Consider the following 106,368-nt stretch of genomic DNA (forward strand, 5'->3'; position numbering starts at 1 on the left):
GCTCTCGTACAAATATGCATATTCACAAAATTCAATAATTTTATATCATTATAACGCAATAATAAATAAATGTATCAACGTTAGTAGGCCAGGAACAAATAAAATCGTCATATAAATCATTAGATTATGACAGATTAAAAAAGAAAAAAGTACATTTTGTTCTTAATCAGGGATCAAAGCAGTCGCTGACCGTCAGTGTATTAGTTAAACGCGCTTGTACAGAGGAGAAGGGAAATTTCCGAGCAGCGCCTGAACGCAGCATTTTTTCTGCGTCTGGGAACAAAAACATCAGAGCGGCTCGGTCACATGTAGCGCGCACAGCCGCAGCACGAGCGCGGAGCCGCGAGGAACGAGGAAGTCAGTCGAGCCGTCGGCGTCCAGGAACAAGCAGCAGCGGTGTGTCCGGCTCCCGTTCCCGGCTCCCTCCGCCACCTCACCCGCCACCTATGGTTCTCCTCCGGCACATCTCCATCGCCCTGACCGCCGCCGTGGCTGCCCTCGGCTCCGCGCTCTTCATCGCGCTGAACTACTTCTACAAGAGGCGGTTATGGTCCCCGCAGGCGGAGTACTGCACCATCAAAGAGGTGGGAGGGCAGGTTATTCACTCAACACTCAGAGTTTGGTAATTTTAGACGTTTAATCGATTTAATTTAAATTAAATTTAAATTGAGCTGAACTGTTTAACTTGGTGAGGAGCGCGTTCAGGGACCTCTGACTGAGGCGAGGAGACGCTGTAGAGTCATTAGAGCTGCTGGAGATGTGCTGAGATGTGCCGGTGGCATTATGAGAAAACAGAAAGATGTGATGAAGAAGAAGAAAAGAAGGAGGTGGTGCTGATAATGAAGCCGTTACTGATAATTAATGATGATGATGATGATGAAGGTGGGAGAATGTAGTGAGCATGATTTGAAGACTTTGATGTATTGCACTTTATTTTATATTAACAGGACAGCATTATGTAACGTGACAGCTCCAGAGGTGTATTGATCGCCCCCTGGTGGGTGGTTGAACTGTAGGTCAAAAGCCCCGCCCCCTCCACATTAGTAACCATGGACACCAGTGATATTTAAGACATGGGCGTCACCCACCCTTGACTGAAGGAAGCTGTTCTACTTCCTGTTAATCCCACTGTACAGAAATCGGGTGCAGTTATGACAGAGCTTCAGCAGGGGGCTCTCGTGAGCTTCTCCTCATTAATTATAACGTTACGGTAGCTACAGCGATATTTTATCTGTGGTGTTTTAATGTATTAGTAAATGAGACAAACCATCCAAAGATGGTGTTTACGTCTTAAAGCGGGTGTCTATGGGACCTCAAGTGGCCATTTGAGGAACTGCAGGTTCGGAAACTTCCATGCTAGCTTAATTTTTTTAGATGTCAAATAGAAAAGCACGCTGAATTAATTTCTTCTCAGACACGTTTGTTTTCTGATCAGCTTTTTTAATGTCCTCATGACCGACGGCTTCTCCAGAAAGAAGCAAAGATTAAGCGATTACATTTGCTGATTGTGTTCTCAGTTTACAGAGTTCTGTTTTACTCAAATCAGAGAAAAAGGCCACTCCAGTGTCTTAAAGACAAAAACCCCCTGAAGTACTCACAGCTTTTCGTGGGTAAATGACTGACTTAATAATTAAAACACTTGCAGATTGTTTCAGCTTTAATTGCTGCTGCTGAAAAGAGAAAAAAGTGGGAAATCATGTTCAAGGTGATGCTGAAGTAGCGAGCTTCCTTGTGGGAATATGATTGTTTATCTCAGCTTCCTGCAGAGAGACAGAAAAACAGAAATGAGGCGGGCAGCGAGCGGACGGTCTTAATGAATGAGTCTTCACAGCTGCAGCCTGAATCTCTTAATAAAATCTATTTGCATGTTTCTAATCTTGTTTCCTCGATTCAATCAGCAGCAGCCTGTAATGGGCTTAGCCTGGTTTATCTGGCTCAGCCCGTCTTCGGGGGATAGTGCCGGCGTCTGCCGGCGGCTCGCCACAGAGGAGATGTAAATGTTTCAGTCTGGGGATTCGTTCCAATCACGTCTCGGGAAAGCGGGGGGGGAGACTAACAGCGTGTTTTTGACCCCAAGGAGTCGAAGCAGGTGGGAGGTCAGGACACGCTCATTTACAGAGCGACAAACACCCACAGGAGCACTTCGTTTTACTCTTTCTTTCGCTATTTTGTTAGGTAGACGATGGTTTCCGAGGCCTTTATCTTTATATTAATCCCACTTTTTCATATCGTCTGTGACTCCGCGGCCTCGTCTCTACAGGCACTTTCGTTGTTGTTAAATGTTGCTGTTGTTCCTCTGAGATTTGCTCTGTGTTGACATTATTAATCGTTTGTGCAGTTCTGCCACATTCGAGAGGTGTTCAGGTACCCGTGACTGCGATGGTCTCCAGACTCCACAGAAATGTCCAGCAGTGAAAATGTGACAAATTTATAAGAATCTAATCTGTTGTGCACGTACAAGACATGTGTTGTCCTTTTGTTGTTAGTTAGCACAACTTTAACTAAACCTAACCAGGGTTGTATTGCCTAAACCTAACCGAGTAGTTTCACAACACAAGCCTAACAGAATAAGTTTCTTTCCTTAAATGTAACATAATAGCAGTTTTCATTATAGGTTCACTACTTAAACATAATTAGTTTCATTATTTAAACCTAACCAACTAGTTTTACTACCTAAACCTAACAGAATTATTTTCTTTACCTTAATGTAACATAAGAGTAGTTTTAATTGTCTAAACTTAAACGAGTAGTTTTAATTAGTTACCTAAAACTATCCAGGGATTTATTGCCCAAACCTAAGTTTTCATTTGTAGTTTCCAAACCATACTGAGTAGTTTTATTCTCAAAGTAAAGCTCATAAGAACATGTCATTTTAGTGTGTAATGCGAGATTAAGGGTAAAAATAATAATACTTGTTGGCCTTGAACGTGAATAATGGGTCCAACAGCCTCCAATTGTGGACGGTATCACCCTTTAAACCAGGAAAACCTCAGTTATGGGAACACGGTCACAAGTATCTCAATGTGGTGCGATTCATGTTAGCGTGAGTTAATGCGTTAGGTTTAATCAGAATCAGAATACTTTATTGATCCCTGGGGGAAATTATTTTTTGTTACAGTGCTCCATTATAAACCAACATTAAGACAAGACAGACAATATGCTAACTAAGAATAGTACAATAGTATTAGTATTTCATACATCGACAGGCGTGTGTGCTCACTCTCTGCTTTGTGTCAGGGTGCAGTGGTACGGGAGTTTCATCTAGTCTTAAAATATCGCAGCATCATAAGTAGGGCTGCCACAAACGATTATTTTGATAGTCGACTAGTCACCGATTATTTTTGCGATTAGTCGACTAATCAGATCATCATCCATTAGACGTAAAACTACAGCTTATTGCACCAGCAGCATCTGCTCTTATATAACTATCATTAGCTTACAGCTTTAAGTGTTTCAGGTATGTGCTAACTAAAAATAAAGACAAGATGATAGTTTATTAAATTTTAATGAAATTTGCAGATTGTTTCAGTGAAGTTTAATAAACTCCTTGCTATCTAAAATATAACAGGACACTGGAGTATATTCTGGAGCATCTCACACTTCTGATAATCAGCTGTCTGCTTGACGTTTATTCAGCTGTGTAAAAACTATAACTTTAATCTCAGCCAAACCGGTTTACTCAGGAACAAATAAAATACTAAAAAAAAAGCCAAACAATAACATTTTAAGTTATCTAAGTGACTCATATATCATGTTTAACCTGAGTAGCGAAAGACGGCGGTGGGTTTGAAAACAATTTGCCGGGAGTCCGGTGTTCTCACGGCTCTAGTGAGCCTAGCCCCCGGCTAGCTATCGAGCTAGTGGGTAACAGACGTCTCCGAAAACGTCGGAGCGCTTTTGAAAATATGTGGTGTCCTGATAAACTGAGCAGATATTTGAGGTTTACACAGCTACATTCTCGCCTGAAAATATGTTAAACGTTTATTTTGTGACCCAGAAAGAATAATACGAGTAATATTAAAACTAACTAGCTGCCGCCATTGTTGGAAACTGCGCTGGGCCGCGCTATGAATTCTGGGACACAGCTTCTTCTTCTTCGGGGTTTAACGGCAGCTGGCATCCTTGTACATGCAGTGCTGCCATCTTCTGTTTCAGTCCGTTATTACACTCTTAAATCCTGCTACTTATTCCTGCGTCTTTTGGGATCTTACAAAGCTTCAAACGACGCGTCGACTATTAAATCAGTCGTCGACGATTTTGATAGTCGACGTAATCGTGACTAGTCGACAAATCGTGGCAGCCCTAATCATAAGTCAGAGGTGTCAAATTCAGGTTCAGCGAGGGCCAAGCTGGGAAATGAGATCCTCACCGCGGCCCAGATAAAAGGTCTACAGGCACGATTTCACTGCAAATGTAACGTCTCAACGGCGTTTTCATACAGCTTGGTGAGGATGAAGCCCGCAGCCAGTCCACATCGAGTATTTTAGCCTGTGTGACATTTAGTCCAGGAATATAATATATTCTCACTGCAGTTCCAGAGGAGGGCTGCAGACAGTCAGCTCCCAGCAGTCTGTTTCACAGACCTTTATCCGACAGCCTCTGCTCGTTTGTGGCCTTTAATAAAACCAGAAATGTCCTGAGGTAAATGCAAAGTTTTCGATCTTGACTTTTGTCCTTGAACGTACTTCCACAGGTCTCACAGAGCCCGTGTCAGGAAGTGAGCCTGTACTATAAGATAAATACAAGTAAAGCTCGGCCTTACAGCTCCATCACTGAAACGGGGCTGATTACACATGTTGTGGCGTAGCTGCGTTCTTCTCTCTGAAACCTCCGTTCACCGCTGGTGACCCCACATCGTCGTTGCTGTGTAGCTTCAAACATCACCGTGAAGACTGTGTGGTTTGAGAACGGGAATTCTCTCACGGTAATGGGTATAAGCTCAGTGACGACGCAAGATGCTCCGCCTTCCTTCTCGGCTGAAATCATCTCTCTCCCAGTTTGTTGCTTTTTGGCTCGAAGATGCTGTGAATCGGGTCACAGGCTTTCACCATGAAGCTGCAGTTTTTTTAGGAAGTACATGTCAAAGAGGTTAAAACCAAAACCAGCTCTCACTGACTTTATTAACACGTCAGTCAGGAAGTACTCAGTGAATCACAGGCTGGCTCTCTAACCAAAACTTCTGGTTATCTTTGGACTCTCGACTTCTGGGCGTTGATAAAGCTGCTGTTGATCAGATAGTGTCCGCAGAGAGCCTTCCTGTCACTTCCTGTTATTCCAGGCGAAGCTCAGACTTGAGTTTGACTTCCATTTCCTGGGAAGGAGGAAGCATTTTTAATAGGGCTGAACGATTATGGAAAATAATCTAATTGCGATTTTTTTGCCCCAATATTGCGATTGCGATGCGATATGCGATTATTTTTTAAGGTCTTTGTCTTCTGTATTATTAAACAAAGACAAGCAATACATCATATAGTATGGCCAATACTATATTACATTAATTTTAAACTGTTCTTTCCTGGAAGACAGACCTCTGTTATGATGACATGAGGTGATGCATGAATTGATGACTGACATTTTTATTTAACTTCTTCAATCACAACAGTATATTTGAACATACACAATAGTTTATTTTTAGCTTACAAACATCTGAGCATAAAGTGCTGACAAGGAACCCTGGTGTAAACATTAAAATGAAAGTCAGTACAATGTGCAGATTGCAGAAATATACATAAACAAAATCAGTGGCTTTACCACACTCAGTTTTTCGACATCTGTGAACTACTAGACAGTCATTCAATTAAAAAATAATATTAAATAAATAAAACTAATAAATAAAAAATACACACATCTTACTGATCTCTGCAGTCAGTAACATTACACATAAAGTGCAAACATAATAGCAATTGTATAAACACACACACAAACACGCCTTTAAAGTTTAAAGGCGTGAAATTGGACGGTCTAGTTCTGATTAGCGTCACCGCTGTCTCGGTGGAGTTTAATAAACTCGGCCGTCTGCTTCTTGCTATCTAAAATATAACCAGACACTGGCGTAAATTCTCGACTGTCTCATACTTCTGTTTAATAAGTTTTCTGTTTGACGTTTAGTCAGCTGTGTGAAAACCAAGGAGGAACCCACCCGGGGGATTAATAAAGTTTTATTTTATCTAATCTAATAACTTTAATCTCAGCCAAACCGATTTACTCACGAACAAACAAAACACTGAAAAAAGCCCAACAATAACATTTTTAGGTTGTCTAAGTGACTTATATATTACGTTTAACCCGAGCAGCGAAACTCCGCGGTGATCTGAAAATGATGTGCCGGGAGTTGTGCCGTTCTCGGCCGCATCAGTAACCCTCGAGCTCCCGGCTAGCTGTCGAGCTGGTGGGTAGCAGACGCCTCTGAAAACGTCGAAGCACTTTTGCAAATATGGGATATCTTGATAAACCGAGCAGATATTTGATGTTTACACAACTACTTTCTCGCCTGAAAATATGTTAAAAGTTTATTTTGTGACCCAGAAAGATTAGTATGAGTAATTTTAAAACTTAGTAGCGGCCGCCATTGCTGGAAACTGGAGTTTGGCTGGGCCGCGCTATGAATTCTGGGATATGGTAGTAATTTGGACAGCCTTCGGCGCGTCGCTGTGACGTAATCGGTCTACAAATGCGGCCTCAGGAGGATGCAGCCCATGAATTTGGACATGTCCAGAGTATAATCGCAGCCTTTGCGGTTAGAAAATTGCACTTGATCATGTCGCGATATTATCGCAAATGCGATATATCGTTCAGCCCTAATTTTTAACCCTCAGTCGATGCTTGATGGTACTCGATCGTGTCTTTTTGCCGCAAGTTGAAGCTTGTTATTCGTAGTCTGGCTGCAGTGAAATCACTGAAGTGGAAGTAGATGCGAGAGAGAGAGGAAGTCACATGTAATCACAGGAGAAGTCGTGGAACACGAGCGGCCGACGGCATGTGGCGTCGTTAGAGGATGATAGCTCCTTTTGCCTCCTCTCTGAGTAAACCGCAGCTGTACACTTGCTATTCAGAGCTGCAGGCGAGCTGGCTTTACCGCTCCCTCGGCTGGAAGCTGCTGCGTTGCTGAGCGTCTGCTTGGGTGGAGTGTCCTTGAGAGAGACGTTAAACCTCTGTCAGATCCAGCAGCGCTGATCTGCAGCCGAGCCGGGACTCTTTAACCTCCCCGCGGGGCAGCAAAGCAAAAGAAATCGATTCAGTATCACCAGTTTTTATGAGAAATGTCTGAAGCAACAAGAAAAAGTTTAAAGAGAAAGTTACAGAGGGAACAGGAGACGATTGAATTGCTGGTTTCACTTAAAGTCATTTTAGATCATTTGAATACGCCTGCAGTCCAGGTAGGAGCCAATCAGACGATGGAGATGCAGGCACGGCGCGCCCTGTTAGGAGCAGCGGTGGCTCTGCAGCCTCAGCAGCTACAGTGAGGCTTCTGCGCTGTCAGGGTTTGAGGTTGATCTCCCAGTGGGCCGACTCAGCCAGAAAAACACGGAGGCGAGCTTCAGAGCTGTCAGAGCGGCCTTGTTTATCTGCTGCTGCATTTATCCGGCAGCACCAGGCGGCGATTACAGCCAGAAAGACGTCAGAAGAAACGCAATCCATCATCAAAATATCCCAGACTCTTCATCTGGCCTGTTTCTGCAGTGCTTGCTGGGTAATTATGAGGTGGTTTCATCTGTTAGGGAATCAAATTAACTGATTCTGAAGGAGTAATTTTAGCGCTTGATGATCCATCAGCAAAGTGGTATTTTTAATAGGAAGCTGACACATCTGCACTCTAAAAGGGCTGATATGAATTGGTAATTAACCTCTACAGAGCTGCGGCTGCACATCAGCACACGGCATGAATAAAGACCAACCTTGTGTGACTTTTAAAAAGGAGATGACTGACGTGTGAGGGATCTCAGAGGGGCCGTGACGTCCCCGAGCCTCTCAGGCGCTTTCAGAGCGCGTCGACGTTTGAAGCCTTCTCTGAGACTCGCGTTTCTTTATTCCTGCACACGCAGAAGGCTCGCTGAGACAAATCTGCCCTGAAATAAAAGTAATAAAAGGATGCCTGCTCTTTCATTAAAGTATAATATCACGAGCGGTGCCCCTTGAGGTTTGCAGAAGCTGATTCATATTCCTGCACATTATGAGGAGTCTTCAGTGCCAAATTCCCAAAAGTCTAATGCATTCAGTTTGATTTGAAGAGGCGACCCGGTGTGAAAAAACACAAACATCAAGTTAAAATACCTGCTTCTAGCTGAAAGGCAGAAGAGTCGGGTATTCGGTTTGATCCAACCAGAGCTGTGCGAACATCCTTTCATTACTAGGTAATCTGTTTTTGCAGTTTGGCTTTGTCCTTTATTAGGTCCCTGCAGCCAAGGTGAGGTTCTTGAAATGTCCAGAATGGTGAATTTAAAAAATGTGACAATAAGACAAACACGTGTCTGGGCTGTGTCATATTACAGGTGGCCCTGAAAAACATGCTCACCAGCTATTTTTGGACTCTTGACTTTCAGTATCTCAGTGTCTGTTAATCAATTCTAAACTCAAAGACTCACTCCGAGCAGAGAGCCTTTTCTGCTGTACTGAAACTGGCAGCAATTTAGCGAATAGAGCTGAATTATTTCCACCTGTTTCTAGGAGGCAAAAAGCCGGCGTTGTTACCCATATGGAAAAGATATTTATAAATCTTATAAAGTTTTTATCTGTCTTGTGTGAAACTTGTATGAAAATCATACAAGAGTGAAAACACATATAAGATCCCTTGAAAAATTATATAATGAAACTTGTATGTTTTGTATACATACTAAAAAAAAATATGAAAGTAATGAGAAAGTGGCCACTTTCATGAGTAAATCATAGAAGTTTTTACTATTTCTTTTCCATATGGGTAGTTTAAACTTAAATTCTAGTGCGTGTGAAATAAGATGCAAACCAATTGACCCAAACAGTAAACAGATGTTAGAAGTTAAAGCTCGACAGTGTTACACCCCGGCCTAGGCAACCGGGGTGCAACGTAGAAAAACAAAGATAAGGAAAATAAAACCACGAAGGCTCTCCACCAAAATCCCAAAACGAAAATATCCCATGACGAAAGTATTAACAAACCCATTCACAACTATTTACAACAGACTATTTATTTACAACAAAACACCAAACTATTTACAACACGGGGGAGATCGCGACCATGACACACTGAAACACAGGGTTTAAATACATAGAGGGAGCAATCAGGAAATGGACCACAGGAGGGAAACACAGCTGGGGCAAATTAGAACTGACGAGACAGGGAAAATGTAAACTGAACACACCAAGATAACACAGACTTTCAAAGTAAAGCAGGAAATGCATAAGTCATGCAAAAACAAAACACTGACACACCGAAACGTAACAGACAGAAACATCCTTCCTTGTTGAAAAGCAGCTCGTCGCGGTGTTTGAAGGTAGAGCCAGACCAGTTTATCCGTTCAGCTGTTTGTATGTATCTGCATTTGTAACGGCCGGTACATGATTACACTCTGTCGTAGGCTCGGACAGCTGGAATACTTATTATCGTTAAACTTCTTTAAGTCTGATTGAAGTCTGTTGCCTGGGACACATGCATCGCCTGTAGTAAATACAGGCGGACAGATGGACATCCTCACAGCACTCACTCACTGTCTGACGACAAAATTAACGTCACTGGGACCCAGTGTTGGTTAAGTTACTTGAAAAAAGTAATCAGTAACTAATTACTGATTACTTCCCCAAAAAAGTAATCCCGTTACTTTACTGATTACTTATTTTCAAAAGTAATTAATTACTTAGTTACTTAGTTACTTTTTAAAAACACGATTTACAACCTGAAGAGGTGATAAAGCGATAGATCTTTCAGCCCAATTCTACTTTTTCTACATAATCCATCATACAAAATGTAATCAAATGGAAAAGTCTCTTTTTAAAACTTGTTTTATTAGTTTTAATCTTTTAACTTTATGCATCAAGCAAAACATTTAATTATATGCAACATTCTCTGACTTGAAGAAATTAGTTTAACATTTAAACCTATTTTCTACACATTCCAGCACATAAAATAAAATATTTTTTGTGTTTACACTCACTCTTTCAAATAGATGCAAGTAAAACACAGCAGAAAATAAATAAAGTCAAAGACTCAGCGGTCCTGTTGCTCTATTTTCACCTGTAAAGCAGGACTGGGGTAGGCGGAGGTTTACCCTGGTGCAGGTGTGCCGCGGTCAGTGGAAGAATCCGCGAGTTTCTCTGAGTTTCCCATTACGTCGTAGCTACTCGGTGCTTGCTCGGAAGTTTAGGGGTTTTTTCGCTGTAAAAAGAAGTTTTCTTCCCACGCACAGCGGACACTAATGTTTTTGTCACTTTGTATGGAATCAAACTCAAAGTAAGGTCAGTACTTCCACGCTTTAAACGCTGCACGCTCATACTCTCTCCCGCACTCCATATATGATCCACTGTTGATCTGCGCACAGCTGTTGTCAAGAACGTTGCACTCGCTTACTTCACTGTCATGAGACATTCTCGCAAAAAATCACGGTTTTAGTAACGCAGTAACGCAGCGTTCCTACGGGAAAGTAACGGTAATCTAATTACCGTTTTTGCAATAGTAATCCCTTACTTTACTCGTTACTTGAAAAAAGTAATACCCATCTCTGCTGGGACCTGAGCAGACTTGACCTGGCTTATAGGAGAGACCGGAGAAACACCCTTCAACCATGTTCTGAGTGTTGACTTTGCAGAGATTTTCCACTAGAACAACTGATGTTCACTCCTGGAGGTGATCTTTTGTTGTAATGTTCTCCTTGATGTGCGAAGCCCTCCAACCTGGCCCATCACTGTGCATATATTTCCTGTATTTTGATGAACTGCTTGTGGTTTGGTAAGCTCAAAGTGCAACACAAATATTCGAAACCAAAGGCTTCACCCTCACTCTGTGTTGAATAAGTGATGTGTTTAATCTTTGCCTCAACTCAACATTTCCATGCGTTTGCAAACATTAACAGCTCTGCGGTCTGCCTGCAGGAGGAAGAGGAGCGTGGGAAGCGCCAGGTCCTGGTACTCGGTCTGGACGGGGCCGGGAAGAGCAGCATGCTACAGGGTTTGACCCCCGGGGATTCAGGGGCTAAGAGAGGCCGGTGCCGGCCCACCCGTGGCTTCAACTTTATGAGTCTCAACGCCCCCGCCTGTCAGCTCGACTTCCTGGAGAGTAAGGCTCCTTTTATCCGTCCTAATCAAACACTGCTCTGTGTGGAGTCTAGCGAGCATTGATGTTTTATCAAACAGCATGAAATGGAGAAATGGAAAGAGCACAACTGTTCAGTTCAGTTGGCCATTTGTTTCATAAAACTGCCTTGAATCAAACAGCTCTGCAGACATGCCGGAGACGCACTGTGGAAAACCGGATTCATAAAATGTTAGCATGAAGTTGTGAGAAGCATGAAGTTGTGAGAGCTCAGACTTGGTGAATGAAATTTGCTGATTTTTTTTAAACATTAGCAAGTTATGGAGATGAGTGAGTGTGTGCTAATGTTAGCACATCTCTGCCACTTTAAAGTATTTAGCTCGTTAGCTTGTTGACATTTGTTAAGCTAGACCCTTTACTACCCTTTACCACTGTTAGCGTCAGTTAGCACAGGATGATGCTAACACTAATTAAACATACAGATTAGCATCTTAGATTACAGTCACACAGGCCTAGAGACCAGTTGACAACCATGTGGTAACCACCAGTTGATTGAAATTATATTCACTGTCCAGTTGTGTGAAATCGACCCATAAAGCACAGGCCCAGAGACTGGTCATGCAGAGGGTGCTGCACCAAATTCCTCATTGTCATTGCTTTGGTTGCTAGCATGCTGGGTAATGTTGGATTCCCTACTCATAGTTGGCTTGATGAAGTACAAACAACCAAAGGCTTTTAGCTTGTTAACATTAGAATATTTCCAAGCTTGCAACAAGATGTTCTCAAAAAATAACAAGTGGTGTAAAAGAAATTTAAAACAGAAAAATATGTTCATACAGTTTTGTTTGGTCCAGAAAGTATGAAAACGTGAAGCTGGTAATGTCCATAATTGATCTGCTCTAGGTGCTGGGAAGTAACTTCATTGGCTTTATGTTTGAGTTGAACTTGAAGGGAGACTTGATCCACAACTTCAGTTGTTTTTCTTCCCTGAAAGCTCACATCATCCATCACTGCCAACACAAAGGCAATCACAAGGCAATCTCTGGCAATGGCTCTTGTTATATTGTTATTTGTTCAGCGACTGAAACGTTCAGTATCAAGGTATCACGAAAGTTGACTGTGACAAAGAAGCCTGGAAAGTGTATTTCTGTTTAATTTCACACTATGGTGGTAAAGTGAGATTGCATTACGTTTGCTGGCAGGATCAATAAATCCATCACATTAGTGCTCCACAGCACTAATAATAACCTGAATGACTTCTCTTTGCATTCAGCCAACATGCGTGGTCAGCCGTGATTGGCCGATGTATTTAGAGGAATGTGTCACGCTCACTGATCTGAACACTGCTATCGGTGGGCGCCACTAATCTTTTTCTCATCCGCGAAAGTAAGAAGAGCTCACGCCGCCACCCACACAGCACAATACTTCAGCGGGTCTGTGCATTAAATGTCTCAAGTGTCTTTGTGTCGGTGACGTTGACTCAGAGGCATGCTGACAGGTGAGACGCAGTACGATGCACGGATCTCTTTATGGAGTCCTCGGGGGAATTATAAATAAAAGAACTAACACCAGATCAGATGGAGAAGTAGTTTTAGGCTTTGAGCTGATGATGAGATTTGGTTTTGTGTAAAAGGGAAGTGAAACTGTCAGTGGTGAGGCCCTAAATCCTCAGCTTTTTCCTTCAGCATGGCATGTCCACTTTACAAGCTATGATAAACAAATTGTGTTGCCATGTGCTGGAATTTAATCACTTAAAAAATAGTGTCCGATCAGAGGTAACAAAGGCAAAGAAGCAAAGGAACGAAGAAACGGAGAAGACGGGGCAGGCGGAAAATATGAGAGAGCAGACGAAGAAATGAAGTAAAAGCACAGGAAATGAGATTATCCAAAACAAACAGGGATGATAAAGGCAAGAAGAAGACAGAGGAAGGCGAAGGCATGGAAACTCTGGGGAGACTGAAAGAAGAATAAAATCAAAACAAACATCACAAAAACCCGAGACCGCGATACAGATACAGCGGTCTGTGATACACGTATAACAGATATAACTCTAACTCTACAGAAATCCTTCAACCAGTCTGATGTCAAAAAAAGAGACAAAGCTGCATGACCTTTAATGGCACCAGAAAATATCCAAGATTTTTTCTTATTCTCATATAAAAACAGGTTTTAAAAGTTCGGTCTTCGTAAGCCGGGGTTCCACTGTATTGATAAAAATCACAGAGTAACACTGATATGAAACTATTAGGATACACTGCCTATGACATCAGTCATTGACACGACACTGTTACAGCAGTCAAACGGATCCGGGCTTATCCCAACCAAAAGCCCTGGATGACCCGGGAGGTCAGGCAGCTGCTGAAGGAGAGGAACATTGCGTTCAGGTCTGGCAACAGGGATTACTACACCACAGCCCGATCCAACCTGAAGAGAGGCATCAGAGAGGCAAAGGGGGACTATAGGAGGAGGATCGAGGACCATTTGAAGAGTAATACCAGCCGGCAGGTGTGGCAAGGCATCCAGCACCTAACCAACTATAAGATCAATCTCGGAGCTGCGGACGGTGACCTGGAGCTGGCAGAGGAGCTGAATATCTTCTTTGCCCGCTTTGAGACCAGGGTACCGGAGGTATTGGAGCCACAGCAGCAACACGCCACCCATAGCAGCACCACCCTCACCCTGGAAGAGCACGAGGTGAGGCGCATGCTGCAGGCTGTTAACCCGAGGAAGGCGGCGGGTCCTGATGGTGTACCAGGTCGAATATTGAGGGATTGTGCAGGACAGCTGGCTGGGATCTTCACCAGGATTTTCAACAAATCCCTCGCACAGGCGACTGTCCCACTCTGCCTGAAGTCCTCCACCATAGTCCCCTTGCCTAAGAAGCCCCACATCACCGGCCTGAATGACTACAGACCGGTGGCACTCACCCCAGTGGTAATGAAATGCTTTGAGAAGCTGGTCCGCAGACACATCACAGCAGCCCTGCCCCGCAGCCTGGATCCACACCAGTTTGCCTACAGAGCAAACCGATCCACGGAAGACGCTGTAGCCACAGCACTCCATGCTGCATTAACTCACCTGGAAGAGCATGGTAGCTATGTGCGGATGCTCTTCGTGGATTACTGCTCAGCTTTTAACACCATCCTTCCACACAAACTGGTGGCCAAGCTACAAGACCTGGGGCTTCCATACAGCACCTGCATGTGGATCAATAGCTTCCTCTCGGGCCGTAGACAGAGAGTCAGAGTTGGCCATCACACATCCTCAGCCCTGAGTCTCAGCACTGGCTCACCCCAGGGCTGTGTGCTCAGTCCACTGCTCTACTCTCTCTACACACACGACTGCACTCCTCGCCACCACAGCAACATCTTTGTGAAATTTGCAGATGACACCACAGTGGTGGGGCTCATTTCCAAGGGAGACGAGTCTACGTACAGAGACGAGGTGGAGCAGCTGACGTCATGGTGTAAGGCCAATAACCTCCTCCTCAACACTTCAAAAACCAAAGAACTCATAATAGACTTCAGAAGGAAAAAGGCAGAGATCCAACCACTATTCATAAATGGGGACTGTGTAGAAAGGGTGGCAAGCTTCCGCTTCCTGGGAGTCAATATAGAGGAGAACCTTTCCTGGAGTGTGAACACCTCCGAGCTGCTGAAAAAGGCCCAACAGAGACTGTACTTCCTGAGAATTCTCAGGAGGAATAACATCACACAGAGACTGCTGGTGTCCTTCTACAGAGCCACCATTGAGAGTGTTCTAACTTACTGCATATGTATTTGGTACACTAGCTGCACAGGGGCTCAGAGGAAAGCACTCCAAGGGATCATTAACACTGCCCAAAAGATCACTGGCTGCCCTCTCCCCACACTGGAAGTTCTACACAACGCCCACTGTTTTAAAAAGGCCCAAAACATCATAAAAGACACCTCACATCCTGGCCACTCCCTGTTCGAACTGTTGCCCTCAGGCAGACGGTACAGGGCAATCAGAGCAAGGACTAATAGACTCAAACACAGCTGTTATCCAACTGCAATAACACATCTGAATACTACAAAAAAATGTCCATCACGCCACTCTTGTGTTAATCTATGCACGGTCTGAAGCATGTGTGTGGGAATGTATGTGAATGTTTTACTGTTACATCTTATTAGTATTTTAAGTATTCTATCTATTTTATTTATTGAATTTTATTGTTTTATTTATATTTTGATATTGCTAGGGATGATGCAATGATCGGGGACCATTCTTAATTTCGTTGTTCTCATGACAATGACAATAAAGTTTCTGATTCTGATTCTGACATCCCAACATCTGAGGGAAAAAAACCCCAAAATGCTAAAAATTACCAAAATAACCAAAAATCATTTATGGTTCTTTGCACAGTTGTGTTGTCAGTGGGTTTGTGTTTTATCATTATTACAGTGCTGTCTGCACTATCCACCATTTCCTCGTTCTTCCCCCTAAGCTTGAACTTTACGTTACCCTCGGTCATAAGCGCTGCTAGTCGTCATACCGACGGGGACTTTCAGCACCTGTATGGTTTGATGAAAATATTGATGGGTTTTTGTAATGGTACAAAGAGTTTAACGAGCATCACCGCACTGTCAGTATGGTTTTTTTATTCTTAGCTTTGAGCAGCTGTTTGTGAGTCAACATTTGTCCGACAATGTCATTAGAAATGCTAAAAAACCAACTTGCCAACTAAATGTGTCAGAGGTCCAGTTAAATTGAATTAGTTCATGACTGGTGGCCGTTAGGACTGTGTTATTAATTTTATTCCAATTGCAATTACAACCTTACCTTCTATTAATTAAAAAAAAATAGATAATTAGGGTAATCCTCTTTTGTAATAGCTAATTTTTCCTCTGCACACATCCCTGTTCTTTACTTTTGCTGCCAGATGAATTCCCAAACTAGCCATAGCATGCTCAGTTCATTTCATATATATTTATTTACTAGGTTAAATAATAGTTAAAGTTTTTGGAAATCCATTTAATAAACTCACTATTTTTCTAATGTCTGTGAGTCATTATGTAGATTTTTGACATGAACGAGGAGCCGCAGTGACAGTCAAGGTGAATGTTTGATGGTATTCATGTTCAGACAGTAAATCGGTGCTCTGCTAATTTAAATCAAGCCTAGGTCCACTAATTAGTGTTTATTTTAAAATTTACGCTACCACAGTCTACTTACTGTCCCGTGGACGTGGTGCACGCCTGTGAGAGTGAAGACAGCGGTGCAACAACGGGTCAAAATCTGGATTCAAGTCAAAGTTTTGAGTTGAACTTTGGCTGCGTTAGCAGGCATGAAACATGCCCACGTGCATCTGTGAGGCTTTAAAGAGGCAAACTTTAAAGACCTTTTGGAGAATAACAGGTTAAAAGGTTCTGTACTTAAACACCAAGTTTTGAACTGAGATATCATGTGACAAGGTATCAACACGACGAATCTGGGTGGGACAGTCGAACTTTGGCTGTAAAATCAGGTGTAAATTCCTCGTCGGCGCTGCTGCACAGAGGCCTGCAGCTGAAGCAGTTAGGTGGGTACAGACACACGCCCACATCATTCACACCCATGTGACTCAGTGTTGACTGCGCGCACACGTGTGGGAGGGTGTTTAATAAGGTGGCCTGTAGAGCAGCAGGACCAGCATCCCTTTGAGATCGCCGTGACAATAAAACACAAGCTGCTCACGCCGCCGAGCGCTGGGTCCGGCCTCCATACTGCATCGGGTAAACAGGTATTTATTGCTGCCACATCACATCAGCTTATAGTACAGCACTCCCCAGTTTCCTAGCAACATTTCCCATTAGGTCCAGCACTAATGAATTCTTGCTACTCTCTTGGATTCAGAGGCAGTTAGGACCTAAAGTCTTACTCGCCGCTGTGAGCAGTGATTCGTTTGGCCGTCGAGCACCGCTGGTTCCTGCAGCCGGAGGTCACTTCTGCTGCAGACTTTCCAAACCACTGAAGCTGGAAACTGATTTTCTAGCAAATGTGACCTGTGACTGTGTTTGGTACAAGCAGTGTTGGTACTGAAATGCTGTAGATGGCTGTTTTTATTCTTCTTACTTTGTACTTTACCTTATGAAGGGTTTTTATATTACAATTGGTCTCATTGCTCCAGGTTTAAATCACGCTGCAACAAATACAAGAATCTTGTACATCAGTAGATTTAAAAATGAGATGTGTCCCCGATTACTCTTATTACTCAGTTCCACTCAAAACAATGGAAATAAAAACAAATCAATACTGAGTTGTTTCCTCTGTGATCCCAGAAAGCAGGAAAACCAAATAAAAGGAAAACTTCATGCTCAGGTCGATGGATTACACAACGTAGCTGAGTATTCTGGTTGATTTATAGGTCTTATGGAAACAAATGGAAATCAATGACTGCCTGGGGAGTGCAGAAAAACAGCATTTTCTTACAAATGTAAAACAGATCTACAACTCTTAAGTTTTCTCATTGATTTACTGATGATATGTAAATTAATGGAAGTGAATGGCTGCTTATAACGGTTTAAAAATACAACCAAAGTCTAAAAGTGCACAGGATGCATTTAAGCATAGGAACATGTGAAATACATGTGAATGTGCGTTCATATGTAAAATCTATTAACGTTCTTAATAGATTTTTTAGATCACTAGTCATAAAAACAAGAAACACTCCCTCCCCCCCAGAAATATGTAAAGAAGAAGAAGAAGAAAAAGCAACCCCTAAATTGTTATTTATGAGTGAAAAAACTAACTGAATTCAGGATTTTATATTCAAGTTAGAGCCAGCAAATTATTCAAGCATAACATTCAACCACTAAAACAAAGTTTTCTGTTCAGGAAAGTAAAAAACTGTAATTTACATCTTGACCACAAAATAATGATGTCCTTAATTTTTTCTGCTGTTTTGTAAAACAGCAAATTTGAAAATTCAATAATTTTATTTCAGGATAAAGAATATTCAGATTAGAGAGTTTTCCCATACTGGTGTATTAACCGTTACTGTACTTTAAAATGACCAACACTGGTAATTAGCTGTGGGATTAAATCACATGGATGGAGTCCAGTGAGGTTTAAACGTTTCAGAGCACAGCTAAATGTTTTCCAAAGCACTGGACATTTGGAGCTACATTTCTAGGCAACGTTTGATGTTTGTTCATTTCTATAGTTTAGTATCAATTTACGTTTATTGATTTAGATAATAATAATGATATAGCGCTTTTCGAGAACCTCAAAGCGCTTTACAATTCATTCACACACTGGTGGAGGCAGCTACAGGTGTAGCCACAGCTGCCCTGGGGCAGACTGACAGAAGCGAGGCTGCCATATCGCGCCATCGGCCCCTCTGGCCATCACCAGTAGGCGGTAGGTGAAGTGTCTCGCCCAAGGACACAACGGCCGAGACTGTCCGAGCCGGGGCTCGAACCGGCAACCTTTCGATTACAAGACGAACTGCCAACTCTTGAGCCACGATCGCCCCCAGATTGTACAGAAGTTAATGGAAGTCAGTGGTGGCCTAGTAAGAGTATTTTCACACCTGCACCTTTTAGGCCGTCCAAGTCAAACTCTGGTTCAGCCCAGTTTGGAGGACTCGATCTGGTTTGTTTATGAAGAGAATGTGATCCAACCTCAAACCGACCAAACTACCAGTTGTAAGATAGAAGTTAGAGCTGAAAGCCTTTGGGCTTGACTTGCAGTTCACTCTGTGTGCAAGGAAATCAAAGTGTGAGGAAAAGCTAAAGTTTATAGACTCATCAACTGAATCTGGTCAACGTAACTGAACTACAAGTGTTAAAATGGCCCAAAACTCCAAATTACGCCATTAAAAATGTTACACTTTGATGTTGCTCTATAACCAACCACTGACTTCCATTATTTACTGTGTAAAAATGTGAATGGATTAAACAGCCTAATCAAAATGAATCCTCACATTCCTCAATGTTTAAATCATGATGACTGAGCTGCTGCTGTTTCATGCAGCCAAACTAATCCAAGAAGCCTGCACACATTATAAATGAGATGTGTCCTCAATTATTTATAGTGTCTCTGGAAAAGAACACAAGGAAAGGAAAACAAATAAGAAAAAGTTTCAAGAAGGGGACAAAATATAAAGTTAAACCAAAACCACATCAATACTAATGTATTTCCCCCAAAACTAAGAATAAACTGAGCCTCTGGGCTGCAGGAAAACAAGAAAAACTGAATAAATTCCATGAAATAAAACCCAATTCAGACCCATTAAATGAAGAGAAATCGCTGCTGCACTGTCATATTTTACCCTGAGCCTCTTTAACATATCATGTCTGGAGGCAACAAGATGGAAAAAATGAATCAGACTAATTTGCCCAGGAGCGAACTGTGGATATAAATAATGCCTGAGTGCCGTCTCAGCCTGTTTCATCCCTCGGTGAAAATCAGATTGCATTCAGTCCGGTGCAGATGTGAAATTAATCTGTGGCCAATTTGTTTAAAGTGGGGATGCCAACAGCGCATCTAATTCTGCGTATCGATCTGTCCTTTTATTTAACCGAAAGCCTTCCTCCAGTGAAATGGCCTTGAGCATGGCGGTCAGTCGGGGTGTGTGGGGATACTGTGTTTCTTTGGCTGACAATTGTTTTGTCGTTGTTGTTGTTTTTTGGTTTTTTTGTATGAATCAATGGACAAACAGCCTCCTTTTCTCTGAACGCAGTGTTATGTGTGCTGGTACACACTTAAAAATAAACCCTTTTTATTTTGGGCAAACAGATCCCCTCTAGGGAGCGACAGTAAAACAATGTCTCGTCCTTGTTTGTTAATTATGAGAACTCCTGCTGAGGAGAATCGTGTATCGCTTCAGGAGCTGAATCCTCCACAGATACTGAAGCCTGCAGGCCGGGTGTTGCTCAACAACAACCAGTTTTTATTATGTGTTGTCCAGTAATTTCTAAAGACTAGCCAAGCTTGAAGATCACGTAGAGAAGTCCAAGTCCTGCCAACCGTCTGGTAGATGACTCGCGCACCTCAGGTGGAAAATGAGATCGCCGACGCAGTCAAAAATGTCTGCGGTGTGTTTTCTGTGCTGCAGTTGGTGGTGGTGAGGATCTGCGGCGCTACTGGTCAGATTACCTGAGACGGACTCACGTTCTGGTGTACGTGGTGGACTCGTCTGACAGAAGCCGCCTCCCTTTGGCTAAAGCTGAACTGCACCGCCTCCTGAGGGTGGAGCCCCAGCTGCCTGTGGTCGTCCTGGGAAACAAGCAGGTAAACCATAAAACAGACGTCTTTTTATGTTTTTATCATTTTAAGCAACCGTTGATTTCCATTAATGCTGTGTTGAATAAAAGATAGTAACTTATAAAGTTTTAGGGGACATGAAAATTATGGTTTCAGACATTAAACCTCAAGTTTCAAACTATATTATGTCCTTAAAAACTAAAGCAAAGACCAGTATTTAATTCAGTTTTAATTACACAGCGCCAAATCACAACAACATTCACCTCAAAGCGCTTTATTGTAAGGTAGACCCTACAGTAATGCATAAAGAGAAGAATCCAACAATCATGTGACCCCCTATGAGCAGCACTTTGGCGACAGTGGGAAGGAAAAACTCCCTTTTAACAGGAAGAAACCTCCAGCAGAACCAGGCTCGGGGAGGGGCGGGGCCATCTGGCCGGTTGGGGAGAGAGAAGGAAAACAGGATGCTGTGGAAGAGAGACAGAGATGATCTAATTTTTTTATGGATTATATGGAAATTAATGGAAATCAATAGCAACCCAGAAGAACAAAAAAATAATCAATCAAAAATCTGTGTAGCAGACATTTATAACCAGAATGGTGCTCAAGTTATTTGACAAACTTGTTATATACAGAATATGATGCCTTTTATTTCTTTTCTTTTTTATATGTAGACACATTTTTCACATAAGTATACAAAATGTAATTCGGTTTTCTAAGTCATTTATGGATTATATGGAAATGTATAGAGATCAATGTAAAAATACCCCAGAAGGCTACGTGCACACAGACACCAGTATTCTAGAAAACTCAGCTTTTTCTATGCCTTTACACCTTTCGTCCACATGTAAACGGCGGTTTGGGTCACTGAAAACTGATATTTTTAAAAACTCTGTTTTTGCGTCTACGTGTGGAAGAGGAAAAGACTTAGTCATGCAACGTCAAAGGTGTGCGCCGTTTTTGACGTCACGCTGCGCGCCACGTTATTGTTTATGTCAGATGAATTTCTACAATGCCGAAAAGAGACAAAATACTGTTGCTGTTACAAACGCAGGTACAACCAAATCCTGACGCCAACGTCATCATCGGTTTTGAATAAATTTAATCTTTTTAAAATGTAATTAATGTATGCTGTGTGCATTTTGTCCATTCCTAAGTTGTGAGTCTACACCAGTCACATTTCAGAGCGCTGCGACTTGTGATTATGAATCACTCAGACTAATGTAAAATTTTCCGTTTCTTTCTTTATCGAATAAACTTTGACCAAGAGAGCCAGTGAGGCAAAATCCAAAATACTGTCTTTAGTTATGAACATTTGAAATGATGAAGACATTAGAAAAGTAACACAAAATTAGATGCCTTTCCAGGAAAACTTAAGGTTTGGTGAGGGCACAAAACTCTGTTTACGCGTTCCCTCCCAGGCTTCTAGATTTCTGATTGGCCAACATTTCCACATGGTTAGGATGTGGCATGTTCTTCACAGCGTTTGACTTTGATTTTTGCATTTACATGTGGACGGAGATATGTTTCACTGCACGCGTGGATGGGATTTCTTTTTTTTTTTAAACAAAAACGGAAAATCTCAGTTCTCAAAAATCCCCGTGTACGTAATGAAACGTGAATTATTTTTTTCCTTCAAAAATAACAGTTAGCTGAACGCAGCCATGCAGAGGTTGAAATTTGCATGCAGTTAAGTTCATAACCAGAAGAAGAAGATCCATCAGAGTCCTGAAATACATTTCCTCCTCAGTTCATATTTCCTTTCACAGTGTGTGGAATTATGCATGACACCGCAGGGAAAAAGGAATATTAGTCACATTTAATGTTGGATCACTGCGGCTCGATCCTCACAGTGCTGTCAGGTTTTTTTGAGTACTAAGAAGAAAAACGTACCTGAAACCCCGCAGAGCAGCCGCAGTCCGGTTACATCAGGTCACGTCATGTTTAAAAGATCAAGAGGCTCTACAGGTGTAAAATGAGCAGACTTTTACTGCTTTCATCTGTGAAATTAAAAAGGAAATTTGGATCATCAAACAGAATGGAGAATAGACCTATTAATTAACCTGTTGATACGAACGTGTACAGGAATTCAGATTTTTCATCAGGTTGAACTGCAAAGCTTTGAAGTTTTACATCAGCAAGTACAACAAATTCAACAATTCCCAGCAGTTTGGGTGATTTGCAGATCAAACGATGTGTAAGCTCCAGTTAAAAGGTTTAGTTGAATGATAAAAGGCCGTTAGATGTTTGGATGACATATAACCGTGTCATTTTCGGGAGGAGCGTGTTTCACGTGAGAATATAGCAAAGTATATTTAAAAGTCTGTACTGTTCAAATCATTCCCTGTTTTTAGAGTTAAACCACTTATGCACGATTGATTATTACCCGTGTTCGATGTTATGGCTTCATTAGTTTTCATATTCACAAATAAGGTAATATCTTATGTTACTTATCAGACACTTGGAGTGTCCATATTTATTTATTTATGTCCTAAAAATAATAACCAAATCTGTCAAAAAGTTGTTTAAGCTAAAAATGACATTGTTATTTATCATGCAGACTTTTCTCAGAAGTCAAAAATTATTCAATCAGAACTTTTTGTGTTCAGGAATATAAACTAATAAATGTAATTTATGGTCTTAATCACAAAATTAGTTTTTTTCAGGTTTTTGGTAAATGCATATTTTTAGCATTAAAGGTATTTTCATTAAAGAGCTTGTGCATACAGAAACATTAAAAGTTATTTTGGTAATTACCAATATCGTTAATTTTAGGGCAACTGTGGTGGTTTAATGCTCCTGTTGAGGTGTTTGCTAACTAAACCTTTGGCTGTACCGTGACATGGGCTACATAAAGGAGCTCTTTCTGACAGTGATACTGGCGTTCGCCCACCAAGCCTCTGTTCTCTGCCTCGGCTCTCGCTTAGTTTGAACAGCACAGAGATCGTTTCCCACAGAACTCGTGTGCTGGGAAAGACGTGGTGCCAAGAAACGAGGCGGACATCTATAGAGTCGCACCGGGGTTGAATGGTTTGTGTAGGAAGGTGGTTTTAAATTCACTCGCTGCACACGTGAGTTGTGATCACAACAGAGACAACCAGCATTTAAACAGTGTGACATGTAGTAATTTGTAATGACACACTGTGAAGATTTCTGGAAGTTAATGGGAAGGTGTTTTATTCAAATCAGCAATTTTTTTTTGTGGAGGCGAACTCGACGGTATATTTGTTGATAGATACTTTGATTGAAACCTGGGTGGATTTCTAATGTAACTGCTCAGATTTTTGGGTAAATTAGATATAATTTAAGTTTAACCATATTTTACTGGAGTGCTGCGTTAACAAACTTCATACCAGAGATGATGCTTACACAGTTAGATGTTACACAGTTCTTAATTAAAGGTGAGAAACTGGGTTCATTTGCCACAATTAGAAGGTACAAAGCAATAGTGAGATTGTAATAAAAACTCAACCTTTTTTCCCTCCTCTTTGCAGGATAAGCCGAACGCTGTGAGTGTGTCGGAGCTCCACGAAGCCTTGTCTCTGGGCTCCGTGACCGAAGACAGAAAGCTGTTTCTCTTGGCCGCCCAGCTGGACTCTGATGGAGCCCTGAGGAAGTCCTGCAAGTGCCTGGATGCAGTCCAGGACCTGCTGCTCCAGCTAGTCTGATCAAGGATCCTTCCCACAGAGCAGAAGAGTAGGCATGGAAGCAAAGGGGTGGCTTGAGGACACCCTCCTCCTCCTCCTCTCTGGTTTTCTTGTTTAAGCTCAGAGGCAGAGGAGGAGGACGGCGGGAGAGTGAAAAGATGCCAAAACAGAGTGCTGTTTTTTTCAGCACCTCTTCTTCTTTTCTTCTGGTCCTTTTTTTATTAGTTGGCTTTAGAAACAGTAACTTCTCAAGCATCTTACACTTTCCCTCTAACTCATCTGTTCTTGCTCAGTGGAGAAGAGGAAGTGCAGACTGAGGAGGATGAAGACAGAAGGTGGCCCTGAAGTGACTCAGATCTTACAGAGATCACCTTCTGCTGCTGACTCAGACTCTTATTTAATGTCGGCCTGTTACAGGTTTATTTAAGCATGTAGTTTGCGTGTATATAAAATGTGTGCTGTTGGGTGTCAGGTTTGTAGAAACAGATTTTTGTCAGGTTTTCATGTTTTATGAAATTTTTTTGTGTAAAGTCAGATCAGGGCGTTGGCCGAGCAGAACGGTTGGCGTTTGGGGATTGGTTGAGTTTGCTTCAGAGGATGACTTCTGCACTGCAGCTTCTCTGAGATCTGGTGGGACATCGTGTGGAAATTCAAAGGGAAGTCCGAGACTTTAAAAAAGAGTAAAAAATGCAGCATTTTTACTTCTTGCAGGTTTTGTCATTATCAGGGGAACAAAGATTAGAGACTCCAAAGGTCGTAAGGTGAGAATAACTCCTTGCTTATTAAACAGTTTGTCGTTTCCTAGGAAACACTTTTAACAAAACGATGTACAGACACTGGGCGTTAGCTGCTTTTCATTGTTAGCTTAACAGGCTAACAAACATGAACAGCTACTCTTTTTTTCTTCTCTTTCTCTAAACTGTGGCTGAAAGCCTACGTATTCAAATGCTTCATGTTTGAGGTGTGCTGTAATTACTTTAATACAGATACTTAATGTGGCTGCTGTACTTTAAAATAAGTGAAAACAAGCAGGAGTCGTACATTTATTAGTCGGCACAACGTTAGCTAGTCTAGTTCTACTACTGGCAGCTGCAATATAAAAAACCTGTGTGCATATTAATCAGTGATAAATCCATGCACTACCAAAATAATCAGAATCAGAATACTTTATTGATCCCTGGGGGAAATTATTTTTTGTTACAGTGCTCCATTTTAAACCAACATTAAGACAAGACAGACAATACGCTAACTAAGAATAGTACAATATATACATATATATACATACATACATACATAAGTCATAATGTCACGCTAACACCATAATGAATTACAGATGTTTATGTTTTTGGTACAAACTCAATGTCTGTCAACTTGGGAGAAGAAGAAACATTCAAAAGTCACGAATCCGTTTCTCGCAGTTCTTCCAGCTCAGTCGTACAAGAAAGTGGAAAAAGTCGCCAAAAAAAAGAGTTCATGTTAATAGGATCGAATTGTCAATTGTTTTTGAAACAGCACGACTTTGTAAGTATATTTAGTGTCTGGAGCATGAATCAGCTTTATAAGACGTGGCGCCGTGACGTTTTAAACCTAACCCAGTGTTTTAAATTCAACCAATTTTACATATTTGAAATGTGACCTCTGAAATAATTAACTCTACATTCAGAACAAAGTGATGGCGGACTTTGTTGCTCTGCAAAAGTGGAAAATATGAACTATATGTACACAGATATGAGACTGGATGGGTAAAACAAAAAAGACACAGTTGGAACTTTGTGTTCAGGAAGGTGAAGAAAAACAAATCAACTTATTTGTGTTCCCAATACAGTTTAATATAATGGCTGTGAGTATTTTAAAAACTCCTGTGAAACTGCATTTAAAAAAAAAAAAAAATGTGTTTATGGTCATAAAAGTCTTACTGAAGAAACAACACAAGGGGCTGCTGCGACATGGTCGTGAAATACTGTTTATGTCGTGCATTTGCCTGACAAACTTGTGTCTCAGATGGGACATCACTGCTTCTGAGAAATTGGGCTTTTAGAGCCCCGGCTTGGACAGTCTCGGTCGTTGTGTCCTTGGGCAAGACACTTCACCCGTTGCCTACTGGTGGTGGTCAGAGGGCCCGGTGGCGCCAGTGTCCGGCAGCCTCGCCTCTGTCAGTGCGCCCCAGGGTGGCTGTGGCTACAATGTAGCTGCCATCACCAGTGTGTGAATGTGTGTGTGAATGGGTGGATGACTGGATATGTAAAGCGCTTTGGGGTCCTTAGGGACTAGTAAAGCGCTATATAAATACAGGCCATTTACCATTTACCATTTTAGATCAATAGAGGCTCTTTGTGATTTAAGATGTCCCGTTAATTCAGAAAACAGGGCAATTGATTTTGTGAACTGAACCCATCGTGCTTCTGTAAACCCTCAAACAATTTCCCAGTTGTCTACCCTCAGATTCTCTAGTTATGGGCAGTAATAGTCAGCAGTGGCTCTAAAATCAATTCTTCGTCTTTATTTTGCCCGTGCAGTCTGGACATCATCCCATTTATAAGCTCATACTTCCAGTCCCATTTCAGTAGCTGCGTAGGAATCGGTTATCCCGTAAATACGTCTCCGAATGTGTAAATGCAGTATTTGACTTTTAAGCTCTGTGTAAGATGAAATGGAATTAGCTAGATCTTGAAATGCTGTGTGTGTGCAGCAATGTTCGCTTCCGACGCACAGTTTTACTTTTTAATGAATGTGAAGTTTTATTCCTTGTGATGTAATTCAGAAATGTTTTCACTTTAAAGTTGAGTGGATTTGCTGTTTGAACACTGTTTTATAACCAGTCACTGCATTTCCTGTTTTATGTCTTCTGTTAGATATACATTCATGCATGTCTACATGGATTTTTATCACCAAACCTGAAGGGGACCTTTTCAGTTCATTTCCAGCTCAGTGGGTTTATTCTTGAATTCTACTAGAGTTGCTTTGCATGATTTACGGTTTAAAATAATGCTTATTAATCTAATTACTGGCTGTTAGTGCAACTTGAGAGATGTTTTAGTTCCTTTCCTATCACTTTTCAATCCAACTTTATTCTGAGAATGTGGTTCCCTGGAGAGCCAGGTGGGCGGAGCTTCTGTGCGTAGCAAAAAGCTGCTTGAAGCATGCTGACTCAGTCTGAAGCCTGAACTTGTGACTCACGTGTTTAATATGCAGATCCACCTTTGTAAATGCTGTGACAAAATGTGGAGAAAGATAAAGAAGACATAATCGAGTCATCTCAAACGTCATTCTTAAATGGAAAATTGGTTTAAGTTTGTTTTGCTTGGTTTTTTTTCCGTGTGATAAGAGTGACACAAAGTCTCATGTTTGTCAAGTATTTACTTTACTGTCTGGGCCTAAACTCCGCTGCAGGTCCATATATCAAACGATCACTGTGGCATTACTGAGAGTTGAAAAACTGTCTAAAGTCTTTCATCTTTAATAAAATGATCAGCGTTCTGCTCTACCAGGTGTAACAATTGAGTTTAACATCCAGGCATCCATGAAAACGGAATTTATGACATTTAACGGAGTTAGAAGTTAGCAGGGAGTTAGCTCGCTAGCTTCTATCTAAATACAATATAGCATGTCCTGACTGCGGGGTTTTGGAAACAAATCCAAACGTACAGCTCTGTTATCACTTCCAACATAAATGAAGACAGAAAACTAAACAGCAGTGACGTTTGTAGGGTTACTGAAGTTGGGCTAGCTGGTATATAATGATGTGCTACGTGACCGCTAGCGACACAGCTATGTTAGCATAATATAAACAAGCTAACCTTTTTTCCACGGTGGTCAGGAACAAATGTAATCGCATGGCAGGATGCTGTAAAAGGACCAAACTTCAGCCAGGAGAACAACTGAGATAATCCATCCACAATACGAGGTTAGTCATTCATATACTGCTGCATGGGCTGGGCTGTAGTTACATCGTAAGGTTTTAAAAACTGAGCTTAAATAAATGATTAGCGGTAATAAAAGCTGAGGGAGGTCAACAGTGATCACTGACTGTTTTAGGAGCTTTTTGAGATCAAATAGAAGAAAATACATAACATTAAACATGTTAACAACACAAAAGCCATATTAAACGCAGACTACTTTAGACCCGGAAGTAGGATTCGTCACGTCATCACTTAACGACCGGATTTGCCATCCTGTGATAGTATTTCAGGGGTCAAAATGATCCTCCCTGAAATTATTGCACAACCAGCCCAGAGACATAATCTCTTCAGCATGTCCTGGATCTGCTCCAGGCCTCCATTACATGTACGAAGCACCTCACTTAGGAGGAGGTGCCCATGAGGCACCGGGGTCAGATGCTGAACCACTTCAACTGCCTCCTTTTGATGTGGAAGAATAATGGCTCTACTTTGAGCCCCTCTCAATTGAGCCTATTTCTACGGCTGAGCACAGACAACCTTCAGATGCTTCATTTCTGCTGCTGATCTTATTCTTTCTATCTATAGGTCGCGATCATAGGAGAGGGTAGGAACATAGATCAGCCAGTTAATCAACACGTGTCCTTTTACACTCAGTTCTGTCATCACCACAACAGACCAGTACAGCATCTGCATCACTGCCAGGACCACACTAATCTGTCAGTCCATCTCACGCTCCACTCTTCCCAAAATACTAAAACTCTTCCACCTGGGAGAGGACCTCATTCCCAGTCCAGCTGTTCCTGGTTGAGAACCATGGCTTCAGACTACAAGGTGCTAACTCTCATTTCAAGTGCTTCACACTTGCAAACAGCCCTGGTGCAAGCTGAAGTCAACAGAATCACATCGTCTGCATAAAGCAGGAACAAGATCCTGAGACGATCAAACCTTTCAAACTATGGCTGTGCTTGGAAATTCTGTCCATAAATATTATGAACAGAATCAGTGACAGATGGCAGACCAGCGCTCACTGAGAGCGAGCCAAGCTCTCAAGCCTCTCAGTTTGTACAGGAACCCAAAACAACTATAGCTCAACACAGTTATAGACCACAGTTTGCCTCATGCTTTGCACAGGTCGTGCATGAGGCACCGCCTCTCGCCAATGACAGGAAGAGCAAACAGTTGCTACCTTACTGTCCGTCTTGGTTTTAGCGTTGCAGGCCTCACCTCGTTCAAACAGAGTTTTAAAGCCAAGAGTTGGAAAGTGTCATCGATGGTGGAGTTTTCCTCTCCTTTGAGTATCATGGACATGATACAGATCAGATTAGCAAATCTAACCTCAATGTACAAGGACGTTACTTCTAATTGGATGATTTACAAACTCATCCCGCCTTACTACACAGCTTACTTACCCATATGGAAAAGATTTATATAAATCTTATAAAGTTTTTATCTGTTTTGTGTGAAACTTGCATGAAAAGCATACAAGAGTGAAAACAGATATAAGATCCCTCAAAAAATTATATAAATGAAACTTGTATGTTTTGGATACTTACTAAAAGAATATATGAAAGTGGCCACTTTCATGAGTGAATCATATAAGCCTTCTATGATTCACTATATGAAGTAGGCCACATCTGATGCAAGTCTTTTTTTTTCTATTTCTTTTCCATATGGGTAGTTCTGATTGGTTCTCATCTCTCAATATTTGTTTTGTTTTTATTTTTTTATGAAGTTGTAAATACATTTTATGACAGTTTTGTCCTGCATTACTTTTTATTAAGTAATCTTACTTTTAAAGAAAGAAAACCAAGGTCGCTGACAAAAATGCAGTTATTGAGGAGCAAACATCTTTTTTAATTTGTACCCTCAGTTGTAAAAAAGCTGATGGGGTTTTGTCGTCGCCCTGCCGTGTGGAAAGGCTGGCAGTGTGGACACCTAAGTGTGTGGGCACTGGGCACAGGGTTAATTCTTTTTATCTGTAGTTCATTTGTTTTGATTTCCCAGAAACAACCGATGGTTAAAGAATTACCAAGAGAGGATTTCATGTCATTCAAAGCCATCAAACCTTGTCGCTCGGCTTAAACAGAGATGAATCCCATGTAAATGAGATGCTAAAGTACAAGTGGGGAAACATGCAGAGTAGACATGCCATAAACACAGGCTTGCACTCAGCTTGTAAGTATCCTGTTATATCACCCGTTGAGTGGAGCTCTGAGATATCCCCTAACAAATATCCTATTTGCTTGCTTGCCTTATCACCCTTGCGTCTGCTGTCTGAGCAATTCACTGCAAACACTGACAATACGAACCAAATCTATAAGTGTCCGGACTTGTTTCTTGGGTGAAGTTCCCCAGCCGGCAGAGCAGGACTTTTATGAATTTGCTGAGACGTCACTCTGGCTCAGTTTCACTCTGTTTTCACGGCAGACTGCTACGAGTGTGACTCAGTCAGCATAAGCCTCACAGCAGGTACGACTCAGGCATAAAACACCCCAAATGACCACTGGCTTGTAACGATACATAACATCTAAAGAATGAAGTGATTCATGAGGGAAAGAGAGAAGGCTGTGCGATATGACCAAAATCTCATATCCCGATATAAGAATTCTATCGTCCGATAACGATATAAATCACACAAATGTAACATTTTCTGTAAATTCTGTGAATCTCGGGCAGCTCGACTTGTGTGAAGTGTTTCCAGCTGGGCGTCGTGTACCTGGAGTCGAGTGTTTTAACCGATGCATGAAACGATACATTTTTAGACATAAGTTGTAACGGCGCCGTTTTCTTTGTGAGTATTTATTACACGGCGTGCTGCGGGGAAAAGCCTGTTCTAACGTTTGAGTCTAAGGTTTATTTTTTAGCACCTGGCGGCTCTTTTTTTACTTCTCATCCGTAAATAATCTGCATCTTTCACATGATTCAGTTTATTTTGAAAAGTCTCAACAGGATCTTGAGCTTTATTGTGAAAGGTTTATGTGGAACATAAACAAGCGGACACGCGATGCTGTTACCGTCGTTGTTGCTAACGACAACGCATACACACAGGCGCTCGTCCGTCCGTAGTGTGGTTATATTACATATAAGAGAAAGAGAGAACTTTAAGACATTAATAAAGCCACGACAGTGACCATCAAAACCATGAAAAAATGTTGCCGTAAACAGTTTATTTTGCGACACCATGAAACAAATGATAGCGTAAAATGAAACGATAGACGTTTTTATATCGTCATCTGATATATATCGTTATATTGAACAGCCCTAGAAAGAGATGCACCATGGGTGAAACCTGACTTCCATGAATGTCATTTTAGTACATGACGTAACTTCCAGGAAACTGCACCTGCCAAAACAGTTATATAACAGATACAAGACTGTCCTTGCATGCTAGTGTATATACAGAATGCACAAGAATGAGTATAACGCCAAAAGAAACCCCCCAAACCTTATCAAGGTAGCCTTATCAAATCCAAGTCACAGAGTTGCTCTTATTGATTGCATTGATTGATTGCACAGGCCCAGCAGCCACCATTCCCTAACCAGTTAGCAAGTGGTTGCTGGAAGTTGCTGTCACTGGTGGTGGGCTGGTTGCAAAGAGTGTGCTCCAGTCAAAAACTTCCTTGAAATGATGTTAGTCGCCCACAGATTGCTGTGGTAGCCCAACATTCGCCATTTACTCTGAGCTGTGCTGAAACTGTGAATTTCAAAAGACAGTTTTTACTTAGAAGCCAAACGACCTCAGTTTAGTTGCAGAGTGTTTACAGGTAATCTGCGAGCTTTGGGGTCTTTCTCACCTGGTGATTTCCAGCAACCACTCGCCAACCAGCGGATGCTGGTGGTTGCAAACCGGGGAAATACAAATATTTCCTCAGCACACACTGTACACAAATATGAAGTAATGTCTTAAACCAAACTTGGTAAAAAAACCCCCACAAAGGTCCTGAATTTTCACGCTGAACGACTCTGTTAATAATTCACAAGCAGCGGTGTTTATTTATAAACTGAGCAATCACGCCCGACATTCCTTCAGTACGACCTCAGATAAGAACTTCCTGCTCTCACGCCAAAGATCTTTTTCTTGGCTGTAAATGATTGATGAGAGCTCAGAAGGTGAAACAGCTGATGAAGAGTTTGTCAAGATGTTGTTTAGCTGTCGTGCAGGAGATAATCTAACAACAACCAAAGACGATAAAGGTACAAACCAGATGTTACCTAGTCTCAGTTTAACAGACGGGGTCATAAAAACTTGCCATGATTTCATAATCAGTTATTTTTTGCTGAATAAAAGGAATCACGCCAGTTTTATGCACATATATATATATATATATATATATATATATATATATATGTGCATAAAACTGGCGTGATATATATATATATATATGAACACAAAACGTAAGCGTTTGATCGATTAGTTCAGAAATGATCACAATAGAAACACTTTTCCTTGTTATATCTGAATTATTAGATGTTACAGCAGATCTGCCATCAGTGTTTCACACAGGGAGGGAAATGACTTGGATTCATAGGCACGTGTGGATTGAACAGGACTGATTGGTTAACATCACCTTCATGGTCCAACCAGGATGTGTCCCAATCATTTTATTTAATCTTGGATTTATTTGGTTTTGTTTCTTATCATGATAATTTGACATTTTACCATGAACTCTGGGACAGATGTTCAGTGTTCCCACAGCATGAATTTAAGATTTTAAGCGAGGGGTGTCAAACATAAGCCCCAGGAGCAGAACTCGACCCGGCAAAGACTCACAGCTTTAGAATAAGGAGTGCATAGATCCTTAATTTTAACTGTATTTTCATGACTTTTACAGCTTTTCTTATTGACAAAGACCACCCAGCCACCCTTAACCACCATTTTTGCAACTCTTGGGTTGATTGTCGTGAAGAGCGAGAGGCGGGCTGTGAAACTGAGGGACGCTGAACGTTCATTGGTTAGCCAGTGAGTAAATTATTTTACCTTGGTTTATCTGCCTTTCTGACTAATGGAGACCATAATCTACATCATCAGTATCACAACGTAGTCATGAAGACAAGAAACTAGAAGCTGAGCCCTTGAACTCATCATGGCTAAGCGGGGCCATCGTCTCACAGTCGCCGCCCCCTTGTGGTCATTAAAATAACTGCGTTTTGTCTCCTTTGTTCAAACCCCCCAGCCCTGTAAAATAAAACTCTTCATGAGAGCACCTTTTAAAAATAAATCATTAGGACGACGTGGAGGTCTGTTAATGGGATTCACTGAATACAGGCTGATTCATTAGACCTAGCCTGTCTTCAGAGGAGCTCACGGACGGGTGTTTCCCTTTCTTCAAAAGGACATCACGACCTGTCTGTTATCACGCATCTCCCGTTCGCCTCAGGGTCATCGTGTCTGTCCTCACTTCCATCTCCACTGATTAAACTGTCGTCTCCTCCAGGTTTTTCAAAGACGGTGAAGCACTTCGAGCGTCCGATTAAAACATGTTTTTAAATTTAAGACATCCTGATTCGGCTTCTCCTGCAGAATTAATCTCGTATCAAACACTCAAATTAACGTGTACGTTTATATTAAACACTTGCGTGTTCAGTAAAAGAGTAAAACCAGACTTTAATGAGGTTTCTACCTAAACACAGTGAACAAACTTCCTCTGCATTTGAACACAATTAAAGCAAAGACTGAAGCTGAACTCCACTGCAACGAGAATTTAGTTTACAATACACATTGTGCACAAAAAAGAAATAAATCACAAAATATTTTTCCGGTGCGCTCCCTTATTGGTGGAATTTTTAAAGCCTTTCAACAAGTTGTTTGAATCAGCTCGAGAGCTGTTTAAAGACTTGTTTCAAATCTCCAAGTTTCTACTATTGGACTCTGCTTAAGGAGCTTTGCATGATTGACAGTTTGAAATAATCCTTACGTAGTTCCCATCACTTAAAGAAGAATTGCTTAAAACAGAGCTGTGCAATGTAATTTTAGGTCTTTAGAGCCACGCCAAAAGCAAGATCTGGGTCACGCTTTCACACGGCGTTAACATTTTTGTAGAGCTCTCCTCCAAATCAGCAAAAATATTTTGATCTGTCGCTTCTGGTCACATCCAGAAACTCTTTGAGCGTCCCAACAATCATCCCGACTTTTATTTCTGGCTCAAAACGCTCACATATTTGCTATTTATCAGTAAAAACATTCACCAACTTCTTTATTTTAGCACCTCACTTGATATTCGATCTCTGCACAGATCATTCTTGTCTCGTGGTTTCGGACTTTGGTTTGCTTGGGAATAAAAACAGAAATCAATTAACACACCAATAAAAATAGATCCATTTTTCATGATTTTACTTGGATGTTCGGGTCCTCCTGTGGTTTATGAGGATTATGGAGGAAACTGAAATACTTTTATCCCAGAGAGGGAAAAAACCCACACCTGCTGGACGAGTTTCAAGGGGTTTAAATGATTAAAAATCTCATTTCAGTCATGTTTGACTTTCACAAGAAGGAACGAATAAATCCTGAAACAAAATGACTCAATTAAAAATACAACAGGAGAGAGAAACGTCCCAGAACATGGACGTGTTTCCTCGGCACTCGCCGACAGCTCCGGTATTTTACTCTCCGTCCAAACACTTGACCTCAGTCTGAATGTCCACAGTCCACTTCCTCAGACCCACAGCAGATCTTCTACTGGACCATCGGCTCTGGAGCTGCGAGCGAGCTGACGAAGGCCTCGTAGTGCTGCGGGTGGCAGCGTTTATACTCGCTGATTTTCCTCTTGATCTGTTTGGGCGTGTCCTGGTAGTAGTTCTTCTCGTCTCTGGCCATCGCCTGCAGAGCGGGGAAGGAAGGGACAGCAGCGTGAGAGAGCCTTCCTCTGTGAACATTAACATTTTTACTGTCAGCATCTTGCTCTTGTTTTCCACTGACTGATGGGTCTTAGTTTAAATAATGGATCCATGCTGTATTAGAAAACAAGTGGTCAGTTTAACTCTCAGCATTTCCCACCTGCTACGTGCTGATCTTTAATTTTTATTCCTCCATGATCGCCTGTAAGATAACCTTCTTGTTCAGCTAACCAGCTTGTGCTTTCAGACACCAGCTAACTTGCTGTCCAAGTTGTTTTCAACATTTTTCAGCTTCCTTTCCAGTGAGTCTCTCATCCTTTGGACCGACTCCAGCTCCCCCATCCACTCGACTACAGCTGTCAACTGAAGTCTTTCTTCTGCGGAAAATTAAAGGATCTCCCTAAAAAGATCTGCAACCAGTGGAGGACTGGTTCATGTGCAGCCCGACTGCGCCCAGGAAGGTGGAGCTGGAGTCAGTCTTTGGATGAATGACTCACTGGAGAGGCAGCCAAAAGTCCCTCCTAATGAGAATCTGATGAACGCCTTGTATGAAATATTATTATACAAAGAGCCGGGAGATGACTGCTGTTCTGCACCAGGACTTTTCTTTTTCAATTTTGTTTACACATAATCCCAACAAAATTCCTCTCAACGTGGTTCATACTGTAAGCCAAAGACCCTACAGCAGGGTCGGCAACCTGCGGCTCCTCAGTCCTTATAGTGCGGCTCCGCGTGGTTTGGGAAAATAAATTAGTTTTTTTAAGTATTTAACTGAAGTGCATTTTATTTATGTCAGTTCTTTTTTAACTTGTAGTTCTAAATTGGAAGATTGTTGTGATATTGAAATATAAAAATAAAATTATATTCTATTATTTTTTCATCACTCAAAATAAGCGTCACACTCGCAGAAGCCGGTGTACCCGCCGAAACGCCGTGCATTTATCGAGACTTTCAACTCCAGGTAGGCCAGTTATGGATCTTCGGATCCACATTATGTCAGCAGCTGTTCTCCACCGTGAACTATGTTAAAGACAAACACCGCTCACGCCTCACAGACGACAGCTTACAGTCCTGTAAAGATGAAAGTGACTTCTTACAGCCCTGATCTGCAGACGCTGTGCGCAGAGGTTCAGGAGCAGAAGTCCCGTTGTAAACATATCACGGCAGACCTGACGATGTTTGCATGAACACGCTTTTCAGCTTCTCTTTATTGACCACTTTTCACACACGGTTGCTGTACGCACACAGCCGGCTGTAGCTTTGCAGCTCACAGCCCGACACACGCCAACACAACAGCACAGACGTTAAGGCGGCGAGGCGTGATTGCGGGTGCCGCTCAGGTGCGTCCGCCTCCCCTGTAGCGGCGCTGCAGACCACGCCCCGCCACACACATTAACCAGGTAAAATACATATTTATGCAGAATTCTGCAAAGATCTATTTTTCATTTTTTAGCAGCATAGTGCTTTTTTTCCAATTATTTTTTAAAAGTCAGGTGAAGGCTCCAAAAGGCGATATGAGGGTGGCAGCACAACAGTTTTTGTTTGCTGGATCATTTTCGTTCAGCTTTCCTTTTGTTATATTTCTTTAAGAGTTCAAATGTGTTCATTACATAAATAAAATGTAATTTTCTCTGTAGCACTTCATGGATTTCATAAGCAGCACACCTTAGTTGTTCACACAAAGCATAAAGGTAAAAAACAATATATACAGTGTTATCTTCATTTTAGATGTCAAAAAGTATTTGCGGCTCCCAGCGTTTTCTTTGACGTTGAACCCGGGTCCAAATGGCTCTTTGGGTGTTAAAGCTTGCTGACCCCTGACCTACAGTAATACAGAGAAAACCCCAACAATCCAACAACCACCTAATGATGTAGCGCTTGATGACACCGGGAAGAAACCTCCAGCATGAGCGGTGTTAGGGGCAATGAGTGTTTCCTACATATTAATTATACCTGGGCGGTGATCAGGTGTAATAACCACCAAGTATATTCAGCACCTGATTTTAAAGTTTATTAAAAAAAGTTTCCATTACATTTTATTTTGAAAGTTCAGTCGTTCCTAGCCAGAGAGGCCTCAGCCTTCCCTTCAACCTGCTGTTGAGATGATCCTCGATGTCATTCAGCCGACTCACAGCTGGAACACAGCTAGTGACGGCTGTCAGCACCTACAGCTACAATCCAAGATGGCGGAGTCTGATGGGATCAGTGGGACGAGTGAGTCGCCGGAGAGCCAGCTGATCACATCGCTCTGACTGATGAAGTACTGCTACAGTTCAAGCAGTTATTCCATCTGCTGGTAATTCGATGGTTGACCTCGGTCTGAATGTTCTTCTGTGTTTTGATTTGTAAAATAAAAAAAGCATCACTTTGATGGGAGCAGAAGTATACACCCGGGTCTGAACTGCAATAAAACCCTTGAATCTGCCGACACGTTCTCAGTGCGAAGCTCCAGCTGACACATTCGGCTCAAAAAGTCGAGGGTGGAAAATTTCTCCGTGAAGGACGTTTCATTGTACAGAGAAAAATCCACACTCTCACAATATCCCCTCTTATTGACTGACTCTGGCTTGGCAGCGCTCCTGGCGGTGACTCAGTCTCATCTAAAGCAACTGTTGAAAATTCATTTTAATGAGTCATTTTTCTAATAAAAACTCGGTTTAAACCTCTGCCACACACTGCTCTGTTTATCCAAGTCACTTCAGGGTTATTCCAAGTATAAAAAACTACAACAATCAATGCCTCTGATCCGACCCCCTCAGAATCAGGTGATTTTTCTGTGCAATAACTGCAGTATATTTAATATTTATCCTCACAACGTGATTATTTTCTGAGTTACAGGCTCATGAAACACAAAGATGACACATGCTCCGGCCTATCTCCCCCTTAAATAAGATAAAGCAGGCCCTGACGTGCTTCGAGGCTGTTACAGGTGCAGATATGGGATGCCTCTTGCAGAGACCATGGGTGACGCACATGAGTAACGGTCACTTGGGGGTTTCTGACCTTTTACTGTCAGTACCTGCTTATTTTTGTGAAACTTTCATGAATAACTCAGGAAATTGGCCGTAAAATGAAGGAGCTGTAATTTACTGTTAAATCCAGATGAAAGTCACTGTGGTCCAAGCTTGGTCGTTCTTACCTTGTAGTCCTGGTTGTGCTCTCGGATCATGTACTGAACGTATTCGATCAGGTCGGTCGATAACGTCTTGGTGTCTTTGCCGGGGAGGCTGGCCTCTGCCTCCAGCTCTGCTCACACAAACCAAAGAAGAACAAAAACACTCTTCTCAGGTTTAACAGGAAGAAGGTAAATATGCAAACTGAAATAAGGTTGCCGACACAGACGAGCGTTTCTGAGCTGCGACCTTGCCACAGGTTGGAAATAAAAACGGTGAATCTGCAGCTGCTGCTTCTATAACATCACAACAAACACACAGAAGTGAAACACGGCTTCATTTTAATTGGTTTAGTTAGGCTGCATTCACAGAGCGCGCAACGTGAAAAGACTTTTGGAAGTGAAGTGAAGAAGCCGTCATTAAAAACACTGACATGTCATTAAGCAGCAGCAGCCGAGGACGATTTATCCTGACTCCGCCCCCACCCCAGCGCCACGGTAACGGTCAACTCACCATGCTCGTGTATTTCCAAAGTGTCTGTCCGCTCTAAGTGCTTCACACTACAAGTCACATTGTTAACCATGTGCTTTATATTGTAAGGTGACGACCACAACGATACTGAGAAATGCCAACAATCAGAAGACCCCCTATATCAGAGGGGTCCAACATAAGGCCCGTGGGCCAGGATCCGGCCCACTGGACAAACTCTCGACGTTTAACTGTTTTTCTTGAACTGTACAGTTGTCCCGTTGATAAAGACCTCTCCACAGCCGCTCATACTGAAGGAATAAAAACTAGATAAACGATTAAATGGCAGTAACGTTTTTTTTTTTTTCACTATTATGGAAAAATCCCCCAATCTGGACGACGAGCTAACAGAACTTTTTCTGTAATTTTACAGATTTGCTACCCACTCTGGCTGCCTCGTGGTCGAGCTCACGAGCTGAACCGGACAGACCGGTGTACAGATGAAGTGTTTGGGAATATTTGCTAAATCCTAGAAGCACAGCCTGGTTGGCATCCACGAGCAGGCTTTAAACGAGCCGTGGTGACCAGCATCCAGCCAACTCTGAACACAACAAACCCTCCTCGGGCTCTGTGCAGCGGCCGGCTCAGTGGCCTCTGTTGGGCTACGTTAGTGATGGAGACGAGCGCCGATCTACGTTCCTGCCCTCACCTGCACCTCAGAAAGGTGAATAGACTCAGACTCAGGGTGGAGACATCAGACCCTCAGACGGAGTCCAGAGTCGGGACAATAACCCTCCACATCTGAGTGAGCAGGCCGGGATGCCTCTGCTGAGGTCACCGACCTTTCTGTTGTTCTCTTATTGTCATTTATCAACCTTGGCATCGCCCTGTAAACTTACTGCTTCTCCATCGACTTATTGTCTTTATAAGATCACATCTTATTCTCACGTTGATCGGAGCCAATGAACTAGAAATCATCCCTAAATCATAGAAGTGTGACAGAAAAACATGCTGACATCATGGACACACAGCTCCTGGCTCCAGATAAAAGAAGAATAAATGAATAAATGAGCAGGTGGGGTTTAGTTTAGCGTTTCCTGTCACCTGCAGGATGAAGTGAAGCAGACATTCATGTACGTGAGGAGGAGACACTCACGCTGTACGATGAAGGGTTTGGTGACGACAGCAGGCTTCTTGTCTTCCCGGGGGAGCTGCACGCGTGGAAGAAAAACACAATGAAGGTCATCAGGCAGCCTGTTTGGACTCTGGGTTAATAAACATAATCATCCGTCTTCCACCGTAATGCGACGCGATGACAGCTGTGAAATGTGCTTTATCTCATCTGCGACGACGTTTCGGGAGACAAAACCGTTTAAGTGTCCTCGCCGCCGAGCCCGGGGGGAAGACACGAATTCATCATTTAGTCGCCGTCACAGGAGAACAAAATGAAAACGTCTGAATGTCTGAAGGCTGCTGGAAAACAAAGTGCAGCCCGCAGGCCGGCATTCACTCGGTTTAGCCCCGGGTTGAAACGGCAGCGGTGATTAATTAAAAACACGAGCAGCTGTAAAACATCAGCCGGGATAAATTCAGGAGGTAGCATCTCTGTTTCTGTCTGAAACCTGGAGCAATCAGACATCTCAGGCTGAGTGCAGACTTCATAATTAGCACTCTGTCGCCCCCTTCAGGCTCAAACTAACATTTGCAGGAGGTCAACACAAACATGCTGCAAGTTTAATGTGCTGGTTGTTTTTAACATTAACAGAATTTATAGCAAAAACTTGAGGTCATTCCTTCATTTCAGGTGTTTGCAGTTGCTATAAATATGACTGATTTAATCACTTTCATCTTTAGCTCTACACTCACAGACCACTTCATTAGGTACACCACCTCAGCTGCTCGTTAACACAAATATCTAATGAGCCAAAAACCACTCATTACAGCCAAGGTAGGCGGAGGAACATCTCTGGGTGCATACTGCTTGAAGCAGATGTGCTACAGCGGCAGAAGACCACGCCGGTGCCAGTCCTGTCAGCTAAGACCTGAGGCTAATTCACACAGGCTCACCAAAACTGAATGACAGATGATTAGAAAGATTGGATAGAAGACCTGAATAAAATATAAACATTCACAACCAGAATTTATGAATAAATTCATACTTATGTTTCGAAACTGACTTTGCATCTAAAACATGTTTTTAGAGCAAATTAAGCGCAGCTAAAGAGATCCGAGACCTAAACTGTGCGCAGTCTCTTACCTTCTGCTGTTTTATGGGCAGAGAGCGGTTAGGATCAAAAGCCAGACCCATCTCCTGCAGGTTCCTGGCGACGGACTTGTTGTCGTCCCACGCATTTCGAATCTGAGATCTGACAACGACAACATGTTAGACATGAGAACAGCTCATCTACTGCAGCCTAGCACGTGACCAAGAGCACAACTTTGTCTGTAGAATCGAGTCTTTAATGCACAGGAACAGTTATTCACCAGATTTATTACTAATAAATGAAACCCTTAGTCCTCCAACACAGCCTGTATTTTCTTTAAGAGGTCTTCAGGAGTACTTCGCCAAGCTTTCTGAGGACATTCAAAGCTCTTCTTTTGTTCCTTTCACTTTCATGACCCCACAGTGCTTCAATAACGTCGAGGTCTTGGCTCGGGGAGGCCGATCCATGACTGATGCTGTTCTATCCAGATATGCTTTTACTGCACTGACACTGAGATCACTGTCATGCTGACAAATGCAACCGTTGCCAATCAGATGCTTTCCAGATGATCTGCGTGGTGGATCAAAATCTAATGGTACTTTTTAACGGTGTTGCCAAGATACCCAGCTCCACTGGCTGAAATGCAGCTCCAAACCATCACAGAGGCTCCTCTGATGGAGTGATGATGGGGAATAATCCCTCCATCAGATCTGCTGCCACTGATTTTCAGTCCAGTGTTTGGATAATTGGCAAACCTCAGCCCAATCTTCCTGTTTCCCTCCGTTAACAATGACTTCCTGACAGCCAGTAAACCGCAGATCCATCTCTCAGGCCCTGTGTCAGGTCTTTGCGGGATTTATTTTCCTTCCATTTCTTAAGGACATGACTTGTCCAGTTTTCTCAGCATTTTTAAAGACACCCTGCACATCTGCTGCAACATTTCAGTTGTTGGTTCACATAAAAGAGGACATTTTAGTGCCTGTCACCGTCACTAATGATCATTTCCATCCTCCGTCTGTGTATCACTCAAACAACTGCATTAAAAACAGCAGGTGAGGTTTTAGTGGGCCTCTGTACATTCATCCTCTAACATCAAACAGCTGATTTCATGACAAATATTCAGTTCACACTCAGATACTTGTGTTAAAAGTATAAAATACTCTCTTTTATGAAGACTTTATCCAAATGGAACAAATGGGACCAACAATCAACTTTCTCGGGGCACTGATATGTTTTGGCTGCAGCTTTAACAACGTGTTTTTGCATCATTCCTACTAATATTAGCACACATGCTAACACTCACTGCTCGATCCTCGGGTTCGACTTCTTCTTGTTCTTCGTCTTCACGTTCTTCCGGTTCCGGTTGTAGTCAAACTTCTTCCTCCGGGCTGACTGCTTGGCTCGCGGCATTTTAGAGATTTTCCTCCGTTTTCAGAGCCGCAAACTTTGTATTGCTCTTACTGTGGCTCAAAAAATCAGAAAGGAACAGCCAACGTGCGGGCAGCAACAGGAAGCACGTGTTTGGTTTGTGCAGGTCATGTGACGACTAGGCCACACCCCTCCAACCCAACCGCTTTTCTTTTCTCATTTTTTTCAGAATGTACAGAGTCCATCTGCAAAAACAAAATAAAATAAAATAAAAGAATATAGTACAGGAGAAAATAAACACATTTTAATATTTACAAAATAATGTGACATAAAAAATAAAAATATAAACGAAGAAATTATTTTCTCTGCTTAAAGCAATTATTTTATAAATCAAATAATTCAAATAATTTTGCGGGAAAAACTTAAAAAATAGAAAGTTTTAAGTTTACTGTATGTTATGCCAAATTGCTAAGATATTAACAGAGGTGAGTCCAGAAGGGGACATGTGGGTCTCCCATCCCAACAAGCCGCTGGATCAGAGTATTGTTAATCTTACAGTGGTACAGTGGTACAGGTGCACAACGGCTCACTCCTTGGTGGCCGCTTATCGGGGCCTGGAGCCTGGGGCTTGCTCGGGCCACTTCGGAGGTGGGGTGCCCCCGGCCTCTCGGCCTGGGGCTCGGTCACTCAGGCACGGCTGGCTGCCGGCGGAGCTCACGGGCGCGTCACTGCAACCCCCCCTGGCTTCTGCTCCGCGGCTGCTGGTCTTCCTTGGTCTCTTGTGTTCTGGGGGCCTCTGGATGTCTGGAGTTTTGATCTCCTCCATACCTGCTTCATGCCCTGGAGGACGGGGCTGTGGCCCCCCCACACCCTCTAGCAGATCATTACATGAAGGAACCTTTTAAAAAAACAAAAAACAAGCGCGTCCATGCTCACAGGTGTACACACGGGTGATCACACCCACAAACTACACCCTTTTTGGCTCCTACCTCAAAGCACACTGTGTTCTGTTGATCTTATGTGCTGCACAATAATGTTTAACATTTAGTATTTACTGTCATATTCCCATATATCATTGTGATGTTGTTTATTCTATTACTCTTGTTCTCTTCTGCTTGCTTTCTTTTTTCTTTCTCAGCAGGTGATCCAGGTGATTGATATATGCATTTTTTTTTCTCTGCCCGTTCTGTTGGTTTTTGTCTTTTGCCCTTCTCCCCCGTCCCTCTTCTCAGCTGTTTCTCTTTCCCTCTTTCTTTCTCCCCTTCTTCCCCCCAGTCAAGTCTGTCCCGTATTCAGTAAGTGAAAATAAAAGAAACAATAAAAGGTGAATCAAATGGACCATTATGGCAAGGCTGGGATGGTCAATTTGGTAAAGTAAATCCGTTGGGCATCTTTCTTTGCCTTTAGACAATAATTCTGATGGCAAAAGAGCCAAACGGGACAGGCCAAAAAAAAAAAAAAAAAAAAAAAAAAAAATCTTACAGTGGATGAGAGCAGAAAGAAGGTACAACCATTCACTCACTGTAACATTGTAACATATTCCCATGTTATGCTGTTTTCTTCTACTCTCCTGTATGTTGGATGCAAATAATGCATCATTTATTTGAAACCTTTATCTTATCTTGCAGATAAATTGCATTAGCAAGCTACCCAACAACAATATACGTCATTAATATATCAAAGGCTTCAGCATTAAATTGGTTTACACGTCGATCAATCTATAATTTTCATCCATGTCATGTATGTGACTGTGAACATGCCATGAATAATTCATTCATGAATACTTTGATTATAAATCAGAATTACAACTTCCAGCTTTTTTATCCACTGCTAAAAGTCAAAATCCTGTTTTTCACTTGACAAAACAATTATCCAACACAAACTGATCTTTAAACACGAGCAGTATCGTTCATTACACCACCATGTAACAAACCTGTAATAGCATCTAAAAACAAGCCCGGTGTTTTCTACGTCATTTTTCTGTGGTGATTTGAGGGGATCTTTATTTTTAAATGAGATGCTTGACATCATGTTTTTCTGAGCTGCTGAGTCAGAGCTGAGAACCTGCAGCTGATGACTGAAACATCCAGAGGTCAGTGTGATCTAACCTCCACACCTGCTCAGAGACTCACAGCGCTGAAATCCAGACATCCTCAGAGTCGTCATTATTCATTATTGATCAGATATAAATAAAATCGGCACTTAAACCCTCCTGCCTGTTTGCTTAAAGGTTAAAACCCTGCTGATGATCTGAGTTTCTTCTCATAGTTTTCTTTGTGAGAAACACCAAAGTAGAAATACTGACACAATCCTCCTGAAATCTAATATATATCAGACTTTAGTGCCAAACCTGAGGAGCAGCCTACAGTCTCTTTAAATACCAGTCGCTTGGGTGTTTTGTATTGTTCTACTGGATTCAGGTGATTATCTCACCATTTTTAATACGTTTCTAAAGCACTTTTTGACATGTCCTCATCTTAAAAAGCACTATATCAATAAACTTTACATATTAATAAAGCAAGTTTACCTGCACAATATTACCACTTAAATTCACAAATAGCTAAATGACATATGATAACAAAGAAACATCAATAAATATATGCAAATAGTACCACAAGCAGTAGATCTACTAGCAGTTACAGTAGTAGACACATATTTCCTGTACAGTTCACACAAACACACACTGTCTTCAATATTACAGGAAACAATAAAAGTTCAGATGACTTATGAAAGTTTAAATTTCCCACAGCGGTGGAATTTCAATTCATACATTGTAAGCTGGAGCTCCTGGAGGCTCTTCTGATTCTAAGAAACGAGTCCAAACTGAACTGAATGGGTTTAATAAGTAAAAGTAGAAAAAAGAAAAAAGTAATTTTAGTTATTTTCAATAGGATTTGCACAAATGTTTGCAGTTAAATTGTGTTAAACTTACCTAAATCTTAAATTGATTTAGGTAAGCTGATTGAACTGAAAGGCTCAACTCTGTGGGGGTCAAAGTTTGCAGAACTACAGAGGCAGCTGGAGCCACAGCTGTGCGTGTTCATGGAGCTGCAGTTATTATTTAGATAAATGTAATAAAGACTTAGCTAAATATAATAAATACAACAGGTAGTAAAAAAGTAATAAACTATTAATGTAAAGTAACAAATGAAACAGTTAGCTAAATGTCATAAACAGCTAACTAAAAATAATAAATAACACAGGTAGCAAAAAATTAATAAAATGCTAATGTAAAGAAAGGAACGAAACAGCTAAAAATAACAGATTACACGGTCAGCTAAAGGTAATACACTGTTAACTAAAAATAAAAGACAGTTAACCAAATGAATTAAAAGTAATAACCTGTTATAAATGGCTAAAAGTACTGAACGGTGAACCAAAGGTAATTAAATGCTTAGCTAACAGTACTAAATGATTAAATGGTTAAACGGTTAGCTTAAAGTCACAAAGCGCTATCAGAGACCAGTTCCGTCTCTGGTAAAGCGTCCATTATAAATTATGCCACTCGGTCTTTTTTAAATTGATGTTTAAGTAAAGTTTGTTGTAATATAACTCAAACTCGAATGGTATGGTTGCTAGCATGTTCTAATACCTTTAAATTGCTTCTTTAACTAACACACACTTCGGGGCTCAAAACCGAAGCATTAGATATGAGCAGAGTGAGCTATCTGCCTTTGATATTATGATGCTTATTTCCTTAAACGCGCCTTTGTAACAGAGTGAGAAGTCTGCTTTATTTCCTCCTCTCTGACAGCAGCTTCAGGGCGGAGTGATGGAGCGAGGAGGAGGAGTAACAGGAGGAGAAAGAGGAGAGGAGGGGCGCGGACTGTCACCGGACGGGTCTGCGCGAAAGCAGAACGGAGTTTTTCCTCCTTGGCTGGGCGGTGGGAGGAGGTGGTGGCGGTGGACGGTGCTTGGCAGAGGATAACTGTGATTGAAGCCGCCGGGGGGGACCTGGAGCTCGGTGTGCTGCCGCTGCTGTAAGCCCGCACAGCATTAACATGGAGCTCGAGAACATCGTGGCCAACACTGTGCTGCTCAAAGCACGGGAAGGTAAGGATGGGGAAGGCGGTGTGACAGCTCCTCTCCACCGGTGTGTTACAGTCACAGCACCGGAGGGATGCCCCGGACTCAGGCGGCACGAACTGTTCCTGCACTTCCTGACAAATCTTCTGATTATGCGCGCAGGGTGTTACCGTAAATACAGTTCGTACGAGTAGATAGAAACGACCAACCGAACTCCGTTTATAATTCGAGCGGTATAAAGCTTTGTTTCATATCCGTGGTCCTACGCTGAATGTCAACTTAATGAGGACTTTATTCAAGAATTTAACAAACAGTGTCCACTTCGGCGTGGAATATGTTTAAACAAATCTCTTAATTACCGTGAAATCTCTGTCTTCCTTGTTCATTGTGCCGACTACATTGTAAAGTCAATAACTGTGTTATGCTACCTACACAGGGCATGTATGAATGTTTACTATATGCCAGTATACGCTGCATCAAAGAGTATGACCTAAAGCCTGGGAAAACGTTACAAGTAGCAAATGTTTAAAATTATTTTTGGCGTGGCTTTGATAGTGTACCTAAAAAGGTTGTCCGGAAAGGGTTGTAACCGTGAACTGTGGCTGCAGCGACACATCGGGTTTCCCTTGCTGATCTTGCAGCATCGTCCTGTAGTTTGCGAAACAGGATGTTGTGGCAGAGCAGCTGTGCTGTGCACGGCTTTGTGCACACAATTGATTTTACTGTTCCTGCCAAAGATCATCATCATTAAAACGGCCCTCATTAATCAGCTACAACCAGGAAGCTGTGATATCTGTGGGTAAGGGTCCAGGTGAGAAGGTTGGCTCGTAGGACACTCTACTGGCACAGTTTGTCCAATAACTCTTAACACTTTTGAATACCTAATGCAACATAAACGGCCCTCCTGTGATCAAAGGCCTTTGTTATTGTTCCAGTAAACAGGAGACAAAGGTTTGAGTGGCTCACAGCCGACATGATCCTAATGCCGTGTGCACAGGCACCTGAGAAGATGTTTCATGAGTTTATCAGCTGTGCTCATACATAACCAGAACCTGAGGCTCTGTGCTGGCATCCAGCCGAAGCGCCCTTGAGAAAGGCACCGTATCTCTGGGCCCGTCAGGCCTTGACTCTGACCTCTCTGGAGCTGAGACTTATCTAAACTCTTGAGTTTCAGTTCAACACAAAGTGTGAGCCCGGCGCTTTTAATTTCCTGCGATCTGCAGAATTTTCTGCACCAGTTTGCACCTTTTCTCGTTGCTTAATATGTAACACATAATTGCTGTTTAATGATCGTTCTCAGTTTTCCTCATATAGCACTGTCCCCACTGAGTCATCACACATGCAGCCGTGACTCTTCTGACCTCACTGGGGTTTGCCTGGTTTTGGATGTGAGAGTCATCTGATATCGGGATAATTCCCCGGCCTTTTGTTTGGGGATGAATGAATAATTTGTTTAATTTAATTTACATACCTAAGACGTGTTTCAGTAAACAGGGCACTCATTCATCGAAACAAGGGCTGGCAGTGTTATTCTTCAGCATGTGTTGGACAACTTTTCACTTTCTTTAACTCAAACTGGGATTTTTTTCCTCTAAATATCTGCATGTAGTTTTAAATAATAATTTATGAGGTGTTTTGGATCAGTAGTGTATTTAAAATAACACAAATTGATGTAAAAGCTGAGTGAAGTGATTCGCTCTAACAACGATGATCCCTGCTTTTAAAATTGGAAAAATATTCATGTCATGTGCACCAATGAAGAGTCCAGCGACACTTACATTAATAGGGAACAACTTCAGGAAGTGACCAACGTGTTTCAGCTTGGCCGAATGACCCCGAGGAACGCCACGAGCCGAAACGCATCAGTCACTTCATAAAGTTGTTTCCTCTCAATGTAAGTGTCGCTGTACTCTTCTGTTTGTTACATAGTGTTAGTGGAGCGATAAATACAGTCAATAAACTGTGATAATGCAGTGAACAACACCGACATATCACAGCGGGTCTTTACTCAAACTAAACCACTGTGTGACAAACAGTGACTGTTTAGCAGGAGTAATTTAAACTGTGACTTTATTCATCTCTGATATGGTTGTGGAGGATTTTTCATTCACTCTTCTTTACAATGTTGCTTCAGCTCATTGAGGTTTGTGGGCACTTGTTTATGCACAACTCTGTGAATGTCCAACCGCAGCATTTCAGGCGTGGCGAGGACCCTGAATCCTTTCTTTTTCAGTCGTTCTGTTTGCTGCTTCGGATCGTTGCCCTGTTGCACGACCCAGTTTAGTTCAAGCGTTAGCTGTCAGACAGATGGCCTCACGTTTGAGTCTTGGTACACAGACGAGTTCATGGTCGACTCAACGGCTGCCAGGTGCCCAAATCATCATCCATCCACCAACATGCTGAAAGTTGGTATGAGGTGTTCTTGCTGATCTGCTGTGTTTGGTTTTCTCCAGAGGTGGCGCTGTGCATTTCCACTCTGTCTGTCCAAAAGACATTGTTCTAGAGGTCTTGTAGTTTGTTGAGATTTGCAAACCTAAGCCGTGCAGCCATGTCGTTTCTAGAGAGACCTTTTTCCTGGAAACCTTTCCAAAAAGGATGTACTTGTGCAGTCTTTATCTAAGTGTGCTGACATGAACTTTAACCTTTAATAAGCTGACTGAGGTCCATAGAGTCTGAGGCTTTTCTGCAGTTTCCCAGACGTTTGGACGTCTTTGCTGTTCACTCCTGAGAAGATTGTAGTATGCTTCTGCTGGAGGTTTCTTCCTGTTGAAATGGAGTTTTTCCTTGCCACTGTCACCAAGCGCTTGCTCACAGGGGTCGTCTGATTGTTGGGGATCATTGAAAGGTCTTTACCTCAAAATACGAAGCACCTTGAGGTGACAGTTGTTGTGATTTGTGCTATAAAAATAAAATATAATTGAATTGTGTTATCACACACCTGAATGAGTCAATAGAGGTGGTCATGCTTTCCGATGATAAATGAATTAACTGCATTTGATTATCAGCATCTGGCTGATACTTAACCTCTAAGTCTCTACGGATGCATGGGGTGCACTTCGTTTTGCCCACACTGTTTCTACATTTTGCTTTGGTTTTGTTACAAAGTGTGATGATACATATGTTAGATTTTGTATTTTATTACAGGTTGTGTTGACCTAATTTTACAACCTACAAAGAACCTGATTAATTCGTGTTTGTGTACTTTCTTTGTAACTGCACATGAGTCCTAAAGGTAATCCTGTAATCTAAATGCAGGTTTTCAAAGAGCATATAACTTCGGTGCAGAGGAGGTATTCAGCCAGACGATGATAAACTCAGCTCATCAGCAGCTCTGGTTTTGCATCCGTAAACCTTTTAGAGGGGCAGCACCTTGATTTTCAACATCTTTGTGTCCTTCAGGTGTGTTATGGAAATTTCAGAAGGAAGCATTTTTGGGAGTTTCATCTGTAGTTGACCTGTTTTACTCTGCAGTTGGATTATTCAGAGTGCTGTACTGTATACCGTCTTCAGCTTTGCCCAAGGATGTGATTTTAGCCCATTTCCTCACTTCTGTTAAGCAATTAGTGCCAGTTAATTTCAGTGTGCCTTGGAAATCGAATTGGTTCGTGAAGAGTCTCAAAAGTTCCCCGAAAGGCATGTGCAGCGTGACGGCTCTTCAGTATTACTCCAAACAAAGAGTCAGGGGGTTCAGGCCTCTGAGCTGCAGGTTTCTTCATGATGGCACGCTAAGAAACACTGAATGTGTCAGTGACCTAAAATCATGCAGCGCGACGTGAACGCTGGAGCACGAACGGAGGAGAGAGGCCGACATGACACGCTCTCTGCCGTGCAAAAGTTCCAGTCGTGACCTTTTGTGTCACTTCCTGTGTGCAGAGACACTCATGCCCTGCAGATGTCTGCTTTTGTGCTGCAGGGCCGATCGGTGATTTAGGCCAGCGCTGAGGAGCGATTTTACACGACGTCAAAACCAAACATAGAATTATTTTTTCATATTTTAGACGTGCAGTAAAACACAATATACACGCCCCAGTCCACTTTCAGTTTTCACTATGATATTGGTGTAATTAGCTGCTACACTGTTACTACACGGTTAGCCATCTAGTTAGCTGTATTAGATTAGATGTGTTTCCATGTTAGCTTAATACGTTCTTTAACTTCCTGTGTGATTTCTGTCCATGTTTTAGATGCTCTAACGAATATTAAGCTAACACTTAGCTTAGGTGCTTCTTTGGCATCTAAAGCCCCGCAGTAAACCCTGTTAGCACGTGGTCACACCTGCCACCGTTTAGGTTTCAAAATCTGGGAGGTTATCCTGGATGTTGCACAGAGAATGATGCAATTAAGCACATAAAACGGGCACAAAGACGGCATCATGCGTATGCAACAGCACGACCAAACTGAACTGCTGCACGCAATCAAAAAGTCTGGTGAGGCAATAAACTGATGTAAACGTCCAACCGACTTTAAGTTCATTCTGTCTACTCTTCGTCTAAGTCCACTAAGACAGCATCATCAGTCCCAATATCATGTCAGTGTAAACTTACTCAGATCTCAGTCGCATACATGAGGTATTACTCGAGGCAGTAGATATGGCTGGTACTTGGTAACAGTGTCCTGTTGTGGATAATTTGCTTTCTGTTCAAAGCATTAAAAATAGTTTTTCATTTATTTTATTTCCAAACCACTATTATTAACTCGTTGACTTGCTAAACAAGCAAAATCCAGCAGCACCAACGAGCCCGTTAAGCTCCAGAAATGCTGACGGTGCACTAACGAAGGCTGCGGCCAGGACAGAGTCCTCATGAAAGCAACTCTCACCATTTCTGAAATATCTTTTGACTTTGTTTGTGTGGTTATTGTTTATAATCACCAAAGGTTGTTTAAATTTAACCCTAAATATGGTTTAAAAAAACCTTTATGGTCAACTTCTGCCTCCTACCAAATAAACTCCCGTTGATTTGAGTGCAGGATTGTTTCTGTCACCCGAGTCTCTCTTATAAGATCTCTGGCAATAATGTTGTTAATCAATAATTATAAACCAGCTAACTATAGATGGATGAGAAAGATATGGTTTGTGCCACAGCTGCAACTAACAATCTGTTGTAAAGTTTTACGTTTGAAATAAAGAATTAGCGTCCTGCTACAGAAGGATGAAAGACTCTGAGGAAACAAGTCAAACAAAGTCCTCCAAGAACAGAGGGGCTAAAGTCAGTCCAGTCTGATGGAAGACGATTACCTAAAAACCTTCTTGAAAATGTTAACATTTAATGAACCATCTGTGTGTAAAAGTGATAATAAACAGCCAAGAGTTAGAGCCCAAGTGCAGTTTCAGCAGGACGTTACAAAGAAATGCTGCTGGTGTAAATCAGAGAAATTCATCAGTGCAACAAATTTGTAAAACAAACAAACAAACAACACAAATACATGAAACAAATTGTCGGGTTCATCTAGAGTTAAAGAAGAAAAGAAGTCTTCTGTCATTTAATGGTTCTTCTGCAGTGAGAAGACTTTTCCATTATCTAATTGTAAAGACATTATCAATAGTGAAAAGGCAGGAATGTTTCTGAGAAAGCAGAACATGTTATGGTTCATGGTTTATCTGTAGTACAGCCGGGCACAGCTAATGTATTTCTCAGGAAGACTGAGAGAGCATAGACTGATGATGACGTCTCTAATCCAGGAGCAGGTGTCAGCACTTGAAGCGGTTCACTAATCAAAGCTGACAAAAACACCAATAAAGTTTGCTTTAAAAACCTTCAAGCCCCGCCTTTACTCCCAGGCTCTGTCTTTTATGAGATTCCCTCTGCTTCAGGCTGTAAGTAGCCAGGTCGTATTGACCGACTGCATGTCATTGACAATCTGTCATCTTGGGTAAGAGGAGGCGGCCTTAAAATATACGAGTGTTGGCCCGGGACTCGAACACATCAGTAAAAACCCTGCACACTCTAATACTGCCATATTACACGTATAGTAATGTTAGTTGGTATATAGACACAAATATCCTCCTTTAATGTAGGAAACCACAGTCTGAATGCACAGCACAAAGGAAACAGGCCTTCTCACAGGAAGTACCATGAAAAGCCGCATCTGAACCTGACTTGATTGTCACCTCCTCCTCTCTTTTTTTGCGTTCCAGTTCTCACCTTATGCTATGTGATTTTGGTCCCTGATGTCACTTCCTCTCTCACTGCTGTTTACAGCAATTAAAATCTGGGAAATCGTGAGCTTTAAAGCGAAGCACAAACACCTTAAAATAACGCCTTTTAAAAATAAACATGTAAGCGGAACGAAGTCGCAGAGACAAATAAAAAACAACTTTTAGTTTGCTTTGCTGAAAAAGCTGCGAATCGGCATGTTTGAGGCCGGTTTTCTGTCCACTCGATGTAAGCACTTGCCTCGGTTTACATGTTGGTTGAACCACCAAAGTTGTAATGACCTGTTCAGCATTTTAATCCGGTGCCCTGACATACAGAAAAACATCATTGAAAGAAGCATTTCTGGACCTAGCTGATAAACTGATTTGATAAATCTGTATTAAATCAGAATGTGTGTGGCCTCTGCAGAAGACACAGTCAGTCTGCGTCTGTATTCTCTACCTACAGTGTCCTGAGATGGTCCTACCGGGGCCTTCGATGTTAACATTTTATTGCAAAGAGGAGCTTCCTGGTTGTGGTGCCTTGCTTCACAAATTATACACAATGCATACACCACCACAGTGGATTTTAGGTCAGATAATCAAGATGCAAAGACGTGCAGACCTTCAGCTTTGTTGCAGAGTGTTTTTGCAACATCAGAACTTACAGTCTTTTTTAAAGAAGGTGTCCCATTTCCAGAGACTTAAAAGTAATCGGACAGGAAACTGATAAAAGATCTAGAAATGATTCAGAGACCAGTCAAATCAACAATCTTGTTCATTCTTTGAAAGCATGGATGCACTGACCAGCGTACCAACACCTAAAGTGGATGATCACAGAATTATTTCCATGGTTCAGAAAAACACCACCCAACACCGAACCAAGTCAAAGTCATTGTGAAGGCCTGAAATCAGCAGACGTCTTCATGAATGGAAATACAGAGTTTAAGGTGTTCCACTGCCTGCTGATTGGTCAGCTGATTGGTCAGCAGGCAGTGGTTTCCTTCCTGGACTTGCTTCAGACCATGGTTAAACCTGAACTCACCTTGCTTAGCTCATAAGCCAGCCTCATAATGGCCTCCAGGGTCATGTTTGGCCTTCAAGTGTAACCTTTGAACTGCCTAATGACTTTGAGAGTGCGGGATGAATTGGGCTGCTTTCATCTTAATTACATCGGTGTATCGCTCAGTCTGTCTTTCATTGGCTTCCCATCCGTGTACTCATGCTGTTTGTCTTGATTTACATTTTCACTAATGCACACAGCGAGCGCGGGGCATCAGTCAGCTTATCTGTAATTCTGATATCATCGCCCATTTTTCAGGCACAAACACAACATCTTGTTTGCAGTGTCTCTATGACAGTAATTGATTTTCAAAGCAGCTGCCTGGAAGTATTTGAATAGCAAATCCTGAAGCGTGGACTGCCTTCCTTCAGGATCAGGGATGCTGAAGGCTGGACGCCTCAAGGCTGCTGCTGTATTTACAACAACGCCGTGTTATCAGTGAAAGCCTGGATGGTGCAGGTTCACGATATTTCACGTAAGAGGGTGTTTACAGACAGCAGATGGGGGGACTCGCTCTCCTTTATTTTTTATTCTTTAAATCGGACTTTCTGTCCCAGTTTTTTGTAGCAAAGGGCCAGAAAATAGCAACACGATGATGAGACCACAGACACTGATGTCCATTTATGAACCTGCAGTTTGATTAGATTTATTGCAGCTGTCCTGTTGGGTTTTTGGAAGCAGAAGAGAATATATTACTTATCAGATATTCCATTAAAAATGCTCCCAAATGCATGATGGGAACAAGCCCAATCCACTTCTACTAGAGCTGCAATCCAATATTAATCACTGCAGCCCAACTTTAAGCCTCGGAAGGATCGAGATGGATCAGTTATAAACAAATTTACCCACCACACTGAAGCTGAGTTAAAGGGAGAAACTGTCCCAATGTGTTTATTCTTAGCTGGTTGATTTCTTCTGTAAAGTGGGATTTTTTTTAACATGGGAGTCAATGAGGAACGAGTCACTTTTTGTGAACTGGCTGTTAGAGAAACTGCAGTCGATGCTACCAAAACATTTCTCCATCACTGCTTTGCTCCACTTTTAGAGATCGTCTGAATTCCCGACTTTTACTGATGAGCATCAATATTAAATGCAGATTCTTAAAAGACTTTATTCTTGTTTTTGTAGCGCGATGATCCAATAGCTCTAAAAATGGATGTTTGTCATCAGATTAAATGTTAAGAAACTCTGGAGCAGATATATACGGAGCATGGTGACAGGATCCGATCTCTTTCCTAAAGTTGCAAAGGGAGGATGGTTGGCGTTCGAGGCTCAGACATGAGCTCACAGAGTGCGCTGGTCCTGCTTATTGCTGCGTCTTGAATGAAGCTCTATCAGAAACGAGAGTGCCGCCTGGCTCTGAGAAACCGCCCAAACACAGAGAGGACAGGAACTTCCTCTGGTTTCTCTTTGTTCTGCAGCTCTTTGTCTTCACCCTGCTCGACGGCTTCTATGAAAACGGTTCATCGGCTGCAGGGTTGCAATGACTTTTAACCTCATCGCATTTCAAACACGGAGCCTCGAATAAAAGATCCCTCCTCTGACCACAGCATGTGCTCTTAACTGAGATAAACAAAGAGGATTCAGGAGTGGTTCAGGCTTGGGTGCAGAGACAGTCTGCTTTTGTCCACAGAGAAAAATGCTTCATGTTCAAAAGCTTTAAACAGACTTCCAGGACCTGTTTGCTAAATTGATTATTGATTTAGAAACTACTTCCCTCTGTTTTTCTCAGTGTCTGTGATTATTCAGACTGTCCTTCAAAACATCCCAGAAACCCTAAAACAAACAATCCTCAGATGCAGACCAGCAGGTCACAGCTTTACAAAGATCCTCTTTTAGAGAGCGATATCACTTCTGAGTAAATTCAAAGGACCAAATTTAATCAGATTTCACTCACTGGTTTCGTCTTGTTTGAATACGACTCTGGAGGAAGGAGGGAAAAACAGGCAGACCTTTGTCCGGCTCTCGGTTTCATTTTCCTTTGTGCATTGCAGCTCGTGTGTGCACAGCTGGATTGGTGAGGAGCCGGCTCATCGCTGGGGATCATTTGTTGTAACGAGCCCTTTGGCCTTGCCTGCCACCTACGACCGACAACAGCAGAGGTGTTACTGAACATGTGTAAGCCTCAAACCCTCAAAATTAGAGATAGAGGGTGAAGCTGCAAAATTAGTGATTGTGGGTATGAGTGTTGGGTTTCCTGCTGTTTGTTTAAAGCGCATGGGAGCCACATCTGCTCAGATCAGCACCTCTGGTCACATCACCCCCACAGATCGAGCCTGCGCTTCCTACTAAAACCACAACATGCTGCTTTTCTCTCTTCTGTTCTCACGTTTGGACCGATCTAACCAACTTCCAGCAGGGGGCGACTCTTCTGGTTTCAAACAGATCTGATTGAATAGACGTCTATGAGAAAGCGACCCTGCTTCGTACTCAGTTTACGACCTTCGTGGAGCTCATGGTCGCAAGTTGTGTTTACCACGTGATGTTTACTTTGTAAACTGTGGTTGTTATGGTGGCGTTTTCAGATGAAACATGAAGAACAGTGATTTTGGGAACCCAAGAATATTCAGCCATGACCACCAACAGGAGGACTACTTATGTGGAATTACATCATGGCCATCAAAAGAATCTCATCACAGCAACAACAAAGCTTTAAAACCACACAGACATCACCTGCTGCAGCTTCTATTGTATTATAGTCTGGTCTGCTTAGTGTGAACCACCATCGGAGTAAAATAATGTTACCTTGTGATTGGCGTATTGGCGTGTGTTCCCTTAGAATAAAAATCCAAAATGGAGTTTCCTGGCGTTTGCTTCGTCCACCAGTATGGAAGACGTCGACTTGCAAACACTCAAACTACTCTACAAATATAGTGTCCCTTCAAAGTAAAAGCTGTACCTTTTGAAACGTGTTGGTTGCAACAGTAAGGCGTAACTTTTACTTGGAAGGGAAACGCTCTCTGTTTCCAGGTTATATGTTGGCAGATAGGTTGGTGTGTTTCGTGCAAACTATGAGTGACTAAAGCAGTCGCAGGGAAGCTTTTAAGCTGGCAACCTCCAGAAACTACTTGACAACCAGTTGGAGAATAACATTTTTCCCAAATGACTGCTGGACGCTCTCAGTCCTAAGATTGAAAAAAACCCGACTTCATCGAACCAACGAGTTTCCTGGTTTCTAACACACAAACAGACCATCGTTTATATGTGATCTGTGGTGAGCAGTCAGGCTAACGCAGACTGTCCCTGCAATGAATTTACTTGTTGTTTAAGCACAGGAAAAACATCCAGCGCTCAGAAAATATCTGCATGTCTGCTTTTTCAGTGCAGCTTTTCACACTGATGATGTGATTTCACTGGGCGAATTTGCAACATTAATGTTTTCAAACCAAGTTAGATTTTTTGGATCTGAATAAGCAGATCTGACCAATCAGATCACTGCATCGATCGGGTCGATCGGCTCTCTGAAATGATTTTTTCTCCACCGCCTCAGAAATGGTCTCAAAATCCAACCTGGAAACCAGAATTTGCGTTTCTTACTTTACTTGTTCAGAAGCATCAGGGCGCGGCTCGTCAGGGCTCGACGCTGTGCTGTTTTTTAATATGCACTCGACACATATTTAAGTCTTAAAAACCTCAGTCGGGTTCTCAGTATCAACGGTATGACGACATCCTGCTGATTTACTTTTGAATGTTTCTTCTCCTTCAAACCCAAAATACAATAAAAAATGTGTATGTCATTCACAGGAGGGGGCGGGAACAGAAAAGGAAAGAGCAAGAAGTGGAAGCAGATGCTGCAGTTCCCACACATAAGTTTGTGCGAGGAGCTTCGACAAACCATAGGTGAGCTAACGCCGCTCTCTCTCTCAGAGCAGCACCTTTATCTCATTTGACGTGGACGCCTTTGAAACACATCGTATCCATGGCACCCTTTGAATACCCCCTCAGTCATCACCGCTGGTACCTCAAACTCGACATGATTAGACTTGCACAAAAAAACATCGAATTAAGAAATAGAGGAGATAAAGGAACTATTACCATGGAAAACACAGTCTGTGATCATGCAAAACACAAGAAATTATTTAAGTGGGTAATTGTGCAATAATATATTAAGAACTGAAAGGGAAGAATCTGTAGCTGTGCAGGTGGATTATTTACGATGTTTTTAACATCATGTCATTCTTTGATTTTGATTTTTCACTGTTATCATGATTACCGGCGTGTCCTCGTCCTCCGAAGGATGCAAATTATTGATTTATAAATAAAGTTTCATCTGTGGGGAAACGAGCAGTAACCAGCTGGGCTGAAACTCTGGACACAAACTGCAGTTCCACCAACGCCCACTTGGCGTGACACAATCCCTCATTGACTGTATTTAAAAGATGGACGTAGCCATCGTTAAGTCACTTATCGGGTGTGGACTTTTCAGTCGTTAACATCAACATTTAATCAGCAGCTACAGGCCGTGTCAGAGGCCACGCCCCTACCCTAAAGCCCTCCCAGTATAGCTCCAGGGTCATAAAAAAGTCTCCTGCTGCAGTCATTATGAAAACTGTCCACAGAGACCTAACTGTGTCTGCACCGGGCTGTTTGTTAAAGAATTGTGTGGGAGTTATATCTTAAAATGTCTTTAGTGAGAAGCAGATGACTCCGCTTTACTGGGGAAAAACCCCTAAAAGACGTCCAGTTTTAGATATTAATTTATGAATTGCTGCACAGCACGGCTCTGTGTGTTTCTCAGTTTTGTGGCTCATCTAAAGCCTGAATTCAATCCCCTCATTGTTTCAGAAGATGTTATGCTTTCTAGTGTCTCTCTCCGTGTCTTTGCACTCTGGTATGGTGGCCCCGAGGCTCAAAACTCTTTAAGAAAGCAAATAAAGTAGAGAACACACTGTCAGACACACGGCTGCAGTGAAACATGAGCTACTCATCCTCAGTATTAAACATGACATTTCACTGAGGGAATATGATCAGTGTTGATTTTTCATTTCCTCTGTATACAGCAGCAGCGGTGGTGGCAGCTTCCTAATTCTGTACAGAAATAGACTCTCATTCATCCACATGGCTGATATTATCACCAGCAGACCTCAGGTTGTGTACAAAACGGCAGAAAATGGATGGCACACTGTCCTGTGATCACAAAACTGTTGCTCATCAACAATTAGTTGCAACACATAAACCTCCATAAATCACAAATGATTGAATAAATGAGTTGTTGCATGTGAATAACAAACTTTAACAGTATTAAGGCTAAGTTTTCGTTTTTAAATGCGAGATATCTCTGCTGTGAGAACTGATCGGAGTGGATATGCTGAGGAAGAAGTTTATTGTGAGAGGGAAACGACTCTTTCCAAGGTCAACAGTGACCCTTCACACTCCAACATCTCACTTCCAACCACTTTGGATATGATCCATGACATTGTGCTTGCATTAACCTCATTTGTAGCAATAACTGTGACTTTGTCGGACGGACGGTTGGGAAATTGCTTAATGCTGATTAATGTAGAATAGAATAGAATAGAATAATCCTTTAATTGTCCCACAACGGGGAAATTTGGTTGTAACAGCAGCCAAAAAGACACATATACAAACAAACAGGACACAGAACAGAAACGTACACAATTTTCTTACATATTTACATTAAGGACAATGGTCACTATAAACAGAGAGTACTGTACAGTTATTAAATAAAATAAAAATAGCTACAGATAAGATGTGTCTGGCAGAACTTTCATGCCGAGCGTAACACTGAAGTGTTTGCTGTCGTTGCTCTTCATTTTCATACATTTCCATTTGTGTAGAAAACATTTCCCTCCTACAGGAACTAGACTAGTTTAAATTTAGACCAGTTATCAAATAAAAGTTATATGAGCTCCATGGAGCCCGTCGATCGACCTGCAACTTTTATAAGCAGAAGGCTCTCGATGATTTGAGATGACCCCCCCATCTCCGCCACACGTTCATGCCGATGTCAATAATTAGGATTTTAGGGTTCATCTACTTGCCCAAACCCCACTTTAGCCCCACGCTGACCCCCACTTTATCCACATGCACATGGTAGTGGTCAGGTTGTTGTGCATGAACCTCATGATTGTTGTATATTTTGTTGGAGTTGTGAACTTTGTAACCATGTTATATGGAAGGTTTTGGAAACTGTTGCAGAATAAACTGAGAATGAAAAACAGTTGCCCTCCAGTCCCCCAAACCAAGACTCACTTTTGAGATGACAGTTGACGTCTTTTGTAATCGCCAGGCTGTCACTGCTTCCTGTCCAAAACACCGAGACTGTGGATCAAGCGTTGCTACAACTTCTGTTTTTATGCGTCCTTTACTTTTTGAAGTTGTGTTCTCAGAGCTGCAGCTGCCATGTTATAAAAATGTCTTTTACATTCAGGCAACAAGCAGCGACAATCTGCGCGAACTTTAATAGCATGCTGTTCATTGAAAAGTCAAACCTGCGATGGGTCTGAAAGTGTGTGGGTGGTATGAAGACAAAACGCTAGTGTTGCTCAAGTACTACCACAGAGGAAACTGTGGCGCCTGCAGAAAGAGGAAGCAGCCTGTTTTTTTTCTACTGTTTCAACCAACTGATTACTTTCATTTTAACTGGTGACTGGTTGGAGAAATAAAATTTAGACTCACTCAGGAAAAGATCTGATCTCTACCTGAGACCAGACTCAGAGATAATCGTTGTTGTGCTTTGTCATTGGTTGCACTTAGTTTTTTACAAAATAAAATTAAAGGTCAAAGCAGCGAGCATGTTTTTCTCTACGCCTGGCTGGTTTTCTCCGGGTGCTCAGGTTTCCTCTTCAATCTGAAGTCGTGCATGTTAGGTCATCTATCTGCAATCATGTAGATTACAGATAGATAAAACTCGCACACAGTAGTTTTTTCTAAAGAATAAAGTCCTGTGTGAATGAATGATGGTGGTTTGTGGTGTAAAGAGCTTTGAGTCAGCTCAAAAAAGTGCAGGTCCACTGACTGTCTCACATTTTTGGGGGTAAGAAGCCTGTGTGCATGTTTACTTCAGAAAGCATGAAGTAGAATGATGCAGGCACTGTAACGTCACTGAAACCTCGGTGTTTGCACTGTCATGTTGGATTGTTGCACCCAGAAGTGACCATATTTGGGCAACTGTGCAACACAGACAAAGACATCTGCTAATTAGCGCCAGCTAATAATCGTCTACAAATTCACTCACTTATATTATTGGTTCAGTAACTTGTTTGAAAAGCCCCAAAAGACACGATGAGCTCAAACATGGTTCCTGTCAAACTTTAAGCTTTTATAAAACTTCGCCCACAGTAACCTGTCATTGACTGGGAAATACCCAAACTTGTATCAGGCTGTAAACACGTTCGTTTCCTTGTTAAAGTTGAACATTTTAACATGCGACTCTATGAAGACGTTGAAATGCGACGTCAGAGGAACTGCAGTTTCTGGCACATGTGCGCCTCGTGCTTTGTGTTTATGTCAACTTGTTTATGATTTTTGCTTCACAAAATTGGATGGAAATGTCCAGATGTGACGGTCAGAAGATATGTGACCAAAGCATGAACTGTGGTTTACTTGGTTTGGTTCTCATGACTTTGTTTCCTTAAATAGTAACCATATGCCATATTTATCTTAGCTGCAGGAGGCCACTGTCCAGCATCAGAGACGGGCTTTTATTTCAAAGTCGTCCCTGATGTTTGATTAGAATAAATAACCGAGGTCATGTGCATAAAAACAATTGCTTTAAGTTGCTGCCTAACAGCAGCAGCAGCAGCATGTAATATCAGTGTGATTTGTGTACAGAGGCATGGTTGCATCCATGGTACCCAGGCGGGGCAAGTCAAACACATAGGACACATTGTGAGGAAGAAAGAAGAGGAAGAAGCAGTGGAGCTGGGCTGATGACTTGTTATAAAACTTAATATGGCTCGAGGCACAGAGCGGCGACAGGTGGGCAAGCTGGACTAAAGTACAGCACATGTTTGTTACTGGTAAACCAAAGTTCACCAAAGAAGTCAAGGACTACACATACGCTCAAGTCTTACAGGTTTCTATTGCTTAATACATCCATTCACCAGCTCCCGGGGGCATGCTTCCAGGGTCGTGTTCAGTTTACTGTTACTGTTTTGGGAAGTTCGTGGAGCAGTTCAAAAAGACAATGAAAGCACATGAAGCTAACTGAGCTAAAATGTCAGGACATTTTCCAAAGCTGTACTTTGCTCACATGTATCAGGAAACAGTCTGATCCAGATGTGTTTTCACTACTGGAAATACTCAATTTGGTTAAAGCCAGGGTGGCACCTGAGTAGAGCGTGCAAGAGACAGAAAACATATTTATTTTGCTTGTAGGGATGGTCATGATTTTTGAATATTCAAATAGTCATTCAAGACGTCTCCGGACTCAAAATGGGCCTTTGTTTATGCACGTAAGCACAATCGGTCCGATAGTTGAGCCATTTGGTAAACAAAACTCTGCATGATTCAGCAACAGCAACGACAATGTGACACGTTTCATCACTCAGGTTTCCCCAAGCGTATACCACAGGTTCCAGTCCAGAAACATCCCTGTCTCAATAACGTGTTCGGGCTTACCCCATTTACTAATCACAGCGTGGACTCTTCATCTTTTCTTTTTACCAGATTAACATTCCCGTCCACACAGATACGTTCACACTGTGTTTAACACCGGAAATGCCAAGGCGGTCGTTTTAAACCCTGTTTAACTCTCATCGTCAAAAGGAAGAGAAAGTTTAGCTAGAGCTGCAGAGGGCGTCATTTTGACCCCTACACATTCATATAAAACCACTAGAGCAGGGAGTGCGAGACTGAGTGGGTGGAGGACCGGTGCAGAGCTGAAGTAGCTGAAGTCCAGAGTGTGGAGAACTAAACGGAGCAAATCCAGAGCGGCACCCAAACGTATGTCAGGCCTGAAGAGGTGAAGCTGAGACGGCTTCAGGTTTGATGATCAGAGGCAGATGATAAACTTTGACTGTTCTGCTTTTACAGTAATTATTTAAAATGTGCTGAAGCAGCTCTGAGGTCAGCTCTGTTTTTACACCACCTTCATTTTAATACAGCTAACCCCACAATTCATGTTCTTCTTCTTTCATAACTCCATTTGTAGTTACTGTGCTTTGTTTAACTCTTTGTAGTTTAGTCGAACGTGTTTGTGTTAAATCATTGATGAAACCTTTAAAATCAACCTTAAATAATTATTTGGCCGAATCTTACTTAAAATTAGAAAAACAGTTGAAAGGTAACAACTTGTCTTTAGCATCCGTGCTGTTGTTACAGGACAGGCTCAGAACGGCCCTCCTGGCACTTCCAGTGTGGTAACCTCGGTGGGTAATCAACTCATGCAGCTCTTCCATATCATTGTCCAAACACCTCACATTCCACGTGACGATGGCAGGAACAGACTTCCTTTTAGCTGCGAGTAGCCTCTGCTCGGGGACTACGGGCCATCGTCGGGTGACGACACTCTGCCTCCAGAGTAAACTGGAAAAACACCAACAGGAGCAGCTGTAACGGCCGTCAGGCTCAGAGCAGCACCAGGACATTATTGATATTATTAATAGAGCAGTTGCCGATATTTCAAATGAAATAGAGGCTAATATGAATATATCTGAAGCGGTGGCGTTCCCTTTGGTTAGGCTGTGGCAGGAGAGGCAGCAGCTTATTGAATAACGTGACCACTCTGTTTCCAGCTCATCTGCTGATTTTCCTAATCATCACTGCATCTGGCTTCTTTTAGACACGTACTTAACATAATTAAAGACTTCCTGCTGATGTGAAAATATAAGGAAATAAAGATGAGCCGTTTCACACTCGAGGTGCTGCTGCTGCTTCTTTTGTTTCCCTGGAAGGGCCGATGCAAATAAGTTTGGATTTGAATGAGTTCAGTCAAACACACACAGGAAGTTAGAAGCTCAGCACTAAAACCACATACAGTACGGTTTGAAATGCTGATGTCCCACAGAGGGGAGCAAAGGTGCTGCAGGGCTGATAGGCCAGAAGGAGGAAAGTAAAAACAGAGGATGAGAACGTGAGCCGACAGACGAAGAAGGAAGTCACGATTCATCCTCGAGACTTTTTTGTAACCAGAAGAACGAAGACGAGTGGGAGGAAGATATTCAGGAGACTCTTTTTCCTCTCATCCCCTGATACGAACATCATTTATTGTTATGTAATTATGCCGCAAGCAACGTGAGACATTTCTATGTTGCACAACAGAGATCTTACAGATGTTCTCCCTTTGTTACAACACATTTCACCAGCACCAATGAAAAACAAAAAACTGAAGATTGGCCCTGCACTGCACTCGGACATGTGCTTTCTTGTTGTGTGCAGTGCATTCGCAGGCTGGTCTGAAATGCAGCAAAACACAAAGTGTGTTTTTCTGTCTGTTTGTGCCCCGGTGACTCTGCTGTTCGCTGAACCTGAGAAACACGTGCAGGGAGTTTCACCGCACGGCCTCCTCTGCACAAATGAAAGCATCTGTAGTCTCGATTGATGCTTTCTCCTCCGCCTCCCCCTTCCCCTCCTCCTCAGTCCTCATAAGAGGCCATTAGAGTAACATGATATTACAGTAAAGTAGGTCCACACTGGTTTCAGTGTTCAGCTGCTGAATCATAGGAATATGTTTATGGTTTAAATAGAACCGAGCAACCCAGAGAGAGGAAGAGGGAACCGGCTGCTTCGTCAGGGTGGTGATGCTGTAATCATGCAGCAACTTCCAGGGCGATAAAATAAAGTATGGTAACTGCTCTGGTTCTTTTAAAGCACTTTTCTACTCGTCAAAGCACTTTGCACAACTTGCACAACCAGCACTTTTCTATGTAAGTGCTAATATCTAAGATTCATAGACATTGATAATCAGGGGTTAAGTAGGATTTAATGAAAATAATATTTTTTATTGTGCTGCTGCTGCTCTGAGGTTTACTGCTTCCTTTTACCAAATACATCCTACAATATATACACTCACCATCCACTTGTTCAACTGGTCATTAACACAGACATCCAATCACACGGTGGGAGCTCAAGATGACCTGCTGAAGTTCAGTCTGAGCCCCACAATGAGGAAGATTTCCCTGACTTTGAAGACGAGCTGGTTTGAGTATTTCAGACGCTGCTAATCTGCTTGGATTTTCCTACCAAGCTGGTTTGAAAGGAAGGAAACAGTAACTCTGGCTTTTTCTGCTGACCTTTCCTCCTGTTGGTTATTGATAGTTGTTCAGCTCGTTCTAGAACAAACTGGTGCACTTAATATCAGTGTGACGCTGCATAAAGTGATGGAGGCACTCTGTCGTGCTTTGGTCTGGATGGAAACTCACTTTCACTGCAGGGCCTTCGAAGCCAACAGGACACCCGACAGAGGCCTCTTTGTTTTCTGCGTGTTAATGTACAGCATGTTCTCTACAGCCCTGGATCTCCATTCATGTATATCACAACTCCTATCATGTCTCAAAACGTCCGTAATCAGCCATAATGAGATAATGATTATTCGGAGAATTCCCAGAACTTTGAGATGCAAGCGTCTGATACTGCCTAAGTAACTTTATGAACTGTAATGAAGTAATTTATGTCCCTTTTGTAAAGAAAACAGTGGGTTTGTAGATATGAAGACTTGGAACGGCCTTTTTCTCGTCTTTCTCTCTTTCGTGTCCTTTGTCATCCACAGATTTATTCCCTTTGCCGCACACTTAGCGTCTCTGTTCTCTCTTAAGTGGAACATCAGAGAGAGAAGAGATCATTAGAGGAGAGGAGAGCGGGACAAAGGGCAGAGCAGAGACAACTAGAGCAGAAAATCTCAAAGTAGGATGAAACAGAGGAGAACCTGACGGAACAAGGCATCAGTAACCATCAGTCAGTGGGTCATCAAAAGGAAATGACTCAGCAGAGTAACAATCGAAGGGGCGCGCCACCCGAGTTATGTTCATCTACTGAGCCGGGCAGGGAGACAAAAAGATGACACGGACTACATCACCCACAAAGCAAACAGCATCTTTTTACTCCTGCAGCTGGTTTTATGAATGAAACTTCAGTCTGTTGGTGTAACTTGGCGATTAAATCGACAACCCTGACACGACGCCTCTGTCAGATAAAACTCAGGTTTAGAGTAAGCCAGTAGTTTGGATTAAAACGCTTCACAGCAGTAACAACGCTCACTGACAAATGTCGACACAAGAGGCTGAAATCTAACAAGCTTTATTATTATATATGCAGATGACACCCTGCTGTAGCTCGGCATCTATTGAAGTCAGTGTGTGATGCACTGGGTTAAGGATTCAGTTGAACTGGGCCAGTGTTTGGGCCTGACAGCGATACAATATTCTGTCCGTTTGTAACGATTTGATTTTGGTCTCAGTTGCTGAATGGTTACAGTTCAAAGAGTCGCAACTTTACGTTATCGTGTCTTTTATTCCATATTCACTGTGGAACCAGAAGAGAATGATTCCAGTAACACTGATGTCTGTTTACGTGAGCCGTTCGAGGCTGTGCTGCTGTTGTAGCGACAGTCACATGTACACCAAAAACAAAAACATACTCGCATGAGGAGGCTTTAGATTGATATCTGGGGTCGTTTCAGTTCATCTGTCCAGCTGTGTTTGAGGGAAAAAATAGAAACGCTAACAAGGAAACGTGGATTTGCATCTGAGACTCGTACAGATGCAAAACAACCCAGGAAGCTTCACGCACAAGCAAATGTGATTCACTGACGATCGGGGCGGTCGGCGTGAGAGACGAGGAAAAGAGCGAAAAGGTCAGACTGATCAATGCGACACTTCAGCAAGAGAGGTGTACTCCTCCGTCAGTCACAGGATCTCCAGTGCTCACTGAGGGAGGCCTGCTCCTTTATTCCTATAAGAAAGTGTGCTGCCTCTTTAGCATTTACATTCAGTCTTTCACAACAGTTCCTGCCTCACAAATGTGCTGAGCATGTTTCCTTCCTCAGAAAACATTTTATAACCTCCATTCTCTACATGGAGAAATAAGCGTCCATCTGACTTTCATTTTCTAGAGCCTTCTAATAATGCAGTACATCAGAAACAACAGTAATAATAAGATAATAAGAGCACATTTGGTGCCGGCTCACAGCATAACAGGGAACGACACTGATCCATGGAATAATCAAATACCAGCATATTTGCATAAACCTGCAGTTTTGCTTGCAGGAACTTTATTATTTATGTTATAAAAAGTCAGCTTTTATTTAGAAGGAAGTAAAAATGTTTGGGAAAGAAAAACTGTGTCGAAAGCAAATTTCATCTGATGAATTTTCTACGTTGTAAATAGTCACAGGGTATAAGGCGTGCTTAAGGTTGCGTGCGACTTTGTACTTCCTGTGAGGGTCTGATTTAATTTGAAGCTTGAAGTTTGTTATAGAAAAGAACCCAGAGTTTGTGTTTAGATTGTGACCTTTGGAGTGGGTGTTGGATGGATCTGGTTGCAGTTTTTAACAGAACTCTGAAAGTTGCTTCCTGAGCTTCTGAAGCTCTGAGGATTAAAAATGATGGAAAAAGATGTTAAAAAGCACCAAAGTTAAACTCATCCCTGTCCTTCAGGGGCCTCAAAGACCTCTACACACCAAACATCTTTCCTGCATTTGGACTCGCCTATTCTTAATCCAGCCTTTTACTCCACCGGAGTTTGCTGGATGAAGCTCGATTGATCAGATCCGATAAACAGATCCGATCAATCAGACATCAGTGTGCTCGCTTTGAGGTTTATTTTCTGCATAAAGGCGTTTATGTTACGCAATCAGTTTGCATCTGAAAAGTTTTGCGTTGCTCTTTCGCAGCACGCTCAGTGTGCAATGGGCTTAACCCGAGAGCATTCACAGACTGATTCTGGATTAAATAACGTGCACGTTTGTGTCCAGATAAACGAAGTATGTGAGAATTGTTTCTTCCATCAGTGTAGGCAGGCCTCCTGTAAAACAGTGCCGGCGGTTTGATTCAGATCTGTGTAACGATGACCTCGCTTGCCTCCGTGTCTCTGCAGAGAAGGACTACAGCAGCCTCTGCGAGCGGCAGCCAATCGGACGGCTGCTCTTCAGGCAGTTCTGCGAGACTCGAGCCGAGCTGAAGCGCTGCGTCAAGTTCCTGGACGCCGTGGTAAGCAGAGCCGTCTTCGTCTGACCTCTTCTCTTTGTGTGCCTCAGCATCTTTCTCTGCAGGGTTCAGACTGTCCTGTAAGCCCAGGGTTTATCAGCCTCCCACGTACGCATTAACGTGAAAACAACGTGACCAATCAGAGACGGAGAGGTCAGCTGACAGCAGAGAGGAACAGACACGATTAAACTGTATTATTAGAAAACTGTTTCTGAGTTTAAACAATACAGACTGAAAGTATCATCTGAGGGTTTGTGTGGCAGGAAAAGTGTGATACAGCTGTTTATTAATGAGTGTTTGCTTTAAGCTGTGAGGTCAGTATGACTGCAACAGTGAAAGAGGCTGACTGAGTTAGTACACTTATCAGTGTGTGCAAGGATCTGACATTTAACTACAGCTTGTAATTAATCAGTCAGATTAATGTGTTGTTTAGATGTGCTTCAGGCAGTTTGGAGACCTCATTGTTCAGTGCTGTGTGAGGAGGTGGAGGAGGTGGAGGAGGCGCTCCTGTAAGAAACCCTGGGTCATTCCTGTCATTGATGCTGTTAGGGAACGAGGCAGTGATTTCTGTACTGCTCTCTAAACTGCACCGGGTGTAACATCGTTATTTAGTAGCTTTAATACAAGCATATGACAGGAAATGAGGTAGAATATACAGCAGGCCTTTAACAGGAAACAAACACTTTGACATTTAAACGCTGTGATTATAGCACTACATGCACAATATTCACTCACTTTTAGCTGATTTTTGGCCTCCAGCGACTCACATTGATAAAGGAAGTTATCAGCTAAATGCTGCTCTCAGTTTACAGCAGGAAGTAACACACAGTAACAGGGCACGGTAAAGTGGCCTATTTATGCTTTTTTTCTGCTGTGATACATAAACAGTTTTTTCAGGATTCGAGTCGCCCAAAATAAATGCACATGTGCCCCAACTGTCCAAGCAGGCCAACGCCGAGCTGTGGGAAAATGTTCTTTTTTTCTCCGGGTGAACGGACCCTTCCAAAAGCTGATTGGCGAGTTTAATTACCCTGAATGCCCAAATGGAGCACTTGAAGATGAGGAGGAGGAAGTAGGGTTTAATATCTGTTTAATGAAATACCGGAACTCTTGACTTCTGGGAACAATCTGCGTCACTGAGTCGCTCTTTCCTACCTCCCATGCTGTGTCCCCGTCACACACACACTCCGGTGGGAATGAAACAAAGTGTGAGGGAAGCATTCCTGAAGTGAGCGGAGCGAGTTACGACTCGTTTACTGCAGCAGATGGGGTCACACAGTGTGTTTCTGTATCTAAAACCATTACAGTGGGGACATTTCTGCTTTATGAGGACATTCAGAGTGGTCCTCACAACTTCAGGGACCAGACGCAGTTTAAAGAGCCAGGTTCGTCAGGGGGAAGGTTTGAATTAAGGGTTTAGCCGGGAATCCTGATGTTCAGGTTTTTTAGTCATGAATTTGTTGATGATTTTTTTGAACGAGGACTTTCTGGGGACCACGACTTTCTTGGTGCCTCTGTGTATTACTTCATCACTGTCATCTATGTTTATCCTCTGGGGATATGCATACAAATTGAATATTAATCTACCAAATTATACTGGAAATATTTTGGTTTGAACCACTCAAAAGATGAAAAGGAGCACAAATCAGCATCAGGAAGTTGTTTTGAAGTTTAAAGAATTGAGGGGTCGTCCTCCGGAGACCACAGATTTGTAGATGTCCCTACGTGTTAAATATCAGTAATTCATCACTGTCATCTGTGATTATCCTCTCGAGATGTGTTTACAAAAATCCAGTCCATGTGATTACACTCAAGATATTTCAGTTTTATAGAGCTGCTGCATGTTGTCTTGAGTTGAGGGTTCATTCCCTGGGAAATCTATCCAGTCAGTGCAATAACAAGTTTGAACAAGTCCAAAATCTTAAAATCTGATCTGAAACCACCTGCTGGTGATACGGTAAAGTCAGAGGATAATCAGTGTTTGTAGGGTTCACTCTGCAGAGACCATGAATCTCTGTGCAAAAGTTCATAACAAATGAGGGTTTGAAGCATAAAGAGCTCTTTGACCTGTCAGACAGTATCACACTCAGAACAAAAACAAACATTATTCAGACAGGAAGTGTGGGATTATTTTATATTAACTGTCCTGGTTCATGGCTAATCCTGTCTGAGCTTAGGTAAGGGCAAGGGTAAGTCAAATTTCACCTGCTAATATGGGAAAGTAGTAAAAACAAATGAAAGCTGTCAGGTTGTAACTGCGGAGGCTCATCAGGTTGAGGTAATGTCAGATTAACCGTTTAAGCCTGCATTTCTTTAAGTTTTGCCAATTTGGTGTTATTAACAGTAGAAATGATTTGTTAAAGTGGATCAGGTAATGGTTGCAGTCCTATCTGCTGAGGTAGAGGAGGTTAATGAAGGCAGTCTGCTCTGCTCAGCTGACTCCAGTCTGATGGCTTTGCAGTTTTCAACTCGCATTCGAAGCAATTATGCTCCCTTTTACCCCACAACCGCTTCCCGTCTCGTCTCTGAGAGCCCTGCGAGAGGACGAGATGGAGAGGGGAAAATGAGATTTGAACCGTCTCCGCTGTCACTTAGCATTAGTTTACAGGCTCTCGCTGCCAGAGGGGAGAGGAAGCACTTTGGGGTTTTCCAGTCAGGCTCAGTTTACTGCAGGTCATTCACAGGGAGGAGTAGATGCAATCGGTTCGGGTGTGGGGGAGGAGGGCTACAAAAAGTCTTCAATTAACTCATAAAGTGGGTTTTCTGAAGCCGAGAGGAGGCTGCAGGGGACACACACGAAGCTGGTAGTTCAGCTGAGCAATCATTCAATAGTATGGGCTTTCAATACTGTCATCATATATTCACAGTTTCATCAGATCCAAATTAATGACTGAGTTATGTTTTTAAATGAAATGACATCTAGTGGTCATATGCAGAAATGCATGTAAAAATGAGCTTATGTGGAAAAAAAAAAGAAAAAAAAAAAAAGAGTTCACTTTAACCCAAACACTTCTCTAACTCTGTTTAGATAGCGCTATATAAATGCAATCCATTATTATTAGTCAGGTGTTTTGATGACAGGATGCTAAAAAAAATACAGCTAGCAGCAACATGGTAAAACCCAAATAAAATAAATGTTTTTAACCACATTTTTCTGGCAATGCTGAAACTGAAAACCACATCCTGGTACTCTTCTCTTTGTGAAGGTCTGGCAGTGTCACATTGTAGTGCAGAAATTCTCAAAACTCCTTAGTTAGCTTGAGATGCCAGAAACTACCTTGTTTGTCTTAAGTGCTAAAAACTCTTTAGTTAGTTTAAAATGCTAAAAGCTACCCAGTTAGCATCAATTGCTAAAAACTACTTAGCCTCAGAAGCTAAAAGCAACCCGGTTAGCATCAATTGCTAAAAACTACTTAGCCTCAAATGCTAAAAGCAACCTGTTTCGCGTCAATTGCTAAATGCTACTTGGTTAGCATCAATTGCTAAAAACTACTTGGTTAGCATCAGTAGCTAAAAGCTAATTGATTATTGTTAATTGCTAAGAATTACTTGGTTAACCCTAATTACGAAAACGACTTTATTTCAAGTGATTAAAAAATACTCAGCAATAATTGATAAGTTACTGAGTTTGCCTCAAACATTAAAATTGACTTGCTTGGATTTAATGCTAAAAGCTACCTGTGTAGGTTCAGGCGCTAAAGCCTTCTTGGTTAAACTTTCTTCGTACTAAGAAATACAAAGGCCCTAGAACATAATGTCACAAACAAAAAGTAAACTCAGGTCATGGCAGTAAATGAATTCACTGAGATAAGTTGAGCACAGTTTTGTCCTCAGATTGTGTTATTTGAGTATTAGCGCCTGCTGACAGCATGCTGATGTGTGCGTTTCTCTGCAGGCGGATTACGAGGTGACGCCGGATGAGAAGAGGAAGGAGTGCGGACAGGAGCTCATCGAAAAATACTTCAACCCAAAGGTACTTTCTGATGTTTCCTGTCAGGTCTGACATGGTTTTATTTTTATTAGGATGATATCTGTTAGTATTTTTGTTTATTGCCCACATGTACAGGATCAGAGATAGCTCAAAGCTCATTTCCCTCTGAAGCAGGAAGATATAGAAACAAGCCCAAACTGAAGACCAACGACCATCAAATGACCAAAAGGTTTCCACTGGCTTTTGGTCATTAAATGTGTCACAAACATAAAATATCTACAAAAATCACCTGAAAAGTGTCCAAACTGTGATGTTTAAAGAAAATTATTGCATTGGACGATCTTGAATTTGACAACAAAACATCAGTTTTGTTGTCAAAGTAGCAGAGGAGCTCTGTCGGAGTGATTTAAACTTTTATTAATGATGCATTCATTGACAAAAATATCAGACCAAAAGTCGTCAAATCTTTTCCATGTTTTACATTGTTTCTGTCTGTCGGTACCAGTGTGCTGTGACAGTGTGCACTATAGATTTATTTTATAATTTTATTCAAAATACATGTAAATTATTAAATTAATAAAACTCGTCATCACAGCAGACTGAATAGAGTCACTGAGTTTTGGACAAAGTGCTAAATTTATTTGTATTTTTTAGTTTTTTACTGTTATTATTTTTTCAGCCAGTTTTGTAGCAGAAGGTTCGACTGTCTTCTGTTAAATGCCCCCACTGTGGTTGAATTTTAAAAACACCTGCCTCTAGAGCGTCCCTGAACGCATCACTCAGGAGAAAGCGCTCAGTCCGGCTCGTCAAGAAGGAAATCTGATGGAAAATCAGATTTAATCAGCTGATGATGGATGATGATGGGAGCAGAGCCGCTCATTGGCTGACCTTATGATGATGTAACTACCTGCAGTCCTGAGGCCTGAACTATGAAGGAGGGTTTGTGAGGTTCAGGATAATCCTGAAGTTTCAGTGTCATGAAGGTGGTTCACTTCTCAGCAGGCGAAGGTTATGTTTGACATAAGAGATCACCGCCTGCTGACCAATCAGATCTCTGTGTTTGATAGTAAGAGGGTCAAAAGTCTTTTCTCTCTACCTCAGGTGTTTCCAGGCCAGGTGAGATAGGTAGTCTGATGCCTGACCAGCATCTGTGCTTCTGATACTCTGATTGGTCATTGCCTGTGTCAGGATCAGTGAAGCCAGATAACAGAAAGAAATCCTGGCCTCGCCTCGTAGTTCAGGCCTCGGTTCAGGCTGAAGCTCCGCCCTGATGTTTCCTGCTAATTCTGTGTGAGCGCGAACGTGCAGGTCTGAACCTGCAGACGAACACAAACACCTCCCAGCTCCGTCTCAAACCTCATCCGTCCGGCTCTCTCTGTCAGAGTTACAGTCGGAGCTGATTCACTGTTTTCACCTGGATTTCATGTGTTTTTTTCCCTGTGCAGTCAGAGGACCACGTGCCTGAGGTGGAGGAGGCCATGATGGCTCAGTGCACAGAGAGGCTGCAGCAGGAGGCCTGCAAAGACCTCTTCAAGGACTGTACCAAGTAAGATTGCAGGGTTTTTAAGGATTTGTTTGCTGTTCTTTTGGATATATTTCCCCAGTTTAATCAGATCAGCTTTTTTAAGGTTTGATTAATGTGCTTGTTCAGACTCTCGCTCACCTTGGACCCCAGGAACATTAAAGTTGAGAGGTTTTCACTGGGCAAGGGGATACTACCAAAAAACACACATAAACAAAAAGTGACTTGTAACACAAATGTAAAACCTAAGCTGTTAGATAAATCAAAGAAATTAAATCTGAGACCCCCCCACACACCTTACAGTCCGGAGTAAGCAGCCCTGAGGCTGAAACAAGAATCCTCAGTCAGTTTCAGACCAGTGAAACCAGTCCATAACAAACTGTTTTCAAAGAAAATCAGAAAAGGAAACATTCAGAGCTGAGACCATTCGCCAACCAAAGACGTCACCAGATATTATTATTAGGAAACCCATGAACAGGCCGAGGTGCTATTTCCTGACTCTAATGTACATCTAATGACATCAGAGTTTACAAACCACAGTGGAAACCCATAAAACCAAAATAATATGGTTGTTGACTCAATCAGTACTTTTAACCTTCCCTTTCACTGCAGTTGAGTAAAGCTGGGATCCCCACAGCACCATTTACAAACTGGAGTAAGAAACAGTTTCCGTTTCAGGGTAAATAAATTAAATCAGCTGAGTCAAATGTATTCTTTTACCTCGAAATATTTAAAATACAACAGCTGCTCTCTTTGTTCATGCTTTCTCACAAAAAGCCTTTGAACTCTAGGACTCGTTTATGGCGTCAGCATTTACCTGATGATGGTCAAACACACGAGTAACGGCACCAACAGCTGACTCCAACAAAATAAGACGAGCAGCGTCAGACAGAAAGATGAATGTGCCGCATCCAGATCCTATCTCAAGTCCAAGCTGCTTCACTTTACTGGGAATATCACAAGATCTGGAATATTCTGCTTCACCTGCTGCGGCTTTAACCCGACTCTGTGGATGGGCAGTGATGTGCGTTTTGTCTCTGCGTCACAAAAAAAGATTTCCCCCAGAATCTTCCCACTCAGACGCTTCATTTTATGGACACATGAAGGAAAATGTGATTACATCTACGTTTGAGAAGCTGCAGGTTTTCCGAGCGTGTGATGAGCTTGGAAACGAATCGGCGTTTGTTTGAACAATGCCCTGTTTGTGTAGGCGCGGCAGAGAAATTGCCACTTAATGTCAAATATAAGAGATTCAGTTGTGCAGATATGACAGACTTTATCCATTCTGCGTGAAATAAAACATCCCTTTGTGTCGAGGGTGTCGGCATTAGCGCTTATCCAGAAATATCTCTGGTAAACATCGAGGGCCCTGCAGAGAAACCGGCAGCCGGGCTTTGATGTCGGCCCCGTGCGAAGTCTTTAAAAGTCACAAGGCTCGAGTCCAACTGAAGTCACAGTTCAGAGCAGCGTCGATTTTTAGAAGGTGATAAAGTCAACGGTTTTTTCAAACTTGTGTCCTGAGTGTTGTGTGTGTGAGGGGTTATGATTGGCCCAGAGGAGGACCAAACGTCCGAAGAGTTCTCCGTCTAATAACGTTTGCTGGAGTGTTTCTGGGGTTTTTGTTACGCAACAATAATTCAATTCAGTTTTATTTATATCACACCAAACCACAACAACAGTCGCCTCACGGTGCTTCAGAATGTGAGGCAAAGAGCCGACAGCACTACAGAGAGATGCGTGACAATGAAATTCCAATAATCACAGGTTCATTTTAAAGCCCTGAGTCTTTGTAACGTCTCCAGTATCGGTGGCTGTTTGTCAGGCTGCAGATGACGTAAAACAAAACTAACTAAAAAAAGGAAAAGAAAAGTTTGACTTGAGCAGGTTGTAAAAATAATATGAATACATTTAATGCTGCTTCTCTGATGCGGTGTGCTAACAACACTCACATGTTGAGTAACGTCCTCTTCACCGCTGCGTAGGCGTGATGCAGCGCAGAGAGGCAAAATCAACACCGCGATCTCTGAACTGCAAATGTAAAGCAGCCATCGTGCGTCAACTTACAGCTGACAGTAGACCATTCAAAGCTCTGTGTGGGTCACTCTGTGGCTGCCCACCTGAGGGTAACCTGCAGTTCCTCTAACGTCCACCGGAGGCTTCCTGCAGGATGCATACAGGGCACCCAAGGATGAAACATTTATGGCTAACGCTGTAATTTAAAAAGCCTGTGCATCGAAGCAAAGTCTCATTGAGGACACTGATGACCGAAGAAGAGGTGTGTGCAAGAGAGGAGGTTTACTGGCAGACCTGCAGGATTTCAGGAGCATCCAAAACAGGAAATAAGCAAACGGGTTTGTGATAAAACCACGACAGACCCAGCGATGTTTGCATGCTTTGCAGCATCTTATTAACGGTTGCTGCACACTCAAACACCTTGGCTGCAGCTCACAGCCGGACACATACCAACAACAACAAAACTAATGACAACAGCACAGCCTTTTGCACTGGCGAGGTGATTGCAGATGCTGTGCAGGTGCGTCCATCTCACCTGCAGCAGCATCACAGACCACGCCTTGCCACAGAGTTAGTCTGCACTGTACCTTTTTTTTGTCTGGCTTTTAGATGACTCGACTAATCTGAGATCTCTCCGTTGTCCAGCCATCCGTCCATATTGCTTATCTGAGTGCAGGATGGAGCAGCACCTCCACCAGCTCATCCGCAGAGACAGTGTGGGACTCTGAAGCCAGACATGTTATATCATCTCTGCAGCATGTCCCTCCTCCTAGTAGGGGTCTGCTGGGAGGTGTCCTACTCAGTGTCCTGAGCATGGACTGACTTCTTTCGATGTGGAGGACCATTAGCTCTGCTCTGAGCCCCTCTGAGTCGTTTAATCACTAATAAAGTGTCACCAGGAACATCCCAACTCACAACAAAGTCATGTTCGACTCGGCAGGTTTGTGTCCACATGAAGGGAATAAAATACCCGAAAATCCTTCATTTTCCTGAGTCCAGTGTGAGGTTCACCTTAACCCAACGAGACCAGTGAGGTCACAGCAAACAGGAGACGCAGAAATAATTAGATTGTTGACTTAAATGACTTAAATGATCGGAGATCTCTCAGTGATGAAGCTGAATTCAGTGTGAAACTGACAGCTGTTGTGTTGTGTGTTTTCCAGACTGATCCACGACTACCTGAGCATGGCGCCCTTCGCAGACTACCTCGACAGCATGTACTACAACAGGTTCCTCCAGTGGAAATGGCTGGAGAGGTAACATTTAAGCATAAACACCAACTTTCTCCTTCTTTCTTTCTGCTCTCTGTGTGCAGCAACTTTTTCAACTTAAAAAAAATAACTCAGGCACATTCAGAGGCACTAAATCCTCCACAGGACCAGTACGAACACGCTCAGCTGCTTCATCAGTGTCCTTCAATCTCCCCGGGGGGGTGAGAACAGTCTTTACAAACAAAATCACCGTCACACGTTTAAAAATCTGATTTGGAAATTGCTCAATGGGGATGTTTCACTTTTCTGTTGAATACTATGGGGTAGCTACTCGAACAGACAGCCTACAGGGGGTTCTGCAGAATTTCAAGCAACACCCGAGGGCGTTTGCTCAATCATGCAGTGTGACCGAGCAGTGTCTAATCACGTCTTCAGAAATAAGAGATAAACGCTTCCACAGAGCTGTGCTGAGCGATAACAGGTTTACAGAAAAACAAAGGATGACAATCTCTCCAAACAGCTCCAACGTGTCCTGCAAACAACTCCTAAATACCTGAAGCAAGAGCAGCGATTCACCTTCAGCTACACTTTTCTATTCCTGGATTCTTTGAGGTTTGAAGGTGGGTGTGGCTTCTGTGACATCGTACACATCCTAGAGCAGAAAAAACCCAACTGCTCCTGGCACAGGGAGTACTTAAACAATTGGACTTCCTATAAAAATCAAGCAGTCGGCCCCTGCTGGTTGGCTGAAAGAGACGTCCATGTTTTTATACACAGCAGATGGCGCTGTAGATCGTTTTTAAATCACACCAGAAAATAGACACAGCAGGGTGTCTCAAATAGGGGTGGGTTTTTATAATCGATTCATCGATTAAAATCGATTCTGGCTTGGATAACGTAAAATCGATTCATTAAAATCCTGAATCGATTTTTTAATATAAATTTATTTTGCCCGAAATGCCAGAATCTCTGGTGACATCTCACAAAATTTCAAGAACCACCAAACAGTTAAGACAGTAAATGAGAGCAGGTACAGGGATTCTGCACATAGACTTAAACACACAGCGCGACCCGCGGATCAGAATCAGTGAGATGTCGCCTTTCTCACGGTCGGGGCTGAAAGCCGACAGCTCGCTGATTCTGATCTGTCGGCGGGTCCGCGCTTTGTGTTCACGCCCTTTATGAGCCGATTCTAAAGCTGTTACTTTGATGTCTCTCCAAACAATATTGACCGAACCAGCAGCAAAAGAAGATCCAAACGCTTCACATAAACATCGTCATGAATTCACTCAAGCAAATCTTTGTGAACCAGCAATGAAAGAAGTTCTTCTTCTTTAGTCTTGTGTGTCACACTTGTTTTTTTTAAGATTCCAGTGTGGCTTCCTTAGAAATGTTTGGTTAATTATGAAGCGACCTGCAGCTGCTCGAAGGACGCAGTGAAACCACTCAAGGTCACATCTGGCGACCTTAACTTTTCCCTTAGGATATTCTGTCACATGACTGCGCTGCCACTTTAACACACAGAGTAATTGGAAGAAATAGTTTCTTCTTTCAACACTGAGAAAAATATCCACAAGCCAAAATCCAGACTTCCCACAGGGACTTCTCCTGATGAGGATTCCCAGGAAACACCAGGGTCCTGATTCCTGGTATTCAGCTGTAAGCACGCTCTGATGAGTGCTTTGTTAATTTGTTTGTGGTGGAGTAAGCCGACACACAATGGCATAATGGCAGTTTTGTCAGGTTTTTTTGCTTCTCTGATGGTTCCCAGTCTCCACTTTGAAAACTTCAGCGATGCCGCAAACAAACTCTGGATCCTGCAGACTGTTTTGCTTTCATTGTTTAAACTTCTGCTCATGATGGATTAGCGGAAACAACACTCTTGGGAAACCAGGGAATCTTACAGGGATCCACGTTTAGCAGATATAAAACACAAGTCTCGTTTGTTCCAGCCTCACATGCCGTTTAACAGTTTTTTAAAGGGTTTAGCGTGATCGGTTTTCCGGGAACTGCGGAGGGTTGTTGACCTCAAACTTCTCAGTTCATCGACTGAAGTTTCAAGGACTAGCTCTGAATTCCTTCCTTTAAATGAGGCAAAATCATGAGAAATGAGCATCATAAGTGGAAGTTCTCTTTTAGCAGTAAAGCCAGGCTGCCGTGCTGCTGACTGACAGAGATTAAAGTCGTGGTCATTCAAGATGTCTCCACGCAGTTATCAGAGAGACAGCTTGAGCCAAGAAATTGTTTTACATAAAGCTGCATGTCATTTTTAGTCACTCTAAGAGGGCAGTAGAAAATTTAGCTCATTTATAGTTCGGAAATATAATTCACTGATTTGCTCAGTGTAGTCAAAAAATTTACCTGAAGTTGTTTTGCTCAGCAAGGCTAAAAGAATTATAGTCAGGTTTGTGCTCAAAAGATCAGCGTTGCTGCTTTACCAGGTGTAACAATTAAGCTTAACATCCAGGCATCCATGAAAACAGGATTTATGAAATTTAACGGAGTTAGAAGTTAGCAGGAAGTTAGCTCGCTAGTTTGCACCTAAACATGAGATAGCATGCTCTGACTGAGAGATTTCTGAAACATTCAAACGTACAGCTCTGCTATCACTTCCAACATAAATGAAGACAGGAAACTAAACAGCAGTGATGTTTGTAGGGTTACTGAAGTTGGACGAGCTGGTATATAATGTTGTGCTACCTGGTGGCTAGCGACACAGCTATGTTAGCATAACATAAACACAGTGAAGCTGGAGGATGAACGCTTTTTTCCACTTGATAAAAGTTAACGTGAGAGTTCCCGATGGTTAGGGACAAATGTAATCGCATGGCAGGATGCTGTAAACGGACCAAACTTCAGCCAGGAGAACAACTGAGATAATCCATCCACAATACGAGGTTAGTCATTGATATACTGCTGCATGGGCTGGGCTGGAGTTACATCGTAAGGTTTTGAAAACTGAGCTTTAAAAACACAACACAGAGTAATTTAGGCCTGGAAGCAGGATTCATCACGTCATCACTTAAAGATAGCATGTGGGGTCCCACAGGGCTTAGACCTTGGACCTCTTTATAGAAATAAACTAATGACTGCCAGTTATGTCTCATTTAGTCCTGAAAAGAAAGAGTCCTCCCTGTACTTCTGTCTGCCTGGCATTAAAAACTCAATGACTTCTTGCAGTTTAACTCAGAAATATGATCAGAACAAAAACAAGGATTGTAGCCTTATCCAACAGGGACACTCCCCATCTTGGACTGCTAAGAACCAAAGTAAAGCAATCTAAACTTTATTCAGATAGAAAATAATTAAATGCCTAATGGAGATTATGGTATTTTCATCTTGCCTTTGGTCTCCAACAAGATTATAAAACATAATACCTCAATTTCTTCCAGCCTCCTGATCAGAGGCCAGAAACTGATAAATAAGCCTAAATTTGAGTAAATGTTCAACTAAAGCTACCAAGTCACAATCTGAATAAACCTCAGAATCTCTGCCTTTTATTAACTTAGGCAAAAAGACACAAAGGGACAAAACAAATCTGACATTTGGATTTAATTGGTGAACTTAAAGATGAACAAAATCTTTGTGCTTCAAGTAAGGAGAGAAAAGTGTCAGACGTGACGACAAGAAGGAAAGTAATTTTTCCCTGTCAGTACTTCTTAAAAGCTTCTCTCGTGCAGGCAGATTGCTCTCTTGCTGGAAAAACGAGACAGACTGACTAACTCAAGAGAAGAATACGCCCGCAGACTAATGGGGCTGATTTAGCAGGGCTGGGTAATGGCTGATAGTAAGCAGCTGATGATGCAGGAGTGCAGTCAGAGAGAGTGAAGAAACCTAAACGGGGAAACTGGCTCTCAAAGTAATGTCAATAATTTATTATTTGCTTCCCACCCTGTTAGCTAGCTGTGTCTCAATTTAAATCAGAAGCTGGATCTGTGATTGTTTTTCGCCTGTATGTGGAGTTGTGTTGTTTGTAAGCTAATGCTAGCTAGTGTTGCTCATTGTTGATGCTGGGAAATTAGGAAAGGGAATTGGACGTAAGCATCAGTGTGACTTTATCAACCTATCACATAGAAATCAGTCCACATGCTATTAAAGCCTAAAGAGAAAGATGGAGAAAATCTTTGAGTTTCATTAGAGTATGTTCCAACACTGTCAATAAAAAGATATTAACACATTAAAAGTGAGGGCTACTGCACGTTTTAATATGCAGGGCAGCAGAGAGAGTGGTGCTTTTGTTGCTAGTAACTTTCCATATTCCTTGTGATTTCCATTTGAATACATCAGATGATTGTTGGCAGAGAAATTTGCCAATAAAAGCACGAAGGATGTCACATGTGCTTAATGCAAATATACAAAACCAATGCCAATTATTAAAAAATGCAAATGTGAAAAAAGAAATGAGAATTTTCATCCCATGGCTCATTAAGCAGTAAATGAGTCATCAGGTTTAATGAGCCTGTGCCCCAGGGTCCATTTAAATTACCCAGTTGGATGACCAAAATGCCCAAAAGGGCTGATGAGATGAGAGTGTTGATCCCAGGAGGGTCCAGATCAGTGGTGCTGGTTTACAACAGTGTGCGGTTCTCTGCAATCCATTTACCAACGACTGTCTGTCAACAGAAAAACTGTATTTCAAACCACTGCATTGTTCAAACAGGTGGCATGCAGAGCTGCTGGTATCTTATAGTTTTCACACAATAAGTCATTATTAAAGTAACGGTCACCTGAAGATCAAAACAAGACACTTAGGCTACGTTCACACTGCATGTCTTAATGCTCACATCCGATTTTTTGATCAAATCCGATTTTTTTTGTCTGCTCGTTCACACTACAAATGCGACAGCCAACGCGCTCTAGTGTGAACGCTCAAAGCGGCGCATGCGCAAAAGAAGACGTCACACACAACGCGCTCTGTTTAGACCCAGACCAACAGTATTGTTTGACTGATAGCCTTAATATAAAGACTTGTTTCTGACTTTACGTTTCACAATTTTGCTTTAAGTTATAAAGATATTTTGTTATTTACATTTGGCCTAATAATTATCATTATTGCTGTTTTAGAGGAGCGGTGCTTCAAAGGATAGCTGCAGATTTCTGTCAGAATCTGCAGATTATACAGTACAAATGAAATGTTCACGTTTCTCCAACGTTTTCTTCTAAACAGTTTCACTGGATGGCCAGGAAGTGTTCACGATGTCTTCTCGGGCGCTGATAATTGGCGTCTGTCCTGTGTCAGTGACGTAAAAGACGGATTTAATGCGACTTGACCGTTCAAATAGCAGTCGCTTTCTAAAACAAATATGTATCAATTCAGTACCACATATGAAAGTGGCCCAGGTCGGATTTGTGCCGTTCACAATGTCATAGCATGATCGGATATGGGTCGCATAGGGTCAAAAAAGTCCGATTTGATGCGCTTTCGCCTGCAGTGTGAACGTAGCCTTATTTAATCTACTTTTATTAAACCAAAGTAATGGATTATTGTTAAATCAGATGTATTAAGTAGACACTCAGTGTTGATCACTTCTAACAAAGTTTAGATGATAGCTGTTAATTCAAGTTATCAATGGGTGATTAAAACCAAATATCAGTGGTTTTCCCTACTCCCCAGGAAAACTGACTATATAGCTAACTGATAGCTAGCATCTGATGTCAAGCTAATAGCTAATTAGCATTACCTTTGACAAAGAGACTAAGAGGACAAAAAAATCAAACAAAAAAATTATTGCTACATCCAATTAGAAAACAAATGAAATTTTAGCAATTTATCTATATAAGCACTCATGCTAGCATTAGCCAACATTGACCAGACAAAGACGAAAAGTTAAAATTGGTCCATAAAACCAAACAAAGAATCTCCACGACTTGAACATCTGACCAAACAGTTTTCTCCTCATAGTCAATTTCCTAACAGGCTAGCGAGGCTCTAATAGATAAAACTGGGTTTCTTTTAACTAATGATAGCCGATATGCTAATAGTAGCCTACAAACTGTTTGACAACCATAGTAGCAGTTAGCTGGCTATCTCTCTAATTTTATCTCTTGACAAATAAAAAAATAAAGTAATAAAAGAAACGTGGCTGTTTTTCGTGTAACATGTATACGGCTCGTATGTGTCTGAAGTTAAAGTTTGTTTGCAATTCTTTGTTTTTCTTGATTGGAGACAAACAAACAAACAAAGGGAAAATGAGCAGACTTAACACTGCTTTTCTTTCAAGTTTTAAACTGGTTTTAAACTGGTTCAGCTATATCATCATTATAGCTTTCCTAAACATCCTTTTTTCATGTCATTTCATTTCTAAACACGTGTACATTGGTTTTTAAACTGGACGTTTATTAAAGTGAGTTTCTCTCTTTGTCAAACAGGCAACCAGTGACGAAAAATACATTCAGACAGTACAGAGTTTTAGGAAAAGGTGGTTTTGGAGAGGTGAGTACTGAAAGTTTTTGTTACTTTAATTATAATGTGTTATGTTGCCATAATGTCATTAAAACAATCTTTCTTGGGCAGCTACAGTATATACAGGTAAAGTTACAAGAGTTAAAAGTTCAGAGGCTCTGCCCTCATTTGAGGTCAGTGAAGATTTGAATGAAAAGTTATGCATTGGTAAGTCAGAAAGTTCTAGACTTTAAGACATGTTTTTATTGGATTTAATCTCAAGCGTTAAGAAATCAGAGGCTGTAGATGAGTTTGTGGGTCCTAACACTGGCCAAAGAAACACAGGGCAGAAGGAAAAATTGTCAGTTACGTTCCAGTCATTTAGATTCAGAGAAATGGGTGCTGTTCACTGAGGTCAGACTAAAACAAATGCATTAAAACCTTTAAACGGTCTAATCGTGCAGAAGAGTTCAGTGTTCCTAATTCAATCTTTTCTTTGGCCCCTGAAATGAAGGACTTTATCGGAGGCATCTAAATCCTGTTACACACCACTGAATGGTGTCTCTGTGCCCTCTGTTCGTCTAATGAGACGAGTCTGTTTTAATTCCAAACACTGATAGCTGATTAGGCGTATACGCATCAGGTCATGAGATAACAGGGGACATTAAGTCAGGGTCAGTTTTGTCGGTTCAGATCACGGTGAGTCGAATTTACTGGAACCACAAGGAAGGTCGTGGTGAGGAGAAAACAGGGGACACCTTTAAGTGATACACAACGGCAATTCGGAGTGCTAACATTTTCTGACCGTCTTTGACCTGCATGAGGGGCTCTGGGGTCGTTCAGTGCCTCCCATCTGACCCCCTCAGAGTCAGCTGATTGCTTTTGTACAGTAACTTCAGTATATTTAATGAAACCATGCAAATCTTACCTCCAGGCTCAGAGGATGATCTGAGCACTGATACTACCAGAAGGAGGAGGACACTGCACTGAACACAGCTGGATGCTCTCCTCTGAAGTTTGTACAAGTTAATAAAAGGGACAAGCAGAGCAGACAATGAAGCAACAAACCGCAAAGATCCCACCACCCTCCGCGCATTCTCCAGAAAGAAAAACAATGTTTGATCCGCGTCCAAGCTCCATGAAGCATGTCTGATTTAAATCCATTCCTCTGGTACAGTTTGGCAAAATCTGAACAAAACCCGGGGTTTGTTTCGGTTCTTCTGCGTCGAACAGTTTCACACTGAATGATGTTGGATAAGATAACCATCATGTGTGTATTGTCACTGTAACAAATACAACATAATTGTATTTGCAGTGTCAAAAAGAAAAAGCTTAAATGTGGTTGTTTTACCACAGCTTGTGTTTCTCAGCCTGTCAGTAGTGAGTTGTTTCTTTACCTTAACACTGCTGCTGCCTCACAAAAGTCACTACAGCTGAGACATTAAGTTTCCTTTAACTGTGTGTTTATGTGATAGAATCCAACGTGAACTCGTTTCCTCCTCATTTGCTGCAGTTAATAGTTTGATTTTTTTTTTAGTTTTCATGATTTTTTCAGTCAGTTTCCAGCGAGGTTTTGTAATGAAGCCCGTTTCCACCACTAAAAAAAAATGTATCCATAACTCAAAATTTCAAGTTATTTTCTCAAAATTTTGAGTTAATAAGTTGAAATTTTGAGAAAATAACTCGAAATTTCGAGTTATAGATACTTTTTTGTGTGTGGTGGAAACGGGCTTCCATAGTTTTGTTGGTTTAAATTTTTCTTTTTTAAATGATGATGTTTTCAGGGATCCTAACGTGTCCTTTTTCTTCCACCCCGTCCTCTGCAGGTGTGTGCCTGTCAGGTACGAGCCACGGGGAAAATGTACGCCTGCAAGAAGCTGGAGAAGAAGAGGATAAAGAAGAGGAAAGGAGAGTCTATGGCCCTCAACGAGAAGCAGATCCTGGAGAAAGTCAACAGCAGATTTGTAGTAAGTATCTCATCTCAGCTTCAGATCGAGGGATCGTCGCGGTGGCAGTAATTAAAAGGCAGCGCTGAGGTTTGCAGCGTCTCTGCTGTGGTTTGATTCTCCACCAGATGGACTTCGTTCAGCTGTTATATGATTTGGACGGCCGTCAGTCGGCTCGTCCGGGCTCTCGGGCCTACACCGTCTCCCGGGGTTTAATGCGAAAACTCACAGACGGCTTTAATTAACACATCTTAATCAGTTTGGAAATCTTTGGCACGAGGTTTTTGTGTTTATGTGTGCAGAACAGAACATGCTGAACTAAACTTAAAAGGATTACAGTTTTCAAAAGAAAACAGTCGACGGCGCCGACAAACTCAGAATCTCTGCAGCACGGCATCTGAGGACAGTGCGCACATTTTTGATGCAATTCAACGTCCTCGTTGCAAATACGTTTAAATCCTAAATGAAAACCAGCCACAGCATTTCCCCTGCATCAGTCAGTCGACCTCTCAGTGTCAGAGATCTTATTGGCTGCCTACAGATTCCACATATTAACATCCACATGTGTGTATGAAGAGCCGGAGCCTCGGTGAGCATGTTGGCAGTGTGTGTGTAAGCAGCTGCAGCATACTGCTTAACAACCTCAGGGCTTTAGAGCAGCTCTCAGATCAGCTCGTCGATTTAGTCACAAACGGCTGAAAGTTGTGTGAATCATGCAAAGCCGCCCTAGAAGAGTCCATGAATCACTCCCAGCTCCAAATGCTTAAACACACGACTCCTGTCCATCTCCAGGTGAGTTTAGCGTACGCCTACGAGACCAAGGACGCCCTGTGCCTCGTGCTGACTCTCATGAACGGCGGCGATTTAAAGTTTCACATCTATCACATGGGTGACGCGGGTTTCGATGAGAAGAGAGCCATCTTCTACACCGCGGAGATCTGCTGCGGCCTGGAGGACCTCCACCGGGAGCGGATCGTCTACAGGTGAGCACCCGGACACCTTCCTCTCATCTCATTGGCTCCTGCCTTTCTGCTCACTCTCCGTGTCTTTATCTTCTGCGTAGGGACCTAAAGCCAGAAAACATCCTGCTGGACGACCACGGTGAGTCCGATTACCGAGGAGGAGATATCGCCACCACAAACATCATCAAATCTTTAATTCTGCACGTCTTTCAGTAACATTGCACGATGAACTTTTGCAGTAATTCCAGTCAGTGTTTGGAAAAATAAAAATATGGCAGGTGGGGGGGGAGGAGGGTGAAAATGAGGCCTTGTTAAAGATCTCCGGGAAGCAGCAAGTCATATTTATCTGACTCAAATACAGATTAAAAAGCATTTATGGTTAACGCGAGCTCCGCTTCCACTCCAAGATTCACTTTTGCAGTTTCAGTGTTTGCTGTTAAACACCAGAGGGCGCTCTGACTCCAGGAAACTCTCCTCAGGCAGCGCCAGTCTCTGCTGACATCACTAACAGAGTGACTGAAGCTAAAGACAAACGCCATGAAAGTCTAAATCTGAGATTCTCCGTTTGCAAAAACTTGATGATTGATGGTTTGTTCGATGAATCTGAGCCTTCAATGGGAATGATTTCTAAACACAGTCCTGAGCCACCCCTCCTTTCTTTACAGTGAGCCAGACTCTGTTGTCACTTTCAAAGTTTTTTAAACAATAGTTCTCCAGCTCGCTGAGAGTCGCTCAGACCTGGACCACTTTAACTCTGACTTTTCAATAGTTCAATCTTAAAAAGAGCTCAAGGGATGAACCAGTGTTGTGTCCACATAACAGACACGTTTGCAAAGAACTCGCAGTTTGTTACTAACACAAAAACATAATTTGTTTCCATTTATTTAGATAAAGCAATAAAAATGACAGTCTGGAAGGTATTTAATGCCATTTTGAAGCAAGGCGCTTTTCATAGAGCTGTTAGCTGAAAACTGATCTCAGCATGCTAACATATACTGAGATATGCTGGACAAGTGGAGGAAAAAAGAAGCGGCAGGCCCACAAAACTGTCTACAGTTGAATCACCAGTGACTGAAAGTCTCAAGAAGTCAGAAACAGGGGCCTGTGTAGAGCGAGTGGACCACAGGAGGGAGCTTTGAGCAGATGGGTAGATGGAGTAAATCTTTAATTAGCCGATTATCCTCATGGTTGCTAACATTTGTGTCTTCAGGTCACATCAGGATATCAGACCTGGGTCTAGCGGTTCATGTGCCAGAGGGAGAAACCATCAAAGGACGAGTGGGAACAGTAGGATACATGTGTAAGTGACCTCTGACCTTTACTGAGCAAGTACATTTATGTGAGCACTGCACTAGAGTATGAAGTGCTTTCACATCAAACACATTTCAAAGGGACGTTAAATGTTTTTACCAACTTTAATTTAACACTGAGACGTTTCACAGTAACAAAGCTTTTACACTTAACACTCGAGTGTTGGGAAACATTTGGTTCCTGTGTATTTGTACTCAGTTTATCTAGTTCAGGACTTTTACAAAGTGGTAATTGTACTTTTACTGTAGTACAAACATCCACCTTACGATCCAGATTTCTAATTTCTCTCCCACCGCCTCCTCGCTCCCCTCCAGCTCCAGAGGTGGTGAAAAACGAGCGGTACACCCTCAGCCCTGACTGGTGGGCGCTGGGCTGCCTGCTGTACGAGATGATCGAGGGCCAGTCGCCTTTCCAGCAGAGGAAGAAGAAGATCAAGAGGGAGGAAGTGGAGCGGCTGGTGAGGGAGGTGGAGGAGGAATATTCCAGCAAGTTCTCCGAGGACGCCAAGTCCCTCTGTAAAATGGTGGGTGGAACTTCTTTCTCTTCGGCGTCTTTAGCTCCCATCTGCCACCTCAGTCACGCCATCGTATAGCTGACTGATGTTTTCGTACTCCGGTTTTTAGACTCAGCTTTTCAGAGTGGCTGAAACGTTGCGGCGAGATCTCCCTGCTCCCCGCGATTATTCGTAATCGTCCAATATTCCTGGATCCAGGAGGACGTGTGGATCCAGATTAGCTGTACCCAGATACATTCATCCCATTCATCCAGACTCAGAACCGAACATAAGACAACGTCAGCTCATAACTCCACGAGGCTGGGGGTGTGTCTCCCCCCAGAATCCAGCCTTCTTTGGCGTGAAAGGCAAACATTTTAAAACGCTGCACCATGTCATGGTCGAGGGCCAAATCACAAACCTCGTTATAAACATCGTCCCAGATTTTGGTGAATGGACGAAACAAATGACCGAATTCTCACGCAGAGAAACGTCCAGGGACACCACGCAGACGTGTGCGTTTGCCGTCTTCGCGGCGAATCGTCCGTCTGCGGTTCAGCCATGTTTGCTGAGTCTGCTAACAAACAGAAGACGGAATAACCTCCCAACAGGAAATACTGCAGTTTGTTTTTGGTCATTGGTCAGATCTCCACCTGCATCTTGTTTTAAATGAAAGTCAGGTGGGAGGTTGATTAAGGTGAGATCTGTGGTTCACCTGTAGTCTGAGTTTATCCTGACTCATAATTGGACACCTGGAGGGCGAGTGCACACGGCTCAAAGATGGGAAATTATTGTCATCTCACTGCAGGGTTTCAGGAAAACCTGTTCCATGCTTAGGAAAACAAGCTTTAGACGAGGGAACTTCCTCCTGAAGATCAGAGTCACGATGCGTGAGACTGTGGAGGCCAGACAAGCAAAGCTGGTCACTGGCACTGTGTCTGCTTCGTTTTAATAAAGAGGGTAGCAAACATCCAGAAGTCTTTGCCTTTGGCTGCTTTTCGCAGACACGTCATGCTTTGAATACAAACACACAGCTTCCTGCTAAAACTCTGAAAAACTGGTGGAAAATGAAACCCGGCTCAACTTTTGTCTGAGGCGTATCCGCTGATGCTTTAACGCCTGACCTGAAGCAGCAACTCTCCACCTTCTCTAAAGCTCTGCTGTGTTTTTAACCCCTCAGCTGCTGGCCAAAGATCCCACCGAGAGGCTGGGCTGCCTGGGGGGCGGAGCCACTGAGGTCAAAGCTCATCCCATCTTCCGCTCCATCAACTTCAAACGGCTGGAGGCCGGCATGCTGCAGACACCCTTCATCCCTGATGTAAGTCCAGAGCGAGCACACCGACCTTAAAAAGATTTTAATTTTTATCATGTAGATACTCGAAACTCAAAACTCGGCTTCTGAAGAGTCGTTGACAAGTTTGTGACTTGACGTTCAGGTACGAGCCTGAAAACAGGTTTGTTGGTGACCCGAGATGAAGTCTGAGACTCTTCATCCGTCACACATTCATTTTTGTTTCCCCGAGTGAAGACAAATGATGAGATCTGTATCTGTCAGTGCGTACAGAGTTTGCCTTTATTTTGGAAGGTTCAAAAGTACAAAGTCACAAAGTTCAAAGGTTGGAAAAAACCCTGAAATCCAAAAATAAACACGAGAAATCAGGAAGGACGCAGCGAGCAAATCAGGGATCATAAACAGAAGTCTTAACAAACAAGACTATTTATAGCCGAGGGAGTGATGACACAACGAGGCGCATGAGGGAGCAAAGCACACAGCAGCTGACAACAGTCAGCGACAGGTGAAGACGAGGGGGAGGGGCAAGAAAATGTAAAAACTAGACTCGACAGCGTCTAACCAATCAAAAGGTGTTTCATACATCACATGACTCAAGCGCCACCTACTCCACAGATGGTGATTAAAAATCTATAAAAACATAAAACCGTTATAGAAGGACTTGTGATTCTTGTGAGTTAGTGCAAAATAAACATTTAATTCCACCCGTGATACTAAATACACAAGAAGAAACAAAACATTAAATATCACAAAAATACCAAACTCAGTAACATCTCTGGGGTCACGTCATGTGGTTCGCTGGGATCAACGATGATTCTGTGATTCTGCCGTTAAAACTATCAGAGCTGTCTGTGCATCGTCAGCCAACGTCACAGTCTAAGGCTACGTTCACACTGCAGGCGAAAGCGCATCAAAGCCGATTATGCGACCCATACCCGATCATGGTCTGACAGGGTGAACGGCACAAATCCGATATTTTCAAATCCGATCTGGGTCACTTTCGTATGTGGTACTGAATCGATACATATCTGATGTTTTAGAAAGCGACTGCTGTTTGAACGGTCAAGTCCCATTAAATCCGTCTTTTACGTCACTGACACAAGACAGACGCCGATTATCAGCACCGGAGAAGACATCGCGAACGCTTCCTGTTCATCCAGTGTAGATGTCAGTGAAACTGTTGGAAAGACAACGTTGGAGAAACGTGAACATTTTATTTGTTCTGTATAATCTGCAGATTCTGACAGAAATCTGCAGCTAGAAGCAGCGCTCCTCTAAAACAGCAATAAGGATCATTATTAGGTTATTTACATTATTATGTCAATAACAAAATAACTTAAAGCAAAAATTGGGAAACGTAAAGTCCGAACTCTTTAGATTAAGGCCATCAGTGAAACAATATTGTTTGCTCTGGGTGTACAGAGCGCGTTGTGTGTGACGTCTTCTTTTGCGCATGCGCCGCTTTGAGCGTTCACACTAGAGCGCGTTGGCTGTCGCATTTTATTTGTAGTGTGAACGAGCAGACAAAAAAATCGGATTTGATCAAAAAATCGGATTTGAGCATTAAGACCTGCAGAGTGAACGTAGCCTTAGCCCGGCGTGAGCCACGCTCACTTTATTCAAGCAGCAAAAAGCCTCCAATCACGTCACCGATCCAAACAAAGACAAAGGTCCGTCTTAAAGCCAGGCTGCACTAACTTAAGTAATAAAATCAATTTAATCACTTAAGTCTGGATGGTTTTGAGGTTTTCTGTGTCGTTACTTGATCTGATTCAAATGGCTGAATCACCTCCTCAACAAGTTCTCCAGACGCCTGGTAACGAACCAATCATGTGACTCAGGTGTGTTGACCCAGGGTGAGATCTAAAACCTGCAGGACACCGGCCCTCGAGGCCTGGAGTTGGACACATCTGGCATAAAAGATCAACCGGATCCTGATCCGACCCTCAGAATCAGCTGATGCATTTTTTATGAAAGAAAGGAGGAACTGCAGATGCTCGGTGTGACTGAGGAGGATGAAATGGAGGCAGATGATCCTCAGTGGTGACCTCTAAAGGAAGCTGCTTAAAAAAGAAGATTCAGTTATTTTTTTATTCTGCATTTTTGAACCCTCATAGCTTCATAGGCAGTTTTCATGTAGATGTAAAAATGGATTAAGTGACTTAAAAAGCACCAAATGTTTGACCCACTCTGCCTGCTCTGAGGACCAACGCTTAGAAAACCTCCAGCGTGTGATGTCAGATACTGGCTCTATTAATGGAGCTGATTCTGAGGGGGTCAGGTGGGACGACCTCGCTGATTTTGTGCGTTAGCCGATAATGCGAGAGCCAAGTATCTAATAATAACTCTGAGTGAGAGGCTGTACAATGAGAGCACTCCACAGCACCGTGAGTGAGTGCGTCTCCGAGGCCCTGGCGTGATTTCTGTGAAGCTGCTGCACGGCGTCTGTAACAGGAAGGATCCATACAGCAGGTTTCGTGTTGGGCGGGTACAGAGCGAGCTTGCATCTAATCAAAGAGACGCAGAGTTTGGTTTCAAGGTGTTTTTCCCCTTCAGGTGTGCCTCCAAAAGAGGCCACCGACGAGGCAAACTGGCAGGTTGCAAAACATAAAAAGGAACTCAAAAGACTGAAGGCGCTGTCAGGGTGAAGCAGGAGCTTCCCAATAAAAGCCAAAGAAGACTGAAAAGGTAAACGCAGACTTGTGCTGGAGGTAAGCTGACGAGGGGAGGGCGAAGACTCGGGGTGATGCACGTGGAAACGATGGCAAAGGCAGGAAGCCAACGTGGGGTCAGATAACTGGAGATGTTTGGACTTGTCTCTGCTGAGACTGACGACCTTATCGGCTGTGTGTGTTTGTGTGTTTCAGCCTCAGGCCATCTACTGTAAAGACGTGTTGGACATCGAGCAGTTCTCCACAGTTAAAGGGGTGGAGCTGGAGCCCAAGGACGAGTCTTTCTACAGTAAAGTGTCCACGGGCAGCGTTTCCATTCCCTGGCAAAACGAGGTTAGAGACTCACACTCGGCACACTCCTGCTGTAAAAAATGCAGGAAAAGGAATTTGTTCTCCTGATGATGTTATCATCCGCATCATGATATTTAGAGGTTTTGACATTTATGACTAACAGCAGTGAGAAAATGTTAAACATGCTGCTGCTGCTCCATCTCCGTAGGAGGAGGATAAAAATACCTAATTGGAAAAGCACAGTCCTCACTTTGTCGTTGCGCACACTGTTCACCCGAGAAAATGGTGACTGTTAGGAAAAGTCGCCTGACCTTTAGAGCAGATTTCAGTTTAAAAAATAAATAACAGATAGAACAAAACATAAAAAGGGACTCAAAAGACTGAAGATGGGACTAATTAAATTATAATTGATATAAGATTACATTTTTTTAAGTACAGGAAAGTACATTCAACAAGCCAAAAGCACCAGCACACGAGTTCTTGCAAAGACAGGAAGTTACAGGATGGTTCACACTCCCCCAGTAATTAGATGCAGTGCTCAATTTCCAGAGAACCGTGGTTACACGAGTAACCAAACATTATATTTGTTCTTTCGAAAAACAGTCTTAAATGTAAAACATGTTACAGAAATCAAGCACAGCTTTAATCAGGGAGGCCATAAAGTCAGTCCAGGCTGCTTTGCAACCCACCTTCATCCCTTTTTCATGCCATGTCAAACCTGCCAGATCTGTCGCCACCTGCTTCACTAACGGCTGCTGTCCAGAACAAGTCGAGCCTTTTGACCATGTTAGTGGTAAAAAGAACAAACTCCTAACTGCCCCGTGTTTTTGCACAGGTTCTGAGATTTTTGTGTTTTTCTCGGCAGATGATCGAGACAGAGTGTTTCACAGAGCTCAACGTTTTCTACCAGGACGGGGCGGTTCCTCCTGACCTGGACTGGAGAGGACAGCCGTCTCCGACACCCAAACAGGGACTCCTGCAGCGACTGTTCGGCAGAAATGTGAGCAACCTCCCTCACCTCCAGAACATCACCGCTCTTTTATTTACCAGCATACATCAACACACACGAGCTGTGAGCTAGCACAAAGTACACTAAACTGTGTAGTGTAAGCTAACTCGACAGACGGACGTCGGTAAGGCGGAGTTAATATGGTAAAACAGCAAGATGGTAAAAAACAAAAAAGACCAGTAAATACATACAATACAAATACATGAATAAAATTTAGTCGATAGAAAAATGATCTGCATTCATCTGTGAATGACAGTAACATCGGTGCTCTCTTCCTCCCCCTGCAGGAGTGCTGTGGTAACTGCAGCGACAGTGACGAGGAGCCCACCAGGCTGTGACAAACCACACACATACCATCTGATTTGTTTACAACTTTTGCACATTTGTATTTTTACGGTAGTCCTATCTAAATGTCAGAATGTAAATTTTCATCATAGCCATAATGTTTAATGTTATTTAAAAGTGTGAAATATCTGCTGTTTCAAATCAGGAGGCGGAGACAGAAAATGAACTCTGGTTTTTTTGGTTTTTTGTCTTTTATTTTTAGTTTGTTGTTGTCATTTGTCCAGGGAAGACTTTGCTTTTGTTTTCATCCACTCACACACTGAACTGAGGGCTGCTTCTGGCTGCGAAGCAGCTCCACTGGAACAAGCGCCTGCTGTAGAAGTGCCTTGCTTGAGGGCACTGTGAAGTGAGGACCGAACATTCCTCCATGTCTTTGTCCAGGGAAACTTTCAGCCTGTGAACTGTGACCACTTCTTCTGCCCTCCATCCTGCTGAGACGAACCTCACCGCTTTTTTATTCTCTTGTTTGCGAGCTGGGACATTCAGGGTTTGAACATTTGGGTTTTTTTCAGAATTTTTCCGATGGATTTCATGAGACAATCGACTCCTCGTGTGTGTCAGCGCAGCTTCAGTCACTCTTGTCAGTAAAATATCAGTTTTCAGATGTGATGGGAGATAAGCCGTCCAGTTTTAACAGAAACTCTGAGATAGAAATGATCACCCTTAATCACTTCTGGTCACTCAGAGCTGCATTGACCAACACACCTTATTGTGCCTTCATTTCACTCACTCTGGTTTATCCTGGCGAGGTTTGGAAAGCAGCTATGATTACGTACTGGCTGAAATTCAGAGCAGCAGCAAAGAAAACTGTTACACCAGCTCTGGTAGTTTCCAAACTGCCACCTTTAACCCCTGATAATAACAACATCAGCCCGGGTTTCGTTTACCCACCAAGACATCTGGTTGTCCAAAGGTTTTTGTTTTTCTTCAGTGGCATAAATGTTGTGTTTCAATCACAAGAGTCAGCATGAATGAAACTCAACATGTCACAAAGATCTACAATGATTGTGATTGATTATCTAAATAAAAGATGAAAGTATATGACTGAAGACACAAATCTGAATTAGTTGGTAAAAATTAAACTACAAAATTATGACAAATAGTTACTACTTATTTTGTTGCATATCGCGAGACAAGAGAAGGCTTGTGTGATTGTGAAGGAAACTAAAATCATCATGTAGGCCAATGACACACTGATCTACGTGCACCGGGTCATGTTACAAACCGGCTGTGCTGGCAGCCGGTGCAAGCTGCTTTGCAACCCCCCGCCAAACCCAGATCCTGTCACTGATGCTGTAGCTCCCAGACCAGACTCATACTGCCAAATATAAAGCGCTGCAGATAAAACAATGAGGCTTTTTTCTTTTCGTCCCAGTGTTTAGTGCTGCACACTGCGTTTCTCTCAGGGTTTCTGCTGCCTCCAGTTGCTCTGGGTTCTTTCTACTCAGTCCAGACTCTCTCAGTCACTCTGAAACTGAAACGACAAGAATAACTGAAGCTTTGGGGTCAAACCCTGAGACTGAAGTTGGACGGTTACAGTCAATGGTTTTCTATCTCTAAGCTATTAAAATGAAATACCTCTGAATGTACAGACTGGCTGCCATGTTGTTTCTGCAGAACGACCTTTAGGACAACAGATGCAACTAGACGCCAAAGTCTCACAAACATCCGTTTGTTTCTGCTGTTATGTTAATCCTCCGTAGCGGATGATTTTGGAAACCCTCCTCTTGACTTACAGGCTCCAGAATTAAAGCTGTACCATAAAATACGGTCACTTTTTAAGACTTTCTTCACCAAGTTTTATAAAAGAAAACATGATTTGACACTTTGCTCTAGTCGTGTTTCTCAGTCTGATGCTTGTCTGTATTTGGAGCACTGAGCTGTTATAATTATGGCTCCGTAAGTATCCCAGCAGACCAGACAGGAAGTGCTCTGTGATGGGATGGACCTCCATGACCCCTGACCCGCTGACCTTTTAGTGCGCCTGATATCTTTAATGTTAAAAAATAAATGGAATTTTCCTTTAGCCAGTCAGATAGTGAGATTGATCACTGAGGTGAATCATGACCTTATCGTGTATTAAATGCAGCTAAGTTTGCCCACTGTGCAGGAAAGGCAAACATGAGCGTGACTGATGGTTTCTTCCATAAATCTCAGACTTCAGTGGGATCCTGCTTACACGACAGCAGGAAAAACTGCTGCTTTTAGCGTTCGAGGACAAATGATCCAGTTTTTTAAAAAGTTAACGTGATGTCAAAGGTTCTGAGCCACTGAGGTCAGGAATCCTCCAGGCTTCCTGAAGGTGTTTTAAAGTTTTTCTTTGGACATCGGCTGCTTTGTCACCTGACCATTGCAGATGATTGTTGTTTTGTTTCTTAAGTCAGTTAACACTGACCTATGAATCATTAAGCATAAAGTATGCACCCAACTCAAGGGATTAACCAGCATTTTGTCTACATTTAACAGACAACTTAGCAAACATCCGATTTTAAATCGTATCTTTAAGCACTTACTAGCATCCAATTGCAAAAACATCATTTGTTCCCATTTCTTTAGTTAAGTCTGTGCAAAATCACAAAGGTAACACAGTTTGACAGACAGAATCATATTTTTCCACCAACGAGGTGATTCTCAAAGAGTGATTAGCTGAAATTAGTACGTTAAGAAAGGGGAAAATCCAGGCCTCTATGTGACCTTCAGCTGATCCAGCTACTGTTTTATGAAGCGTCATCAGCAGGAGTCTCAGTGACACCAGAGCTGGACTGAAAATCAGTGGTGACAAGGCTGATGAATCCAAATGTAACTCTTTTCCTTGAAATATGTACAGAAGAGAAGAGACGAACAGCAGTGAGTATCTGCAGCCATCTGTAAAACACACTGTGTGACAGTTTTGGGCTTCATTGTCGCAGTAATTGTCAAAACCGATGAAATTTTGACCCCAAAATGTAACATCAGATTTTAATACCAATATCATCTGAAAAGGATCCGATTGGCAGCAGCCTGTATTTTCAGCGCACCTTTAAAAACACACTATCAGTGCAGTAAAAGCATACCTGGATACCTGGATCGGCTTCCCCAGAGCCCAGACGCTGACCAAGGATAGAACAAAACGCAGAAACATCACAAGAAGAGCTTTAAATGTCTTTCAGGGAGCCTTGAGAAGGATTCCTGAAGACTGCTGAAAGAAATTCTGCCAAAGAAAGTTCAGACTGTGCTGAAGAACACAGGCGATCATACCAAATATTGACTTTTGCCTTACATGCTGTATTTCCATGTATATTTGCACGTTTCAGTAAATCGCTGCATCTATTTTACATTTTCCAAGCAAAATAGAAACAAAAGACTCAACCCTGTGAGGTACAGCACTGTGCAAAAGTCTTACGTTTTTAGTTTCTGGCCCAAACTACCAGTATTGTTCCTCCTGCTCTGCAGTTTTGAAATGCTTCGATGACAGACAGAGTTTGGAAACGTCAGTGTCACAGTGAACACCAGCATCTGTCGTCACTGTGATTTATATAATAATATTATTGTCTCTAAATGACAGGATGAAACCTGATGTCAACCACATCATTAACAGGGGTCTGAGGATCTGAAGTTTAGTTACACAGACTCACTGGAAGAAGGAAGCACATCACCTCCACTGAATGTAGCCAGAGCCGATCTGCACATGCGACAAGTTTTATTTATACCAGTTTTAGACAAAAATATCCATAAAGCCCCAGAAACTAAGAAGTCTCCAATCTGAAATAAAACAACACTTTTGTTCTCTAGTTTTTCTTGAAGCAAAGCTGAGTTTTTCCCCCTGAAACACAGCCACTCTGCTAATGCGTGCTGATTGGTCGGTTAAGGACAGACTCAGTGGCGTCCAGCTCCAAATGATAGCCACACATTAGAAGGTAAACCACAGCAGAAACTTTGCGTGTAGAAGAGACGTCTGATTGTTGTGCTGCTTGCTTCACGCTCAAAATAAAAATGGAGGATGCCCCAAAGCAGCTTGTGGTGCTGCGACGTCCTGCATACTCACAGAAATGCATTTAAAATCCAGGTGTTTGGAACTTTGTACGCTCTCTCACCCAGAACAAAAGAGTTTATCCACCGGATTTACATTTTTCAGCTCCACAGAGTCCCGTTCTGGACTACCACAAATATTTCCATGACACAGGAAGTCCAGCGTGCTGAAGTGATCCGTTAGAGGCTGTCTGACTTTGACTGACCACAATCAGTTTGAGTGAGCTGCTAAGAGTCCCAGGAAGGAGATGCTAATCTTAAGTATCAGTTCAGGAAGTTCAGCTCACCTGCAGATCAGATGATCTCAGAGCCCACCCACATCAGGTTCAGCTGACACCAATAATTGTGCAAACCGCTTTACAACCCACCTCCACCACAGCTCCTCGTTTCATCCGCTGCCTGACTTGATCAGTGTCACAGAAATGGATGGAAATAATCTCATGAGCAACAAATCTCAACTGTCTCAATCTGAAAGTATTTACAGGAGCTTTTGTTGTGCATCTGAAAGCCACTCGGCAACCCCACCCCTTCTTCTTATTTGATACTGGCTCTGTTCTGTTGTGGAAGGAGCGTCATCACCAAATCTAATATTTGGTGTCTGCATGTTCCTCATTCCTCTGTAGAGGAAATGGGTTAAAATAATAAAGAATTAGCCTTTGACAACGGCAAGAAAGCTGGGCCAGCTGTCTAGAAGCTTTACTGCCGTTTGGTAAAAGAAAGTTACTGAACTGCGAGTGAGCTGTTGATCAAACGTTCTAGCCTGAGTTGAAAAACAGAACTTACCTTTAAAAAATGTATTTTTCTCATCAGTCCACTCTTTGATTCTGAGCTGTGTTTCAGTTTTCTTTGTGTAAATCAAGTCAAGGTGTGCCTGCTGTTCTCAGCCAGGTCGTTTTAACCAAACACGTCACGTACAGAAAATCACAGATCCCATCCTAAGTGTCTTTTGGTGTTTGAAGGTCCTCTACGACATTCACAGTATGTTTGAAGCCTGCTGCTGTTTCCTCCCGTCACTGGTGTGTTTTTCATGTGTGAGGAGGTTCTCAGTCACCCAGCTCATGTCACGGTGGTCTAAAGTTATTTTTTATGTTATTCAAGATGTTTGACCATCTCATCCATACAGACATATTGAGTTATAAGAGCTGATGGGGATTCATCGCAGGTACATTGAATGAAATGACAGGATGAAGGTTGAATCACCTGTGAGGCCCTCAGCTGAACTCCTTCCAGGTGGACATCGACGCCTCCGTCGCTCCTCTCTCAAACCTTCGATCTATTAGGTGCAGATGTGAAGCTGAGTGGCGCCTTGACGACAGGGCGTCTCCGGATTGGTTGCTGGGTTTCACTGCAAACACCGTCTGCCACCTCGGTTCTTTTCTGACGTGTCAGATATGACCGTAACCAGCTGTGAGGTCACTCAGGTCTGGACCTCACTCATCTTTATCAAAACAAAAGACAAAAAAATCATCATGAATCAACGTGCGATGCTCTAGATCACTTTTACTTTGAAAAGCCTCTACAAAATTCTGCGACACTACGGCCCGCCCTAGATGCCTGTGATTGGGTAGAGTTTAGGTTGATGCACGACTCACGAGGAACAATAATTGATTAATTTAAGCTTTTTGTTTCATATTATAGTTTTACACACACACAACCTGCAAAATGAAACCTGATTCATTTGTAAAACCTGGTTATAGCTCAACACCTGGACAGGTTAGGACATGTTTGTGAGTTTGACCCGGCGATACTGTGTGTCAATGAGGATGTTACGCTTGGAGAAGAATCTTCAAGGGCATGTTTGCGAGTGGTTGCCCCGTCGTCCTGTCCTGTGAGTCACTGAGGACACTGTGCTTGGATAGGAATGACTCACAGGAGACCAGACACAGATACAGGCCACAAAAACACAGCTACCCATCAACACTAAATGGATAAAGGACTCTTTCAAAGAAACTGTTTCACATTATGGACTTCAAAGTCAGGCTCTTTGAGAGAAAAGCTCAACTTGCATCCAGACCTCGATCTGCTGCAGGTTGAATAGCCAGAATTTTAAGTTGCAGTCAACTTCTCCAGTCCGATCCTGTGATTCCTACAGGAACAAAACTGACTGTAGTTTTGGTTTGAGGAGACCGAACCTGTTTGATTTTAACCTTTAAGCTTTTTCAGAAACTCCCACTATCCCAGCCACTGACAAAATATCCCAGCAGTCAGAGTAACTTTATGCATCAAGCAAAAATAAATTCTATGTCTCTGACTTGAAGAAATTTGTTTAACATTTAAACCTATTTTCTGTATATTCCAGCACATAAAATAAAATATTTTTTGTGTTTACACTCACAAATAGATCCAAGTGAAACACAGCAGAAAATAAATAAAATCAAAGACTTTGTGCTCCTGTTGCTCTATTGTGCTCACAGCAGTCGCACTTTCTGCACCTGCTGCAAGATGGCAGCAGCATGTCTCCTTGTTGAACGTCTGCTTTGAATTTGTGGGGTATTTTTTTGTTTTTTACTATTTTAAATGGGTTTTCGTTTTTTCCAACAAGCTTTTTTAAGACTATTTTAAAGTATTCTCTAAATTCTTGGAAAGTAGTCTATTTATTGGGCCTGTGCTGCCGGCTGAACCAACTGCATCTGTGTTGCTAGTGGAAGACATCAGCACCACACCAGGGCCTGTGCTGCATCACATCACGTCACTGTCATGAGACATTCTTGCAAAAAAATCACGGTTTTAGTAACGCAGTAACGCAGCGTTCCTACGGGAAAGTAACAGTAATCTAATTACCTTTACTTGAAAAAAGTAATCAGATTACACGCGTTACTGCCCATCTCTGCCTACGAGTCATATGTTCATCATCTGAAGGCAGAATACGCCTACAAACAGATTAAATGTCTTGATGCTCATCCAGGTAAGTAAATCCCAAAAGGTTGATTCTGTTCGTCTTGGGACTTCCAGAACAACGTGGCCTTTATGGAGGAGAAAAAGAAGAGAGCAAAGACTGGGTTGGACTGAGGAGCTCTTTAAAAATGTATCTTCAAATCCCAAAGTTACTAAATCCAGCTCGAGCTATCCTGAATTAAACGACCTACATGAGGACAGCAGGTGTGTTAATGGTCTGTTAGTTTCTCGCCGCTGGCGTGGTTCAAGGATTCAGGCGGTGCAGCTCTGAATGTGTCCGTCATTGTTTCTGCTCTCCTGCTAACAGACTATTCATTACCCCGGAGAGCCTTTCACTGAGGAACACGCTGACGTCATTCATTCATTTATAGTGAAAACTGCTCCGGCTGCTTTCACGCTGTTATAGCTTCATAGATTATAAAAGCACTTTTCTGTGAACCATCGCCTGTAAACCCTGAAAAGCTTTAACAAAACATAATACAGACTGAAATAAAAGCTCTCGTCCTGGCTGTGGAGCGACCTCAGCACACATTCAGACGAGTCAAATAATCGTTAGAAACATGACGTCTCTCCAACTCTGTTTTTTGACCTCGATAAAAAATATGATGGTTTCAAGGAAAGCGGTGACGGAGACTTAGAAGAGAAGTCCTTCGGGAATCCGACTGCATGTAGACGAGACTATGAAATCTGCTGAAGAGGTGCTCGTCTTTTTTACGTAACACGAGCCTAAAGAATTTATCAGTCGTCATTCTCAGTCTCTGACCCTCAACATGAAGCTTTATTAAGAACAAACAAATCCTCCATCATCTCTGTGCCAGTGTGTTTATATCAGCCGGACCACAGTCTGCAGTCAGCTACACCCATTCACATCTTACTAATGCAAATTTCTAATCAGCCAATCACATGGCAGCAACTCAGATCTGGAGTTCAAAGTGAGCATCAAAACGAGAAACTGAGATTTAAGTTACTTTAAACGTGGTTGTTGGGTGTTTCAGAAACTGATGATCTGCTGGGATTGTCCCTGATAACAATCTGTAAAGTTTATGGAGAATAAAAGCAGACAATGGCCTCTTTAAACAAGCTGATGAGACAGCAACAGGAAGTCAAGGAACCAGTCTCTGCAGCCACGGTCTGCAGAAGAGCATCTCTGACTGCACAGCAGAAGACCACACTCAGACTGTCACTCCTGTCAGCTAACAACAGGAAGCCTAGGCTGGAAAAACATTGTTTGGTGACATGAGTCTTCCTGCTGTGACATTCAGATTGCTTTGTCAGTATTTGGTGTAAACAGCATGAAAGCATGGATCCATCCTGGCTTACATCAGTTCAGACTGGTGGTGGTGTAACGGTGTGTGGGGTATTGTTGGCCATATCTGTGGTCGATTAGCAGCAGCTGAGCATCATTTAAACACCGCAGTCTACCTGAGTGTTGTTATTGACCACATCCATCCCATTAAGACCACAGAGTATCCATCCTCTGATGGCTGCTTCCAGCAAGTAATATTCCATCATTTCAAACTGGTTTGTCCAACTCAAATGGCTGGTCACCAGATCTCAGCCCAGTAGATCACCTTTGAGTTGCGGTGAAACGCAGGTCCAACCCAGTACTTGGACCTGCAGGTTAGTACTGGTTTGAAACCTGCGTTTCAACCCAGTACTAACCTGCAAACGTGGCTGATGTTTAGTTTTCTGGAGTGATTGATCGAAGGAGTGCAGAACGTTTTTAACCAGAACGTTTTTAGATATAAACTAGTTAGCTAACATCCTGCTAACCCTTGACTCGGTTAAACCTTTGATACTCCGATGAAGGGTTAGCTAACATTTCATTTCGTTTGATGATGTGAAACATGTAAATGTGACAAACATTAAAAACTCAAAACTGGGAAAATACTTTTTACTGTAGAGCTGTTTCCACTAACTCACTGAGTCAGGCTAAAAAAATGTTTTATTACATTCTGCTCATTTCGTGCATTCAGATATTCGCTGTAATAAACACGTAGAAACCAGATTGAGATGAAAACACCACCAACCAGGATTTTGCGACCTGCCAGAAGTCCAGCATAAGAAGATTCATCAGGCGTCCTACCCTCATGGCTCATACCTGTGATTTAGCCGAAAAACTAATCTTCACCAAACAGCACAAGTATGTAAAATATGAACAGCTTGTCCTTGGAAATAATGGCTGCAGATTATTTCAGAGATGCGGCGGTGTCGGCGAGTCCTGCTGGGCCTCGTCTCACCATCTAATCAGTGACAGTCACTCCCCAGGTGAGTAAAATTAACTGTAATAAGCTAGCAGGGCAGAGATCCGGCTGAGTGAATCATTTTCATGTATAAAAAAGAAAGAAGTCAGTTTGAGTCAGACTGCAGTGACGTCTGTCCGTGACACTGCTGTGAATGCTTTTACAGCGTTGATACATTCCCCGTCCACATTTCTCTGATCCTCCTATTGAACCAAGCCTGTTATTTTACTCTCTGAACTCCTCTTTGTTCCTTCAAACCATTTTTCGTCCCTCCTGATAACAAAAGTCCCTCTGCTAATGCCAAAGCAAAAGAAGCCTGCAGCTATAAGCTGTGGAAATGTTAAGCCCAAGTTATTAAAGGCTTACAGCGCAGCGTTTGGTGAAATTAGTGTGAAACATGTAATTTTCTCCAACACAAAATGGTCAATATTGTCTCATTAATTCCTCCACATGCTGCTCTAAGTGCGACACCGATATTTGTCATCAATATTCTCATTTAATGTGAAACAGGAGCTTTCTCACTTTAAGGATTCTGGGAACCTTATTCACAGATTTTAACGCGTTTTTGCTGCTGTCAGAACCAGATGTGATTATATTTGGGAGACACGGTGCGTATAACAGACACAGAACACTTTGTAACAGGAAGCCGAAGGATTTGAATACTGCTGTTTGTTGAATGTATGCTGAAATGTGGTGTTCCACAGGGAGCTGTTCTTGGACCTTTATCACTTCTGTTATGCTTGTTGGTGTTATTGAAGAACACAGTGTGAATTTCTATTTCAGTGCTGACGACAATTAATTATATTTCTCCTACGACACCAAATTACCAGTTAAACAAATTAGCACATGGCTGCTGCAAATATTAATGACTTGTACTAGTTCCTGCATTAACCACTGAAATTATAACCAACATAAATATGACGCACATTCCTGTTTTTAAAAGATTTCCCAGCAAACATTTCAACACAGGCTGGCTGTTAGCCCGACTTCTTGAACATTTCCTGGACGTCCTTCTTAGATTTTCCAGCAAAGAAAGCTTATGTTCAAGAATCTTTTAATATGTTGGTTAATTACAACAAAATTAAATCAAACAGACTCGTTCTTCTGAGCTGAATGTGAACCGCTGACATCATAGGTCCATATTAATGCCGGCAGAGGCGATGGTTATGCTGGTTTGACATGTTACTGTCAAAATAAAACCTCTTTAGAACTGGGAAAGATTGGCAGGTGAATTAATTTTTTTTTTCATATTTGGTGAACATTCAGTTGCAGCGCCCTGCTCGTCATCCAGAGGATCAGCAGGCAACACCACCAACCTGTGGATCACCACATTCAGGAAACTCAACTGGTTGTAGTTCTAACTTCATTTAACTTCATCACAAACAGGTTGCATATAATTGGTGACTTGATTCAGCCACAGACTGATAGCAGGCTGACTGCGTCTTATCAGAATCAAAGTCAAAATCCTTTATTGATCCCTAGAGAAATTATGTTGGTTACAACATTGCTGGCCTTGCAGATCAGTCTGTTAGCAGCAGCAACCTTCAACCTGCTGCCCCAGCATGCAACAGGGTAGAGGATAGCACTGGCCACAACAGACTCGTAGAAAAGTTATTGCTGTGTAACTGCCGTCTTGTCTCACCAAAGCTGTCCTGAAGATCGCGGTTGACAGCGACTGGCTGAAGATGCAGTCCCCGAGATGCACCGAGGCCGTAAGCTCATCGCACGGAGTTTTGGTCGTGCCGCTGTCGAGTCGACTCGAGCATTAAGCTCATCAAATGTCTTACATTTTGTTTATACCCATCAGGCTCTGGTGATACTGCTCTGAGATCTTGGGGCGGTTGTTATGTGACCGTGTGCAAGTTATCAATCAAATGTCACCTGATTAAAAACCAAAGACAGCTGCATTTATTTTCTGACCCATATTACTTATTTCATGGTTCAGTTTTTGCCCAGTTTGGACCCGCAGGCTCAGAACAATAATTAACGCACTCAATTCACGGAGGTGGGTCTGCTGCTGCAGACAGGCTGATAACAAAACCCACATCTGACACGTTTGCCATCTCATCTCATTATATTCCATCATAACAGTTTACTAATCGTTCCTTATTGGCTGACATTGCTCCACATAATGAAAGTTAATCATGAGAGAGGGCAGATATCCACGTCTTAGGAGAGAAGTGGGATCTTTTTTCAGAAAATGAGAATGTCTTTCTCGATCACACGGGGAGAAATTAAAGCCCCATAAAGTAAAATTAGAAAATGAAATTGGTGCAGAAACAAGCAGCATGCACGAGTGTCAACATCTCCCATCCATCCTCCGTTTTAACCCGCGTTACCACGGCAACTCGGAATCAGGAAGGATTTCAATGAAGCGATTATACTGTAAGTAGACACACGCCCACACGTGTTGTCACCCACGCAGACACCCGTAGCGTACGCTCGCCGCCGCTCTCTGCATTCGTCTCTTTGTGGCAGGCAGAGGAGGAAAAGATGATTGCTCGCATATTTCATGATTGCAGCCACTTTGTCTTTCATGAAGATACAAACGAGGAGAAGGAGGCAGAGCAGGAGAGGCGCCGTGTCCTCTCAGCAATCAGGTCGTGAGCTGTGTGAAGAGTCCTCAAACTCGAGCGGCGGGGAGGAGCGCCTCATATCTCACTGTCACTTCAAAACCCTGAAAATCTACCTGCGAGCAACCTGTGATTAAAGCACGACGCGAAGCTCAGCAGTCTCGGCTGGAAAGCCAGCCCATCACCTCAGAGACAAGATAAATGTAGGCTGTTGACTTTAAATATCATTAAACTTTATTTTTAGAGCACTTTTTCCTCAGGAAGATACAGAGCGGGTTTCAGAGAAGGAAATTAAAAATGCTCAAACAGCGAAATGAAAAGAAGCACAAATGCTGAGGAGAAAGAAATGTTCAGAAAATAAGAAAGGCCTCATCACCATAATCACATCCTGCTCTTTGGGAACTCGAGCAGCTGCTTTCTTTGCTCGCTAAGACTTGGTTGGAGACGGTGGCACAAACAAACTGTTGTGTTGAATATAGGGCACAGCTCTGCAACTACTTGCAATCTAGTTGCTGTATTGAGAGGTGCAGCCAAACGACTATAAGACGGAGTCAGCTCAACTGGGTCATGGTCAGCATGTTAATCTGAGAGACATTAGCGAAAACCACAAACATGAACTATCCAGACAGAACTTCAGAGACATGAAACAGAAACTGCTCCACAAATAGTGATGTAGTTGCTGCACTGCAGCAATTTAACCGCACAGTGACGAAGGTGCATCATCTTATATCCAGTACAAACACCTGAGTCGAGTTACAAAGAGATGTGCTGCAGACCGACTCAGACTGGCTGCTTCAAACTTTAGACGACAGTTATTTGCAAACCTGCTGCAGAGTGACTGCAGTCAGTCGTGTTTACCTGAGGTCTGCAGTGGGCGGGTCATCCACCCTCACATGCACAGTGAAGCCTGATACTAGTTAATGAAGGAAACTATACATGGGACATCACGGCGATGATGGGTTCATGTGAGCGATGGTTGCTCGATCAAACCTTCATGCTGAGGGAAGAACCGGAAACTTCCTGTGCAAAGGCTTCGGGTCATCATCAGCCAGGCTCGGTAGCAGTCTGCAGCCTGTCAGACTTTAAATAATCCAACTGAGCTTCTGTTCTTTACAGGTTAATGTCCAAACATGACTCCAAGTAAAAGAAAGGCCATCTCAGGACAGTGTGTGAAACAGAGACTTGATCGAGTTTGAGTTTATCTCTGTTTTGTTGCATAGGTGTTCCAGGAAAGTCCAGGCAGCCGAGAAAAAGTTCTGAAACTTGAGTTAGCAAGAGGTTATATTTAAAGATGATATACTAAAAAAACATGTAGCACTGCTATAACTCTGGATGTAAACTAGTCGCAGCGATATTTTTAAGGTTCTCAAATTCAGGTGAGTTCATGTTGAGGATCCTCAATGGCATCATCTGGCAGGAAGTAGACACCAAGATCTGACCAAACTTGAGCTCAGAGAACGTCTGTGACGTCCATCCACACCCCGAGGTTTATTATGTCACTGTGTGGTTTTGGATTGACTGCACTGAGAACACACTGATCCTTAGTTAATATAAAATGCCGTCATGTAGCGTCTTCCAGAAAAGTCACGGGATGGGACGCGTCCAGCACAAAGACTCCACTGTGTGTACAGTCAGTGTGTGTGTGTGTGTGTCACTTCTGGATCGGACGTCATACCGTCACACTTTCACCCCCGCACGCACACACTTGTCAGCGCTGTGTGTCACTGGATCAAACACAGTTTCGCCTGCAGACTCAGCGCAGCAACGTCAGCCCGAACCCACTCAGACCGACACTTTTGTCTTTTCTGTCGTTGTTGTCTTGCTTCCCTGTCCTGTGGGTCGGATCCCACGCTGGATCATCACTGTGCCATTGTTTATTTCCTACGTTTTCCTTCATGAGTCAGTAGGCTGGATGACTCGATCGGCTCAGATCCCGGGACAATTTTGGTGTCTGAGTGAAGCGTCTCTTTTTTATTTACACC

At 42.5% G+C, this 106,368-nt stretch overlaps 3 protein-coding genes and 1 long non-coding RNA gene across 5 annotated transcripts; 2 read left to right on the forward strand and 2 right to left on the reverse strand.

Moving 5' to 3' along the window:
* The first annotated feature begins 274 nt into the window (after positions 1–274).
* On the forward strand, positions 275–27,559 carry arl10 (ADP-ribosylation factor-like 10). Its single transcript, XM_076889431.1, has 5 exons — positions 275–584; positions 11,059–11,242; positions 20,280–20,455; positions 23,923–24,124; positions 24,369–27,559. The coding sequence occupies exons 1-4, from the start codon at positions 447–449 to the stop codon at positions 24,094–24,096; spliced, it is 672 nt and encodes a 223-aa protein (XP_076745546.1). The 5' UTR covers positions 275–446; the 3' UTR covers positions 24,097–24,124; positions 24,369–27,559.
* Positions 27,560–34,139: 6,580 nt separating this feature from the next.
* nop16 (NOP16 nucleolar protein homolog (yeast)) lies at positions 34,140–42,129 on the reverse strand. The gene is made up of 5 exons (XM_004556835.5): positions 41,897–42,129; positions 40,647–40,755; positions 39,546–39,600; positions 37,948–38,054; positions 34,140–34,791 (listed from the first exon to the last, which is right to left on the reverse strand). Exons 1-5 carry the CDS (start codon positions 42,001–42,003, stop codon positions 34,648–34,650), a joined length of 522 nt encoding a protein of 173 aa, XP_004556892.1. The 5' UTR covers positions 42,004–42,129; the 3' UTR covers positions 34,140–34,647.
* A 3,653-nt stretch (positions 42,130–45,782) lies between these two features.
* grk6 (G protein-coupled receptor kinase 6) lies at positions 45,783–94,497 on the forward strand. Of its 2 annotated transcripts, XM_004556836.4 has the most exons (16): positions 45,783–46,014; positions 56,928–57,023; positions 67,179–67,291; positions 71,184–71,261; positions 72,665–72,765; positions 75,918–76,010; positions 82,335–82,398; positions 84,174–84,314; positions 85,086–85,276; positions 85,357–85,394; positions 86,466–86,555; positions 86,881–87,089; positions 88,240–88,377; positions 91,218–91,355; positions 92,179–92,313; positions 92,610–94,497. In XM_004556836.4, exons 1-16 carry the CDS (start codon positions 45,963–45,965, stop codon positions 92,658–92,660), a joined length of 1,728 nt encoding a protein of 575 aa, XP_004556893.1. In that variant the 5' UTR covers positions 45,783–45,962; the 3' UTR covers positions 92,661–94,497. The 2 variants fall into 2 exon arrangements, with proteins under 2 accessions (XP_004556893.1, XP_024659691.2); XM_024803923.2 differs by lacking the exons at positions 45,783–46,014; positions 56,928–57,023; positions 67,179–67,291; ... (1 more) ...; positions 72,665–72,765; positions 75,918–76,010 and adding an exon at positions 79,600–79,824.
* Positions 80,389–101,870, reverse strand: LOC143420883 (uncharacterized). The gene is made up of 3 exons (XR_013100646.1): positions 101,601–101,870; positions 97,876–98,113; positions 80,389–80,578 (listed from the first exon to the last, which is right to left on the reverse strand). It is a non-coding gene; the product is annotated as an uncharacterized LOC143420883 (long non-coding RNA).
* Between the last annotated feature and the right edge of the window lie 4,498 nt (positions 101,871–106,368).

The sequence above is a fragment of the Maylandia zebra genome, linkage group LG10 (genome assembly GCF_041146795.1).
Source record: "Maylandia zebra isolate NMK-2024a linkage group LG10, Mzebra_GT3a, whole genome shotgun sequence".
Lineage (NCBI taxonomy): Eukaryota > Metazoa > Chordata > Actinopteri > Cichliformes > Cichlidae > Maylandia > Maylandia zebra.

Coding starts and splice junctions, on each gene's coding strand:
- arl10 (XM_076889431.1), top strand. CDS start 447: ATGGTTCTCCTCCGGCACATCTCCATCGCCCTGACCGCCGCCGTGGCT. Junction 585..11,058: donor AGTACTGCACCATCAAAGAG/GTGGGAGGGCAG, acceptor GTCTGCCTGCAG/GAGGAAGAGGAGCGTGGGAA. Junction 11,243..20,279: donor TCAGCTCGACTTCCTGGAGA/GTAAGGCTCCTT, acceptor TCTGTGCTGCAG/TTGGTGGTGGTGAGGATCTG.
- nop16 (XM_004556835.5), bottom strand. CDS start 42,003: ATGCCGCGAGCCAAGCAGTCAGCCCGGAGGAAGAAGTTTGACTACAAC. Junction 40,756..41,896: donor TCGAACCCGAGGATCGAGCA/GTGAGTGTTAGC, acceptor TGTCGTTGTCAG/ATCTCAGATTCGAAATGCGT. Junction 34,792..37,947: donor AGCACAACCAGGACTACAAG/GTAAGAACGACC, acceptor CCCGCTCTGCAG/GCGATGGCCAGAGACGAGAA.
- grk6 (XM_004556836.4), top strand. CDS start 45,963: ATGGAGCTCGAGAACATCGTGGCCAACACTGTGCTGCTCAAAGCACGG. Junction 67,292..71,183: donor TCAAGTTCCTGGACGCCGTG/GTAAGCAGAGCC, acceptor GTTTCTCTGCAG/GCGGATTACGAGGTGACGCC. Junction 92,314..92,609: donor AGCGACTGTTCGGCAGAAAT/GTGAGCAACCTC, acceptor CTCCCCCTGCAG/GAGTGCTGTGGTAACTGCAG.